This window comes from Lampris incognitus, chromosome 2 (assembly GCF_029633865.1).
Source record: "Lampris incognitus isolate fLamInc1 chromosome 2, fLamInc1.hap2, whole genome shotgun sequence".
In the NCBI taxonomy this organism is placed as follows: Eukaryota; Metazoa; Chordata; class Actinopteri; order Lampriformes; family Lampridae; genus Lampris; species Lampris incognitus.
The window spans coordinates 68278545-68422723 of NC_079212.1; the positions used below are offsets into that span (position 1 = coordinate 68278545).

General features: G+C 41.1%; 1 protein-coding gene and 1 long non-coding RNA gene across 2 annotated transcripts; both read right to left on the bottom strand.

The window, feature by feature from the left end:
- Nucleotides 1-11982: 11982 nt before the first annotated feature.
- slco4a1 (solute carrier organic anion transporter family, member 4A1) lies at nt 11983-67145 on the bottom strand. Its single transcript, XM_056274846.1, has 11 exons — nt 66148-67145; nt 48870-48960; nt 48583-48704; nt 47727-47838; nt 41162-41316; nt 37679-37964; nt 34071-34233; nt 29277-29452; nt 15021-15085; nt 13314-13462; nt 11983-12571 (listed from the first exon to the last, which is right to left on the bottom strand). Exons 1-11 carry the CDS (start codon nt 66995-66997, stop codon nt 12377-12379), a joined length of 2364 nt encoding a protein of 787 aa, XP_056130821.1. The 5' UTR covers nt 66998-67145; the 3' UTR covers nt 11983-12376.
- A 20-nt stretch (nt 67146-67165) lies between these two features.
- On the bottom strand, nt 67166-82049 carry LOC130108012 (uncharacterized). The gene is made up of 3 exons (XR_008809846.1): nt 81994-82049; nt 81522-81616; nt 67166-67283 (listed from the first exon to the last, which is right to left on the bottom strand). It is a non-coding gene; the product is annotated as an uncharacterized LOC130108012 (long non-coding RNA).
- Nucleotides 82050-144179: the final 62130 nt, after the last annotated feature.

A 144179-nucleotide genomic window follows, 5' to 3' on the forward strand; every position in this document is an offset into this window, starting at 1 on the left:
ACTGAGTGAACACTGAAACGCATCTTCAAACAGTGTAGCTTCACTTCATCTTCCAGCTCTTGCGAAAGTGTGAGCATGCCAGTGACGTCAGAATGACTTCTTTCTTCTTTCCACCTCACCAAAAGTAAACAGTGTTGAGTGATGGGATGTTGAAAGTGATGTTAAAAAGTGCTTTTCAAAGGGACCTCTTCTTCTTCATCTCATCTGATCTTCCACCCAGACCTGCCTGAGCTGCAGTCTCCACAAGATACGCCTCAGGAATCTGTTAGAAAAAGGAAGGTGTACTCATCATTTTGTCAGTGCAGTCGTTTTTCAGCCCACGGCCTATAATGTACCATTTCTGACTTTCAGTGTGTTATTATGAAAACTGTGACATTAATATTTTACCTTCTATACACAGGAACCCACAGCAGTGCTAATATGAAGGTGTTTCTTGCCAGAAAGGGGATCCAACTATGATTGTAATGGTTGAAATTAACTTTCTTTCTCTGGTTTTCAGTGTTGTGTGACAGAACACTTAGTGTACTTACTGAACAATGTTTTGTGGTGTATTTCTGATGTGGACAGTGATGGTTATTAGCTTAAAAGTTTAACAGTTGTACGTGGTTTCTCAGTATTAAGGTAGCCGGTGCCTTGGTATTTTCAAATTCTGGTGGGATAATTTTCATCACCATCATATATTCTGTGTTGAGTGAATATTTCATGGAATTGATGAGCTTCAGTGGAGCTGCCATGTTGAGGTGGTCAGTGTTGTTCAACAGTGGATTAAGAATAGTGTGATGCAGGCTAGCCTGTCAATAATAAATCATATTTCTTTCTGTGCAAAGAAATATTTGTAATTGCATGATATTTCACGAGTTGGGCAGCATGGTGGCCCAGTGGTTAACGCTGTTGCCTCACAGCAAGATGGTCCTGGATTCGAACCTCAGGCTGTCTCATGTCCTTTCTGTGTGGATTTTGCATCCTCTCCCTGTCTCTGTGTGGGTTCCCCCGGATGCTCCGGTTTCCTCCCACCATCAAAAAGACATGCATGTTAGGGTTACTACTCCTGTCTGTGCCCCTGAGCAAGGCAATTGAAAGAAGAAGTGGAGTTGGTCCCCGGGCACTGCTGCTGCCCACTGCTCCTATACAATAGGATGGGTTAAACACAGAAGACAGATATTGCTGTATGTATGTAGCATGAAAAATAAAGTTTCTTCTTATTCTCAGTGTTATTCTCAACCTTTGTGAAGTGTTGATGGGTGATACTATGGGGAGAGAACAGTGGACTCTGTGTGCCGGGTGCCTTTCTGGCATGGTTGTGTGGTCTGGGCCATCAAGGCTCACCTGTTCCCCATCCCCTGATTGGTGTTTCTGCTCAGCTCTGCCCCATTTGCCTAGTAAACCCTGATTGCCCCATGACTGGCCCATTCACCCGATTGCCCCTGCTTTACTCACCTGTTCCCCTTTCCCTGATTGGCTTTTCTGTCCCTGCCCTGCCCTGCTCACCTGCACCCAATCTCCCTGATTGGCTCCCCATTGTTCCCTGGTTGCCCTGCGCTTTGTTGGATCATCACAGAAACACAAACATTCACACATATTGTCTCTTGGTTGCCGGATACGCCACGTCCAGTTTTGACCCATCCCTGCTGTCTGTAGTGTCTGTTTGGGTTGGTCCTTGTGGAGAGATGGAGCTTGTTCAGAAAGCTGCAGCTCGTCTGGTGTTGAACCGCCCTCAGTTCTCCCACACAACTCCCCTTCTCATGTCCCTACACTGGCTCCCAGTAGCTGCTCGCATCCGGTTTAAGACTCTGGTGCTAGCCAACAGGGCAGTGAAAGGAACAGCTCCTTCCTATCTCCAGGCCATGGTCAAGCTCTACACCCCCGCCCGACCACTTCGCTGTGCTGCCTCGGGACACCTGGTTGCCCCATCGCTCAGAGGCCCTTGCTGCCGTTCGACCCGGTCCCGGCTCCGTTCTGTCCTGGCCCCATAGTGGTGGAATGAACTCCCCACTGACGTCAGGACAGCAGAGTCGCTGCCCATCTTTCGGCGCAGGTTGAAAACTCACCTCTTCAAGAACTACTACCCTGTTACTTGTTCTTAGCACTTATTGTATTCACTCATTTAAAAAACGAAAAAATCTCTTTCTCGCGCTTTTACTTTAGCACTGGTTTTGCTCTTAGATGCTTGCTTAGATGCACTTATGACCTCTGATGACTAGTAGTTCTGCTGATTTCCTACGTTAAATGATGCACTTATTGTAAGTCGCTTTGGATAAAAGCGTCGGCTAAATGACTGTAATGTCATGTCATGTCATGTCATGTCATGTCATGTCATGTCATGTCATGTCATGTTCCTGCTGTCTGTATGTTCAGTGGGATTAATAAAACCTTTCTAGCCCAGTCCATCTCTGAGTCGTGCGTTTGGGTCCTCAAATCCTGCTCCTGTTCACGTCATTTAATGCAGACGGTGTGTTTTTGTGCAGGGAGACCAGGGATTGTGACCGTGTTCGGTAAGAAGGTTCGTGAGAAGGACAGAGCTTCGCTTTGCATTGCGAGGACTTCATTTCAGAATGAAGGGAGTTCATCTGACGATTTGAGCTGAGGCCACATGCTGTAAGAACACATCATGAATTTAACAAGGGAGAAAAACTAACCATGTTGCTAGCTAACGGTCCCGACACCCCCCCACCCACCCCACTCCCACATACACACACACTGCACGTTGACTATTTTCACAGCTCGATAGTTCCTTTATTACAGCCCAATGTTCACAGTTTATGTTCCTGCCAGTAAAACGTGGTACCCGCCAACCAACACGCCAATCCACCAAACTTCATGTCGGTCTTCCTCCTTGCCTCTGCCTCTGTCGCCGTCTTATTGTTGTGGGAAGATGGCGGCATGGACTCGCGTTTGCGGCGGCCTCACCCAGTGCCGACTATGCAGTGTCTTTTTCCATGTCTGGGTCTTGAGTTTGTGTCATCGTGTGAGGTTTTTATTCTGATCGTCGATGTCGCTTGGCTGGGAGAGCTGGCGTCGGATCAGCTGAGGGAGCCTGGTCTGCTGCATCCGGTGGGCCCAAGGACCACGGCCCTACCTGGAGCTGCGCATGAAGAGGAAGCACCGAGGACGGACTGACAGGACGGGGAAGAGGGGCAGGCTAACCTAACTGCTAGCCCATGCAGACCGGCAGTTCTGACAGTCGTCCTGGCTGGCGTTCGTTCTCTGGATGGTGGCGTTTTTGGACTGGGTGTTGTTGGCTGTTTGTGTGTTGTTGTTGTTGTTGTTGTTTTTGGTGTTGTTGCTGTATATATATTATTTCCTTTATTACCATGTTTTTCTTTTTTTAAATTTATTTCTAGTTTTTCCCCTTATCCCACCCGATTAACCCGACGGCATATGGCCCGAATAACTCCCCTGGCTCACGGTTCCACAGGAAGGAGATAGGTGTAACACCAGCTTCCTTCAAACTCGTGTCGGCTGCTCTCGCCCTTTTACACGCTGAAGCCTCCTCGCATGGATTGCATTACCCTCAGGCCGCGAAGAAGGTGTAAGGAGAATGCTTTCGGTTGCTTGGCTGCAGGCGCCCGGGTGGGCCAGAGGGGTCGCTGGAGAACGACGAGTCCCCGAACACTACACCGATCTACACCCAATATCCCTCGGGTAAGGGTGGCCTAATGAATGCCTTACCCCGTGGATACTCTGGCCGTGACCGGTTACGGCGAGTCTGGGATACGAACCCCCCAGCCACATGACGAGCGGACTCCAAGAGCGGCGGTTTATTCCGCTCGGCCACCAGAGCGGATGATGTTTTTCTTTGTGTGTGTGTGTGTGTGTGCGTGTGTGTGTGTGTGTGTGGTACATAAGATGAAATGACAAACACATTGTTCCTGATTATTCTGTCTCTTTGTGTACCGATGAAACTGATGTTATAGATGAGGAGAGAAAGTTCATGAACACTTTAGATACTATAAAACATTAAAAATGATGCACACACACACAGAGGGCCATAGTGCGCCAGTGTAATTGTTTGTGGTTTTCAGTTTGTGTGTGACATGGTGGACTGCTGGGTGCTGTGTGGATGGATCCATCCATCCATCATCTTAACCGCGTATCCTGCTCTCCGGGTGGCGGGGATGCTGGAGCCTATCCCAGCACACGCACAGGTCTGAGGTGGTTTGGTAATAAACTGAACGACACACCAATAATCACCACGTTGTAGGTCGGGGGGAGGGGGTCCGTTCTGTCGTTTTGACCACGTGGTTACGAGGCGGCCATGTCACGCTGGTGGCGGTCTTAATTAGTTCTGCCTAGAATCCAGCTTCCGCCACTCACAAAGGTCACGTGCCTGATTGGCCTGAGGAATAATGGCGTGGTGTTGTGGGTCTGTGAGAGTGGGTCACCACTGCTGCGTGTGTGCATGTGTGTGTGCATGACTGTGTGTATGTGTGTTAGAGAGAGAGCGAGAGAGAGCGGGGGAGAGAGTGAGAGCTAGAAAAAGAGAGACAGAGTGAGGGAGCGAGAGAGAGAGAGCGCGAGAAAGAGAGAGAGCGCGAGAGCGAGCGAGAGAGAGATTGAGGGAGGGAGAGAGAGAGAGAGAGCGAGAGCGAGAGCGAGCGAGAGAGAGAGAGAGAGAGAGGGAGATAGAACACGAGTAAATGGGAGAGAGAGAGAGAGAGAGAGAGAGAGAGAGAGAGAGAGAGAGAGAGAGAGAGCGCGAGAGAGAGAGGGGGGGGGGGCTTGGACGGTTGCTAGAAGAGCAGCAGAGGGAGTATTGACGCTCATGTCCAGATATGCGGTTGTTTACGTGGTGTTCGCTGCGCCCCTGTGACGAGGCTGGATATGTGGGCATTAGTAATACTGACCACGTGTCCCGGTGGTTCATCCAGTTCGGTGTTTGCAGGACGGTAAGTGTCTGGGCGGGTGCAGGATGTATTGCTGCTTATATAAGAGGACATGAGCAAGTGAAGGCTGCGGAGTGCAGAGGAGCATGCCTTTGCAGCAGGTGTGAAGTTCTGTAGCTGTCACAAATGGATCAGAATCAGAATCAGAAACACTGTGTCGTTTCATTTCATGCACTTGAGCACATGAAATGAAACGAAGCATCACCCCCCCAGCCCACAACAGCGCAACACAAAGACAAAAACACAAATCCAAAAACTACAAGAAAAAAAATGCATGTGATGCATGCATGCAGTGTGTTTGGAGTTCCTTGTTTTCTGCAGGTGTTTAGAGCAACTTCTCTCCTCATGATTTTGTTTTATCGTTCTGATGATTTTGTTTTATTGTTCTGGCTGTCCAACATCTAGTCAAGTCCACTCAGTGTTATGTGTGTTGCCCAGTATTACAAATTGCAACGTTGCCTCTGGGCTTTGCAGCAACACATGTTGTATTGACGTAAAGCGGTCCTTACATCCTCGGTCAGGGTTTCCAAAGATTCACACTTTGACTGTATTTTACTTCATTTTGCTTCCGGTGTGGGAAGGCAGCCTCACCCAGTACCGTCGATGCAGTGTCTTTGTCCACGTCTGCGTGAGTTTTGTCTTCGTTTGATGGCTGGGAGAGCTTGGTCTGCTTCACTGTGGGTCCAGCGACTGCGGCCATGCCCGGAGCTGCGCCCGAGGACGTAGCACTGAGGGCGGTCTGACAGGACGCGGAAGCGGGGCAGGCTAAGCTAACTGCTAGCCCATGCAGACCGGCAGTTCCGATAACACCGAGGGCGGCCTGGCGGCGGCCTCACCTGGCATTGACTGTTGTGTTTTTGATGTCGTCGTGTGGCGTGTCGAGGGCGTCTGGCTCGGAGACCTTGGTCTGCTTCGTCGCAGTTGCCACAGGGACCACGGCCCCTGCGTGGAGCTGCGCCCAAAGAGGAACCATCGAGGGCGGTCTGACAGGACGTGGAAGCGGGGCAGGCTAGGCTAACTGCTAGTCCATGCAGACCGGAGGTTCCGACAGTCATCCTGGCTGGCGTTCGTTCACTTGGACAGTGATTTTTTGTTTAGTTTGTATATATGTGTTAGTTTAAATATGAGTGTTCTTGTAGTTTTGGATGTGTTTTTGTCTTTATGTTGCACTGCTGTGGGCTGGGGGAAACGGCGTTGTGTTTCACTTCTTGTGCACTAGTACATGAGGTGAAACGACAGTGTTCCTGATCCCTGATCTTCACGACCAAGTCAAAAGAAAAACCTTAATAAGGTTTATCAGTGAAGACGCTGTACAATAAAAGACGCTGGCTGTTGAACCAACTGGTTTGTATTGGTTAGAGCATGGCGCCACCTTGTGGTCAATATGGGACAAAACGCTCACGACAGACCGTAGAAACAGTTGCTTGAAAACACGAGGGTTAAAAAAGGCTTTCTAAGTTCAGTTGGTCTACTGACTCATTTATCAGAATGGAAACGTGTCCTTTTGCTGCCCGAGTTGCCCAAAGTGGGAGCAGCGCCACCTGTCACTCACACACCATATATAGCAAACCTTATGGGACTGCACACAGAAACGGCACTTTATTAATACTGATTTACACTTCCGGGCTTGTTCTTGCCCCGATTGTCCCGAGGATTAAACATTATTCCTCAGTAATGACAAAAGTTGAATTATTGGTTGAAATCAGCATGGGGGAATCATATTTTTAACTTTCTGGTACAGTGTGTTAAGTGATGGGGGGGTGCGCTGTGCATCCACATCCAAAGCACACATCACATCTCTCATGCATGTTTCTTGGGTAATTAAATGAATGTGACCACAGTCAGACAAGCGCATGAAGACTGAACCACATTTATTTCATGCCCCAAGTCAGCACATCAAGTCCTCTACACCAGGTTTGTAAGCATACCGGCCACAATGTGGGCGGCAGTCGCCTCACAGCAAGAAGGGCCTGGGTTCGAGCCCCGGGGTAGTCCATCCTTGGGGGTCGTCCCGGGTCGTGTGGAGTTTGCATGTTCTCCTCCCCGTGTCTGCGTGGGTTTCTTCCGGGTGCTCCGGCTTCCTCCCACAGTCCAAAGACATGTAGGTCAGGTGAATCTGCCGCGCGCGCGCGCGCGTGTGCGTTACCTGTTAGCTTTAGATATCAGCTGGCAGGCATACAGTTTAAGAGGCGGCAAGGCAGCAGAGTGAGTCTTGAGCTGAGCGTTGCCATGGGGACACTTCCCCTGCATACAGCACCACCAGCCCATCCTCTCTGTGTTGGTGCACTCGCTTTGAGCAATGTGACTTGACAACACTCAAGGTAAGGTCACACACATTCTATTGAAACGTTTCCTGGCAAGAAGATTTAAGTATTGATTACTGACTGGAGCAGTACAGTCAGACACCTCCCCAGAAAATACTGCAATCCGAATCGTTCCAAGTTTAATAACTTGGGGGGGGGGGATACAGACCTGCCGCTGCCTAAGTGCGCCTAAAATTGCATAAATTTGCATCAAAATGAGTTTTAGATCAATTGCACAAAAAAGTTATGATAAAATCTACCTAAAACGACAATGGGCTGGTGTTTAAACTCTATATCCTGTCAAGATAAATACCCAGTTGAGACATTAATGCATTACATATGTTAGTATGTCTGTTAGGAAACTGACACCAAAATTAACATTTTAAAAACTTTAATACTATTTTTAAACAATTTAAACTTCAGAGAGACATGGTCGAACTTGAATAGCAAAATTGAAAAAGTGAAAATATTACCTGAAAAACAAACCGGAAAACACATGTTGCTAATCCAACAAACGTAACAAGGCCTATAAAACGTGACATGTAAAAAAAAAAAGAACTGAAAATAAATATTGACACCCTCTCAAACAACGACCGGAACTTTAAAAACTACTAGAACGACCAAGGCGGTCATTTTGACCGTTTTAGATTTTCAGTTTTAATAACTTTGTGTGAAAAAAAACACACCTGCCGCTCCCCGACTGCTCCTAAAATTGCACAAAAAGAAAACAAAAGTTGTGATAAGATCTAGCTGACACGACCATGAGCGGTCAAAATGACCGCGCGTAATTTGCGCGTCATCGTGTGCGTCATGTCACTATTTATGACGTGTTTTGGTCGCGTCATTTCCTTCACAACATTTAGATCTTTTTTTACATTTCACGTTTTATAGGCCTTGTTACGCGTGTTAGAATAGCAATATGTGTTTTCCGTTTTGTTTTTCAGGTAATATTTCCAACATGTCTGGGTACAGACGCACCATGACTACCACCGAGGCGCTGCAGTATTTACAGACGTTGGACAGCCGCCATTTTAAAACATCTGAAAAATAGTATTAAAGTTGTTAAAATGTTAATTTTGGTGTCAGTTAGTTTCATAACAGACATACTAACATATGCAATGCATTAATATCTCAACTGGGTATTTATCTTGACAGGATATAGAGTTTAAACACCGTGGCGGTCAAAATGACCGCCCCATTGGGGTTCTAGTAGTTTTTAAGTTCCGGTCGTTGTCTGGGACTGTTTCAATGGTTATTTTTCCGCTTCCCATTTTGCAGACCTTGTTCCGTTTGATAGATTTGCACCACGTGTTTTCCGTTTTGTTTGGTCGTTGTGGGTCGGAGTGAAATCCCGCTCGTTCTCGTGTTAGACTGACGGGAGACTTGAACTGGAACGTAATCATAGGGAATCCTGACTCAAATACCCAGATTTTAATCCTTAATCCAGTCCGTACAGCTTTTTTTTATTTTATTTTTTTAAGACAAACTTGAACAAATGCAGGAAAACTTTAGTTTCAGCTCCCAGTAAAAAAAGAGAGAAAAAAGTATGGGCTTCTTTTAGGTTGCCTTTATGTATGTATGTATGTATGTATGTATGTATGTATGTATGTATGTATGTATGTATGTATGTATGTATGTATGTATGTATGTATGTATTTATTTATTTATTTGCCGGTAACCCTTGTGACAGAACACTAGTCTATGGGTTATTTAGATTCAGCCCCAAGTTTTAAAGTCAGCACTGACACACACGCGCACAAACAAGAATCGAAACACGAGTTATTTTTTGTTCAACTGCTGTTTATAGAAAACACATGATATTTTCAGAAAAATCTTATAAAAAAATCACTGATTTCAGCTCAGCTTGTTTTCATTACAAACGAGTACCAAAACAAAATCGGGGGGGAAAAAAGGGGGAGGGGGTGAATTTCAATTTACAGAATTGTCTTCAAAGGTGTGGGGACCTGGTAAAGGACAGCACATGTGGTGGAGTTAAAAGCACAGGCTCACATGACGGCCATGTCCCTTGAGGTCCAGCACGACAGAAAGAATCGAAGTCAACAGACAAGATTAAAAGACTGCACGGGGGGGGGGGGGGGGGGCAGGGAACACCAACACACAGGCAAGTTGCGTTTCACCACCACGCACACAAGAAAAAGACAGGGGGGCTTGGTTTGGGAGAAAGCACTGTAGTGGGTGAGTGAGTTTAAGGTCCGATCAGTTCTAAAAGTATCCAGCCAAATCTCTCGATAAAGCAGTCTGGTACGTCACAACATACTGAGTGAATCCCGGAAATAAAGACAAGTGCGGTTGTAATCATGAATAAATTATTTGTATAAATAAGGTTAAAAAAACAAAAAAAACAAAGAGTAGCTGGGCAAAGCCACTTTGGCACATTCATAGACTCACTATGATCACTGACCCCGTTTACACTTGGGTTTTATTTTTATTTATTCATTTTTTTGCGATCGGACCACATGTGGACAGCGCGAATTACAAGTGTAAACAACCGCCAAAACGTTTTGTGAACCGGTTACTTAAACCACTTGCCGAGGTGGTCCGGGACGCTTTTGACCACACATGTTTTGTACTGTAAACGCTAATGCGTCCTGATGCGGCCCGACAAGGACGTAACAGGAAATCTTCTTCTTCTTCTTCGGAGTGATGAAATCCAATCACAAGTGGTCAGCAGGACGCATTTGGAGACGCATGATAGACGCAGGTGTAAACGGCGACGTGTCTCGCTGTCCACTTGTGATCCGATCGCCCAAAACGCATTTTAAAACCAAGTGTAAACAGGGGCATTAGGTCCAAATCTGCCGTTGTGTCATCCTGCACGTTGTGGGTTGTGCGTTACGCATGGCAAGCCCGACTTCCCTCCACTGCTCGCTCACTCTATACTCTCTATATTTTCTCCCTGTATACTCACTATATTCTCTAGGCTCCTCGGTGCTTTAGGATTAAAAGTGCTGCTATGCATTTTCTAAGTAGAAGAGGCAACAAATCCCATATTACATTACTCCGGTTTAGATGACAATATGATCAATCTAAACAAAATAATTATACTTTCAGATTGGAAATAAACCCTTTTTACACCAAAATTAGCGAGTATAAGCAGGGTTTTTTTAAACGCTTAAAAAAAGGCAATTGGCTCCTTTCACAGGGCCAGCAGACACGGGTCTGACTGCCTGCAGACGAATTTGCCTTTCTTTTCTTTTTTTCTTCCTTCTGCAGCGTCATCTTTGACGTCATGACGTTCGTGATGTCACGAACGCGCGGGGAAACGGGGAAGTAAACGGTAGAAAGCAGCACGGCAGCCAGAGAGACGGTGGTTAACGTTGCTATTGTAACCGGTTATTTTCTTGCTCGGTGCGGGATTCGATACGGGGTGTACTGCACCACAAGGCGACATCACTAACCGCTCGGCTAAAGGGTCAGACCCGTTAACTAGGGGCTAACGTGTCTTATTAGTAGTTTACAGTCGTCACCCTCCCCGGAAGCGCGCCCTCGCGCTTTGTTATTCCCGCGCTCCGAAGAGACTTCTGAGGATCTGCACACTTCCGGATCCCACCGCTGCCACCAATGTAACCGGTTATTTTCTTGCCCGGTGCGGGATTTGATACGAGGTGTACTGCACCACAAGGCGACGTCACTAACCGCTCGGCTAGGGACTAATGTGTCTTATTAGTAGTTGACACTATTTTATATCTTGTACTTCAGTCTCTCTTTCAGACCGAACAAACTCAACGCAGACTGAACGATGTTCGAGCGCTTACTTGAGCGATGACGCTGTATCCGCAAACAATAAATGTTTTTCCTCCGTTTCCGGCGCGATTTTATGACGCGCGGACAACGGCGCACGTCATCGCGCAAATTAGCGCGTCGACCCGGGTGTCGCGTTTACGTCAGTGCCGATCGGAGGTGGAGCCGATAAATACCCGCGACTGCTGCAGAGTCATGTGACCCGGGACTGAATGCCGAGTGTACCCGTTTACACTGACCACCAAAGGCGGATGTTAGCAGGTGTTAGCGGGTTTTTTGGCCAGTGTAAAACGGGTATAATTGTCCTCATATCACCCCCCCCCCATCTGCCTCGTTAGCTGGGAAACACCAGCCAAAACTACTACTGGTCAAAACTACGTCATCCATGTGTTTCTGTGGCTAAAAGTACACGTGCTCTTTTTTCCGAAAAATAAATTTGTGCTGCTGTACTGTAATGATTAGATTATGTTCACATTATATTAATTTTAGTGCCTTAAAATACTCTTGGTTTATGTTTAAATTATGCCATATGATATGAATATGATCTCATGTATCTCTCTGTGGTATAAGGAGCCTCGTATAAGCGGCCCTGAGCTCATAGATGAAAAATAAAATAAAACAAAGGAATGAAACCTTCAGGTCGTGATGGCAAAATAAGAGAAGCAGCAGAAGGATATAAATGCCTTTTTCCACATCAGAAATGTGTCATACACGTGGCATGTAGTATAATACACACAGACCTCAGTCGTCTCATTGTCTTTTGACGGTAAATAAAACAAAATATACAAACCAATCTACCGTGAAACTCAATACCCATTTCATTTCAAATGTACATTCCAAAAAGTCCCTTACAATGATTTATTTAGACTGGTTCTCATCTCTCATATCTCATGTCTCATATCTCGTGTCTCATGTCTTATGTCTCATATCTCATGTCTCATATCTCACATCTCACATATCATGTCTCATACCTCATATCTCATATCTCACATATCATCATGTCTCATATCTCATATCATGTCTCATACCTCATATCTCATGTCTCTTGTCTCATATATCTGTAGGAGCACATTCCAGCTACACACAAACTCATCTCAAATTATCTCTGTAAGCAATACATGCACGCACACACACACACACACACACACAGGTCAGCAGTATGTTAACAGAGCACATAATCATATTGTATAGTGTGTTTTGTGTGACTGTGTGTCTAACGAAACATACAGAAACAGAGAAAGTGTGTTTGTATGCATGTGTTTGGGGGCATCAATAGGCTGAGACAGCTGTTTGTATAAAGAAAGCACCTTCACCCTTCTACATAATCACATGCACGCGCGCACGCACACACACGTGGGGTATCAAGCTGTAATCATTACACAGTACAGACCTCCACACAGACACACACAACCTCAGCAGTCTCCGTGGTCATAACCTGGCGTGGAGGTTGGCGATGACGCCGTCCTGAGGCAGGTCTTTGATAGGCAGGTCCCCTGTGTCCCCTGCCGTGTCCCCTACCGCGTCCCCCACTCCGTGGTCTGTGCTTTCACAGCTGCTCTGGGGGGACTGGGGAGGGGGCTGGTACAGCACGCTGGCTAACAGGAAGAAGACCGTCCCCAGCACCTGGCAGGGCAGCAGGTCAAGGAAAACCAGGAAACAGTCCTGAATTAATCACCGAGAGCTGAAGTGTTTGGTTCTGTTGGTGTATCAAACAAGCCCTGCCCTAACAATCACCTTGCTAAATCTATTTAATGGTCTTTACTACGATGACTTCTGCTACGAACTGTTTAAGTACTGACTGTAGCGGTCTGCTTCAACTGAGGAGTGGGATTCAACAGGTGAACCGCTCCCACATTTTAAAATAATTCGGCGGTGTACCCTCCACCCTGGTAAGGTAATAGTAGTACTGCCTCTAGTATGACAGGTATTACAGTCTCGGTGGCCATCAACCCTGCTCCTGGAGCGCAACCATCCTGCTGATTTTCACTCCAACCCTATCATAACATATCTGACTCGAGTAATCCAGGTCTTGGTAAGGAGGTAATCAGTGGACTCAGGTGTGGAGTGAAAACTGGCAGGACGGTAGCGCTCCAGGAGCAGGGGTGGTGACCGCTGGCTGGCTGTAACGATAACGTCTAACGGGAACCTTATAATACCAACTACACAAGCAGCAGCATGCTGCATTAGTAGATCGTCGGTGAATGTGTGTGTACTTTTGCCATGCTTACAATTCCAGGTATGAGTAAGAGGCAGTATCTTACACGTGTTACCAGTGTGTTACCATCACCCTGTATGTCAAGTTACCTGCTGGTGTTTGAGAATTACCTTGAGAATGGTGCCACCTACTGGAGTTTGCGAGTATTACCTTGTAGATGATGCCTGCTATCAGTGTGTACTGACTCATGGCGGAGTTCTGATAGAGGTAGCAGGAGCCCTGCTCCCCACACTGATCCTGCCACAGTAAGCAGGAGATGTCAATCACTGAGCCAAACGCTATGGGTCCCGGGATGCCACCTACAGGGGAATCACGACACGTTACAGAGGGCCATAGTGAGTGTCGTGGCAATTATTTAATTCCACTCTGACATTACATGAGGAACACGACAAAAATCTCTTACAGTATTGTCCCACGATCTTAATATAAGTTCATGAACAGACGCATCCAAGCCCAGGTGCTCGAATGCACACCGATCAATATGTAACAGACTCTCAGTAACGTCTTAAATAAGTTGAAATGACTAAGTAGTAATTTCTTTGATAAGGCGTTCTATTCCAGCTACTTTGTTTCTGTATTTCCCCGGTTTTCACATTATTGGCCTTTATTTTGAAAGTCTCGGGCGGAAGTCACGTGACTGCGTCCGGCAGCAATCTTATAGCTGCGCTTGACAACGCGGTTCACGCATGGAAGGACGGTTTTGCAATATTGATCTAAAATACAAGGCTTTCTCGTTCTAATTAAGCGGCCTAGCTGGAACGGGAACAAGGTATTGCTTGTTTGCTTTGTTTGCGAATCTGCGATACGTGTTTTGGTCATTTTAATTCGTGGGGACGTGTTTAAAATATTTTTGATATCGTCGATTGTCATGCTAGCGTTAGCCTCCCGTATTGTTTGAATGGGCTAGCTGTGTCGTCACGGTAGTGATGCTAACTTGCTACCCCTTCATATGTACTCACGGAGAATGTTTATTTTGTTTTGTGTGTAAGAGCTCATTTTTATTGTATTATTGTGTCCAAGCTTTTAAGGCGGTGTTTCTCAACCCAGTCCTCAAGGAGCCCCTATCCTGCATATTTTCTTTGCAACCCTGAATAGGTACTTGTTTGTAGTTATTCAACCAATCAGCATTAATTTTGTCAGATGTTGCACACCTTGCATAACTAAGTGCTGCGAGATGATTGGTTGAGTAAGTACAAGCAGGGCTACCTATGCAGGGTTACAATGAAAATCTGCAGGATAGGGGGTCCTTGAGGACTGGGTTGAGAAATACTCTTTTAAGGTGTTTTATAAAGAAAGGATTCACATTAAGGATGGTGTGAAGAAAGGGTATGCGAATAAAAACGACTTTGTGAAACATCAGTGAGCTTCACCATTGTCTGGCTGGGGTTCGCTACACAATACAGTCCAGTCTCTCTTAAAGGACAGTTGTGTGTTCTTCCTCTCCTTATCTCATGTCTTCCAGCTCTCATCCACCAAGGCCATTTCTCCAGTTAGTGTGCACAGGCTTACTAATCTCAGCGAGTCTCCCATACAGCCAACGGTAAACAACAGGCCCTTATTTGTGCACCTGGAGAAGACGCTTTGTAAGACTACCTGTGTCCTGCTACACATGGACTCCAAGCATCTGTCTAAGCAATGTAAGGTCATGCTGAGCTGAAAGATTAAAAGTAAGCAAACATCAAATATGAATTGCCCTCACAGTCAGGTTTACTTTGTAATCCTGGGGGTAAAACTCCATTTGAAGAAAATGCTTGCACAGTAGTTGATTAATCTGACTATTGGAAGTAGTATGTATAAGCTATGGGTCAGATGTTATGTAAATAAAGTGCAAATTGGAGAGGGATGTGATAGGCTTACCAAGTGTACGCACCACAATCCACTGGATGCCAAGTCCAAACGACCTCTGGCTGTCTGGCACACACCTGCAGAGGGCAGCAGTAACACTGGTCACACAACACAGACATGCTGGAGTGAAAAGCGTACCATGGCAGATTCAGACGTTCCCTTCAACTCCCTGGAAAACTGGTTAATAGTCAAATATGAGTCCATCGTAAAACAGAATGACAAAAAGTATTTCATGTACACCGCATGATATGTTATGTTGTTTTTACCATTTCCTGTCTCTACTGCAAGTGTTGTTGTGGCTGCACTGACATGTCTTGCCTTTTACTTCCATCACAACCCCAGAAAGACCAGCAAAGATCACATGTCTTGGTAGATTATAAGAAATAACAAAATAAGGGACGCTTCCATTTTGACGAATTATATCCCACAGCGACTTTCAGAGTTTGCTTGCCATTTTCGATATCAGTGATCAGGAATCAGTAACACTTTATCTGTCGTTTCACTTCATGTACTCGCACACATGAAGTGAAACGACATCGTTTCCCCCAGCCCACAGCAGTGCAACACCAACACAAAAACACGTAACCCAAAACTACAAGAACACATACATCAAACTACAAAAAAAAAAAATCACTGTCCAAGAGAATGGACGCAGGATGACTGTCGGAACTGCCGGTCTGCATGGGCTAGCAGTTAGCTTAGCCTGCCCCGCTTCCGCGTCCTGTCAGACCGCCCTCGGTGTTTCCTCTTCGGGTACAGCTCCGGTCAGGGCCGTGGTCCTTGGGTCCACAGGGCGTGGGCAGACCAAGCTCCCTTAGCCGATCCAACGCCAGCTCTCCCAGCCAGACACCTTCAACCCACCTCCCCGCACTCCACACTCCACACAGTCAACGCCAGGTGAGGCCGCCGCCAGACCGCCCTCGGTGTTATCAGAACTGCCGGTCTGCATAAACTAGCAGTTAGCTTAGCCTGCCCAATTTGTTTAAGTATCTACAATCAATAGGCTTATTTTTATACAATGTATGATTACTGTTTTATTAACTAAGAATCAGATGCTGAATTATAATGGTAACCGTTACACGTAATCAAGACACCATTAGATTCTGGAAACCCAAAAATATGTCTTAATAAGGAAATAATGGTGTAAAGTGGGACGTGATCTAGAGTCAAAGTTGTGGTCTCATGTTAAGCTCCACAGTAGGTGGGATCACGCTACAGTATAAAAGAAAGTGTTTCAGTTGTTCCATGGACCAACTCGGTATATTGTTGTACCTGTTTTTGTGATATGAACAATAAACCTATTCACACCGGACTCATAAATTTTGGACACTGAATATGAAAAACAGTGTGTAGGGAAAAAAATTCTCCCACGTTTAAACGGTGAGCTAGCCAGGAAGGGTTCGGGGAAGCTGGACGTCCGGGCGGTGCAAGCTGTAGCTCGGAACAACAGGGCCCAGCAAAAAGAGGTAAAGCAGAGCCTCTTCACAACATCTGCGCTACTGGTTGTTTCTGAGAAGCAGCGTGCGGCCGCCCAAATTAAAGCACCGATTGGCCTCTCTAAAAGAACCTAAAATTGCTAAAAATAATTGGTAACACTTTAGTATGGGGAACATAAAAAAACTTAATTACTAGTGAATTAGTAATGATCAAGATGTCACTTTAGTATGGGGAACATATTCTAAGTAACAAAAACTTAATTTACAGTAATTTAACACTATGAACACTTGTAGTTTTGTGTTTTGTTATGTAAGAACAGACCATATTCATTAAGTGTTAGTAAGGGAGAATAACTCTTCTTGTGGTACTACCACCTTATAAAGTCCATACTAAGCAAAGCATATTGAGATGGTACTACTAATAAGCAATAATTCTGAGGTTATAGAGGGAAAACTCATAGTTAATGGCTTACTGGTTGTATAATAAGGCCATGCAGAATAAGGCATTAATGAGTACGTAATAATGACCAATTAAGAGGCAATATGTTGCTAATTTGCATGCTAATAAGCACCTAATTAATGGTGACTATGTTCCCCATACTAAAGTGTTACCAAATAGGTAAATAACTAAATAAATTGCTAAAGTTGCTAAAGAGTCTGATGTAATATTGTGTGCATGAGGGGAAGAGAGTGTGCTGTCAGTATTAGTTAATGTGTGCCGTCTCTTTAAGAGTCTTCTGTTCACTGATGACGTCACCAGCACCACAGCGACAATACAGGAAGTGCAGTTGTCAACACAAAACCTGATAAAGCCTCGAGACATTTTGTTCACAATATCGCTGTTTCATGCCTTTGGATGCACTGTCGGTATGTTAGTATTCTTAACATAAGTCTAAGTCACATTTGTTCGTCATATTAGTTTGGCATGATATAAATATTTCGTATTTTATTGTATGAGTTCATATTACATGTGCCGTTTTTAGCAAATGCTCACGCTAGCTAATTAAGTGGATGTGATAATCCTTTGTCATCAGTTTTGCCAAAATACTCACCTTAGTTGGTCAATAATAAGGTGTATGCTTGAAACTGCATAGCAGTAACACACTTGAAACTCATATATCATTTCATAGTCATTTTTATTGATGTATTGAACTTTGTGTGTTTGTCGCGTTGTGTCTCTTGTAGTTTTACCCTACTTCCAGTCAACCATTAAACAGAGTGGAACTAAGCACCCTCTTCAGCGTGGTGACTGGAGGAGGAGTTGTCTATCTGCCAGCTTATGCAGGGCGTATAGGGGTGGCAGAATAGTGAAACGACACCTTCCTAACGGGCTGAGATACAGCAGAGCAGGTCAGTGTCATCACAACATGACAGTGAAACAGGCTTACAACAGAACACGAGCTTAACAATCAGGCTTCCACGACATTATGGAAGAACAGAAGCCACGATCCCCAAACAGCTGTATTACCTGGTCTGGCGGGTCAGCAACATCTAAATGCTCTCGCGACTGCCACAGCCTTTGCAGACGCTGAAGAGGCCAAAGCTAAAGTAAAATATGCAGGAAAGGAAATGCAGATTAAAATGCAAAAAGCACACTTGGGTGCAGAGAAAGTATGCTTAGATGCACAACTTGATGTCCTAAATATTGAAAAAACAGCAGCATCAGCAGTTGCAAAGGCTGAAGCATTGGCGGCAGCCCTCGTGTGCAACAAAGAATCGGACTTTGAGTTGAAAAGTGATGTAGGATTCAGTGCTCATGATTCTGCTAAGCGAACCATTGACTATGTTCAAGAGCAGACCAGACTACGGACTGACACTCAGGCAGACCCAGTCATAACGTCAGAAGAGCCAAGGCCACCACTAGTGCCATCCCAAATGTATGGCCTAGACACAGACAGTAGCTTTCCCCATAGCAGGCCATCTACAAGGGCCACCTATGATGTTGAAGCATATTTCCCTAGTGGACACGCAATCAGCGTGGAGAGACAAGTTACCTACTCTGATGCAAATGTTATCAGGCCATCACAAACCACAGAGCATTCAGGCTTTAGAGAGCAGAAGCACAAAGCTTATTTCAGCCATGTCAGGCCACCTGAGAATCATAGTTACTTACCCGCAGATACTCTCCACCATGGTGTGGCACAGCTACCAGCCCCAACGCCAGCACCACAATTTCAGACTTACCCACAGCCACACCCACCTTCACCAAAGGCACATGCCCAGTTTCCTGTTAGCACCGCACAGGCTCACTATGGAAACAATCAGAATATGTCTGATCTTGTTAGGTTCATGGCACGTAGAGAAGTTATTGCCACAGGCCTACTGCAGTTTGATGATCGCCCAGAAAATTATAGGGGCTGGAAAGCATCATTCTTGAACACCACAATAGGCCTTCACCTCTCAGTTAAAGAAGAGATGGATCTCCTAGTTAAGTGATTAGGTGCAGAATCAAGAGAACAAGCAAAAAGGATAAGAGTCATACATGTCTATAATCGAGAAAAGGGACTTCAGATGAGTTGGCAGCAGCTTGATGAATGCGTTGGGGCACCTGAGGCCATTGAGAGTGCATTACTGAAAAGAGTTGAAAGCTTCCCAAAGATTTCAAACAAAGACTGGAAGAAACTGAGAGAATTGGGAGACCTGTTGATGGAGCTTCAAGCAGCAAAATCAGAGGGAGTGCTTTCTGGTCTTGCCTGTTTAGATACAGCAGGGGGCATAACCAGCATAGTTCAAAAACTGCCCTTAATCTACAAGAGAAATGGATGATGCTAGGCTACATGTTCAAAAAGCAGCATGGGGTCTCCTTTCCTCCATTTTCTGTCCTTGTTGATTTCATATCAGATCAAGCAAAGATGTGCAATGACCCCAGTTTCTTTCTCCCTCTCCATGCAGACCACACAAAACCGGAAACATAGTCAACTATTAAACAGAGTGGAACTAAGCACCCTCTTCAGCATGGTGATTGGAGGAGGAATTGTCTATCTGCCAGCTTATGCAGGGCGTATAGGGGTGGCAGAATAGAGAGAGTCAAGGCCAGGGTAAGTTCAGGTGAAGGGGAGTGGAAAGATAGATGACTGAGTGAGTGCTGAATGTGAGGATATTTATATATATATATATATATATATATATATATATATATATATATATATATTTTGATTTTGAGATACTTTATTGATCCCCGTGGGGAAATTGTGCTCTGCATTTAACCCATCCTAGCTGTGTAGCTAGGAGCAGGGGGCAACCGCTGTGCAATATCTGGGGCCAACTCCAGTTCAACTTGTCATGCCTTGATCAAGGGCACAGACAGGAGTACTGACCCTAACATGCATACCTTTTTGGTTGAATGGTTGGTTCTCTGTGTTGCGTTTGCTGGAGGACTAAGTTTGGCCTTGAAGAATTACTGGCGGTACAATTAGTGTGGACAGGTTGGTTGTGTTATTCTGCGTTGTCCTGTGTTTTTTTTTTGCAGGTGTGGAAAACTGTTAGATTCCCGCTTTTAGTCAGTGCAGCCCTTGTAAACACCGTTCTCTCTGTGTTGGGGAGCCCTGGCCGGGATTCGAGCAGGCTCTCTCTGAGTGGGAAGGCATAACTCCCTGACCGGGATTGAATGGGCAGGTGGCGTAAAGAACATACTGCCTGTGAATGCCACTCTTTTGTGTGACAGGAAGAAGCCTGGACAGGCAGGTTGTTTAATAAGCAGAAGACAGTTAGACTTCATGTGTGTGTATGTGAGTCTGTGCAAATTCTTGTGTGGGCAACTAAAAGATAAGCACCAACTGTACATCCATCCATCCATAATCTGGACCACTTATCCTGCTCTCAGGGTCACGGGGATGCTGAAGCCTATCCCAGCAGTCATTGGGCGGCAGGCGGGGAGACACTGTAGACAGGCCACCAGTCCATCACAGGGCTGACACACACACACACACACACACACACACACACACACACACACACACACACACACACACACACACACACACACACACCTAGGGACAATTTAGTATGGCTGAGTCACCTGACCTACATGTCTTTGGGCTGTGGAAGGAAACTGGAGCACCTGGAGGAAACCAACTCAGACACAGGGAGAACATGCAAAGTCCACACAGAGGACGATCCCCAAGGTTGGACTACCCTGGGGCTCGAACCCAGGACGTTTTTGCTGTGAAGTGACCACGCTAACCACTGCGCCACCGTCCCGCCCACGATATACTATAGGCAATAAGTACCATGGGATCTTTAATGGCCACAGTGAGTCAGGACCTCGGTTTAACATCTCATCCGGAGGATGAAAACAGGACTGTGTTGTCTGAGTCTGTGTGGGAAGGTGATTGTTTTGTGTTTTGTCTGTGGATAAACGTTTATATGTAAAGAAGAAGAAGAATCAACTGCAGAAATACCGCTCTACTTGTGTCAATCAAGTAGATCAAATGTGTGTATCAAATAGAGACCTACTCGTGTGGAGGAGGGCATCAGGCGGGTGCCAGAGGGCTGGTGATCAATAAAGTCATGAGGAGTACTGGAGACACGTGCCAGAAGCCTGAGGAGCACTCAGGCAACTGTGTGAATGGAAAGTGAGTCTGGTGTGTTGAACCAGCCGACTACATGGATATTTGAAACACTAAACTGGGACAGGGAGAAAGTGCCAGCCTTCATTTGGAGTCTTAATACTGAAACTGTAGTCCATGAGAGGGAAGATTTCGATATAGGGGTTATTCCAGTCATAAGAATAAGGGCTGACTTTAGAGTAATTTGGGAAGCAATAGAGAAAAAAATCATGAGGAGGGAGAAAAAGGGGCACAGTTGGTGAGGTAGTAAACACGGTAAGGACCAGTGTGGGACATTTTACTATCTGGAAAACCTCACAACAAGGAAGCAGAACATCAGCCGGCTTTATTTAAAGAAGGATACCCCAATAATCGTGATAATAATAAGAATCATGATAATAATAATAATAATACTCATGATAATAAGAATCATGATAATAATAAGAATCAAGATAATAATAATAATAATGATCGTGATAATAGCTTTCTGCAGCTCGAGCCAGTCTCCAAAATTAGGTCATTCTTATCAGCTATCGATCTGCAAAGAGTTCCACATGCTTGTCTCTATTCTCGGCTTGACTGTTGTAATGCTCTTTATTCTGGTAGCAGCGAGGTCTCCCTCCCTCCACCGTCTGCAGTACGTTTCTCTTTATGAAAGCTTTTACAAATGTTTGATATTTGTTGTTATTTCTGCTCTTTTTGTTTTTGCTCTTACTTGTTAGGACCTCGTTTTTGTCTTGACTGGTTTTATTTATTTGTGTTTGTTTGTTTGTTTATTTTTTGAAGTACTTTGTGGCATTGTTTTAGAAACGTGACATATAAATAAAATTACTTTTATTTTTATTTTTTATTCATTTATTTATTCTACACAGATGACATAGCATGGACACCATTTGGGGAGGTTGGATAGGGTGTTTGTGGCCTCATTGGTGGGTTTGGAGTGTCCGCACTGCAGAACAAAATACTGGCATGTGTCTGAGTGGTTAAAGGAAATGACATATGACTGGTAGCAGAAGAGGAAGTGAAAATTAAATAACGGACTAATCTGGATGATCAAATATAGATAGGGGGATGTAGAAACTCAAGGGATTAGAACATGCCTCTAGTTAGAACACACATTTCAAAACTCAAAAGGGGTAAAGGGTTTACATACTGCTCATGGGAGTGTTTGCCCCTTGGCGTCTGTCCCAGACAGCATCCGGATCTGGATGTGGGCCACTTCAGGCAATGATGTGGCACTGATGGGCCTTCTTCTGGCCCTGACACAATGGATGTGACCCTGAAATGGCCCACATGTATACTAGCAAATATGGCCCAAATATGCCAAATCAAATGTGGGCCTTTTTTGGCAAAGATGCGGTGCTCTGGGCAACATGTGATCTGGATGTGACCCTGAAGTGGCCAGTGTGGTAAATGGTGAATATGGTCCAAATATCACAAAACAAATATGGGCCACCTTTGGCAAATATGTGGCACATGCGGCATTGCTATGGCTTGGTTCTGGCCCAGATCTGCCAGCAGGAGCGGACCGCCCAAAAGCCATCATTCCATGTGGTATGTGGGCCGGATGAAGTGTCGGGTGTGGGACGGGTCCGGGCCACAGCAGGTTTGCTATCTGGGGTGGGTGCATCATTCTTGTATGATTGGGTTGATCCATAAATATTGTATTAAGACTGTACTTCATGCTGTACAAGTCAAATATTATCCAGATCCCTGGGTTCTACCATGTAATGATGATGATGATGATGACGATGATAAGGATTTTAGCAAGCGCCTGCAGTGACCTCACTTGATGGGAGTAGTTTCCCCAAATCCTTTTTTAATTTAGTTATTGGTTTCTTTTCCTCACGTTAACACTTAGTTAATCTGAAACCAGTCTACATGTGTATGTTATAAATATATCTCCCATTTATTATTTCATCATTTTAATCATTGTTTAATGCTACTGGGGACTATGTTGTGTTTTTTTTTCCCCAAATGTCAACACTGGGTTTTTTGTTTTGTTTTTGCAATGTGACTGCTCAGATAAGTGTGGGTAACTTCTTGAGTCTTTTACTCATCTCTAGTCAGGAGTGAGGTGAGATGCTCTGCTTGAGAGGATGGGGTAATTGTGACTTCTGTCTGACTGCTGAGTTTATGTGCAGCAACTAATTTTCCTGGGAGGTCTCCCACCCGAGAACTAGCCAAGCCCACACCTGCTTAGCTTCCGTCATTTGGCAGAGCCCGGGCACATGTTGGGAAGTGAGGTCTTCATTATTTTTATTATTTTATTTGTATTTTTCTCCCCAATTGTACCCGGCCAATTACCCCACTCTTCCGAGCCATCCTGATCACTGCTCCGCCCCCTCTGCCGATCCGGGGAGGGCTGCAGACTACCACATGCCTCCTCCCATACATGTGGAGTCGCCAGCCGCTTCTTTTCACCTGACAGTGAGGAGTTTCACCAGGGGGACGTAGCGCGAGGGAGGATCACGCTATTCCCCCCAGTTCCCCCTCCCCCGCGGAACAGGCGCCCCGACTGACCAGAGGAGGCACTATTGCAGTGACCAGGACATATACCCACATCCGGCTTCCCTCCCGCAGACACGGCCAATTCTGTCTGTAGGGACGCCCGACCACGCCGGAGGTAACACGGGGGATTCGAACTGGCATCCCCGTGTTGGTAGGCAACAGAATAGACCGCCATGTTACCCGGACGTGACCTATGCCATGTTAAACTTTATTTTACATTGCTTAGATAGATGCTTAAAGTCATGTGTAACAGAACAGCGGTAGTCTTATAAAGTGTCTCCTCCAGGTGCACAAACAAAGCCCATTGTTAACGTCTCGGGAAGAGATCCTCCTCTGTTGCCCTCCCTCAGGTTTCTTCCCATTCTTTCTTTCCTATCTTTTCTCCCTGTGAAAGGTTTTTATTATGAAGTTGTTCCTTTTCCGATACGACGGTCTAAGGACAGGATGTATTGTTGCTGTAAAGCCCCTTGAGGCAAAGTTTTAATTAGTGATGTTATTAGGCTACACAAATAAAATGAACTTGACTTGACTGTTGGTTGATAGCAGAGGGTAGCAGGTCTGTACACACTAATTGGAGAAATGGCCTTGGTGGGATGACAGCTGGAAGACATGAGATAAGGGGAAGTGATGTCACCAAGGGGGGGGGGATCAAAACGCAGCAGAAGGCCCGCACAAGGGGCCGTGGAGACGCCCAGCAGGACATTTTGTGGCACCCTTTTTGTTAATCCATACTTTGATCTCAGACGTGCATGGTCAAGACCATTGCACAAGGCGGGGGGGGGGGGTCATAAAAAGGATTCAAAGGGCCCGGTGGCCACCTTATTTAGCAGAGATGGTGGACCACGCACGACACAATTGTGAGATATGTGCAGCATATCACAACAGAAAGGCCTTTTCAGTGCCAACTGGACACATTCCGCCACCTGATGGACCATTCGGACAGCTCATGATAGACTACATGGACATGATCGCACAAGTGCAGAACAAAAGATACGTGCAATGGTTGTGGACAGATTCAGTAGATGGGTGGGAGCCATACCCATTGCCAAACCAGATGCAACATCAGTGGCAACGTTTTTGTGTAAAGAGGTCTTTCACAGGTTTGGCATATCAGACAAGATCAGTTCAGACAATGCGGCACATTTTGGAGCAAAAACAATGGCATCGGTCACCCAAGCATTGGGAATTAGCAGTTTGGATGCGTCTACCGTCCACAGTCACAGAGGATGGTGGAAAGGGCCAATGGCATCCTATAAGCAAAAATAGCCATCCGGGTAGTGTAGCGGTCTATTCTGTTGCCTACCAATACAGGGCTCACCGGTTCGTTACCTCCGGCTTGGTTGGGCGTCCCTACAGACACAATTGGCCATGTCTGCAGGTAGGAAACTGGATGTGGGTAGGTGTCCTGGTCGCTGCACTAGCGCCTCCTCTGGTCGGTTTGGGCGTCTGTTCGGGGGGGGGGACTGGGGGGAATAGTGTGATCCTCCCACGCGCTACGTCCCCCTGGCGAAACTCCTCATTGTCAGGTGAAAAGACGCAGCTGGTGACTCCACATGTATGGGAGGAGGTATGTGGTAGTCTGCAGCCCTCCCCGGATCCGCAGAGGGGGTGGAGCAGAGATCGGGACATCTCAGAAGAGTGGGATAATTGGCCAAGTACAATTGGGGAGAAAAATCCAAAAAAATAATAGCCAAAATATGTGCAGACAGCAATGGCAAGCTTAACTGGGTGGAGTCACTGCCGTTGGCTTTAATGAGCACGAGAATGCAGACCAACAGAACCACGCATCTAACACCGCAGGACGTTTTAATGGGGGCATCCCATGCCAGTACCATACCTCAGGGGTCCATATAATGGACCTCCGCTTGAGCAACTCCAGCAGGAGTTGGCTAACTATGTGCAACGCCTTACCTCCATACATGAGACTATATTCCAACAGGTGAAAGGTGCCACCGGGGGTCAGGACAACTGGTATTCCAGAAAACCTTCAAGCAGTAAGTCCGGGAGACTGGGTGTACATCAAGGTGTTCAAGAGAAAGTTGAATGAGAAAAGACATGAAGGACCCTATAAGGTGATTCTGACAACTCCCGCTGCACTCAAGGTTGAAGGTAAGACTGGTATCATCTCAACCAGTGTTGCAGAGCTGAGGAACCAGGACCAACACTAACGGAAGTTAGAGAGGATCTACAAGGAGCAGCGGAAGGACAGGCTGAGGAAGTTATACCTCAGGAGGATGGAGATGGTGAGGAGGCAGGGCCAAGTGAGACCATGGCACCCACTCCGTAGAGTAGGATGTGGCCTCCAAGGGGGCATATCCATGCTATTAGTAATAGGTTTGATAACCACCTTACTAGTAATATTCTTATCACCTGAAGGACTTCCCACCAGTCGCACCAAGCCATGCCTAGTTGAGAACTGCTCTGAGACCAGTCGAACAGAACTGCACAACAACGAGACAGAACTGCACCAGAACTATTTAATGCAAAAAAACATGTGGTGGCAATATGCAAACTTGTTGAAAGGACCTGTATTACAGCCACCAACGATTTGTTAACTACACTAACACTGCACTAAAGGCATTAGCTAAGCAAGTCCAAGCCACACCACAAATGGCATGGTAGAACAGGATGGCTTTGGATATGCTGCTAGCAGAGAAGAGAGGAGTCTGTGCAGTGCTCGGTGATGCTTGTTGTACATTCACCCCTAGTAACACTGCTCCCAATGGCACACTCACGAGAGCCACGGACCAGCTTGACAATCTGGCGATAGAACTCAAAGACAACACACGTCATGGTATGTGGGACATGGACTGGTTTGAAAAACATTCGGCGGACCTTGGGCCGCGCTGTTTGCCGAGATGGGGATGGGTGTAGCATTGATGATAGTGGTGCGGACGATTGCTCGGTGTTGTCTAGCTCCATTGCTCTCAGCTGTGGTTAAACGGATGATGGCTGCTGTGTGTGGACATTTTTTTTAATGTCTGGACAATTTCATGTGACCCCTGCCATGCCCACAGCTCCCTCTGCAGAGGGAAGTCTGGTTGATTCGGGTGTTTCTGCAGGTACAGGGAACCACATTGCCGACTACGCCATTTGCAAGGTAGTGGACACAAAGACATCGATACTGGTCCTTAGTGAGACAACACATGGAAGTACCCCTGCCCCTCTCGTGAAGTTTATTATGACAGCGGTGCTTCCATTTCTACCTGCCCAGACACTCCTTTTTGATGGTTTTGGGGAATGGGAGGTGGAGCCTTCCATCCTTTTTTTTTTTTTTTTTTTGCCCCAACCAATTGCTGAACTTTGTTCCACATTTACCAGAATAAGTATTGTTGTAAAAAATGACACTGTTAGGTGTCTGGGTGGCATGGCGGTCTGTTCCGTTGCCTGCCAGCATGGGGATCACCGGTTCGAATCCCCGTGTTATTTCCGGCTTGGTCGGGCGTCCCTACAGACACAAGTGGCCGTGTCTGCGAGTGGGAAGCCGGATGTGGGTGTGTGTACTGGTCATTGCACTAGTGCCTCCTCTGGTCGGTCGGGGCACCTGTTCGGGGGAAAGGGGGAACTGGGGGGAAAAGCATGATCCTCCTACGTGCTACATCCCCCTGGCAAAACTCCTCACTTTCAGATGAAAAGAAGCAGCTGGTGACTCGGAGGAGGCATGTGGTAGTCTGCAGCCCTCCCCGGATTGGCAGAGGGGGTGGAGCAGCGACAGTTCGGAAGAGTGGGGCGGGGAGAAAAATGGAGAAAAAAATGACACTGTTTGTACTCCTGCTGAGTCCAGCTGTCCCCTACACTGCAGTATGCCAAGTATCGGTTGAAGAGAGAACTGCTAATCAAGTCTTCGAAGTACCCTGAACCTGTGTGGATGCCTTCAGCTTTGGATGAGTTTGTGGGTCGTCATGCTGTACTTGTTGCTCAGATGAAGTTTGAGGTTGTGAACATTCAGGTAGCTGACGGCATCGTGTGGCAGAACATCCCCTACAGCTTCCAGCGGAAGTTTGGCAGAGGAATCCGAGCCACTGCGCGTCAAATGTGCTTGTAACCTGTCCACAGTGGTGATCCCTCAACGATGGGTAAAGCATCTGGGTTGAAGTACAGAAGATCTTCTCTTTCCCTCCAATAACCATCTCAATTATGATATGTTCATCACCATTATGTTATATTCGTCACATGTTATACTAACTTTGTTTACCGAGCCGGGTCTTTTACTTAGTACATATTTTGATGTATTTTGACTGCACTTTGATGAAATTTGGATTTTACCTCAGAGTCGTATCTGATATCAGCTTTCTTGAGCACATGCACAGCAATTAGCCAATTTAGGACACAGAAGTATAAGTATTTTGCCCTCATGCTATGTTTACATTAATGTCTATGCAATCACTGGACCTATGCAACAGGTGGTAGACTTTAAATGGCTGCCCTATGGATAGACGGTTGGCATTAGGGGGCTGTGGGAGAATTTTCCCTGTGTTACAAGGACATGTAGCTGTACTGGGGTTTTCGTCCCCACCTACGACTGTGTTCACTTTCATCCACTACAGACAGTTTTATGTCTGATGAATGTACTTTACTAATGTTGATTTGGACACTTTAACTCTGATGTGACTTCAAAGGCACAAAGGGGGAAATGTGGGAAATAATGTGTTTAAGCGTCTGAAATCAATAGGCTTATTTTTACACAATGTATGGTTGTGTATGGTTTTATTAACCAAGCATCAAATGCTGAATTATAAGGCTAACCATTACAGGTAATCAAGACACCATTAGATTCCGGAAACCTAAAAACGATGTCTTAATAAGAAAATAATGGTGTATAGTGGGACGTGATCGAGAGTCGAAGTTGTGGTCTAATGTTAAACTCCACAGTAGGTGGGATCAAGCTACGGTATAAAAGAAAGTGCTTTGGACAGGTTGCGTCAGTTAAATTCAGTTCAGGTAAATTTAAGAAATAGGGTGAAATGACATGATGTTACACTCTTGTACAGTAGGTGGCGGTATGCACCTTCAAGTTGTTTGCGATCTGCCAATAAACTGTGAGGAGGAGGAGAAGAAGACGGTGAAGAAAAAGAAGGAAGAGGAGGAGGTTGTTCTTCATCATATATTTTTGTGATACTATTTTTGTGATACTAACAATAAGCCTATTCACATCAGACTCGTAAGTATAGGACATTGATTGACTGTCTATGAAAAACTGTCGAGAATAAAAATTCTCCCACACCCATTTCCACGTCCTCTCAGACCGCCCTCGGTGTTATCGGAACTGCCGGTCTGCATGGGCTAGCAGTTAGCTTAGTCTGCCCCGCTTCCGCGTCCTGTGAGACCGCCCTCGGCGTTTCCTCTTCGGTCGCAGCTCCGGGCAGGGCCGTGGTCCCCGGGCCCACAGGACGAGCAGACCAAGCTCTCCCAGCCGATCCAGCGGCAGCTCTCCCAGCCATCAAACGAAGACGAAACAAACTTAGACGCAGACGTGGACAAAGACACTGCATGGACGGTACTGGGTGAGACCGCTGCAAACGTGAATTCACGCCGCCATCTTCCCGCACTGGAAGCGGAAACAATTCCCACATTATTATTTAATTATATTAATCTCCCATAATATTTCCCCAATGCAACCGCTAATAGGTAGAATTATCCCCCACAAAATGTTGACTGTCTATTTACCAAGAGTCTGGTAGAATTGCTAGAATAGCCCCGTTGCAACCAAACAACATATTCTGGATGGTCCTGATTTCTCACTCTTCCCCTTTGGTCTACTCTAGGCCACCCACCTGAGTGTGGCGGTGAGTGCGGGGATGCTACACAGGAAGGTGAAAGAGATGATGATGAAGAGGAACGAGAGGAAGGCCGGCATGTGGTGACAGGTGCTGCCACATTTCCCTGCCAGCGCTGAGCCCTCCATACCCCAGGAGACGTTGCCCACTATACAGGTGCATCCAGAATATACCTAGTGACCCAGAGTGAGAGAAATGTATATGAGAGCTCCATGAACGACAGAGCTAGAGACACACACATTGTAAATACACACAAATCACAATGCATGAGATATGCAGAATAACATGTAAACCAAGAAAGTAATATGCTGGATATTGTTAAATTAGTGCCAAGTTAAAACACATAGGAATTAAGCCCAGAACAATCATTCAGAGTGATAAGGATACATTTTGGCTGACAGGAAACAAAAAATACAGTGGCTTCAGAAAGTATTCAGACCCCTTCACTTTTTGCACACTTTTGTAGATTTAATTTTAAATAGATAAAATTGCCATTTTTGCCCATCAATCTACACTCAATATACCACAATGACAACGTGAAAACATGTTTTTAGAATTTTTTGCAAAATGTATTGAACATCAAAAACTGAAATCTGCCATGTATTCAGGCCCTTAATTTAGCACTTTGTAGAAGCCCCTTTAGCAGCGATTACAGCTTTGAGTCTTCTTGGGTAAGTCTCTACAGACTTTGCACACCTGGATTGGGCAGGTTATTCTATTCTTTCTGGCTGATCCTCTCAAGCTCCATCAGATTGGATGGGAAAATGTCTGCAACAGCCATCTTCAGGTCTCTCCACAGATGTTCTATGGGGTTTAAGTCTGGGCTTTGACTGGGCCACTCAAGGACAGTCAGAGACTTGTCCCGAAGCCACTCAAGTGTTGTCTTGGCTGTATGCTTCGGGTCATTGTCATGCTGAAAGGTGAACAGTCGCCTCAGTCTGAGGTCATGTGCACTCTGCAGCAGGTTTTTTTTCAAGGGGACCTTCCTGTATTTGGCTGTATTCATCCTTCCCTCAGTTCTGACCAGTCTCACTGTCCTAGCCACTGAGAAGCACCCCCATAGCATGATGCTGCCACTGCCATGCTTCACCGTAGGGATAGCATTAGCCAGGTGATGAGCAGTGCCTGGTGTTTACCAGACATAGTGCTTGGAGTTCTGCTAAGAGTTGATTTTTTGTCTCAGCAGACAAGAGAATCTTTTTCCTCGTGCCGCCAAAGTCCTTTAAATGCTGTTTGGCAAACTCCAAGCAAGCTGTCATATGCTTGTAACTCAAGACTGTCTTACGTCTAGCCAATCAACCAGAAAGGTCTGATTGGTGGGGTCCTGCTGAGATGGTTGTCCTTCCAGCAGGTTCTCCCATCTCTGCAGAGGACTTCTGAAGCTCTGTTAGAGTGACCGCCGGGTTCTTGGTCACCTCCCTGACCAAGGCCCTTATTGCACGGTTACTCAGTTTGGCCGGAATCATTTTCTAGGAGGAGTCCTAGTGGTTCCCATTTTTTTTCCATTTCAATATTATTGAGGCCACTGTGCTCCTGGGAAAACTCAAAAGCTTTAGAAAGGGTTTTGCCCTGTTCTATGCCTCACCACAATTATATGGCAGAGGTCTACAGAGTTCCTTGGACTTCATCGCTTGGTTTTTTGCCCTGACGTGCAGTGTGAATTGTGGGACCTTATATGCACTGGTGTGTGCATCTCTAAACTACGTCCAATCAATTCAATTTGCCACAGTCAATTAAAGTTAGTTTTATTTGCATAGCCCAATATCACAAATTACACATTTGCCTCAGGGGGCTTTACAGCAACACTACATCCTGTCCTTAGACCCTCTCATCAGATAAGGAACAACTCCCTAAAAAAACCCTTTAACAGGGAGACAAAATAGGAAGAAACCTCAGGGAGAGCAACAGAGGAGGGATCGCTCTCCCAAGACGGACAACGTGCAATGTATGTTGTGTGTACACAATTTTACACAATACAAAATTGAAAGAGGTTAAGAGAATTATAATGGAATTATAAGATATATAAAGAACATGATGAGGAGGACGCCAAGCACTGTCCTGATGCTACCGAAACAACCTGTGTCTGAACCTGAGCTACGCAACCACCATTACCATGTAGACCTGACAGGAAGACAGACTACACATGCACACAGGGGAGACTCACATCACACTATTCACATACAGAGGAGAAGAGACAGGAGAAGACATTCAGAGAGAGAAAGAGAGAGAGAGAGAAGAGAACAGTTTGCAATAGTCAATAATCTATACTCTATATGCTATAATCTGAATACTCTATAATCTATAGTCTATAATCTCGTGGGCAGAACAGGGGTTAGTAAAATCATTGAGACAGAAACCGACCCACCATGCAGTACAGGTTGTGAAGTACTCAACTTAAAGGCAGCTAAGTGTAGGTTAAGGCAACAAGATGAGTTTAAAGTTTGAATTTAAACACTCAACAGACTCTGATTGTCTGATGGCAGCAGGCAGGTTATTCTACAAGAACGAGGTTCAATAGGAAAAGGCCCTGCTGCCACCAGCTGACTTCTTTTTAACTTTGGGTACACACAGGAGCCCTGTATTTTGAGAGTGAAGAGCTCGAGATGGACTGTATGAGTTAAGGAGATCAGACAGGTAGGATGGAGCAAAACCCATTTAGGATTTTATAAGTCAGCAGAAGCACCTTGTATTCGGATCTAACATGGATAGGTAGCCAATGAAGGGAGACAAGAATTGGTGTAATATGGTCCAATTTCCTAGATTTAGTTAGGATTCCAGCAACAGCATTCAGAACCATCTGAATACTTTTAGTACTAGCATGTGTTTTAGTACTAACATGTATTTTAGTACCAGCATGTGTTTTAGTACTAGCATGTGGCAGACCTGAAAGCAGAACATTACAGTAATCAAGTCTGGATGAAACAAATGCATGTATTAGAGTCTCTACACCAGACATGGACAGCACAGACTTTTAGCTGTGTTATGTAAGTGAAAAAAGCCAGTCTTGATGATTTCATAGGTGGACGCCAATCAATTTCTAGACAAATGTCAAAGAAAGGAAACAGGATGCACCTGACCACAGTTTGGAGTGCCACAGCAAAGGGTCTGAAAACTTACGCAAATGAGAGACTTCTGTTTTTGAGTTTTAGTAAATTTGCAAACATTTCTAAAAACATGTTTTCAGTTTGTCATTGTTGGTTACTGAGTATAGATTGATGAACAAAAATGACAATTTTATTCTTTCATTCATTCATGGAGCCTATCCCAGCGCTCACTGGGCAGAAGGCACGGTGGCGCAGTGGTAAGCATGGTCGCCTCACAGAAAGAAAGTCCTGAGTTCGAACCCCTGGGGTAGTCCGACCTTGGGGGTCGTCCCGGGTCGTCTTCTGTCTGGAGTTTTCATGTTCTCCCTGTGTCCGCGCGGGTTCCCTCCGAGAGCTCTGATATCCTCCCACAGTCCAAAGACATGTAGGTCAGGCAATTTTATCCATTTAAAATTATATCGACAACACAATAAATTGTGCAAAAAATGAAGGAGTCTGAATACTTTCTGAAGCCACTGTATATTGGAGAACACAGACGAACATGTGCAAACGACATTATACTTCATGTGATGCATGAAGCTCATCATTCAATTTCTCTAAAATATTATATACATGGTCAATGAATGTTTTAAAGCTGTAATCTGGGATTTTCTCCATTGAGAAATAGTTATTCTATCCATCTGGACCATGGAGTCTGGTTACGTCACACTAAATGGCATCTTTGCCATGGATGGAGACACTCTCCATACTGTATACCGCTGTTGAGCGGCTGGGACTAACACAAGTGCAGTGGTAAACACGCACCTACACCAGCAGGAAGAAGGACTGAAATGTGACCACGATGTGGACATGCTCCTGTTGGACAGGTAATCTAGCAATCCCACAATCAATATTACAACAGAACAATGTTTTGATGCAGTTTGTAAGACATTAGACTGCCTGTGTGTACTTTGGTCCAAAGATGGAGTTTTTGCAAGGGTGGGAACTGTTTCCCGCTGAGCTGACAGCACCACACTGGCCACAATGGATGCTGCACCGGGTTTGTAGTTTCTACTGCCGGAGTGAGGGACGGATCGGGGAAATCACGGATTTCCGCTTTAACATTTTGGCAACAAAGGATTTAAATCACCTTCTGTTCCTTCAAAAGTACTTCTTTCTTTTACTTTTGTGCAGTTGATCATTTTCTGAGAGACGGTGTCACGTGTTTTGAATCATGGATTATCATGTTTGGCAATTATATATATTTTGTTGACCCCCCCCCCTTTTCTCCCCAATTATACTTGGCCAATTACTCCACTCTTCCGAGCCATCTCGGTCGCTGCTCCACCCCCTCTGCCGATCCGGGGAGGTCTGCAGACTACCACATGCCTCCTCCCATACATGTGGAGTCACCAGTCGCTTCTTTTCACCTGACAGTGAGGAGTTTCACCAGAGGAACGTAGCATGTGTGAGGATCACGCTACCCCCCCCAAAAAAGAAAGGCACCCCAACTGACCAGATGAGGTGCTAGTGCAGCAACCAGGACACATACCCACATCCGGCTTCCCACCCGCAGACACGGCCAATTGTGTCTGTAGGGACACCCGACCAAGCTGAAGGTAACACAGGGATTTGAACCGCCGATCCCCGTGTTGGTAGGCGACGAAATAGACCGCTACACTACCAGATGCCCTAGCAATTACAATTTTAAAGTCCACTTACACTTCTATTCAAATTGAAAACGACTTTACTGGAAAAGTGACTGTACCTGTCTGCCTGTGGAGGGATCGGTGTGGTTGATGGAGCTGCAGCCGGCGTGGCAGGGGGAGTAGTACATCAAACCATCCGACCCGCACACGGGGTTGTACAACTCTCTCACACAGCTGCAGTCTGTGTTACAGCTCACCGTCAGGTTCCCCTCAAGGGAAGAGCTGGGGACAGAAGAGAGGGAGAGAGCAGGGAACGTAGGGAGGGAAGGATCGAATCGAAAGAAAGAGAGGAGGAGAAATTACAGTGTTGGGAGGGACAAAGTGAGGGAGAACAAGCATTCTAAGAGACAATAAAGGACACACAAGTGCAAGAGAGCGAGTGAAAATGCAGGGAAACGGCTTTAATGATGACAACTCCCAATTAAACAGCTGTAAAGGTTATCATTCACCAAGAAATGTCTGCTCATCATCTGACATGATCATCATCGGTCCCAAATCCCTTATCAGAACCACTCACAACTTCTGCGCCAGCATTGATAACTCCACTCTGCCTCCCTCCCCACACACCCGTAACCTTGGAACCACGTGACAGCAACCTTTCCTTTGAACATCACGTCTATCAAATTACCAGAACTGCCTTTTTCCACCTAAAAAAACATAGCTCATCTCCGCCCATCACTCCCCTTCTCTGCTGCCAAAAATCTGATCCATGCCTTCTTCATATCCAGAATTGGCTGCTGCAACAGCATTCTTTATGCTGTAAAGAATGCTGTTGCAGCAGTATGGTCATGATGACCATAAAGATTATGGTCATCATCCAAAGTCCTAAACAAACTCCAGTAAATCCAGAACTTTGCTGCTCATCTGCTCACCCACTCTCTTTCCCGTGACCACATCACCCCTGTCCTCCAGAACCTCCACTGGCTCCCTGGCCAATCTACTACTACTACTTTCGGCTGCTCACGTTAGGGGTCACCACAGCAGATCATCCGTTTCCATTTCTTCCTGTCCTATGCATCTTCTTCTGTCACACCAGCCACCTGCATGTCCTCCCTCACCACATCCATAAACCTCCTCTTTGGCCTTCCTCTTTTCCTCTTCCCTGGCAGCTCCATATTCCTCATCCTTCTGCCAATATACCCAGCATCTCTCCTCCTCACACATCCAAACCATCTCAATCTTGCCTCTCTTGCTTTGTCTCCAAACCGTCCAACCTGAGTTGTCCCTCTAATATAATTGTTCCTAATCCTGTCCCTCTTCATCATTCCCAGTGAAAATCTTATCATCTTCATCTCTGCCACCTCCAGCTCCACCTCCTGTCTTTTCATCAGTGCCACCGTCTTCAACCCATGTAACACAGCTGGTCTCACAACCATCTTGTAAACTTTCCCTTTAACTCTTGCTGGTACCCTTCTGTCACAAATCACTCCTGACACTCTTCTCCACCCTCTCCACCCTGCCTGCACTCTCTTCTTAACCTCTCTTCTGCATTCCCCGTTACTTTGGACAGTTGACCCCAAATATTTAAACTCATCCACCTTTACCACCTCTACTCCTTGCATCCTCACCATTCCACTGTCCTCCCTCTCATTCACGCGTAAGTATTCTATCTTGCTCCTACTGACTTTCATTCCTGTTCTCTCCAGTACGTACCTCCACCTCTCCAGGCTCTCCTCCACCTGCGCCCTACTCTTGCTACAGGTCAAAATGTCATCCGCAAACATTATGGTCCACGGAGACTACTGCCTGATCTCGTCCGTCAAACAGTCCATCACAATTGCAAACAAGAAAGGGCTCAGAGCCGATCCTTGATGTAATCCCGCCTCCACCTTGAACCCATCTGTCATTCCAACCACACACCTCACCACTGTCACACTTCCCTCATACATATCCTGCACCACTCCTACATACTTCTCTGCAACTCCTGACTTCCTCATATAATACCACACCTCCTCTCTTGGCACCCTGTCATATGCTTTCTCTAAATCTACAAAGACACAATGTAATTCCTTCTGGCCTTCTCTATACTTCTCCATCAACATTCTATAAGCAAACATCACATCTGTGGTGCTCTTTCATGGCATGAAACCATACTGCTGCTTGTTAATCATCACCTCTCTTCTTAACCTAGCTTATGTTACTCTTTCCCATATCTTCATGCTGTGGCTGATCAACTTTATACCTCTGTAGTTGCTACAGTTCTGCACATCGCCCTTGTTCTTGAAAATCGGTACCAGTATGCTTCTTCTCCACTCCTCAGGCATCCTCTCACTTTCCAAGATTGTGTTAAACAATCTAGTTAAAAACCCCACTGCCATCTCTCCTAAACACCTCCATGCCTCCACAGGTATGTCATCAGGACCAACTGCCTCTCCACTCTTCATCCTCTTCATAGCTGCCCTCACTTCCTCCTTGCTAATCCACCACACTTCCTGATTCACTATCCCCACATCACTCAACCTTCTGTCTCTCATTTTCTTCATTCATCAGCCCCTCAAAGTACTCCTTCCACCTTCTCAGCACACTCTCCTCGCTTGTCAGCACTTTTCCATCTCTATCCTGGCTCCCTGTCCCATAATGGATCCAATTCAAAGTCCTTCTCACTCACAAAGCCCTCCATAACCAGGCCACCTCCTACCTCACCGACCTGTTCCAGTATCATACTCCTTCCCGCAGCCTTCGCTGCTCCGATGCCAACCTCCTGTCTGCACCACACAGGACCAATCACCGGACCTCCTTTCTGCACCACACAGGACCAAGCACCGGACCTGGGGGGACAGAGCCTTCGCCATAGCCGCCCCCTCCCTCTGGAACCCCCTCCCCAAACACATCAGAGACTGCACCAATCTGTCGACGTTCAATCATTAATCAAAATTCACCTTTTCAGAAATGCTTTTAATGTGAGATTAGTGTTGTGTATTACATGTTTTTGGTGTGTTGCTTTTATGTTCATTTTATATTATGTAAGGCGTTTATGTGTGCCTTAGAAATCACTATAGAAATAAAATGTATTATTTTCATGATTATTCTGTGATGGCCTAGCAACCTGTCCAGGGTGTGTCCCCACATGCCACTCAATGACTGCTGGGGTAGGCTCCAGCATCCCGGTGACCCTGCGAGCAGGGTAAGAGGTTCGGATAATGGATGGATTATTATCATGATTATTATTACCTCTGTGGTAAGGAATATTACTCTCTTACGTTATCATCCAGGTCATGTTGTGGCAAATACTTTAGGATACTTGGGATGTGGGCAAGTAGTTCATTAATTTTTATCATCAGTGAGTTGCTTAGATATAATATCTAATACGAACATATCCGAGAGCTGGACCATAGAAGACCTGATAGCATGGTTCCCTCCTATTCTTGTTCTTTCCTTGTCCTCCCGGTTGACTCGAGACAATTCAATCTTAGGAAAAAAAAAATCCCTTTACTATTGACCAATACATTGCCTAATGACGTAGTCAATTATTATTAATGTGTTTGTTCAACAAGGATAACAAAGGTGGGGCTGCTTTGCTCACTCCTAAATAATTGTTACCATTTACATAAGAAGTAAAGGATTTGTGAATGTTATACTGTAGACAAGAACATAGAGTGATCCCGGTACAACTCAATATGTAGCCACCGTGAACCCATTATTGACTTTTATGTCATTTAAGCAACACCTGTTGTTGAGCTGCAGGTTGCTGGGCTGGTTGTACAGGTACTGGTTTCTGGGGCCAGCGTGGCGGTCCAGTTGTTGGTAGTGTATCGGACTGGGCCTGTACGGTGCTGTGACTCCAGCCATGGGCACATTGGGGCAGTGGATGAGGAAGATGAAGATGGCTAGCAGGCTGATCACGGCACATAGCATGCAGAAGCGGATGATCCCTCGACAGCGCAGATTCAGTCGCTTAACAATGTAGCCACCTAGGAAGGTCCCACCGCCACCTGCTGGCACCACCATGTATCCTGGATGGGTGAGAAATTGATTTTCAGTTGAAGCAGACCAGTGTTATTTATTTGTCCTTAAAAGCCCTTAATGCCAACATTTTAGTGGACCATAGTGATGGCTATGACCAACAGGAATGAAAGTCAGTAGGAGCAAGACGGAATACCTACACGTGAATGAGAGGGAGGACAGTGGAATGGTGAGGATGCAAGGAGTGGAGGTGACGAAGGTGGATAAGTGTAAATACTTGGGGTCAACTGTCCAAAGTAACGGGGAGTGCAGAAGAGAGGGGAAGAAGAGAGTGCAGGCAGGGTGGAGTGGGTGGAGAAGAGTGTCAGGAGTGATTTGTGACAGAAGGGTACCAGCAAGAGTTAAAGGGAAGGTTTACAAGATGGTAGTGAGACCAGCTATGTTGTATTGTTTGGAGACAGTGGCACTGATGAAAAGACACGAGGAGGAGCTGGAGGTGGCAGAGATGAAGATGATAAGATTTTCACTGGGAGTAATGAAGAAGGACAGGATTAGGAACGAGTATATTAGAGGGACCGCTCAGGTTGGACGGTTTGGAGACAAAGCAAGAGAGGCAAGATTGAGATGGTTTGGACATGTGTGGAGGAGAGATGCTGGGTATATTGGGAGAAGGATGCTGAATATGGAGCTGCCAGGGAAGAGGAGAAGAGGAAGGCCAAAGAGGAGGTTTATGGATGTGGTGAGGGAGGACATTCAGGTGGCTGGTGTGACAGAGAGATGCAGAGGACAGGAAGAGATGGAAACGGATGATCCGCTGTGGCGCCCCCTAACGGGAGCAGCCGAAAGTAGTAGTAGTAATAGTAGTAGTAGTAGTAGTAGTGATGACCATGGAAAACTGCAAATAAATATACAGAGCAATACGCAGGTGTGAATACATGGTGAAGAGGGGGAGCACATTGCATAAAACGTGGGTGGATACTTGATAACCCTGGGCTGAGCTGGGTCTGCCTCAGTTCAACAGTTGAGGTGGGGTTCAGTTAACATTGATGAGTAACAGAGTTGCTGATACAGGATTAGCATCTGAGAACGTATGGTGTGATATTTATTGAGCTGAATGTTGTGTTTGCCAACAGTGCAGTAACCATGTTATGGGTCTGTGGATGGTTTTCTTTCAGGTCTGTAATGTTGTTTTATCCTAAACTAATGAGCTCAGGTTAGACGGCTGACATGACAACATGTCTTAGATAGCATAGTACATATTACTGCATTTGGTACTTTATAGTATTTTTGATTAATGAACTTCGCCCCCCCTCCCTCCCTCTCTCTTGCTCTCTCTGTCTCTCTGTCTCTCTAGCTCTCATATTCAAATTCAAAGTCAAATGGCTTTATTGGCATGACATAGCAAGCGTCCACACATTGATAAAAAGTAAACATCAATTGGCTCTCTCTCTCCCCCCTCTCTCTCTCCCTCTCCGTCTCTCCCTCTCTCTCTCCCTCTCTCTCTCTGTCTCTCCCTCTCCCTTCTCCCTCTCTGTCTCTCCCTCTCCCCCTCTCTCTCCCTCTCTCATGATTTTTATTAAAGTATTGTTGAAAAGTCAAAAAATCCCTCTCTTTCTCCCTCTCTCTCTCCCTCCCTCCCTATCTCTCTTGCTCTCTCTCCCTCCATCTCCCTCTCTTTCTCTCCCTGTATCTTGCTCGCCTTCTCCCTCCCTCCTACTCCCTCCCCCCTCTCTCGTTCGATCCCCCCCCTCTCTCCCATGTCATTTAATTTGTCTCATTCTGTTTACCCTGCTTTTTAACCCTTCGTCTCCTTTGTTCCCCATCTCCCTGTTGTGGTCACCTGACACCATTCTTTCTCTACTTCCTCTTTGTGTGTCTCCCTTTTCCCTTCTCATTTCTCCATAACCTCCCTCTGTCGTTTTCCTTCCTTATATATGTTTGCCTCTCCCCCCATCTCTGCCCCCCCCTTCCAGGCCAGTGGCCCTGTGGCTCATGGAAGTTTGTGAAAGCTAGAAGCAGTCTAAGTCAATTAGCCGGAAAGCAGGGATGCTACATACCATGTGACCACTTTCACTGGACTGACAGGTCCAGCACAGAGCTGATTTCAGAGGTTGTCAAACCTCTTTTATTCAAGTTCCACAATGAAAGAGCCCGGAAACTTCTTTCATCACCTGCAGGGACTGACTTCCACAACTGCACTGAACATCTAGGTGTTGGCTGTGCAGCGCATTTTAGCTTCATGAAGCAACAAAGATGTCACAGTCCACTAATAAAAGTCCCTCCATCCAGAGGTGGAAAAACCCTAACTGTGTTTTTACTCCACCCATGTACTAAACCATCAGATTGCACTGACTAGTTTCCCAAATCAGCTGGTTTAATACATGGATGGAGTAAAGACACGGTTGGGGCTTTTACTTTCTGGACCAGGTTTTTCCACCTCTGCCTCCATCTTGCATCACCAAAATGTAACAAAGTAGTTTTGCACGAATCATTTGAACATTGGTTTACTTGCTGTACAGTTCTTTGCCAGCAGTGTCATATCATCAACGTAGCCCACATCATATTGTCAACTACAGTACACATACACAACACCGCTACACAACCACTTTGTACTTGGGTATAGCTGTTGCCCTTTAACACCTGTTTGTCCCCCCCCCCCGTTTTTTTTTCCTCCCCCAATTGTACCTGGCCAATCACCCTGCTCTCCGAGCCATCCCGGTCTCTGCTCCACCCCCTCTGCCGATCCGGGGAGGGCTGCAGACTACCATGTGCCTCCTCCCATACATGTTGAGTCGCCAGCTGCTTCTTTTCACCTGACAGTGAGGAGTTTCACCAGGGGGACGTAGCGCGTGGGAGGATCATGCTATTCCCCCTAGCCCCCCCCCGAACAGGTGCCCCGACCGACCAGAGGAGGCGCTAGTGCAGTGACTGGGACACATACCCACATCTGGTTTCCCGCCTGCAGACACGGCCAATTATGGCTGTAGGGACGCCCGACCAAGCCGGAGGTAACGCGGGGATTCGAACCGGCAATCCCTGTGTTGGTAGGCAACGGAATAGACCGCTATGCTACCCGGATGCCCCACTTGCTATACAGTCCTTTGCCAGCAGTGTGACGTCATCAACGTAGCCCACACTGTATTGTCAACTACAGTACACATACACAACACCGTTACACAACCACTTTGTACTCGGGTACTGCTGTTGCCAGTTAACGCCTGGTTGTGGTTTTTAACAGGTCACTCACCAAACCATGTGGCAGCCTCCGATGCACTGATGCTGAACTGAGACTCCAGGAACTTGGGTCCAAATGTGGACATTCCTGCAATGAGGGTGGCCTCCGTAGCTCCGGCCAGGCAGAGAAACAGAAAGGTGGGGTTCTTTAAAAGGAGCAGCACAGATCTGGAGAAAGAGAGAGAGAGAGAGAGGGTGGGGATGTTGTTGTGATAAGTTTATCCAGGAAATGAAAGGAACAGGGTTAAGAGAGAGGAGATAATATGTACCCTGCTTCATTTTCTTTTAATTAAACCAGGCCAATCTGGGCCAGCGCCTGGGAGATGTTCTCAATACAGTGCAGACCCACACTTAGTCAAGCCTTACAGTTGCCTTCAGAAACCCCAACAGAAAATCATTCTCAGTACTGTGGGTCCCGGTCCACGGCCCTCAGTCCACTGAAGTCCACGGAAGAAGAAGGAGAATAAAGAGGCAGTTATCAGCAAGGACGACTGCTAACATCCTCTACATCGGATGGTGGTCTGTAGGATGAGTTTGGAGATCCAAAAGAGGAAAAGAATGAGCAGAGCCAGGGATGAAATGGCGGAAGTTGAGGAAGTCATCAGTTTTATTTGTATAGCCCAACATCACAAATTACACATTTGCCTCACAGGGCTTTACAGCAACACAACATTCTGTCCTTAGACCCCTGCATCGGATAAGGAACAACTCCCTAAAAAAAAAAAAAAAAATTAACAGGGAGAAAATAGGAAGAAACCTCAGGGAGAGCAACAGAGGAGGGATCTCTCTCCGAAGACGGACAACGTGCAATGGATGTTGTGTGTACACAATTTACACAACACAACATTAAAAGAGGTTAACACAATTCAACCCATCCATTACCCAAACCGCTTATCCTGCTCTCAGGGAGGCTGGAGCCTATCCCAGCAGTCACTGGGCGGCAGGCGGGGAGACACCCTAGACAGGCCGCCAGGCCATCACAGGGCCAACACACACACACACACACATACACACACACACACACACACCTAGGGACACTGTGGTACGGCTGATTCACCTGACCTACATGTCTTTGGACTGTGGCAGGAAACCGCAGCACCCGGAGGAAACCCACGCAGACACGGGGAGAACATGCAAACTCCACACAGAGGATGACCCGGACAACCCCCAAAGTTGGACTACCCCGGGACTCGAACCCACGACCTTCTCGCTGTGAGGCGACCACGCTAACCACTGTGCCACCATGCTGCCTGATAACGGAATTATAAGAAATATGAAGAATATGATGAGGAGGATGCCAAGCAGTGTCCAGACGCCACCGGAACAGCCCAGGACCTGAGCTACGCAACTACCACCACCACACAGACAAAAAACCCCCCAAAAAAACAAAACACAATAGTCACACGCAACTTAGTGAGAGAAGGATATAACACTGAAACAGGATAACAACATTTTATGGATTCATAAGATACATAAAAATAAAATGTGATGAAGAGGATGCCAAGCAGTGTCCAGGTGGCGACCACCATCACCATGGAGACCTGGGAGGAGGACATACTGCACTTGCACACAGGGGAGACTCACATCACACCATTCACACACACGGAAGAAGAGACAGGACAAGACATCATTCACAGAGACCGAAATGACACGTGAGAGAAGACGGTTGTAAAAAATCTTTACTCGTTAGCAGAACACGTGCATGGTGAAGTCACTGAGACAGAGATCGACCCGCCATGTGGAGGATCAAGATGCAAACCTGAAAGAACCTCTTAACACATGGCAGTCTCTAGCTTCTGATGTATTCGAAATGAATCAGTACTTGCTGACTGTGGACAGGTATTCCAGATATCCAGGTATTCCAGATATCCAGGTATTCCAGATATCCAGGTGTCTTGCCAAACAGTCACACAAGAAAGCACATGTACATATCCCTAATTCGGACGCCCTGACGAAATACTAACAGAGACTGGACCACAATACACTGGACAAGCCTTCAGTAGTTTGTAACAGACTGGGGAGTCCAACACATTACAAGCTCAGCCCACTACCCAAAAAGCAATGGGCTCATCAAATGTGACACATCATATAATCAGCTTTGTGCGTAACTGTAGTCCACTGGCTTCCGGTTTCTACCGCAGCGGTCATACCGGTTTCCTGTGTGTTGGCGTGTGCCATCAACAATGGCATATTTTTGGTGATGCCTGCAAGATTTACCATGGATAAATGTCAACCACATGCACACAACTGTCGACAAACTTTCACCTCCACCTACCAGCAAACGGGCGACAAGTTTCAAGTTGTACATATCAAGTTACGTCCACAATTCCATCCGTCCGTCCGTTCGCTCATCCTCATAATTGTGGACGTAACTTGATATGTACAACTTGAAACTTGTCACCCGTTTGCTGGTAGGCACAGGTGGAAGTTTGGCGACAATTCTGTGCATGTGGTTGACATTTATCCATGGTAACTCTTGCAGGCATCATGAAAAATATGCCATTGTCAACGGCACACACCAACAAACAGGAAACTGGTATGACCGCTGCGGTAGGAACTGGAAGTCAATGGACTACAGTTATGTACAGAAGAAAACCCGGATACACAGAGGCGATCCACAGTTAGTATTACTACAAGTCACAGCAACACCTATCGATAGTGAGCTATCATCATTTGCAGAATTGATCTTTGGTAAACCCGTTACCGCCATTTTACTGAGTCAAGCAGACCCAGGCAACGACTGCAGGGGCATCAACTGCGCCTAGAACAGGGAACAGCAGACATGAGAGCATCATGACCGCAGCAGGTCAGCAGCCACAGAGAACTACCTCCACCCTGCCCTGGACAGCATGTGACTGTGCTAAACGAGCAGGGAGGAATATGGCACCAAGAAGCTACATCATCCAAAGGCCAAATGGAAACAAGATCAGATACTGCAGAAGCCATCTGTGTGAGCTATACAATCTACTTATACAATCTACGTATACAGAAAAGCATACAAAAGATCTGCCTGGCTGAGCCACAGCTTCAAGATGAAGCTTACAAGAGTCACAGTGATCTAGTGAAAACACCTACCACACCACCCCCTGAAACAAACATGGACACAGAGTCTTTATGCATGCTCAGTAATCCAGGTAAGGAAATCACAGTGAGTTGAATCAGTTCATCTGGACATTTGATTTATTGAGAGAAAGGTTTCATCGTTCATATACGTGGCCTCACCAGTCTCAGCTGGGTGGGCTATGGGTTCCCCAGTCTCACCTATAGTGGCCAACTTGTATATGGAGGAAGTGGAAAAGAGGCTCTGATGTCCTGTCCAGGGACACCACCTAGCCACCGGTTCAGATTTGTGGACGACACCATGGTTAAAATTAAATCTCAAGATGTACCACATTTCACTGACCACATTAACTCTGTGGACACCACATCAAGTTCACCAGGGAGGATGTGAAAAATTACAGATTAGCCTTCTTCAGTCAATCAAGTTGCATTTTATATAGCGCTTTTCCAGCTTAGACTGTGAAATTGCAATTGGTGATGGGAGACATTTGATTGTTGGTGGTTACTGTAGGAGAACGACCCGAGACGACCCCCCTCCCCCTCCCCAAGGTTGGACTACCCTGGGGCTCGAACCCAGAACCTTCTTGCTGTGAGGTGAGTTTGCATGTTCTTCATGTGTCTGATTGGGTTTCCTCCGGGTGCGCCGGGTTCCTCCCACAGTCCAAAGACATGTAGGTCAGGTGAATCGGCCATACTAAATTGTCCCTAGGTATGAATATGTGTGTGTGTGTGTGTGTGTGTGTGTGTGTGTGTGTGTGTGTGTGTGTGTGTGTGTGTGTGTGTGTGTGTGTGTGTGAGCCCTCTGTGATGGTCTGGTGGCCTGTCCACGGTGTCTCCCCGCCTGCTGCCCCCATGACTGCTGGGATAGGCTCCAGCATCCCCATGACCCTGAGAGCAGGATAAGTGGTTTGGATAATGGATGGATGGATGTTTACTGTAAACCAACACATACATGTTGGTTTACATGTATGTTCTCCTCGTGTGCATTGTGTTACACCCCCCGTAAACGATTAATTCTCACTGGCCTGAAATGACGGAGATGCTGCTCCTCATTGAGCAGGGTTCTAGTTAGCAAGTGGAAATAGTTTCCCTTGCGAGAGCATTTTTAACCATTTGTCTGTTGACAATAAGTTTGGAGACAAAGCAAGAGAGGCAAGATTTTTCTCACCAGTTGTATCCGGCCAATTACCCCACTCTTCCGAGCCGTCCCGATGGCTGCTCCACCCGCTCTGTCGATCCAGGGAGGGCTGCAGACTACCACATGCCTCCTCCGATACATGTGGAGTTGCCAGCCGCTTCTTTTCACCTGACAGTGAGGAGTTTCGCCAGGGGGACGTAGCGCATGGGAGGATCACGCTATTCCCCCCTATCCACCCCAAACAGGCACCCTGATTCACCAGAGGAGGCGGTAGTGCAGCGATCAGGATGCATATCCACATCCGGTTTCCCACCCGCAGACACGGCCAATTGTGTGTCTGTAGGGATGCCCGACCTAGCTGGAGGTAACACGGGGATTTGAACCGGCGATCCCCATGTTGATAAGCAACGGAATGCAATACCACGCCACCCGAACAAGAGAGGAAGGATTGAGATGGTTTGGACATGTGTGGAGGAGAGATGCTGGGTATATTGGGAGAAGGATGCTGAATATGGAGCTGCCAGGGAAGGGGAGAAGAGGAAGGCCAAAGAGGAGGTTTATGGATGTGGTGAGGGAGGACATGCAGGTGGCTGGTGTGACAGAAGAAGATGCAGAGGACAAGAAGAGATGGAAACGGATGATCCACTGTGGCGCCCCCTAACGGGAGCAGCCGAAAGTAGTGGTAGTAGTAGTAGTAGTACTAGTAGTAGTAGTAGTAGTCGGTTGACAATAAGTGAAACCTATCAAAAGGACTGTTGTTGAAGGTAATTGAACTAGTTTCATACAAAACTGACTTGTACCCAGGAGTATTGTATATTACAGCAGATACGCTGTAGCAAAACTATTTTATTTTTTCAGAAATAGTGAGAGTTTGAGCAGCGCACTTCAGTAAAACAGGAATCTCAAACTGGAACCCAGTAGAACCTGGAACGCTCCTCATCACATCAGAATGCTCCTCATCACATCCGAATGCTCCTCATCACATCAGCTGCAAGGCGTGGATATGCTCACGTTATGTGATGTGATGCTGTTACTGCCTGACTCGCTTTCCATAATCCCCCAAAGCCACAGAGATTTCTCCCCACTGTGATTACTGGGTTGATAGTAAACACAATGTAGTTAACCCAGTGAGGATAGGGAGAAGAATAAGACCGTATAGGAGGCCTGTCACTCAACTATGAAACTTACTGGAGGCATCACTTACTGATTGACTGCATATAATGATAATAATAATAATAGTGGATTACATTCATATAGCAGCATCCAAAGCACTTCACATTGAAGGGGGTAACTCACTTCAACCGTCACCAATGTGTAGCACCACCTGGGTGATGCACGGCAGCCATTTTGCACCAGAACACTCGCCACACATCAGTTTGAGGTGGCGAGGGAGGAATCATTGAGCCAATTACATGGCGGGACAATGAGGTGGCCAGATGGAAAGAGCCAGGTTGGGCATTTTGTCAGGACACCGGGGGACCCCCTACTCTTTGTGATAAGTGCTATGGGATCTTTAAGGACCACAGTGAGTCAGGACCTCAGTTTAACGTCTCATCCGAACGGGGGCATCTCCTACGGCACAGTGCCCCCATCACTGCACTGGGGCATTGGCATTTGATATGCGTTGTTTTTATTAGGACCAGAGGGAAGACTTCCCCCTACTGGCCCACCAACACCACTTCCAGCAGCAACTCAATTTCCCTGGAGGTCTCCCATCCAAGTACTAGCCAAGCCCACACCTGCTTAGCCTCCGTCATTTGGCAGAGCCAGGGTACATCTTGGTATGTAAGGTCTTCATTAATTTTTTTCCCCTTCCTTTTTCTCCCCAATTGTACCCATCCAATTACCCCACTCTTCTGCGTCATCCCGGTCGCTACGCCACCCTCTCTGCCAATCTGTGGAGGGCTGCAGACTACCACATGCCCCCTCCGATACATGTGGAGTCACCAGCCGCTTCTTTTCACCTGACAGTGAGGAGTTTCACCAGGGGGATGTAGCACATGGGAGGATCACACTATTCCCCCCATCCCCCCCCCCCCGAACAGGCGCCCCGACCGACCAGAGGAGGTGCTAGTGCAGCCACCAGGACACATACCCACATCAGGCTTCCCACCCGCGGACACAGCCAATTGTGTCTGTAGCGATGCCCAACCAAGCTGGAGGTAACACAGGGATTCGAACCAGTGATCCCCTTCATTATTTTTACAAGCAATTGTTTTTATGTAAGAAACTGTGGTAATAAGAGAAGTGTGTGTGAATATGTGCCTCACTCTCTTTCTCTCTCTGTGCATGTAAGCAGAAATGATTTGATTTTGATGAAAACAAAGCATCTGGTTTGTCTGTATATTTCATCCTGTTTCTGTGGGTAACGGGGTCCTACCTGGGCATGTCTTTGACTGATTTGCCAAACTGTGGGTCTGATGCAGTGGTGTGGCTGCCATCTTTGAGTTGGTGGGCCTCAGACACACGCATGGCAACGTACTTTTGAGAGCCTGCAGAATGAAACAGAAATAGAAGCTGAATGATGGGGGAGAAAGTGTCACATGAAGTGTGCATTCAACTCTAGTCTTTCCCCAGATAGCAAAATTGCTGTGGCCCGGGCCTGTCCCACACCCGACACTTCATCCGGCCCACATACCACGTGGAATGATGGCACTTGAGCGATCTGCTCCTGTTTGCCAAATCTGGGCCAGAACCAAGCCATAGCAATGCCACATGTGCAACATATTTGAACAATGGTGGCCCATATTTGTTTTATGATATTTGGGCCATATTCACCATTTACCACACGGGCCACTTCAGGGTCACATCCAGATTACATGTTGCCAAGAGCACCGCATCTTTGCCAAAAAAGGCCCACATTTGATTTGGCATATTTGGGCCATATTTGCTAGTATACATGTGGGCCACTTTAGGTTCACATCCATTTTGTCAGGGCCAGAAGAAGGCCATCAGTGCCGCATCGTTGCCTGAAGTGGCCCACATCTGGATGCTGTCTGGGTTTGAAAGACACTTGCGTACAGAGGCATAGTGATACATGACATGGAGGTAATGGACTTGACCTGTGTGAACATTCCAGCTTATGGCTGTTTCTGAGTGACATCTGGCTGCAGGAGGAGACAAAAATGAATAAAGAGACACTGCTTGTCTTCTTTTCCCTCTCATGGGTGATTATGGTTGTGAATTGTGTGCTTGGGTTTCGCCGTGATTGAGTGATCATTGGACTAGTGTATTACCTGGTAGCTGCCGTGGGTAGCCCAGGATGGGCAAAGCGATGAGCAGTGCTGCTGCTCCTCCTGCTAGGAACCCAATCCACCAGGCTCCGACCCAAAGAGGGTTCTCTGGAGTTAGCTCTGTTCTGTACACACACACACACACACACACACACACACACACACACACACACACACACACACACACACACACACACACACACACACACACACACACACATTGAGTCACAGAACAAATTAATATTGATCCAAGAACAGTGGTCTTTTGAATTTCTATTCTATATACTTACGTCAGGTGGATCTCTGTGTAAATATTGAGAAAGTATCCCCCCAGCAGGTAACCTCCTGCTGGACCCACAATGGCTGCTGTGTAAAAGATCCCTGAGGAGAAAAAGACCAGAGAATCTCAGCGACAGGCCGTGGGTGTGTCAGTACAGTGGCTGACTACTTCCTGTTTCCTATTTCCTTCTTCCTGTTCTCGAGGGTTAAAAGGGTTTCTTTGTTCTCCCCTCGGTTCTTGTTCCACAAAGTAGTTTTCAATGGGAAAACGCAGCAGGGGGTGAGTAAGCTAGTGAGCGATTGTGTGTGTCGGAGGGGAGTGAGAGGTGTTGGGGGAGAGCACTCATTGGGCTAGAATATGGTGTGACTGAGCTGGCCATCCGTCTGATTGGCTGTGATGATTTTTGAAACAGATGAAACGGTGGGCTCATTCAGAAGGCCAAGTTGGCCGAGCAAGCCGAGCGCTGTGATGATACTGTAGCTAACCCAGGGGGCAGCTGGGAAGCGAACCCGGCACTAAATTGAATGTTTGACGTCCTTCTCAAGAGTGTCTGGTCTGAAATTGAATGTTAGAAAGTGTGAGATGTTACCCTTGAAGCATACCATGGTCAGCACTGTATGTGGAATCCCTTTTAAGGATATGGTTACCTATTTGGGTATTAAGATCTGCAGGGACCAGAAAGAAAGATCAAGATTAAACTTCTCTACCATTCTCAAAAATGTTGAACGTAAATCCTGTGATGGCCTAGCGGCCTGTCCAGGGTGTTTCCCTGCCTGCCGCCCAATGACTGCTGGGATAGGCTCCAGCATCCCCGCGATCCAGAGAGCAGGATAAGTGGTTTGGTTAATGGATGGATAGATGGATGGATACTAGTGGTAGAGTGAAAGAAATGAATAGTATGAACTGAAGATGGAAGGGAACTTGAGAGGGTCATAATTGTAGGGCAGACAGTGGATGAGGGGTGTGTGTGTGTGTGTGTGTGTGTGTGTGTGTGTGTGTGTGTGTGTGTGTGTGTGTCTGTGTGTGATGGAGAGAGAGAATTTACACATCGGTGCATGTTGGTGTGTGCCTGTGGTTATAATTCTGCTTGTGCTCACGCTGCTATATCAACTCCCAAGTGTAGAAACACCCCAGTAATAGAAGAGACAACAGTTGTCCGTCTTCTGGCAGGTTGCTCACATCAAGTCAATAGTTACAACAACAACACATATTTATTGAATAAAGGCTATAAGATGACTAGTTGCATAAAGGCAAAACTGCAGTGAGATTAGTGTACAGCTGCAACGTGCACAGATAAGTAGACTCACTAGCTCTTGGCTAACGGGTCGGACCCTTTGGTCGACTGGTTCACGTAGTCGCCCGTGGTGCGGGAGATCCAGGTTCACGTCCTGGTGTAGCAGGCCAGATTAACCCCTGCCAAACTATAGCCAGGTATAGTCTGGCCTAGCCTAAAATATACCCCGGGGTATAAAATAGCCTCGGCTTGTTTATACCCGGGGTATATTTTGGGCTGTGCCAGACTATACCCCCCCCCCCGTTAATGCATAGAAATGTCCTTCAGATTGGTAGATCAAGGTTATGAAGGTTCCTAGTGAACATATATGTATGTGTTAAAAAACAAGTTTTTGCTGTCATTTCTGATGTTTTTAAGCTAAAATATTTATTAGCTTAGCTAAAAGGACTAAAAACAGTTGCTAGTTAGCCAAAAGCTAATAGGCGAGGAAGGTGATAGAGATTTGAAAGTTTACATGTACATAGTACACCTCTGCTTGATCATGCACCTCAATACTCATGGAACCGCACCATTAGCTGGTGCTACAGTGAATACTTGAATTTTATATTTTTAGTAACTATAGATAGGAATGGCCAAGTGACATTTTGCCCCATTAACTTTTATACGTGTAATAAAATAATTACAGTGATAAAATATGTTTTTGTAGGGATAACAAACAGAAGGAAGAAAATAAAGAAGGAAGGACAAGGGGAAGTGTGAAGTTTTGGATGCCTACATGTGTATTATTTAATTTTATTCTTTTTTTTTTTTAACAAAAATCCACCATGGATGATAACCTGTACAACCAGATTTTGGACTTCTACACCAGCTCTGACTGAAAGTATCCTCAGCATATCTATGACCTGGATCCTGCCAAGCGCGTGAATGCAAAGTCTCAGTTTCGTCAAACAGCAGAGCCATGCCGTGCTGACGGTGGAACTCTCTTCCATGGAGATAAGGAGGCTCTTTTCAAAACCTGTGTGCTGAACATTCTGAAGGCCTGTAATGACAATCCAGCTACAGGAGGACACTTTGCCAAAGATAAAACCTTCAGTAAAATATCTCAGCGATATTACTGGAGAGGCGTGGAGAATGATGTCCAAGAATACGTGTAGGCATGTCCGAAGTGTTTCGTCAATAATCCCAAAGTCAGCGAAGAAGCTCCGTCACTCAACCCCATACCTGTACCTGTCAGGATCTGGAGTCTGGTTGGGATTGATATTATCGGCCCTCTTCAAGAAACTACAAGTGGTACATCATCGCCATAACTGACCATTACTCTAAGTGCTCTGAAGCCACAGCTATCCTAGACGAGAGCCCAAAGTCAGTGGCAGAGTTCTTTTACTCTGTTGTATGTTGACGAGGCTGCATGGACACCCTTATCAGTGAGGACGGTCGTGAATTTGTAAACAAAGTTATTGACTTGCTTATGGACTGTTTCCAGACAGATCACGACATAGTCTCTGCATGCCACCCACAGTCAAACGGCCAAAGGAAACGTGACAACAGGACACTCAAGGCTGCATTGAATATAAGCTCGTCAGTGACTAGGGATGGGTATCGTTAGGATTTTATCGATACTACTACTCTTATCGGTACTGCTTATCGGTTCGGTACTTTATCGATACTCTTATCAGTTCTTTTGGATTATTATACAAGAAAAAAGACACTTAAGAACAGAATCGACATTGCTTTATTATTCTATTATATAACTTTATATAAATATAAACAAATATTATTTATTCAGCAGCAACAGCAGCAGCAATGTTTTAAATGCGTCTGAATTATAGACTTTATAATCAACATTCAACAACCCAGCCACTGAGGATGCACAAGCCAGTGCATCCTTAGTGCCGGTCCCAAGCCCGGACAAATGGGGAGGGTTGCGTCAGGAAGGGCATCTGGCGTAAAATCTTTGCCAAATCAAATATGCGGATCATAAATAAGACTTACATACCGGATCGGTCGATACCCGGGTTACCAACGACCGCCACCGGTACTGTTAACCAGCAGGGTGTCGGTGGAAACTATGCTACTGTTGGGCGAAGGAGAAGGAGAGGGGGAAAGCATGTCCAGAGGCAGCTAGAGAGGAGGAAGGGTAGGCATGTGGAGGTGAGAGTTGGAACTTTGAATGTTGGCACTATGACTGGTAAAGGGAGAGAGCTGGCTGACATGATGGAAAGAAGAAAGGTAGGCATACTGTGTGTGCAAGTTACCAGATGGAAGGGGAGTAAGGCCAGGAGTATCGGAGGTGGGTTCAAACTCTTCTACCATGGTGTGAATGGGAGGAGAAATGGGGTAGGGGTAATTCTGAAGGAAGAGTATGTCAAGAGCATGCTGGAGGTGAAGAGAGTGTCAGACAGAGTGATGAGTATGAAGCTGGAAATTGAAGGTTTATTGCTGAATGTTATCAGCGCATATGCCCCGCAAGTTGGGTGTGAGATGGATGAAAAAGAAGAATTCTGGAATGAGTTGGACGACATGGTGGAGAGGGTACCCAAGGAGGAGAGAGTGGTGATTGGAGCGGACTTCAATGGACATGTTGGTGAAGGGAACAGAGGTGATGAGGAGGTGATGGGAAGGTATGGAGTCAAGAAGAGAAATGTGGAAGGACAGATGGTGGTCGATTTTGCGAAAAGGATGGAAATGGCTGTGGTGAATACATATTTCAAGAAGAGGGAGGAACACAGGGTGACGTACAAGAGTGGAGGAAAGTGCACACAGGTGGACTATATCTTATGTAGAAGGCGCCATCTAAAAGGGATTGGAGATTGCAAGGTGGTGACAGGGGAGAGCGTAGCTAGGCAGCATCGGATGGTGGTCTGTAGGATGACTTTGGAGACCAAGAAGAGGAAGCGAGTGAAGACACAGCCGAAGATCAAATGGTGGAAGTTGAAGAAGGAAGACTGTTGTGTGGAGTTCAGGCAGGAGTTAAGACAGGCACTGGGTGGTAGTGAAGAGTTGCCAGATGGCTGGAAAACCACTGCAGAAATAGTTAGGGAGACAGCTAGGAAGGTACTTGGTGTGTCATCAGGACAGAGGAAGGAAGACAAGGAGACTTGGTGGTGGAATGAGGAAGTACAGCAAATTATACAGAGGAAAAGGTTGGCAAAGAAGAAGTGGGATAGTCAGAGAGATGAAGAAAGTAGACAGGAGTACAAGGAGATGCAGCGTAAAGCAAAGAGAGAGGTGGCAAAGGCAAAGGAAAAGGCGTATGGTGAGTTGTATGACAGATTAGACACTAAGGAAGGAGAAAAGGACTTGCACCGATTGGCTAGACAGAGGGACCAAGCTGCAAAGGATGTGCAGCAAGTTAGGGCAATCAAGGATAGAGATGGAAATGTGCTGACAAGTGAGGAGAGTGTGCTAAGAAGGTGGAAGGAATACTTTGAGGGGCTGATGAATGAAGAAAATGAGAGAGAGAGAAGGTTGGATGATGTAGGGATAGTGAATAAGGAAGTTCAGCGGATTAGCAAGGAGGAAGTGAGGGCAGCTATGAAGAGGATGAAGAATGGAAAGGCAGTTGGTCCTGATGACATACCGGTGGAGGCATGGAGATGTTTAGGAGAGATGGCAGTGGAGTTTTTAACTAGATTGTTTAACACAATCCTGGAAAGTGAGAGGATGCCTGAGGAGTGGAGAAGAAGCATACTGGTACCGATTTTCAAGAACAAGGGCGATGTGCAGAACTATAACAACTACAGAAGTATAAAGTTGATCAGCCACAGCATGAAGATTTGGGAAAGAGTAATAGAAGCTAGGCTAAGAGGAGAGGTGACGATCAGCGAGCAGCAGTATGGTTTCATGCCACGAAAGAGCACCACAGATGCGATGTTTGCTTTGAGAATGTTGATTGAGAAGTATAGAGAAGGCCAGAAAGAGTTGCATTGTGTCTTTGTAGATTTAGAGAAAGCTTATGACAGAGTGCCGAGAGAGGAGGTGTGGTATTATATGAGGAAGTCAGGAGTTGCAGAGAAGTATGTAGGAGTGGTGCAGGATACGTATGAGGGAAGTGTGACAATGGTGAGGTGTGCGGTTGGAATGACAGATGGGTTCAAGGTGGAGGTGGGATTACATCAAGGATCGGCTCTTAGCCCTTTCTTGTTTGCAATGGTGATGGACAGGTTGACGGACAAGATCAGGCAGGAGTCTCCATGGACGATGATGTTCGCGGATGACATTGTGATCTGTAGCGAGAGTAGGGTGCAGGTTGAGGAGAGCCTGGAGAGGTGGAGGTATGCACTGGAGAGAAGAGGAATGAAAGTCAGTAGGAGCAAGACGGAATACCTATGCGTGAATGAGAGAGAGGACAGTGGAATGGTCAGGATGCAAGGAGTGAAGGTGACAAAGGCATTTGAGTTTAAATACTTGGGGTCAACTGTCCAAAGTAACGGGGAGTGCAGTAGAGAGGTGAAAAAGAGAGTGCAGGCAGGTTGGAGTGGGTGGAGAAGTGTGTCAGGAGTGATTTGCGACAGAAGGGTATCAGCAAGAGTTAAAGGGAAAGTTTACAAGATGGTTGTGAGACCAGCTATGTTATATGGTTTGGAGACAGTGGCGCTGACGAAAAGACAGGAGGCGGAGCTGGAGGTGGCAGAGTTGAAGATGCTAAGATTTTCACTGGGAGTAACGAAGAAGGACAGGATTAGGAACGATTATATTAGAGGGACCGCTCAGGTTGGACGGTTTGGGGACAAAGCAAGAGAGGCAAGATTGAGATGGCTTGGACATGTGTGGAGGAGAGATGCCGAGTATATTGGGAGAAGGATGCTGAATATGGAGCTGCCAGGGAAGAGGAGAAGAGGAAGGCCAAAGAGGAGGTTTATGGATGTGGTGAGGGAAGACATGCAGGTGGCTGGTGTGACAGAGGAAGACGCAGAAGACAAGAAGAAATGGAAACGGATGATCCGCTGTGGCGACCCCTAACGGGAGCAGCCGAAAGTAGTAGTAGTAGTAGTAGATAATCAACATTCAACAACAACAAATAAGATAAAAAATAAAAGTAGATAAAGATAAAGAAAAAAAACATGTATATTAAAAATAAATTTTTACAGCAAAAGGCTAAAGGAAGTTCAAACAAACAAGAACCTAGAACATTATCCTAACAGTTCTTCTGCAGAAAAATCAACATATCTGCCTTCTCCGGCAGGAGTAGTGATCTCTCCTGACTTATAGTGTGCCCGGCTATTAGCCTAACTAACTCCGTATCTATGGCTTATATATTTGTAGCTAAACAATTAGCTAAGCAATTATATTTTATTTATTGGCCTATTCGTAATAATTCGTTATTAGCCTAGCTAGCTCTGTATCTATGGCTCATACGGCTTACCTGCAGGGGACGTTGATGGAACACTACGAGCAAAGCAGTGGGAAAACTCCGCATTTCTGCAGATTAATACCATGTTTCGACAAACGATGTTTCGACAGATTGCTTGTATTGCCACCCTTACTGGCAAATGACTTGTTGCACTTGTGGCAACGAGCGTTGTTGTCATCGACTTTTGAAAAATATACCCAAACTTTTGAACGTTTAGTTCTCTCTGCCATGATGAGCACTTGAGCAGAGCTGTCTGTGCGTGTGTCAGCGAGTGTGTGGAGCACAGCACAGCCCCGCCCCTCGCGCAGTAAGAGAGAGACAGAGAGATGGAGAAAACGGCGAACAAGATTATGTTCGCGACGTTTAAATTCCTCGAAAAACACAATTGCCACAATATAAATCTCACTCCATGATTTCTCGAGTACCTACCGAGTACCGATAGCAGAACCGAAAACGTCGGATCTTAAAAATGCTCCGGTTTTTACTAATTTAGAACCGGTTCCCGTTTAGAACCGGGTTTCGGGGGGCATCCCTATCAGTGACCAAGCCAATGATTGGATCAATACATTCCAGGCATTTTGTTTGCTTATCATACATCTATCCATGCCTCAAAAAAGTGCATCCCCTTCGTAGTGATGTACGACCTCACTGCCAAGCTGCCCATCGACCTAAAGTCTGCCGACAAGAGTGATGAAGTACCACTTCCAGACTCAGCAAGCCCTGATGTTCTGTTGACACATCACGCCATTTGTAAAGACTTCTGTTTCACAGTCTCCAGCAACATCGCTAGTGCACAGTCTCGTCAGAAGGAGAATTATGATCGTCGCCATGAAAGCAAAAAAGATATCATTACAGGGTCCATAGTCTACATCAAAAACAGTCGACATATCCACAGGATGGGATCCATGCTGTGGCCTCACTGGGCTGGTCCATGTACTGTTGTTGAGTCACTCAGCAAAGGCCATGTCAAGCTAAAAAATGTAAAAAAAAAACCTTCTTCTCGCTTAATCACTAAGATTTGCAGTCAAGCAGGGGAAATGGTAATGGACCACATAGAAATTAACAAAATTTTAAAGCAATATTACAGTAAGTTATATGGTTCTGAATGTGATGGAAATCGTCCACAACTTGACTCCTTCCTGGAGAGCCTAACCTTCCCCTCAGTCTCGTTCCTACAAAACCGCTCACTGGGTGGTGAGATTTCTGAGACAGAAATTCTAGAAGCTATTAAATCCTTATAAAATAATAAGACACCTGGACCAGATGGCTTCACCTCTGAATTGTACAAAAAAATTTGCTTCCAACTTGTCCCCCTGCTCAAGTCATGTTTAATGAATCTGTCAGTGGGGTGCCAAACCCTACGACAAGCGTTGGTAACACTTCTGCCAAAAAAGGATAAAGACTCACTTCAGTGCGCTTCATACTGTCCGATTTCCTTATTAAATGTAGATTGTAAGATACTAGCTGAAATTCTAGCATCTAGATTAGAGAAGATTTTGCCTCAGATTATATCGCCAGACCAAACGAGTTTCATTTTAAATAGGCATCCCAGCTCAAACTTCAGAAAATTACTAAATATTATGTACTCCCCTCCGAGCCGCTCCCCTGAAAAAGCTTTTAATTGGGTTGAATGGCAATATTTGTTTTCAACCCTAAATAAATTTGGATTTGACGATACCTTCATCTTTTGGATTCAACTACTTTACTCTCTTCCTTTGGCCAGTGTGATCACCAATTTATAACAATCTAGATACTCGGCAGGGGTATTCATTAGGGCTGCCCTTTGTCGCCCCTTCTTATTGCTATCACCATTGATCCCTTAGCTATCACTCTTAGACAGTCTAGGGAGTTTTTGGGGGTAGAACGCGCGGGCATAACATATAAACCGTCTTTGTATGGAGATGATATTCTGTTGTATATTTCGAACCCCTTAACTTCAGTTCCTCCCATTATTGGTATTTTGACTTAAGTTTGGAAAAGTTTCAGGATACAAATTCAGTTTTCAGAAAAGTGAAATGTTCCTCCTTAATCAGGCAGCTACCCTATCTCACATTTCCCATTCAAGATAGTCAAAAACGGCTTTAACTATTTTGGAGTTGAAATCACACGCATTTTCTCAACTCTTTTCACCAAGAATTTTGGCCTTTTATTTGAAAAATGTAAACAAATTATGGCTGGATGGATGAAGCTCCCCCTGTCCATAGTTGGACGAGTCAGTCTTATTAAAATTATTATATCACCAACATTTATTTACCTACTCCAAAATATCCCCATTCTGATCAAGAAGTCCTTTTTTTAATTAATTAGAGTACAACTTCATTTATCTGGAGCAGTAAACCACATATAATTAAAAGAAGCACGCTGCAGAGACCTAAAAAGCTTGCTGACCTTGCTCTACCTAATTTCATTTATTATTATTGGGCTTGTAATATCAAGAAGATATTATCCTGGATGGGGGAGTGTGTGACAGACAGCTGTGAGGCCTTCATACAAATAGACCACGCTTCCAGCCCATTTCATTTACACTCCTTAATTTGTGCCTCCTCATCCCCTCCTCAAAGCCAATTTACTTCCAACCCAAGAGTGTGCCATTCAGTTAGAATTTGGTCACAATTTAGGAGACATTTTAAGTTGCATATGACATCAGTACTTTCCCCTATCCAAAATAATTACAACTTCCTGCCCTGTCTCTCTGATTCTACCGTTGGAGTTTGGTTCTCAAAGGGAATCAAGTCACTTTCTAATTTATACGTTGATGGAAGATTCGGTTGATTTACACAACTTTCCCAAAAGTACGATCTGTCAAAATCTCACTTTTTCAGATATCTACAAATGTGACACTTTCCTCAAAAAAACGTTACTTATTTTCCAAATTTGCCAACAAACAATACAATCAATCACATTCTTTCTTTATTCCCACACTGCAAAGGCTTAATATCAATTCTTTATGACGGAATAAGTAATATCTCCCCTCATCCATTGCGATTTGTTCGGAGACTTTGGGAAGAGGACTTCAGAGGGCAAATTACTGATGATGACTGGGAGGCTGCACTTGGCCTAATACATACCTCCTCACCATGTGCAAGACACAGCTTAATACAACTAAAGGTTGTTTTGAGAGCACATTTGACCAATGCTAGGCTGGCCAAAATCTTTCCTAATGCAGACCCTTCCTGCCTTCGCTGTAAGAGTCAACCAGCAGATCACACACACACATGTTCTGGTCATGCCCTAACCTTAACACATTTTGGACCGGTATTTTTAACGCCTATAGCAAGATGTCTCAAAAAGACATTCCTCCTAATCCCATATGTGCCCTGTCTGGTTTTGCACCAGAAACTTGTACCATTAAAGGTAAAGCACATGTAATCTGTGGCATTTACCTCCTTGTTTGCTAGACGTCTCATTCTTCTCTCATGGAAGCAACAAGCACCACCTATTTTTTCCAGGTGGATTAAAGACATTATGCAGTTTTTGAAACTTGAGAAAATCAGATACACCCATCAAGGCTCTATACAAAAGTTTACGATGATTTGGACCCCCTTTTTCGACTATTACAAGACCTTACAAATCCCACTCAGTAAAGGAGATTAGGGTTAGATTGAGGCAGCAGAGAACTTCCCCCCCTCTCCTCTTTTTTGTTGTCTGTTTATTTTAATTTTTCTATATGTATATGTGTATTATGAATAATATGTATGGCAAGATATATGTACTAATCTATGTATATGGATTTGGTATAATGCATTTATGGTTATGTTCTTCCATATATATTCATGTGTCTGTGCATAAAAATGTATTGTGAAAATTAATAAAAAAAATTGTTAAAGAGGAAAATGTGCAACTAGAGGGGAAAATAGGCTGGATTGTGTCTACTCTAATATCCACAAAGGATACAGAGCATCACCCCTCTCACATGTTGGACAGTCTGATAACATAGCACTATTCCTAACCCCAGTTTAAAGTCCGATTACTAAGAAACAGAAACCCATCCCTAGAACTGTTAAAGCCTGGCCAGAAGAAGCATCTCTACAACTGCAGGACTGTTTCCAATGTACCAACTGGCACCTGTTCTCTGATCAAGACGCGGAAGTGTACACCTCAACCGTACTCTTCTACATCAGGACCTGTGTTGAAAATGTCACCATTGACAAACGCATCCTAGTTTTCCCACACAGGAAACCATGAGTGACAAAGGAGGTCCAGATCCTTTAGAAGGACTGCAATGCAGGCTTCATATCTTCATACCCACCTATGGAACCCTCTCCCACAAGAAATTCACAACATTCACTTTCAAATCCCATCTCAAAACGCACCTTTTCAAACTGGCATATTCAGTCTGAGCCACACTTCATTGAGTGTTGTGCAGATGATGATTTTGTACTTATCTGTTGTATTAACTTTTTACTATCTACCCTGCTTTGTTTTGATTTTATGCTGTCTGATACAGTGCTGCTTGTTTTTGTTTTTTTTACTGTGTTCTGTAAGGTGTCATTGAGTGCTCTGAAAGGCGCCCACAAATAAAATGTATTATTATTATTATTATTATTATTATTATACAAATTTCCTTTAACTTAATACCATAATACAACATAATAACCAGGCCCATTCCTTGGGCTTAGGGTTAGAATTATTATTGTTATTATTATTATTATTATTATTATATCTGGTGACAGAACTGTACAGTGTTGTCATGCACAACATGAAGAAAGGCATCAAATGTGCTAAGACGGCATACAAGAAAAAGATCGAGAAGCACTTCACCAATAGGGATCCCCCCAGTGGTGGCTGGTGCTAACATTTTTTTTTTAATTTTCTATAGATTTTATCAGGTAGGCTACATTGTCCTTCTTAATAACTATGTGACTGTGTGGACATTAAAGCAGTTGTCAGGTGTGCTGTGCCAAGGTAAATTGTGCCCCCCCCCCAAAAAAAGAAATTGTTAGCACCAGCTGCCACTGGATCCAACATGTATGTGGCAAGGCATCCAGCACATTACCAACTCCAACTCCCACCTACAGACAACAACGCCTCGCTGGCAGAGGAACTTAACTGCTTCTTTGCCCACTTTGAGATGAAAGGGTCAGGCAATGTAGCTACACCCACATCAGCTACCACCAATCCAGACATAGGATGGATGACAAATTCTCAGCACTGTGAATGTAAGGAGGCCTGGTGGGCCCGATGAGATTCCTGGAAGAGTGCTCAGAGACTGCGCCCATCAGCTTGCGGAGGTGCTTACCGACATATTCAACCTGTCATTATCCCAAGCTACTGAACCCGTCTGTCTGAGATCAGCTATAATCACAGCAGTGCCCAAACGGACCAACATCGGCTGTCTGAATGACTATAGACCACTGGAACACACACTCATCATAGCACAGGGCTTTGAAAGATTGGTTTTAAAGCACATCAAACACACCCTGCACCAGTATGCCTACAGAGCAAACAGATCCATGGAGGATGCCATTGCCATGGCTCTCCACACAGCACTGACCCACCTTGAACAGAAGGGGACGTATGTGGGGATGCTTTTTTATAGACTACAGCTCTGCATTCAACACTATTGTCCCCAGTAGGTTGGTCAACAAACCTCTTGACCTGGGTCTCAGTAGCTCCCTGTGCACGTGGAACAAGGACTTTCTATCCAACCTGCCACAGACAGTCAGACTCAGTCCCCACATCTCCCCAATCCTGACCCTCAGCACCGGCGCACCACAATGCTGCGTGCTGCTGGGGTGCAGATCTCATTACAAATTTGGGGGGGGGGGCTGTGAAACCTTACCTAAGACTCCCAGTCTCTGTCCCTCTGTGTGTAGCTGCTAATGCCCTGCACAGATTGTTTAACTGTTGTCTAATGGCACAATTATTGAACATTTGCATTAGCCCTACGTTGTTTTTTATGAGGACTTTATCAACTCATATTTATAATATTACAGGGGTCTTGCCACTTACACAATGGCGTTTTGAGCCTACAAAATGTCCCAACTTCCGCCTTTTTTTCTTTTCTCTACCATGTTTTGGTAAACCCTGACACAGCACGCAGGTTGATTATGGAAATAATTAATGTACTTTCTCTTATCTCTCATATCACATTAATGTAGGCTACTGGAGGCTATACCATTAGCATAAATTCACAGTAGCTAGCTTATGTGAACTGGAACACCTTACTGATGTTGATCTTTGCGAGGGATCTGGGTGGGATCCTGGACGACCAACTGTTGTTTGCTGCAAACGTTGCATCGGTTGCTCGCTCCTGCAGATTTCTCCTCTATAACATCAGGAGGAGTCACCCATTCCTCACCGACGAGATGGCACAGGTGCTCATCCAGGCTCTGGCCATCTCCCGGCTGGACTACGGCAACTCCCTCCTTGCTTGCGCCCCGACGTCGGCCATCAGATCTCTGGAGCTTGTTCAGAAAGCTGCAGCTCGTCTGGTGTTCAACCGCCCTAAGTTCTCCCACACAACTCCCCTTCTCATGTCCCTACACTGGCTCCCAGTAGCTGCTCGCATCCAGTTTGAGATTCTGGTGCTGGCCTACAGGGCAGTGAAAGGAACAGCTCCTTCCTATCTCCAGGCCATGGTCAAGCCCTACACCCCCGCCCAACCACTTCGCTCTGCTGCCTCGGGACTCCTGGTTGCCCCGTCGCTCAGAGGCCCCTGCTGCCGATCGACCCGGTCCCGGCTCTGTTCTGTCCTGGCCCCACAGTGGTGGACTGAACTCCCCACTGATGTCAGGACAGTGGAGTCGCTGCCCATCTTTCAGCAAAGGTTGAAAATTCACCTCTTTAAGAACTACTACCCTGTTACTTGCTCTTAGCACTTATTGTATTCACTCATTTAAAAAAAAACATCTCTTTCTTATGCTTTTACGTTAGCACTGCTTTTGCTCTTAGATGCTTGTTTAGTAGATGCACTTATTACCTCTGATGGCTAGTAGTTATCCAAGTTTTTCTTGCGCGAGTCACGTTATCAAGATGCTGGCTCTGGCTGGTCTGGCCTCCCGGGAGAATGCCGGTCACTTACATATATTTGAAAACCCAAAAACTACCCTAACCCTAACTGTTATTTAGCCACATATCAGACAGCAGAAACGACACAACTGCTCAGTAACCGTCTACCTCAGCTCTCTTCATTTTCCTCACTGCTTTTTTACATGTAATTTTCTTACTTCTCCCTTCTACTGCCCCCCCCCAGTGGGCGGCGGACTAACTACATATATAGACTAACCCTAACCGCCGTAGTTTTTGTGTTTTCAAATATATGCAAGTGACCGGCCTTCTCCCGGGAGGCCAGACCAGCCAGAGCCAGCATCTTGATAACGTGACTCGCGCAATTGGCCCATAGGAATGCATCGGATACAACTTCGTGGTACCGGACAAGACAACTTCAGTGACGTCGTGTCCCCCGGCACGATTTCATAGATTAAATTTTGTGACTATGACACGAAATCTCGTGATACCCGGTTGTTTTAAGGACACTTAGGAAAAACCAAACTGTCCATGGAACCGCTCATGTTATTTTATTGCTGCTCGATAGTGCACGGACATACAGCATGGTAGGCAAACTGCTCAGCAGCAGACAGGAGGTCGCTCCAGAGTCATAAAGTCTAGAAAATAATTGGACTCCCCTTGCCCCCGCTGGAAGACACCTCCAGGTCACACTGTCTCCGCAGAGCCAACAGCATTCTGAAGGACGTAACTCACCCCTGTGATGATTTCTTCCCTCTGCTGCCATCTGGAAGGTGCTACGGGGCCTTAAAGACCTTATCGTCTTATCATTATTATTTATCTGTACTGGCAGGCATGTAAGTGTGTGCACGTGTGTGTGGAATGTTAAATGAACCATTTTAGGAGCTGCACAGCAAATATTGTTGCGCCAGTGTGCAATGACAATACAGGAATTATATTCTATCTACTCATATATTTTCGTAATGTGTGTGTGTGTGGTGTTAGTGTAGGTAGCGGGACCGAAAACTAAAGCATTTATGATCCTAACTCTTTTTGGAGGTGGTAGGTATTGTCTCAGAGAGTACGGGAAAAATCCAAGAAAATTAAAATTATGCATAATTATGCATAAATATGCAAAATATGCATTTTTCTAAAAATGGCTAAAAACCACTTTTCTCGGCATTTCAGATGATTCTGAGCATCCTTGATTTTTTTCACCTATATAAAAAAAATTTTCTGGGTCTTAGAAATGTTTTGGCATTATGCAAAATATATGCATTTCTGCAAAAATGCACTTATGATCCTAATTTTTTTTGGAGGTGGTAGGTATTGTTCCAGAGAGGACCAGAAAAATAGCAGAACATCAAAATATAATTATAATAATTATGCATAATTGTGCAAAATATGCATTTTCTAAAAATGGCACCACTTTTCTCGGCATTTCAGAGGATTCTGAGCATTTGGGGGGAGGGAGTTGGAGTGGGGGGGGGGTTAGGGGCAGGGGGAAGGCGGTTAGCTGGCAGGATGAAGAGGAGGGAGATTTAGATGGGTGGATAACCAAACCGCTACATTGTAGTGGGGTTCTTCTAGTCTATTCTATAATTCAGCATTGGGGTAACAGTGACAGTAGGCCTGGAAGATAGCTCTCGCTTTCCCCGGGCGCTGCACGGCGGCGGCCTGCTGCTCCTAGCTACACAGCTAGGATGGGTTAAATGCACAGAAAGAATTTCTCCACGGGGATTAATAAAGTAATAAAAAAAATAAATCTTACAACCTTAAAAAAAATTCTTACAAAAAGGCTTACGACCGTGTACCCCGGGGCACTCTGTGGGGGTACTGTGGGATTATGGGGTACCGGGGCAGTTGCTACAAGCGACCCGGTCCTTGTATAACCAAAGTGAGAGCTGTGTCCGCATTCTCGGCACGAAGTGGAACACAAGGTTGTCCCATGTCTCCCGATTCTGTTTGCAGTGGCGCCCCCAGAAATTGTTCAAAGGGGTGGCCAAATGGGGCCACTGAAAATCTTGGGGTGGCACTCCAAAACCAAAAGCCATGACTGAATTTCGGGAATTCTATGATGCTGTTGTAGTATACTGTATAGGCTAGTTGAAAACTGTTAATATGAGATTTAAGAAAAATATACATGAGCAGCACCTAATGTAAAATATCAGATAGAAGCATATTATGCACAATCAGAAGCATATTCTGCATATGCGACTCGCGACTGGGGGGCCAGGGATAGTATCAGGGTGGCCGTGGCCACCCCTGGCCACCCCTTGGGGGCGCCACTGGCCACTGTCTGTTTGTGGTATTCATGGACAGGATCCCAAGGCGCAACCAAGTGTGTGTCAATTTTGCAACAATATGCTAGTGCCTATTTGACACTTATTGCATTTTTAACTATCACATTGTAAATATTGTCATTCAATATTATAGAGTTTAAGCCTCTAGCCCCTCTTATCTACTGTAAAATATGAAAACTTATCAAAAGCAAATATACAACAAAATGCATTTATTTGAAGACCCATTAGTTGCAAAAGCTTAAAACATGACCATGATTCCCTGAGTAAACATTCAGATACTTTAGAGATTCAGAGATGTAGAAATCGTAACTTCAGACCTCTTCACCGCATCTATTAAAGTGCCTGAACATTGCCATTCAGGGGAAATGCGTGTATATTGAAATTATAACGGCTTCACATCAGGATTTGATACTGAACTCTTTTTTTTCTCCATCCCCGAGTGCCAGGATGTGGGGCCAGTATGTCAACTGAAGCACTTTTCTCGATAAATTTGACGACGGTCACTTTCTTACACGCTATTAAACATGCTGTGCACTAGGGGTTTCACACAATAGTCAACTATCGAAACCACCAGTCGGCATTTGCATAGTTGCACACTAACCAGTCATCTGATCATCATCGAGATGGCGCCGTCGATGGCAGCCTTGATACAGCACTCTCCAGCACTTTTTGGTTTTTTATTTTTGTTTATTCTCGTGTGTGTCTGGTTATTCAAACTCGATCACTTTCGCTAGAGGAGAACGGCTTGACGTTAGGCCGTTAACTCTAGCTAGTTTTTCCTCAGTTTTCACAAACCCGGCAAGTTTTTTTTTGGTGCTCTTAGTTGGAGGAACAGCGGCTCCTTGTGAGACATGGAGGGGGCACGGGCGGGGGAAGTGGGCTGGTGAGGCTCCAGCAGGGGTTTCAATCTGGACTGCCAGCGATTCACCTGCAGAGTCCTCAAGCCCATTCAAGGTCAGAACTCATGCTACTATGGTGAGCATGGTAGTACTAGATCTCTGTGGATATTCCCCAAGATAGAATCGTGTTGTCCCAGTCCCCCTACGTACCAGGCGAGAGGCACGATGCTGGAGGTATGACAGGACAACTCCAGGCAAGTAAGCCTTAACTTACTCTTACAGTCTGACAAAGACAGGTTGCACACATACAGATGAGTATATGAATACACAAATACATAAAAAACTACAGCTTACCACATATAGTGAGCCATCATTGAGCCACCATTGTGTTACATTAGTCAAAAGGCAGTGTGGCAAACACAACCTGGACTTGTAGTGCTTTCAGACTAGAAGGTCTGAGCAACTCGTAGGGGACAACCAGCACTGAAGTTGCAGTATGAATCTGAAAAGCTGAGCTTGTTCAGCTGTCATAACTAAAAGAAAAATGTCTAACACTTGAATAGCCAGGGAGGCTAGGAGCGAGCCGTGCTTGTGTTGAGTGTGTGACTCACCAATATAAACCGGCGCGTAGTTGGACTTGACGTTCTCGTCCAGGTACGTGACTCCTAGTGTGTAGAGAGGCGTGGCTCCCACGCCGTGTAGAAACTGGCCCAGCATGAAAACGAAACGATAGCTGGACAATCCTCCACCCTCCTTATCATGGCATGGGCTGGTACGATTGGCAGAGCACATTCCTGTGTGCTCGGGCAAACTGACCTGGTAGGGGGGTGTGGTGAAGTGAGGCAGGGAGAACACCAACGAGCCCAGTGCCATTATTAGAACCCCCCAGCCAAGCCAGCGAGGCTTGTGCCCTGTCCCACCAAAGTAGCTGACGAACGCGAGACACACACAGGCAGCGATGTCGTAGGAGCTAGCGATGAGGCCGGCCTGGTAGCTGCGCAGGTCAAAGCGCCTCTCAATGGAGGTGACCACCGTGTTTATGAAGCCATTGATGATCATCCCCTGCAGAAACGAGGCCACACAAAGAAAGAACAACACCCAACGTGGGGTATTGAAAACCTGGATTGCTTTTGGTGTCAGCGCCCCCCAGCCGCATAGCTGACCTGTGTCTGCGGAGACGAACTTCAACCCCACGGGGGTTTCCGTACTGGGAGATGTTTGAACCGCATACAGTTGACCTGGGAGCGAGGAAGCCCGGGTTAAAATAATGTGCGGTCGAATTGGGACATCAGCCATGGGACTTCCAGGTCCCCTGGGACCCGAATCTACAGGGCTGCCTGGCTTAGAGTCCACAGGGCTGGGGCTGTCCAGAGTGGCGCCCAGGCCGAGAGGGCATTCTTGGAGATCCAGGAGCTCCTGCTTGGAGCTGAAGGAAGTATCGGCATTAAGCAAGACTGGCATCACCCCACTGAAGGGGCACTGTGAGGAAGTAAGGCTTCCTTCTCAATTTCCTCCTGGGGGTGAATAAAGTAATCTGATTCTGATTCTTCAAAAACACATAATAAAGGTTAAGGCTGTTAAATGTTGGCTGTTCGAGGATGTTGTCTTTTGGTTGACGAGCCCCCCCTAATTAATCCTGGATTGGTTCATGCATCCCATCTGTTCACAGCATCGAGTGGTGTCTGGTTAGGTGGTCCTCTCCACGGCAGGTAGGAACGACTGCTTCAAACTGCTGAGCGACAGCATCCTATGGGGGAAAAGAGAGCGCACAAGAGAGTGGGAGAGAATTAGAGAGGGCTCTGCTAAACTGACAATCAGACCACAATTTCAGGCACAACAAAATGAGCAACGCAAAAGCAATCCAATAAGTAAAGAGATAACACACACAAACGCTGAGTTACAAATTATGACAGGAGTATAAAAAGTCAATCCAAACTTTAAACATTTTAGTAATTGATTCAAACATAACTATCAACACTTGGATTTAGTGCAACAGTTGGAAGTTTGGTAACACTTTAGTATGGGGAACATAAAAAACTTAATTACTAGTGAATTAGTAATGATCAAGATGTCACTTTAGTATGGGGAACATATTCTAAGTAACAAAAACTTAATTTAGAGTAATTTAACACTATGAACACTTGTAGTTTTGTGTTTTGTTATGTAAGAACAGACCCTATTCATTAAGTGTTAGTAAGGGAGAATAACTCTTCTTGTGGTACTACCACCTTATAAAGTCCATACTAAGCAAAGCATATTGAGATGGTACTACTAATAAGCAATACTTCTGAGGTTATAGAGGGAAAACTCATAGTTAATGGCTTACTGGTTGTATAATAAGGCCATGCAGAATAAGGCATTAATGAATACGTAATAAAGACCGATTAAGAGGCAATATGTTGCTAATTTGCATGCTAATAAGCACCTAATTAATGGTGACTATGTTCCCCGTACTAAAGTGTTACCGGAAGTTTTAGAAAGAACTTGTTCATTTTTAGTTTGTAAGACCACCAGTTGGATTGCTACAGTGGTGTAGACCAGTTCATCCTACCCGTGTGGACCGACCATTACTTTGGCTGTGTGCCATGATGGCTCTCTGGCCAGACTGAGTGCATTAACATGGTACACACAGCCGAAACGACTGATGGGGAGGGACGCTGTAGGTAAAAGGCACTGCACTGCCGTTTATTACCGCACGTGCTGGTGCCAGGGCATTTAATTCACTCATAAAAATGCATCTGCATGCACAGTCAGGCACAAAATCAGATACACGCAAACACACGACTACTCACACAGCCCTTAAAATCACACACACACACACACACACACACACACACACACACACACACACACACACACACACACACACACACACACGCAGGGATCAATAATTAAAAGTGCTCTGCTTCAACACAACACTGAGACGCTGAGGTTTAGAGTTGAATTCCAGATTTTCTGCCCCCTCAGGAGTCGGGAATCAGGAACAAGTTATTGTCATTTTTCTTTTGTTGCGTACACAAAAGACACTAAGTTTGGTTTTAACGCGGCCCCACAGCAGTGCAACACAAAAGAACAGAGAGGAGCAACGAAAATAAAGCATAAATAGTTAACAACACAGTCCGCTCAGTGCAACACAGTCCGAAAACTCCCTGTCCAGGCTAAGCTAACTGCTAGCCTGCCGCGCTTCCAGTTGACTGATTAATTAGTTATTTTTTAATTAATGAATGCATTTTAAAATATAAAATCCACATGACCACCTCAAAAAGACACTTACTGAACCTTAAATTATCATCAAGATATTGAAATTATTAAGATATTTTGTGCGACATCTAACGCTGTCTCGTTGCCCCATCATTGTTTAATACCAACAGATGATGTTTGAAAGCAGACACACGTTAGACTGACAGCCTGCTGTGTATCCTGATGTCTGCACGTCATGTGGTTTGTTAACAATTCAGTCACATGGATAGGCCATTGTTCCCCAGAGAGCTATGGAACAATGTGTGAGGGTGTAGGACGACGTTAGAAGTATGCGGAAAGGAAGATGATGCAGAAGGTGTCTGGTTTGCCCAACTCCAACATCTCCAGCACGACCACCAGCCACCTTCTCAGCCTGACTACATGTATACATGGTCTCCAGGCTGCATGTCTACGTGGTCTGCAGGCTACATGTCTATATGGTCTGTAGGCTACATGTATATATGGTCTGCAGACTACATGTATATATGGTCTGCAGGATGCATGCATATATGGTCTGCAGGATGCATGTATATATTGTCTGTAGGCTACATGTCTATATGGTCTGCAGGCTACATGTCTATATGGTCTATATGCTACATGTATATATGGTCTGCAGGCTACATGTCTATATGGTTTGCAGAATACATGTATGTATGGTCTGCAGGCTACATGTATACATATATGGTCTGCAGGCTACATGTATGTATGGTCTGCAGGCAACATGTCTATATGGTCTGCAGGCTACATGTATATATGATCTGCAGGCAACATGTCTATATGGTCTGCAGGCTACATGTATATATGGTCTGCAGGCTACATGTCTATATGTCTGCATGCTACATGTATGTATGGTCTGCAAGCTACATGTCTATATGGTCTAACGCACAAACGACTCTGGCCAAACTGTAGACAACGTACAAATGAAGTGTGATCAGTAAATACGTTACTCTTCAGTTCTGTTTCTGCTTTCAGGCTTTGGGATTCTCAGCACGCTGCATCCATCCCTGTCTTTACATGACACCACGTCTCTAAACATATTAACCCTTATGTTCTTGTTTGGGTCAAAATGACCCGTTTGAAATTACAACCACTAACCATAAAGTGTTAATATTAGTTAATATTAGTAATACGTGAGATTAGTTTAAGACATATTTGGTAATTTCAGATAAATATTACAATTGTATTGCTATAAAATCCAGAGGTGGCTTGGGTCAATATGACCGGTGACAAACACATCCATTGCTAATGAGTGAACAGAACATGAGGAATAAGGCTGCTACTAAGTCCACGGTATCAACGGGAAAGTGGATGACGATATTGTCTTTAGACAGATACAGGTTCAACAGTCTCACCACAGGAAAAAATGAATCCAAAACACTGAAAGTTCAAGCGGGTCAAAATATAAATGCCCTGCGTTTGCCTCCTACCTCCGCTGCTTCTTGCTATTCAACAGGCCACCTGAGCGAGAGACCGTCCAGGGTCAGGGACAGATGAGAGAGAAAAGAGAGAGAGCAGAAATAAAGACGGGAGGAGAGAAAGAGCCCGAGAGGCAGAAAGAGAGACGCAGATCTCTCAAAGCCTCTTATAGTCTGGCGCTGAGGCAGCACGCCGGCGAGTTCACAGGCCCCGCCAGAGAAATCCTGGCAACAGAATGAAGGAAGGGACGTCCCCACAGCCCAAGTAATCCACCTGCGGCACCACCCCCCCTCACACACACACACCCTGTATAAAACCATATTTCCACACATGTTTACATATGGACTATTAACTAGATTAAACAAAACACACGTTCACATGAAGACGCCACTTTTCCTGGTTCCTTTGCATCCATTTGTTACCATTTTATAATGCCACGGTGGGCTTCAGGTGCTGCCGAGTCTCCCAGCCAGGGGCGTAGCACAAGATTCTGGGCCCTATACATAAGCGGTCTCTGTGAGCCCCTTTCCTCTTTTGTCTCTCACGCACCACTTTTTGTGAGTTCTAGCATACTGCCTATTATTTGCTGTCACAGTACATTCATCTATTTTAACCTGACTTAACTGTCTTGCAGCTAGCCACCTTGCTCTTAAAAGCTCCTAGCTCACCTTTCTTTTGGGAGAAATTACTCAACAGACGTTTTCCCTCATTTGGCCTTCTCTCTCTTTGCTTTTTCTCCTTTCTTTTCTGGAACCCAGATTTTGCTTTCTTTGGGAAGGACGTGACTCTGTGCTTGTGCTTGTATCAGCAGTCACTCGTGACAGGACTAGATGAGCTGCACTGAGAGATGCTCGTGACAGGCGGACTAAACCATTTTGCACCTTTTGTAAGGGGTGAGGGGGGGCCTCAGAGAGCCTCCACTATTTTCTTTAAGTCCCTTGACCGATGTATTGAGCCAATTTTAACCAAAGTTATGACACTAGTTAGTTAGAAATAAAATTTGCAAACCAAAACAATATTAATTCCAGGCTTCCCTCCCCCCCATCTGGGCCCTGGTAACCCCCCCCCCCACACACACACACACACTCTGGTGCCACTGCTGAGCCACGTTAGAAGGGTATCAAACAAAGTCACCTTAAAAAAGCTGTCTCATGAATACTGGAGTCCCCCGTCCCCGTCTGCAGCACGGGGAAAGTACAGGAGCTGCTTAAAGTGTGTCAGGAAATTCTGTTTGTAGTCCATATCAACAGTCAACAAAACAGTGAAGCAATCCTCCGGGACCGGCGGATGCAGACACACTCATACACTCAAACACACATCTAACAAACGAGCATTTGCGCCAACAAGGGAGCGGGTTTTTTAGGGACTTGTTCCTTATCCCATGTGAGGGTCTGAGGACAGGATGTTGTGTTGCTGTGAAGCCCCCCGAGGCAAATGTGTAATTTGTGATAATGGGCTATACAAATAAAACGGACTTGAACTGAATCCCAGATTTTCCTCACAATGTATCACAGAATTGTTTACATTGTTTGCAGTATACAGTATTTTTATCATGCTAGGTATATTGTTAATAATAGTCATAATATATTGTATCAATGTTATCAATATAAGAATCATTGCAGTTTCAACGTACTGTCAGGAACCAGGAACACTTTGTCATTTCATTTCATGTACTTCCCTACATGAAATGAAACTAAATATTGTTTTCCCCAGCCCACAGCAGTGCAACACAAAGATAACAACACATACAAAAACTACAAGAACCTCAACAACATATATACTAGCTAACACATATATCTAAACTAACACAAAAATCCAAACTTAAAAAAAAAATCACTGTTTTAAGGGAACAAACACCAGCCAGGATGACCGTCGGAACTGCCAGTCTGCACGGGCCCGCAGCAAGCCCAGCCCACCCCACCTCCGCAGCCCATCAGACCGCCCTCGGTGTGCCCCCCCCACCCCCGAGCGTGAGTCCAGGCAGGGGCTATGGTCCCTGGGCCCACCGGACGCAGAAGACCAGGCTACCCCAGCCGATCCAATGCCAGTTCTCCCAGCCAGACACGCCCGACACACCTCCCCACACGCCACACGATGACACCCTTGACACCCTTGGTGTTATCGGAACTGCCGGTGTGCATGGGCTAGCAGTTAGCTTAGCCTGCCATGTGTCCGCGTCCTGTCAGACCGCCAACAGTATTACCTCTTCGGACACAGCTCCAGGCAGGGCCGTGGTCCCTGGGCCCACAGGATGCAGCAGACCAAGCTCTCCCAGCAGATCCAGCACCAGCTCTCCCAGCCATCAAACGAAGACAAAACTTAAACGCAGACATGGACAAAGACACTGAATGTACGGTATTGGGTGAGGCTGCTGGAAACGCGAATTCGTGCCGCCATCTTCTCACACCGGAAGCGGAACATAAAGTGGACTTTAGATGTCTGATCTGTACAAGTAATATATGCAAGATTCTTTGTCAGTACTGTATGAACACAATTATTAGTGCTGGGCACTATGACTGAAAATGCTCTTCCAATTCACGTTCTTATGCTAGATGTTGGGTCGGAATTCGATAACTGGTTCTTTTTTGGAACAAGTGCTAAGTTGACAAAATTTCCAGATTCGATAACCTCTGAGTTAAACAACAAATCTCTTGAAGAACTTTTTCCCCCTCAATGTCTTGAGCTTTGTTCTACTACTCTCCTCTTCTCTGGACAATCTCTGTCCCCTCATCTCCAGGCCTGCAAGCCCAACTCCACCTGCCCCTTGGCTGTCCGACTCAGTACGTACTGACAGATGGAGCCTAAGAGTGGCAGAGCGCAAATGGAGAAAAGGCAAACTCCAGAGGATCTTCTCAACTTCCAATCTCTTCTTTCCATTTTTTCCTCCTCCCTTTCTGCTGCTAAGGCTGCCTTCTATAGCTCTAAAATCCTATCCTCTGCCTCTAATCCTAAGAAACTCTTTGAAACTTTCTCTACACTTCTTCAACCCCCACCTCCTCCTCCTACTTCCTCCCTTCTCCCTGATGACTTCGCTAACTTCTTTGACAAGAAGGTAATCGACATCATATCCTCTGTTTCTCACCACTCAGTTAGTGCTGCTTGTAGTATCCCCACCCTCTACACCCTCCCTCACATCTCCACGTCCCACCCTATCCCACCTCGCTCCCCTCTCCCCTGACAAGGTCCTCAACCTCATCACATCCAGTCGCCCCACCTCATGCTCTTTTGACCTGGTCCCCTCCCCCTCTTCTTCAGTCTATAGCACCTGAAATCCTTCCCTTTCTAACCCACCTCATCAACACCTCCCCCCTGGCAGGATGCTTTCCATCTGCCTTCAAGACTGCTAGAGTCACCCCCTCTTCTCAAGAAACCATCACTTAACCCCTCTGACGTCAAAAACTACAGACCAGTTTCCCTTTTACCCTTTCTAACCAAAACTTTCGAACGTGCTGTCTTTAACCAACGTTCTTTGTACCACCACCAGAACAACCTCCTGGACCACAACCAGTCTGGGTTCAAGGTGGGTCACTCGACATAGACGGCCCTCCTTGCAGTGACAGGATCGCTGCACTCTGTGAGAGCAAACTCTCTCTCCTCTATCCTGATACTCCTGGACCTGTCAGCTGCGTTCGACACAGTGAACCACCAGATCCTCCTCTCTACCCTCGAGGGGCTGGGTGTCACAGGCTCTGCACTCTCAATGTTTATATCCTACCTGACGGGTCACTCTTACCAGGTGACATGGAGGGGATCTGTGTCGGAGCCTCTCAGACCGACTACAGGCGTTCCACAGGGTTCGGTTCTGGGTCCTCTCCTTTTCTCCCTGTACACGACAGCCCTGGGTTCTGTTATTCGTTCGCATGACTTCTCTTACCATTGTTATGCCGATGACACCCAGCTGATCTTGTCCTTTCCTCCCTCTGACACACAAGTAGAGACACGCATTGCTGCGTGCTTGACTGACATCTCGGAGTGGATAGCGACACACCACCTGAAGTTCAATCTGGACAAGACAGAGCTGATGTTCCTCCCGGGGAAAGTTTGCCCACACCGAGACCTGGCCATCACCATTGACAACACCGTGGTGACACCAACTCGGACTGCGAGGAATCTGGGTGTGATCCTGGATGACCAACTATCGTTTGCTGCAAACGTTGCATCGGTTGCTCACTCCTGCAGATTTCTCCTCTATGGTATAGAGGAGAAATCTGGAGGATTCACCCATTCCTCACTGATGAGATGGCACAGGTGCACATCCGGGCTCTGGTCATCTCCCGGCTGGACTACGGCAAATCTCTCTTTGCTGGCGCCCCAGCGTCGGCCATCAGACCTCTGGAGCTTGTTCAGAAAGCTGCCGCTCGTCTGGTATTCAACCACCCTAAGTTCTCCCACACAACCCCCCTTCTCATGTCCCTACACTGGCTCCCAGTAGCTGCTCACATCCAGTTTAAGACTCTGGTGCTAGCCAACAGGGCAGTGAAAGGAACAGCTCCTTCCTATCTCCAGGCCATGGTCAAGCCCTATACCCCCGCCCGACCACTTCACTCTGCTGCCTCGGGATGCCTGGTTGCCCCGTCGCTCAGAGGCCCCTGCTGCCGATCAACCCGGTCACGGCTCTTTTCTGTCCTGGCTCCACAGTGGTGGAATGAACTCCCCACTGATGTCAGGACATTGGAGTTGCTGCCCATCTTTCAGCACAGGTTGAAAACTCACCTCCTTAAGAAGTACTACCCTGTTACGTGTTCTTAGCACATATTGTATTCACTCATTTAAAAAACAAAAAAATCTCTTTCTTGCACTTTTACTTTAGCACTGGTTTTGCTCTTAGATGCTTGTTTAGATGTACTTATGACCTCTGATGACTAGTAGTTCTCTTGATTTCCTACGTGAAATGATGCACTTATTGTAAGTCACTTTGGATAAAAGTGTTGGCTAAATGACTGTGATGTAATGTAATGTAACCACCATTGATTACTGTAGTATAATAACACTACATATAGTGTTACAGCAACACAAGTCATTACATCTACAGCGTGGACTCAGAGGGTGATGATGTGTCTGCACTCACACAGGCAGCAAACTTCATTCTCGTTACCGCTCATATCATGGCGGATCAGCAGAAACAAGCCCAAACATTTTGCGTGTCAAAAATAACAAGTTGTTTTTTTTTGACAACTTATGAAGGTTTGACATAGGACGTTTCATGCCGTAATCAAAATTACCATTTCCCCCTGAATTCACAGTGAATTGTCGCCTGTGTAAAACCAGACAATGCTGTTTCCTCAATTTGGTCATGAATACTGCAGTCAGTGGAGAACAAGAGATTCAATTTGAAAAAGGGCACAGACAGTAATCTGCCAGAGACAGGCCAAGCAGAGCGAGTTGCAGGCTACATGTACAGTGCATCCGGAAAGTATTCACACCCCTTCACTTTCCCCACATTTTGTTATGTTACAGCCTTATTCCAAAATGGATTAAATTCCTTTTTTTTGCTCATCAATCTACAAACAATACCCCATAATGACAAAGCGAAAAAGGTTTTGTAGAAATTTTTGCAAATTTATTAAAAATAAAAAACTGAAATATTGCATGTACATAAGTATTCACACCCTTTACTCAGTACTTGGTTGAGGCACCGTTGGCACCAATTACAGCCTCAAGTCTTCTTGGGTATGAAGCTACAAGCTTGGCACACCTATATTTGGGGTATTTCTCCCATTCTTCTCTGCAGATCCTCTCGAGCTCTGTAAGGTTAGATGGGGAGCGTCGCTGCACAGCTATTTTCAGGTCTTTCCAGAGATGTTCAATGGGGTTCAAGTCTGGGCTCTGGCCAGGCCACTCAATGACATTCACAGACTTGTCCTGAAGCCACTCCTTCATTGTCTTGGCTGTGTGCTTAGGGTCGTTGTCGTGTTGAAAGGTAAGCCTTCACCCCAGTCTGAGGTCCTGAGCGCTCTGGAGCAGGTTTTCATCAAGGATCTCTCTGTACTTTGCTCCATTCATCTTTCCCTCGATCCTGACTAGTCTCCCAGTTCCTGCCGCTGAAAAACATCCCCACAGCATGATGCTGCCACCACCATGCTTCACTGTAGGGATGGTATTAGCAAGGTGATGCGAGGTGCCTGGTTTCCTCCAGACGTGACGTTTGGCATTCAGGCCAAAGAGTTCAATCTTGGTTTCATCAGACCAAAGAATCTTGTTTCTCATGGTCTGAGAGTCCTTTAGGTGCTTTCTGGCAAACTCCAAGCGGGCTGTCATGTGCCTTTTACTGAGCAGAGGCTTCTGTCTGGCCACTCTACCATAAAGGCCTGATTGGTGGAGCGCTGCAGAGATGGTTGTCCTTCTGGAAGGTTCTCCCATCTCCACAGAGGAACGCTGGAGCTCTGTCAGAGTGACCATCGGGTTCTTGGTCACCTCCCTGACCAAGGCCCTTCTCCCCCGATTGCTCAGTTTGGCTGGGCGGCTAGCTCTAGGAAGAGTCCTGGTGGATCCACACTTCTTCCATTTACGAATGATGGAGACCACTGTGCTCTTCGGGACCTTCAAAGCTGTAGAAATTTTTTTGTACCCTTCGCCAGATCTTTGCCTCAATACAATCCTGTCTCGGAGGTCCACAGACAATTCCTTTGACTTCATGGCTTGGTTTCTGCTCTGACATGCACTGTCAACAGTGGGACCTTATATAGACAGGTGTGTGCCTTTCCAAATCATTTCCAATCCATTGAATTTACTACAGGTGGACTCCAATCAAGATGTAGAAACATCTCAAGGATGATCAGTGGAAACAGGATGAACCTGAGCTCAATTTTGAGTGTCATAGCAAAGGGTGTGAATACTTATGTACATGCAATATTTCAGTTTTTTATTTTTAATACATTTGCAAAAATTTCTACAAAACATTTTTCACTTTGTCATTATGGGTATTGTGTGTAGATTGATGAGAAAAAAATGAATTTAATCCATTTTGGAATAAGGCTGTAACATAACAAAATGTGGGGAAAGTGAAGGGGTGTGAATACTTTCCAGATGCACTGTATATATGGTCTGCAAGTTACATGTAGATATGGTCTGCAAGCTACATGTACATATGGCCTGCAGGCTACATGTATATATGGCCTGCAGGCTGCATGTATATGCAGGCTACATTTATATGTAGTATGCAAGTTACATGGCTATATGGTCTGCAGGCTGCATGTATATATGGCCTGCAGACTGTATGTATATAGGGTCTGCAAGTTACATGTATATATGGTCTGCAGGCTACATGTATATATGGTCTGCAGGCTGCATGTATATGCAGGCTACATTTATATATGGTCTGCAAGTTACATCGATATATGGTCTGCAGGCTGCATGTATATGCAGAATACATTTATATATGGTCTGCAAGTTACATGTATATATGATCTGCAGGCTACATGTATATATGGCCTGCAGGCTACATGTATATATGACCTGCAGGCTACATGTATATATGACCCGCAGGCTACATGTATATATGACCCGCAGGCTACATGTATATATATGGTCTGCAGGTAATTTGGTGCAGTTCCTTCCACAGCTCACAGATACTTTAAATAATAACGGACAGACACAAACAAAACAAATTAAAATTTGTTAAGACACAAATTTAGCAACATCACCTTTCATTAACAACAAACAATGCATGATGCATTTATTTGTAACAATGGAAATAAAATTTTAAACTATAATATCGGATCTTATTATGAGCTATTTTTATTTTTACAGTGATCTGATCAGACGGTGACAGTATTTGTGATGTTGTAATCAAAATTAGTATTTGCCACTGAATGAAAGATGAATAGTCCAGACAGTTAATCCCCTTCTGTGAAACCAGATAACACCGTTTCCTCAATTTGTACATGATTTGGTGAGAGAACAAGAGATTCAATTTGAAAAAAACGGCAACAAATAAATGATCTTTCTCTCTCATCTCGTTACAGTCACATTTATTCATTTAGCAGCTGCTTTTACCCAAATCAACTTTCAAGACCGTCTGCTCTTAACAGATAATTCTGATTGTAAACAAGCTGCATCACAGTAATGGTGTGGTAATGGTATCATAGTCATGGTACGGTGATGATATATATCACAGTAATGGTATGGTAATGGTATCATAGTCATGGTACGGTAATGGTATCACAGTAATGGTACGGTAATGGTATCATAGTCATGGTACGGTAATGGTATCACAGTAATGGTACGGTAATGGTATCATAGTCATGGTACGGTAATGCTATCACAGTAATGGTACGGTAATGGTATCATAGTCATGGTACGGTAATGCTATCATGGTAATGGTGTCACAGTAATGGTACGGTAATGCTATCATGGTAATGGTGTCACAGTAATGGTACGGTAATGATATCATAGTAATGGTATGGTAATGGTATCACAGTAATGGTACGGTAATGGTATCACAGTAATGGTATAATAATAATACTGCACACGTCATGTTCAGTGCATGTAACGGGTGCACCTTGGCGCTCCAGTGGCAGTGAATAGGAGATTGTGAAGGAGAATGCCCCAACTCAGAAAACAAGGAAATGCTGCAGTGCAGGCGGAACAGGGCTCCGTGGTACACACCACTAGTAAGCACAGGCACAATCTACTCCCGTATTTTCGCAATGTGTGTCTGGTGTGTGGTGTGTGTCTGTGTGAGAGTCTATTAACGGCCAAACTAAAGCACTTGGGGCCTTGATTCTTTTTGGAGGTTATTGGGGATGATCAGGGGCACCTATAAAAAATAGCAGAACATTAAAATTATGCATAATTAATTATGCATAAATATACAAAATATGCATTTTTCTAAAAATGGCTAAAAAACACCTTTCTCGGCATTTCAGGTGATTCTGAGCATCTTTGATTTTTTCACCTATATAAAAAAAACGGGCTTAGAAATGTTTTGGCATTATGCAAAATAAATGCATTTTTGCAAAAATGCACTTATGATCCTCATTTTTTTTTGGAGGTGGTAGGTATTGTTCCAGAGAGGACCAGAAAAATAGCAGAAAATTAAAATAATTATGCATAATTATGCAAAATATGCATTTTCTAAAAACGGCTAAAAACCACTTTTCTCGGCATTTCAGATGATTCTGAGCATTTGGGGGAAGGGAATTGGAGTGGGGGGGGTTTAGGGGCCGGGGGAAGGCGGTTAGCTGGCAGGATGAAGAGGAGGGAGATTTAGACGGGTGGATAACCAAACCTCTACATTGTAGCGGGGTTCTTCTAGTAGTATTCATATTCTCATATTCACTACAACGTATCACCAGATAAGGATGAAGGTGTCTCTGGAGGAGAAACGCTTTGAGGTCTTTCCTGAAGGCAGTGGGCGAGTCAACAGAGGGTGATCGCAAGTTGCTTTTTTTTTTTTCTCCACCATTTTGGAACCGGTAAGAAAAGTCTGGACCTAGAGCTGGTCGCTATGGTGAAGGAGCCAGACAGTCATCTACTGGAGATGGACCAAGGAGGGCGAGCTGCAGGGTTCGTGTTAATATGGCCTGCAGGTAACTCAACAGCCCACAGCTACTTTAAATATGAACAGACGAAGACAAACAAAACAAATACACAACCAACGTCCATGTGCTCCTCAGATGATAACAGTACACATTACAATGATAACAAACAACAGCCTGGTTCCAGACCTTTCCTCCGCTAGGTAGCTGTGGCTGCCACCATCAAGCTATTTCTAAGCTGCTTTACAAGTTGTGAATATAATCTCTGACAGCTCACACAAACGTGTTGCACTTGCTTGAGGTGGAAAAGCGGATGTGTCGGTGAGGAAACGATGGGGTAAACAGCGATGGCAACAGTTACGTGGGATTTACACAACATTTCGCCACTTCCCATGCAAGCAGCATCTGTCGGTCCTTCTGTGCTTCTCTTTTGAGTGTTAATGTGGCATTGGTTGCGCTTATGAGGAACTTGTGTATTACTTAAAGTGAATTAGGATGGAAACATGAATAACGTTTTCTTCAGAAAACCTGTCCAAAGCTGTAAAGTGGTCACGGAGCTGCCCCAAAAAGCATTCACCAGAAGGATAGACCCATTGAGATGAACCATTCTCGGAACCACACCACTTCCGGTGTGGGAAGATGGCGGCACGAATTCACGTTTGCAGCGGCCTCGCCCAGTACCGTCCATGCAGGGTCTTTGTCTGCGTCCAAGTTTGTTTTGTCTTCGTTTGATGGCTGGGAGAGCTGGTGTTGGATCAGCTGAGGGAGCCTGGTCTGCTCCGTCCGGTTGCCACAGGGATCACGGCCATGCTGGAGCTGCGCCCGAGGAGGAAACTCCAAGGGCGGTCTGACAGGACGCGGAGGCGGGGCAGGCTAAGCTAACTGCTAGCCCGTGCAGACCGGCAGTTCTAGTAACACCGAGGGCGGTCTGGCAGCGGCCTCGCCTGGCCTTGGCTGTGTTTTAGTGTCGTCGTGTGGAGTGCGCGGAGGTGTGTCGAAGGTTTCTGGCTGGGAGAGCTGGTGTTGGATCAGCTGAGGGAGCCTGGTCCGCCGCGTCTGGTGGGCTCAGGGACCACGGCCATGCTGGAGCTGCGCCCTAGGAAGTAACACCGAGGGTGGTCTGACAGGACGCGGAAGCAGGGCACGCTAAGCTAGCTGCTAGCCCATGCAGACCGGCAGCTCCGACAGTCACCCTGACTGGCGTTCCTTCTCCTGGACAGTGGAATGTTTGGACTGTGTTGCCCTGAGTGGACTGTGTTGCCCTGAGTGGACTGTGTTGTCAACTGTTTGTGGTTTTTTTGCTGTTTTTTTTTTTTTTTGCTTTGTTCTGTCTGTTTTTGTATGTTTTTGGTGGTGTTGTTTTTTGAGAAATTTAGGATGTGTGTTTTTGTCTTTTGTGTCGCACTGCCGCGGGCTGGCGGAAACGGAATTTGGTTTCTTTCGTGGACGCAAGTACATGAAAGAAACGACAATAAATGGTGTGTTCCTGATTCCTGTTTAGTAGCATGCATCAAGAAACCACGGGCACCGGTTTAAAGAGAGAGCACTGATTTACACGTTGTTCACCCCCCCCACACACACACACAGCCCCCCGACACAAGTAGAGATTTGCTAAAACCATCAACAAAACCAGCAGAGATTATCGTGAGTTTAAGGGAAACTTGTCCAAGGTTAGACGTTGACAACGTTTCTCAGGCCAGCGCTGCCCTGCTGCTCACAAAGCATGGAGACGGCTGTGTGGCCGGCACGAGCTGATGGGATGGCTGGGGAGAGGTGGGGGTGCGTAAGGTGTAGGAGGGGGGGGCAGAGCTTGAACTCTAATAATCCAAACCCCGTCAAATGTGACTCACGGGACGATCGGTGTCCAAGTGCAGTTACAGCTCATTCGCCTTGGTCTGCTCTCAGTGCAGTGCGTTACGAGAACAACACAACTCGGTCTCTTAGCCTGCAGGATGTGAGAGGGTAGGTTTAGGGATGCACTCATAACCAGCTGGGGGGGAGGGGGGAGAGGTGGTCATAACAGCATCACATAAGCACATCTTGGCCTGGGTTGAACCAGGGCACCCTGATAACAATGCGCCCCTGTAAAGCGACGCTGTCCCTAACTGCTGCTTATTTATTTATTTCTGTCCACCAGTCCTGGATTCTGCTCAGGAATCAATGGCAGGCAGGACTGACGAAAGTTCTCACAGGCGTTTTTCCTTTTTCGTTGCCTCCCCCTCGTTCGTATCGGATTCTTAATCGGCCCTGTTCATTTGTTTTCAAAGCGAGATCAGAGTGAGGAGTTGCCACGAATAAGCCAAAGGATCTGCTCCTACCTACCGGTTCCTTATTCTTCACAGCAGAGGTCTATTTGCTTTGGATCGGGGACACCTTCCTCTCCGCTGCTAGACAAGGGCTTTTGAAGTGTCGGGGCGGACGCTCTCACATGACCACTCACACAAAACACTCTGGATATAGCGTTTGGCCAGCTCTTACGTACCGGTGTGGGGAAATGCAGGCCACACCATACATGGCCTGGGCATTACTACACTGATGACCAACCTCGCCTGTTCCAGGAAGGAGAAGAATGCTTAAGATATATTTAGCAATTAAAACACAAGCTGGGCCCAAGCTGAACCATGGTGCAACGAGTTGACTAAAAACAAGAGACTGTGTCTTAACCTAGCCCTGGTCCTGGTCCTGGTCCTGGTGTGAGGCAGTTCCCAGAGCCAGCGCTTTGAACCCCACCTTAGCAAAGCAAACCACTGCACCGTCTATTAGGATGCAGGCATCCTGGGAGGTATAGGTTGCACGCTTTCAACCACGGTTTCCCGGGAGGAAATAATCCTAGCCCTGATATTAATCTGAGGACTTCACTGTTTATTCTAATTCTGTAACAGTGCAGGCCACTTCAAGCAACAAGCAGTCTGTGTGCAGGCCTGTGAACACGGGGTTGCTGCTAATTCTGTCCTCCTTGGAACAGGGTCCTTTCCTTTGTTTGTCCACTCTTTCAGTAAAGAACACTAAAGGGAAAAAAAAGCCTTTCACAATCTACGGACAAAACACCACACCAGTTTTATATATATATATATATACACACACACATATATACACTACCGTTCAAAAGTTTGGGATCACCCAAACAATTTTGTGTTTTCCATGAAAAGTCACACTTATTCACCACCATATGTTGTGAAATGAATAGAAAATAGAGTCAAGACATTGACAAGGTTAGAAATAATGATTTGTATTTGAAATAAGATTTTTTTACATCAAACTTTGCTTTCGTCAAAGAATCCTCCATTTGCAGCAATTACAGCATTGCAGACCTTTGGCATTCTAGCTGTTAATTTGTTGAGGTAATCTGGAGAAATTGCACCCCACGCTTCCAGAAGCAGCTCCCACAAGTTGGATTGGTTGGATGGGCACTTCTTTGAGCAGATTGAGTTTCTGGAGCATCACATTTGTGGGGTCAATTAAACGCTCAAAATGGCCAGAAAAAGAGAACTTTCATCTGAAACTCGACAGTCTATTCTTGTTCTTAGAAATGAAGGCTATTCCATGCGAGAAATTGCTAAGAAATTGAAGATTTCCTACACCGGTGTGTACTACTCCCTTCAGAGGACAGCACAAACAGGCTCTAACCAGAGTAGAAAAAGAAGTGGGAGGCCGCGTTGCACAACTGAGCAAGAAGATAAGTACATTAGAGTCTCTAGTTTGAGAAACAGACGCCTCACAGGTCCCCAACTGGCATCTTCATTAAATAGTACCTGTTAGAGCCTGTTTGTGCTGTCCTCTGAAGGGAGTAGTACACACCGGTGTAGGAAATCTTCAATTTCTTAGCAATTTCTCGCATGGAATAGCCTTCATTTCTAAGAACAAGAATAGACTGTCGAGTTTCAGATGAAAGTTCTCTTTTTCTGGCCATTTTGAGCGTTTAATTGACCCCACAAATGTGATGCTCCAGAAACTCAATCTGCTCAAAGAAGTGCCCATCCAACCAATCCAACTTGTGGGAGCTGCTTCTGGAAGCGTGGGGTGCAATTTCTCCAGATTACCTCAACAAATTAACAGCTAGAATGCCAAAGGTCTGCAATGCTGTAATTGCTGCAAATGGAGGATTCTTTGACGAAAGCAAAGTTTGATGTAAAAAAAATCTTATTTCAAATACAAATCATTATTTCTAACCTTGTCAATGTCTTGACTCTATTTTCTATTCATTTCACAACATATGGTGGTGAATAAGTGTGACTTTTCATGGAAAACACGAAATTGTTTGGGTGATCCCAAACTTTTGAACGGTAGTGTACATACATACATACATACATACATACATACATACATACATACATACATACATACATACATACATACATACATACATACATACATACATACATACATACATACATACATACATACATACGCACACACACATACATACACACACACACACACACACACACACATCAATATAGATGTAGGAAAAAAACGTTTAATACATAGCAGTACAAGCTTGTTTTGTGTGTCGCTCAGTCATTGGCTGCTAAATCATGAGCGGCACACACACACACACACACACACACACACACACACACACACACACACACACATATATATATATATATATACACACATACATAAATACACACACACACACACACACACACATATATACATACATACATACATACATACATACATACTTACATACATACACACACACACACACACACACACACACACACACACACACACACACACACACACACAGACACACGTGTGTGTCTGTGTGTGTGAACTAGAGGACCATCTAGGAAAGCTGGGGGAAACGCTAATGCAGCAACTGACTTCATAGGCTGGACAGACGGCGTGCAGCACTGCCAACATGTTTCACTGAGCTTCAGTTTCCATTGCCACTAAGCTGAGACGAGGACAACACAAGACAGACGAGTCATACAGCAGCTGTAACTCGTCAGGCGTACGCCTCATCAATGAGTTATGGATTTTAGTGAAGTCCTTCCACAACACCCTGTTTATCACCTTTACCGTAGCTGTATAGCATCAGCTAGTAACCTCTCCATTACCAGGAGATAAGCACTAACTGAGCTGGCAAGGACCCTGGTGAAAAGGTGTGAAACACGACAGACAGACAGGCAGACAGATGGACAGACTGGTCCTCAGTGGGTGATCACGGCTGCTGAATGCTGCGTATGACCTCACTTAAATTACAAAGATGGCCAAGACCAGCGAAACTTAGCGTGACGGCTTGGGGGCCTCTCTGCCAAACCCCTTCTGTTATGACCACCTGACAACCGTCTCCATCCTTCTTTCTGTCTGTCTGCATTCACATCCTGAAGGTACCACCATGACACCTAGCGCCTTCTACAGGATGCTTACAGCACTTCTCTGAGAGTTCATACTGAAAATGGGGGCTGGGGGGTTCATTGTGGTTGTCCCCCCCCCCGGCTGAATGGGGGCGCTCCTGACCATGTATTACATCATCTCTATCTGAATACTTGTACAGTCAGTAGTTTTAGCTGACAGTACTGGCTTTGGACTCCCTCCACCCCCTTGCACCTCCACCTAAAAACCGGGCACGTGTTCAAATGCACATACACATCTACTGTTTTCAAGTTACTGGAACTGCTCAGTCTTACCCCGAGGTGCCCCGAGCCTGAATCCGGACCGTACCTAAGACGCTGTATGTGGACTTGGTCTATCTGTGTAAGGGCGTGGGTCACTGGTGCAGCATATTCTCCCGACAGACGCCCATTTGGCCCAACTGGACAAGTAATTAAACCAGAGATTAGCAGACTTATGGCTCTCGAGAGACCAGATGCCCCGTATTTTCTGCCCCCCCCTCCCCTCCCGGGCAATATGGAGAATATTATTACTGTGCTTATCATATAGAAGTTCACTCAATGTCAATACATTTGAAAATATCTGACAGCTTTTAATGTGACGACGTCCCCGTAATGCAGTAAACCATTGATGTGATAAACAAAAATACAGCCAGTAGCTCTGGGAACGTCATGCATTTCATATTAATGTCATAAAGGTTGCCTGAAGCTAATGCATTTCTGCATAGGTTTTATTACATCACGATGAAGGTATCTTTTTTTTTAACTTATAATGATGTAAGGATGGATGTTGTCCAGCAATACTATTAGAAGAATAAACAATAATAATTAATTATTGCCCAAACCTTATTTTCAAGTCACATTTAGTTTTTGCTGTGTTTCTGTACAGTATGATTCTTAGTTTTCATTCAACAGCCCTCATCATCGTCACCCACAGCCCTCAGCATCGTCACCCACAGCCCTCAGCATCAACATCCACAGCCCTCAGCATCGTCACCCACAGCCCTCAGCATCAACACCCACAGCCCTCAGCATCGTCACCCACAGCCCTCAGCATCGTCACCCACAGCCCTCAGCATCAACACCCACAGCCCTCAGCATCGTCACCCACAGCCCTCAGCATCAACACCCACAGCCCTCAGCATCGTCACCCACAGCCCTCAGCATCATCACCCACAGCCCTCAGCATCAACACCCACAGCCCTCAGCATCAACACCCACAGCCCTCAGCATCAACACCCACAGCTCTCAACATCGTCACCCACAGCCCTCAGCATCAACATCCACAGCCCTCAGCATCGTCACCCACAGCCCTCAGCATCATCACCCACAGCCCTCAGCATCATCATCCACAGCCCTCAGCATCGACACCCACAGCCCTCAGCATCGACACCCACCGCCCTCAGCATCGTCACCCACAGCCCTCAGCATCATCACCCACAGTCCTCAGCATCAGCACCCACCGCCCTCAGCATCAACACCCACAGCCCTCAGCATCAACACCCACAGTCCTCAGCATCAGCACCCACAGCCCTCAGCATCGTCATCCACAGCCCTCAACATCATCACCCACAGCCCTCAGCATCATCACCCACAGCCCTCAGCATCGACACCCACAGCCCTCAGCATCGTCACCCACAGCCCTCAGCATCGACACCCACAGCCCTCAGCATCGACACCCACAGCCCTCAGCATCGTCACCCACAGCCCTCAGCATCGACACCCACAGCCCTCAGCATTGACACCCACAGCCCTCAGCATCGTCACCCACAGCCCTCAGCATCAGCACCCACAACCCTCAGCATCAGCACCCACAGCCCTCAGCATCGTCACCCACAGCCCTCCGCATCAACACTCACAGCCCTCAGCATCGTCACCCACAGCCCTCAGCATCGTCACCCACAGCCCTCAGCATCAACACCCACAGCCCTCAGCATCGTCACCCACAGCCCTCAGCATCGTCACCCACAGCCCTCAGCATCAGCACCCACAACCCACAACCCTCAGCATCAGCACCCACAGCCCTCAGCATCGTCACCCACAGCCCTCCGCATCAGCACCCACAACCCTCATCATCAGCACCCACAGCCCTCAGCATCGTCACCCACAGCCCTCAGCATCATCACCCACAGCCCTCAGCATCAGCACCCACAGCCCTCAGCATCGTCACCCACAGCCCTCAGCATCAACACCCACAGCCCTCAGCATCGTCACCCACAGCCCTCAGCATCATCACCCACTGTCCTCAGCATCATCATCACCCCATGATGAGGTTGGTCCGTTTAAAGTATCACCTTACTGCTGTTAAAGACAACGTTACTGTTGAAGAAAGAAGGTTAGGCTAATCAAACCACTGTAGAAAAAACCCTAACCCTAACCCGGGCAAACACCAAAAGCAGCACTGTTTAAGCAGCACAGTGGTCCAGTGGTTAACACTGTTGCCTCACAGCAAGAAGGTCTGGGGTTCGAACCCCAGGCCATCCCCGGTCGTTTCTGTGTGCAGTTTGCATGTTCTCCCTGTGTCTGTGTGGGTTTCCTCCGGGTGATCCGGTTTCCTCCCACCATCAAGAAGACATGCATTTTAAGGTTAATACTCCTGCCTGTGCCCCTGAGCAAAGCAATGGAGAGAAGAACTGGAGTTGGTCCCCGGGCGCTGCAGCTGCCCACTGCTCCAATACAACAGGATGGTTACATGCCGAGAACACATTCATTGTTAAAATACAATGACAAGGGCGTCTGGGTGGCGTGGCGGTCTATTCCATTGCCTACCAACATGCGGATCGCCAGTTCGAATCCCCGTGTTACCTCCGGCTTGGTTGGGCCTCCCTACAGACACATTTGGCCGTGTCTGCGCGTGGGAAACCAGATGTAGGTATATGTGTCGTGGTCGCTGCGCTAGCGCCTCCGCTGGTCGGTCGGTGTGCCTGTTCGGTGGGGGGGAGGGCGTGGGGAAATAGCGTGAACCTCCCACGTGGCTTACGGCTTACGACTGCACTTGAATCAGAGGAGGTATGTGGTAGTCTGCAGCCCTCCCCAGATTGGCAGAGGGGGTGGAGCAGCGACCGGGACGGCTTGGAAGAGTGGGGTAATTGGCTGGATTGGGGAGAAAAAGAGGGAAAAACCCAGAAAAATAAAAAAAAGAATACACGGACAAATAAGGTGGCTTTCATCCATCTATCCATCCATTATCCAAACCGCTTACCCTGCTCTCAGGGTGGCGGGGATGCTGGAGCCTATCCCAGCAGTCACTGGGCGGCAGGCGGGGAGACACCCTGGACAGGCCACCAGGTCCTCACATGGGTTTCCTCTGGGTGCCCCGGTTTCCTCCCACAGTCCAAAGACATGTAGGTCTTTTTTTTTCAAAGACACATGTAGGCTTTCATTTCCTCTCATTTTATTTCATTTGGAATGTATTTTGGCCTACACTATTTACAAAACAGTTTCTGTATGCCCTGTGCAAAGCTGTACCACGACCAAGAAACACCAGAGAGCACGCCACTCATGACAAAGATAAAACGCATGCTAAGTGATAACAAGAGCTAGCCCTGCATATTGACACATCCCAGCCAATACCATGACTACATCTTATAGTATTACTTCAAAGATTAGTTTCGTTCACATATATACTAACCTCAGTAAACACATAGAGAAGGAGGAAAGGCTCTGAATTAAAGTGAGTTAGTCAGCCAATCAGGTGCGGTGGTGCCTCGCGAGTCGATCATGCCTTGTCTGTATTTTCGCCTCGTTCTACTCCTGTTCATTCTACTGCAGCCTGCTGCGGTGTGTATTGCTTCTACCTGTTCATAGTATTTTGCTCACATCTCCTCCCCGGCATCCAGCTGCAGCCCTCATTTCTCATGGTTTCCCAGTTTGGAACTCTGCAGGCCTCACCCCCTGATCAACTCTAACAGACATCTGCGCCATCAGGGAGTGAGAGGGTCAGAGCCCTCATTCAAATACGGAGTCTTTCAGTAAAACTGCTTTCACTCATATGTGAGGTGACAGACTGAGATGGTCCTAACTGGGCTATGTGCAACGATCACAGACAACTAGACTCGCTAGCCCTTAGCTAACGGGTAGGACCCTTTAGTTGACTGGCTAACGTAGTCGCTCACGGTGCAAGAGATCCGGGTTTGTGTCCTGGTTGTGGCGGTTCCCAGCTGCCCCCCCGAATTTGCTACATTGGTGCCAGAAGAACTTAAAGACCCATGCATCATTGGCCTGGACCTGCTGACCCACTGGGGAGCTCGTGTTAACTTGTCAGAGGAAACCATCACCCTTTGCATGAAGACCATGGTGCTCCAGTCCAGCCAGGGGAAGAACAGGCCCAAAGATCAACGAGCCAGTCACCAAGCAACTGCCACCCAGCAGGAACAGAGCCCCTGTACAGCACTGGAGTGCCACTACTGCCAGTGGCAAGAGGAATGGGGCCAGATGATGCCGATGTTGGTGGCAGTCCAGACCGCCAGCAACGAGTAGAGGTAGTTCCCCTTGGCTACGCAAAAACTGAGGCAGCAGCAGGAGGCAGACGTGACTCTGGTGCTGGTTAGGGGCTCGCTGGAGTGAACAGAGGTGTCAGCAGTGGGGCCCATGGTAAAGGCCTACCACTCTCAATAGGGCAACTTCGAGTTACACGACGGGCTGGCGTATCAGAGGAAGCAAGCTCCCGGATGAAGGAGCGAATTCCTGCAGCTATTGGTGCCCCGTGTGCTCCATCCCCAGGTTCTCCAGATGGTCCAGGGCTCGGTGGGGGCTGGGCACTATGGGATTGCGATGTGAGTATTTCCAATATTGTGTATCCCTATTATAGAGTGAGTAAGCACCCATTTTTAGCCTGTCTCCGCTTACTTCACATTTAGAAAAGTTTAAAAAAAGGGTGTAGCTACAGAGGACAGTGATGGTGGTGTCCATGTATAAAGGCCATAAATAACTGTAGATGTAAGGACAAATGATGGCGGTCTCCATACATAAAGGATATAAAGGGTCGTAGAGGACAGTGGTGGTGGTGTCCATGTATAAAGGCTATAAAGAACTGTAGATGTAAGGACAAATGATGGCGTTGTCCATATATAAAGGGGCGTAGAGGACAGTGATGGTGGTGTCCATGTATAAAGGCTATAAAAGGGTGTGGATAAAGAGGACAGTGATGGAGGTGTCCATATATAAAGGGGTGTAGAGGACAGTGATGGTGGTGTCCATGTATAAAGGCTATAAAAGGGTGTGGATAAAGAGGACAGTGATGGTGGTGTCCATGTATAAAAGCTATAAAAGGGTGTGGATAAAGAGGACAGTGATGGAGGTGTCCATGTATAAAGGGGTGTAGAGGACAGTGATGGTGGTGTCCATGTATAAAGGCTATAAAAGGTGTGGATAAAGAGGACAGTGATGGTGGTGTCCATGTATAAAGGGGTGTAGAGGACAGTGATGGTGGTGTCCATGTATAAAGGCTATAAAAGGGTGTGGATCAAGAGGACAGTGATGGAGGTGTCCATGTATAAAGGCTACAAAAGGGTTGTGGATAAAGAAGACAGTGATGGAGGTGTCCACGTATAAAGGCTATACAAGGGTGTGATAAGAGGACAGTGATGGAGGTGTCCATGTATAAAGGATGTAAAAGGGTGTAGATGCTGAGGATAGTGGTTATGGTGTTGTTCAGACTAGTGGTGGCGGTGTTAGAATACGACACCTCCCCCCAGCTTCTCCCAGGTATATCCAGCGCGTTGAGCTGGCTAACACTGACGTATGACGCGTCATCTTCCTCCTCGCCTCATATTTTACTGCTCTGACGCACTGCATGCCACGTGTGCCACCTACAGCACGTGGTTCTCACTCTCCTTGAAGCCCAATATGATGTAGGCAGAAAAACCGCAACCAGAAAACCCGGCATTAAAATTCAGAGACTAATATTCCGGAGGATAATGCCCTGTACACCTTTAAAAAGGAATAACACATGTCTTCTGCACAACTAGATGCAACAGGGCAAATATGCCGCCTACCTCCGTCACATGGGCCACATTTGTTTGCTGCAGCAGTCTGGAAAGGATCCATTGAGAATCGATTGTGCCTGCCAGCGGAAGTCGCACCAATCAATGAACTATGAGGCCCACCATGTTTTGAAAATGATAACATTGGCTGCGTGAGGGGAGATCAGTGTTGATGAGCTGCAAAATTAATTTGTATCCAATACATTTACGTTTACATCGAGTCATGTGCTGGCTGTACAGGCGTTTACTTGCAGATCAGCGTGTTTGGGGATGTGACGCTCCATTTCCACGCCATAGGGTTTTGCAGCTGTGGATGATTAAAGGCTGAGCCAATGGCCTTGCCAAGTCACGTTGGTCCCTGCCCTCTGACAATGCCCCTAACACAAACTCTGCCTACTGAGCCTTGCCGGAACTAGCCTCTACCTTGCCTTTAGTTGTTCCTGTCTCCAGCTGAGACAGTATCTATGACACCTTAACCAAAACTTCACGTATCAAAGTGCCTGGTTGGCTCGGCCAGTTGAGCATTAACCCCAAGCTCAAATCTGATGACTCTGTACCAGGCCCAGTTTTAGCAATAAAGACATCACAGTGTATGTTCTCCTTTTCTCCACACGCTGGCGCCCTATCATGTTCTACTATCCTACGCTTTAATGCTTGACCAATAGAAAACGTGTTCAAAAATAATAAAAATCCCTGCTCTAAACCAACCCCTTAAAGAGTCACTTAACCCTAGACCACTTTAGTAAGTTTGCTGACATCTACGGCTCAAAAACCACAGGCGTAATGAGTCAAAAGCCAGGCCCCACTGGCATGATGGTCAACGCGGGCCTGGCCTGCCCATCACAATCACATGTAAAATGAAAAAGGTGAAAGCACGCGGCTTTAAAAGGACCAGGAAATGCACTGAGCAGTTGATGCCTGAAAGAGGTGATTACTAGCGGACCGCTGCGCTACAGACGAGGAGTGGTAATAGCAAGGCCAAGATGGTGATAGACTAGCCTACTTAACACAATCTACTGTCGGAGCACCATAACGGATGAAAACACACATGGACAACATTATTCATGTGTGCGCACAGACCGTATGAACACAAAGCACAAGTGTGCAGGTTGATTATTAGTCAGTTCTACTAACATCATAGGTGCACTCTCTGGGCTTGACACTTCGACAGCTAGCTAACTCTCGGTGTGGATTTTGCTACACAGCCGACGCACGTCCATAATTACTACATGCAGGCACACTCTGCACATTTTGAACATACCATATACCGTAGAGTCAGTGCTCGAGATCTTTGATATGATAGTGATGAGATAGAGAGGGATCAATGTGTGTGGGCCCTAAACTGTTGTGGGCCCCAGTTCAGCTGCATTATCCGCGTATATGGTGGTTTCGCCTCTGTCAGAAACCATGTAAAGGTTAAAACATGGCAGGCTGGTCTTGGTACTCTTGTGATTTTAGCGTGGCAGAATAAACAAAGCAGCAGCTAATAACATTAACGACGGTCACTGACAAACTCCTCATAGCTGCAGATTCTGGACACATTAACATCCTCATCTTACTCAGTTGCCTTCGACACCATTCCCACTCCATCTGGTTGACCATCTGGAACATTACCTTGGGATCACAGGAAAGGACATTCAGTGGTTTTGCTCCTCCTCAGTGACTGGAGACAGCATGTCACTTTTGGAGCTCTAAATCCACCCCAGCCCTGGTCAAACAGGGCCCCAAGGTTCTGTCCTTGGCCCCTTATTATTCTTTATCTACATGCTCCCTCTTGGTCAAATCATCCACCATCACGGCCTTAACTTCCACTCCTATGCTGATGACACTCAATTGTACATCCATTCTAACCCTCTGCTCAGCTCCACCCCCCGACACTCATCAGCTGCCTCCACCAAGCCCTGGATGTCATCAACTTACTCAAACTCAACAGCAATAAAATGGAGGCCCTGGTCATGGGCCCCCAAGTCCCTTATTAAAAAAGTTGGGGACCTGGCCCTTACCATCGACGGCTGCACCATCTCCTTTGAACAACACACCTGGTCCCTTACCGCCACCACCAACGCCACTTCTTCCACATGAAGAACATCTCCAGATTTCTACCCTCATTCCCGATTCTGTTGCTGAAAAGCTCACATGCTTTTGTCACCTCCCACCTGGATGACTGCAATGGCATCCTATTAGGGGCATCACCCAAAGACTGCTCCAGTAACCAGCAAAAGAGATAACAGGGAGTGACGTGGCTCTATAACGAAGTAGTATATCGCAGCTGTCCCTTTAACTCACATACTATATATAGTATCCTGGAAGATGGCACATGTATGTAGTATGTAGTACATAGTATGTGATGTCGGATGCAACCTGGAGAGAGCTCAAGGCTGCAGGGACACAGACATGCATAGCTCTCTCCTAGACACGACTTTGATCATTTTTAATCTCTGGTGTTTTCAAATAAGTCTTAGTAATTTTAACAAACAGGCTGTTGAGCCTCACTCACCATCTGTGTCGGTGTGTCTGTGCTGAAGAGCCCCGGCTGTGCGCAGATTTGCCGAGAGGTATCATTTTTTCGGGTTAATAAGTACCAATCGATTTGCTATAACTGTTTTAGCTCTCTGAGTGCAGCCAGTTCTCAGGAGGTTGAGTTCACAAGACTCTTTATTGATAGCTAGCTAGTTGGTTAATTTGCATAATGTTGCTAGGCAACTATTCAAAAACAGATCAGCTGACAAACTGACTGATTATGGATGGTGTGGACAACCGGGGGTAGAGTTTTTAAAGGCACGTCGTCATATTACACAACAGTAATACTTCTAAGATTATTTTACAATTAACAAACCTTCCATAAAAACATGACCTTGTACTGGACCTGTAATGAATGTATTTAATGAATGTATTGGTTCAGCAGTGGAAACCTGTTTGGGATGGGATGGGAGCAACATTAACTAATCTGAAGCCTGGAGATGTTATCGCAGCACTCTGACATGCCAGTTCCAGCCACACCTCCCCGTACCCCCAGAGTAGTCCAACCTAAAGTAGGCAGAGAGTAATCTGACCCCCCCTCACCACCCCAACCCACCCCCACTGTGGGAATTAATGGACTGGACAAAGCTATGACCCAATAACAATCCTCTGCTTGGCTGCAGCCCTGAACCATCAACTAGCCCTGCAGGCAACATAGAGGACTGATCTCTTGCCCATCACCTCTGCTGCAGCGGGGCAGCTCTGTTGTCTGGTGTGGGGTCTAATCTGTAGCCTCCCTCCCCTGACCCCCTTTACCACACATAAACTGAGACAGAGCTACAAAGAAGGAATCATGAATTTAGAGAGGAGAGGGAGAGGGAGAGAGAGAGGGAGGGAGAGAGAGGGGGGGAGAGAGAGAGAGAGGGAGAGAGAGAGAGGTAGGGAGAGAGAGAGAGAGAGAGAGAGAGAGAGAGAGAGAGAGAGAGAGAGAGAGAGAGAGAGAGAGAGAGAGAGAGAGAGAGAGAGAGAGAGAGAGAGAGAGAGAGAGAGAGAGAGAGGGGGAAGGAGAGAGAGAGAGGAAGGGAGGGAGGGAGGGAGAGAGAGAGAGAGAGGGAGGGAGAGAGAGAGAGAACAAGGGGGGGAGGGGGAGAGAGAGAGAGAGAGAGAGAGAGAGAGAGAGAGAGAGAGAGAGGGAGGGAGGGAGGGAGGGAGGGAGGGAGAGAGAGGGAGGAGGGAGGGAGAGAGAGCGAGTGAGAGAGAGAGAGAGAGAGAGAGAGAGAGAGAGAGAGAGAGAGAGAGAGAGAGAGAGAGAGAGAGAGAGAGAGAGAGAGAGAGAGAGAGAGAGAGGGAAGGACGGAGAGAGAGAGAGAGAGAGAGAGAGAGAGAGAGAGAAGAGAGAGAGAGAGAGAGAGAGAGAGAGAGAGAGAGAGAGAGTGAGTGAGGGATAGAGAGAGAGAATGAGGGGGGAGGGGGAGAGAGAGAGAGAGAGAGAGAGAGAGAGAGAGAGAGAGAGAGAGAGAGAGAGAGAGAGAGAGAGAGAGAGAGAGAGAGAGAGAGAGAGAGGTTCCGGGTAATTACCATTGTAAAAAAATAAAAGAACCAGTTTGTTTTGTGTTTGTTTTTGTACAGCATGCTGATCTGAGATGTTTTTAAAAAGCAAAACAAAACCTCAGTACCCTCAGTACCCTCAGTACCCTCAGTACCCCTTATACCTGTGTGTTTGTAAAAGTATTCATCGAGCTATCAAGTTAACAAGTCCGATAAATGCTTTTGATAAGCTGTCAAAACTGCCCTATTACTTTTCGAGTCTCCAAAACTGAGCGTTGAATTAATCTTCCTCAGTAACAATGGCGGACACACACAGACGCACACAGACGCACACAGCGACAGACCTATTACCTCCTGGCCTACTTCCTCGCCTGACTGCCTCATGCTGGCTGCGACGTGAAACCAAGTGGATGAAGTGCCCTGCAGAGCCTGCTCCTCAATGACCTGCACTGCACGCACATTAAGGCTGCTGTTGTGTTCCGGGGCAACACGACACACAGCAGTGTGTAACGGCAGAGGAAAGACTCCGCATGATCTTCTTTCAACCTGAAATGTGACGAATTCTCCTACAGGGACCCCAGCGTTAGAGCATGTGTTCATATTTCCATGAAAGCTGTACTCCGCTAGCGTACTAAGACTGCCGTAGTCACCAGCGAGCCCTGAGACAAGGGTGGTAGCCACAACGTGAGGACAACACAAGGCCTCAGGGAGAATAAGCACAAATGAAAGCTGCCATTTTTTGCAAAACCATTTCCATCAGTCTCAAGTAAGAACCACATGTAGACCACATGGGGTTTTGTATCAACTCCAACTCCTTCTACATCTACAGTCGTGTCAAAAACACTGCAGCAAGCCCGTTCAAACCTCCAGCCATCCATCCACCCATCCATCCAGCCGTCCATCCATTATCTGAACCGCTTATCCTGCTCTCGGGGTCGCAGGGATGCTGGAGCCTATCCCATCAGTCATTGGGCGGCAGGTGGGGAGACACCCTTGTCAGGCTGCCAGGCCATCACACACACACACGCACACACACACACACACACACACACACACACACACACACACACACACACACACACACACACACACACACACTTATACCTAAGGACAATTTAGTACGGCCGATTCACCTGACCTACATGTCTTTGGACTGTGGGAGGAAACTGGACACCCTGGAGGAAACCCACGCAGACACGGGGAGAACATGCAAACTCCACACAGAGGACGACCCGGGACGACCCCCAAGGCTGGACTACCCCAGGGCTCGAACCCAGGACCTTCTTGCTGTGAGGCGACCGCGCTAACCACCGCGCCACCCCCAGTTCAAACAGCAGTGATGTAAATCAGAACCAGAACCAGAAACAGAATGCTTTATTCATAAGTCTCTTATTGTTCCCGGAAGTCTGTCAGGAGGGGATAAAACAGGTGAACGGTTTCGTCGATGAGCATCATGGTGCCGCTCTCATGACCACGATTTGGGCTCCTCCAACAAGTCGACCATGGAAGACGTCCACACGGCAGCAGTCATGTCAGCTGGTTCTTCATGGACACCCAGCTGGACGGAAGACTTGTCGGCCTGGTAGAGCTTCTGTCTTACTCACGGATGGCCGACGACAGACGGGCTGTCCAGGAGAGCTGAAGCCTCCGAGGGTTGCTTGTGAGGCTGGGTGCTGACTACATTCATTTTGGAAAAACTCCCTCCATCTGAGTAGACGAGACAGAAGAAGAAGATGACAGAAGAAGAAACGCTCAACAAATAAATAGTAAATGGAAAAATGTAAAACCGGAAGAAAGATTTCAAGGATGTGGAGAGAGGAGCACAAAACCCCAAGAATAAAGATAACAACGTGGTGAGATGCTGTTGAAACGTCGGAGCGCTCTGCCAGAGGAAATCAGGAGAACCTCAAATGAACAAGTAAAGACAACAGTCCAAAGGAGTTGAATCAGGTGCAACTGGACTTGGTATATATCCATGAAGACGTTTCACCTCTCATCCAAGAGGCTTCCTCAGTCCGTGCCTTTCTGACTAGACCAAGCTAGTGTGACTGGCTGGTGACGAGACTCAGATATCTAGCCCTCTAAATATCTGGTGATGAGACTTAGATATTTAGAGGCTCGAACCCAGGACCTTCTTGCCGTGAGGCGACCGTGCTAGCCGCTGCGCCACCGTGCCGCCATTTTCAACCGGATTGCAAAACTTGGTTTTTCAAATGATTTCAGGAGCAGACGACGTGGCCAGTGAAGAAGGTCTGACCCCTGCTGGTTTAACCACAGACCTCAGGGATGGGTGACGCGGCGGGCAGGTGCACCTCCTAATCACTGGTGGGTGAAACCCGCATAGCTCCCTACAAACCCGACAACTAATTTGTGTATATATTTATAGTGAGGCGCGAGCACACCGCGGTGTTGCCGGGCAGCGGGAGGGGCTTTGGTAAAGTGTGTAAAAATGTAACGTTTGGCCACAAAATGATAAAATAGTAACGATTCACTTTCTGTACATGTAGTAGCTCCTTTGCAGTCGCGTGGTTTTTGCCCACTGGAGGCGCTGTACAAACCATTACTGCCTTATAGCCTAATATAAGCACCTAATATATAAGCAGCACGTCTGTCGGCTGGCTGGTGTGTTGTCACGTGCCAGTGGTGGTGTTCCTCCTCGCGGTCTGCGGTCTGGCGTTGAATGGATCCGTCTGCTTTCTCTTATACGGGTCGAACACTTTCGTGATCAGCCGGATTAGATGTGCGGGACAGACATCCACACAGAGGCAGGGGGACAACGGTCATGGCGCGTATCGTGCCAAACTGTTCCAAAGGTCCCATCCGAAACCAGCCCACTGCAACTAAACACGCGTCCGCAGGCGGGTCCGCGAATATGAGTCGTTTTATACAGAGCTGCTGGCCCCCAACCATGTCCGGTCTCACCCGACACACCAATACAGCAGACGTGACGAGCGGCTGCCAGGAGCCGGCCGGGATGCTGCAGGCAGAGCAGCAACCAGGAAACGCATGCGGTCAGTGTGCAACACAGGAAGTACTGACTCTCGTTCCTTTCCAGTAACTCAGGCACAGACAAGTGCAGACGGTACCACCTGCTTGGATGCACACTAGACCACAACATACCGTGCTGGTGTGCATACAGCACACAGAGCACTTATCAGCCCACGCAACACCATGGCGCGATAGAAACCTGCATGCAAATGCCAGCAAGACGGTGCCTCCGTCCGCCAGAAACCACGTGGAGGCTGAAGCAGAAGTGACCGGCCGTGAACTGCTAAAAGAAAACTTCACCACGCAAACTTCCCCGTTTCAGCCTGACTCAACACCGTCACTCAACACCGTGACTCAAGGTATGGCGGCGAGCCGCTTCCACTCACGCCTCGCTGCACACACACGCGCCTGGGCTCTCATTTGCAAAGACGCACGTGTGCACGGCCACGTGCACCTACACACTTAAGAATTCACAGCTACGTTTCCACACAGCCAAACACGCTTCCAGCCAGCCAGAGAGCTGCGATACTGACATTATTCATATTCATAACTGAAGGCGACTGGATGCCAACAGAGGCAATATCCGTTTGCCATGCCTAAAATGAGGAACAGGTGGAAGATGTAGGGCGAAGAAACCGTCCCCTAATCCGGACCAGACTCGCCGGGGAGGCAGGCCTGCAGACCTCATGCACCGAGTCTTCCAAAAGTATTTCCACACCAACAGCATTTAAGACCAGTGCCGTTTTATCACATCCCCAAACATACCATCATACATACAACCATCATACATACAACCATCACACATACAACCATCATACATACAACCATCACACATACAACCATCACACATACAATCATCAATCATACAACCATCACACATACAACCATTATACATACAACCAGCATACATACATCCATCACACATACAACCATCAAACATACAACCATCACACATACAACCACCATACATACAACCATCACACATACAGCCATCACACATACAACCATCATATATAAAACCATCACTCATACAACCATCACACATACAACCATCATACATATAACCATCACACATACAACAGTCACAATACAGTCATCATACATACAACCATCAAACATACAACCATATATTTAACCATCAAACATACAACCATCATACATGTAACCATCATACATACAACCATCACACATATAACATCACCCATATAACCATCATACATACAACCATCACCCATACAACCATCATACATACAACCATCACACATACAACCATCACACATATAACCATCATACATACAACCATCATACATACATACAAACATCACACATAAAACCATCACATATACAACCATCACACATACAACCATCACACATACAACCATCATACATACAACCATCATATATAAAACCATCACACATACAACCATCATGCATACAACATCACACATACAACCATCATGCATACAACATCACAAATACAACCATCATACATACAACCATACATGCAACCATCATACATACACCCCGCAACACGGGCTGACTGCTGGTGTGGGTGGCTTCATGGGCGGCGGTGGAAAATATCCGGTTTCTTCACTGCAAAAGCTGAGCCACAAAAGTACTGTTTTACACAAGAACATAAATAGTCAAAAGAAGAAGCAAATCAACCCACTCTTTAATTTGCCTGTTTCTCTTCGCAGGGCCGGCCCGTGGGTCTGCTGGGCCCTAGGCGGGATCTTGAAAATGCCCCCCCCCCCAGGCGAGATCTCGACACCCCCCAAACTAACAAATAATAATACAAATAAAATCGGACAGGCAACAATGATATTACTTTTAAAATATTTATGAATAGTGCTATAATGTACTAAATTGTACAAAATGTATGTTTTTTGTATACTGAAATTGTTTGTTAATGTACCCCTACAAACTTTGTTAAAAATAAAATAAAAACATTGGTCACAAAAAAAAGTAGTGCTACAATGTATATTTGGCAGTATAGCCCACAGTAGTTCCCAGTATATTTCTCAGTATAACTCACTCAGTATATTTCTCAGTATAACTCACTCAGTATATTTCTCAGTATAAGTCACAGTATATCTCTCAGTATAACTCACTCAGTATATTTCTCAGTATAAGTCGCAGTATATCTCTCAGTATAACTCGCAGTATATCTCTCAGTATAACTCGCAGTATATTTCTCTGTATAACTCGCAGTATATTTTTCTGTATAACTCGCAGTATATCTCTCAGTATATCTCGAAGTATAACTCGAAGTATATCTCTCAGTATAATTCGCAGTATATTTCTCAGTATAACTCGCAGAATATCTCTCAGTATAACTCGAAGTATATCTCTCAGTATAACTCGCAGTATATTTCTCAGTATAACTCGCAGTATATCTCGCAGTATATTTCTCAGTACAACTCGCAGTATATCTCTCAGTATAACTCGCAGTATATTTCTCAGTATAACACAGTATACCTTTCAGTATAACTCGCAGTATATTTCTCAGTATAACTCACTCAGTATATTTCTCAGTATAAGTCGCAGTATATCTCTCAGTATAACTCACTCAGTATATTTCTCAGTATAAGTCGCAGTATATCTCTCAGTATAACTCGCAGTATATCTCTCAGTATAACTCGCAGTATATTTCTCAGTATAACTCGCAGTATATTTTTCTGTATAACTCGCAGTATATTTCTCATTATAACTCGCAGTATATCTCTCAGTATAACTCGCAGTATATCTCTCAGTATAACTCGCAGTATATTTCACAGTATAACTCGCAGTATATTTCTCAGTATAAGTCGCAGTATATTTCTCAGTATAACTCGCAGCATATTTCTCAGTATAATTCGCAGTATATTTCTCAGTATAAGTTGCCGTATATTTCTCAGTATAACTCGCAGTATATTCCTCAGTATAACTCGCAGTATATCTCTCAGTATATTTCTCAGTATAACTCGCAGTATATTTCTCAGTATAAGTCGAAGTATATCTCTCAGTATAACTCGCAGTATATCTCTCAGTATATTTCTCAGTATAAATCGCAGTATATTTCTCAGTATAAGTCGAAGTATATCTCTCAGTATAACTCGCAGTGTATTTCTCAGGTTAAAAATGAACCCAGTTTACTTGCCAATGGCAGGTAAATTTAGTCATTGGCGAGTAAATTGAAGCACCAGGCAACCTTTTAATCTTAAAATAACAGCTTCAACGTAATTTCGGTGGAACACTGCCTTGTAAAACGGAGAATCGAGCCCCTTTCCTCCCCACTCACGACCCCCGGTGGCTGGTTCTATGACTACAGTATGTAACTCAGCCAACTTTCGCGAGTGAATGGAAGTCAATGGAGTGTAGTTCCGCAAAAAAAACGGCTAAAATCTAGATGTTCTGCAGTGCTGTTTTAAGACCACTTAGGGCGCTAGGCGACCGCCTATTTCGCCTAGAGAACGGGCCGCCTACGCTTCTTCTGCTCTCCCACAACCAAAGGGACTGCGTGTGTTGCACGTGTACGTATCAATGCTAAGGACAGGAAACAGCTACAGGACATACTCAATGATGGACCAAGGAACAGACCTGATCAGGCTGGGACTCACAGCAGTCCCAGCGTGATGGGGTGGACAGGACAGTACAGTGGAGTCTAGCAGAGGCCATGTTGTGGACACACGTGCTTCCTTCACGACAGAAGACGTCACGGACACAGCCGTGCGAGGGTAACACGGACCGGCTACGACAGACCCAGTATGTTGAAATCTGGCAATAAAAAAACCTGTTGAGAAACATACTCTGTGGGGCGCCCGGGTGGCGTAGCGCTCTATTCCGTTGCCTACCAACACAGGGATCACCGGCTCGAATCCCCAGTGTTACATTCAGCTAGATCGGGCGTCCCTGCAGACACAACTGGCCGTGTCTGCTGGTGGGAAGCCGGATGTGGGCGTATGTCTTGGTCGCTACAATAGTACAGACAGACACAACATGCAGACACATCATAAAGACATGGCATTAAGACATATCATAAAAACACAACATACAGACACATTATAACGACATGACATATAGACATAACATAAAAAAACAACATAATGGCAGGTCCACACTTGATGGTTTTCTGGGATTTTGAGTAATCAGACACAAATGTGCTCACGATATACCATAATGCCATGAGTAAACTAAACTTATGATATACCATAATGTCATGAGTAAACTAAACTTATGATATGCCATAATGTCATGAGTAAACTAAACGTATGATATACCATAATGTCATGAGTAAACTAAACTTATGATATACTATAATGTCATGAGTAAACCAAACTTATGATATACCATAATGTCATGAGTATACCACACTTATGATATACCATAATGTCATAAGTAAACTAAATGTATGATATACCATATTGTCATGAGTAAACTAAACTTATGATATACCATAATGTTAGGAGTACACTAAACTTATGATATACCATAATGTCATGAGTACACTAAACTTGTGATATACCGTAATGTCATGAGTAAACCAAACTTATGATATACCATAATGTCTTGAGTAGACTTAACTTATGATATACCATAACGCCATGAGTAGACTAAACTTATGATATAACATAATGTCATGAGTAAACTAAACTTATGATATACCATAATGTCATGAGTAAACTAAACTTATGATATACTATAATGTCATGAGTAAACCAAACTTATGATATACCATAATGTCATGAGTAAACTACACTTATGATATACCACAATGTCATGAGGAATCTAAACTTATGATACACCATAATATCATGAGTAAACCACACTTATGATATACCATAATGTCATAAGTAAACTAAAGGTATGATATACCATATTGTCATGAGTAAACCAAACGTATGATATACCACAATGTCAAGAGTAGACTAAACTTATGATCTACCATAATGTCATGATTAATGAATCTTATGATATACCATAATGTCCTTAGTAAACTAAACTTATGATATACTATAATGTCATGAGTAAACCAAACTTATGATACACCCTAATGTCATGAGTAGACTAAACTTATGATATACCATAATGTCATGATTAATCAAACTTATGATATACCATAATGTCATGAGTAAACCAAACTTATGAGATATCATAATGTCATAAGTAAACTAAATGTATGATATACCATAATGTCATGAGTAAACTAACCGTATGATATACTATAATGTCATGAGTAAACTAAACTTATGATATACCACAATGTCATGAGTAAACTAAACTTATGATATACCATACTGTCATGATTAAACCAAACGTATGATATGCCATAATGTCATGAGTAAACCACACTTATGATATACCATAATGTCATGAGGAATCTAAACTTATGATATACCATAATGTCATGAGTAAACCACACTTATGATATACCATAATGTCATAAGTAAACTAAACGTATGAAATACCATAGTGTCATGAGTAAACTAACCGTATGATATACCATAATGTCATGAGTAAACTAATCTTATGATATACCATAATGTCATGAGGAATCTAAACTTGTGATATACCATAATGTCATGAGTAAACCATACTTTTGATATACCATAATGTCATGAGTAAACTAAATGTATGATATACCGTAATGTCATGTGTAAACCAAACTTAGGATATACCATAATGTCTTGAGTAGACTTAACTTATGATATACCATAACGTCATGAGTAGACTAAACGTATGAAATACCATAATGTCATGAGTAAACTAAACGTATGATATACCATAATGTCATGAGTAAACTAAATGTATGATATACCATAATTTCATGAGTAAACTCACCGTATGATATACCATAATGTCATGAGTAAACTAAATGTATGATATACCATAATTTCATGAGTAAACCACACTTATGATGTACCATAATGTCATGAGGAAACTAAACTTATGATATACCATAATGACATGAGTAAACCAAACTTATGATATACCATAATGTCATGAGTAAACTAAATGTATGATATACCGTAATGTCATGAGTAAACCAAACTTATGATATACCATAATGTCTTGAGTAGACTTAACTTATGATATACCATAACGTCATGAGTAGACTGAACTTATGATATACCATAATGTCATGAGTAACCCAAACTTATGATATATCATAATGTTAGGAGTACACTAAACTTATGATATACCATAATGTCATGAGTACACTAAACTTGTGATATACCATAATGTCATGAGTAAACTAAACTTATGATATACTATAATGTCATGTGTAAACCACACTTATGATATACCATAATGCCATGAGGAATCTAAACTTATGATATACCATAATGTCATGAGTAAACCACACTTATGATATACCATAATGTCATAAGTAAACTAAAGGTATGATATACCATATTGTCATGAGTAAACCAAACGTATGATATACCACAATGTCAAGAGTAGACTAAACTTATGATCTACCATAATGTCATGATTAATGAATCTTATGATATACCATAATGTCCTTAGTAAACTAAACTTATGATATACTATAATGTCATGAGTAAACCAAACTTATGATACACCCTAATGTCATGAGTAGACTAAACTTATGATATACCATAATGTCATGATTAATCAAACTTATGATATACCATAATGTCATGAGTAAACCAAACTTATGAGATATCATAATGTCATAAGTAAACTAACCGTATGATATACTATAATGTCATGATTAAACCAAACGTATGATATGCCATAATGTCATGAGTAAACTAAACTTATGATATACCATACTGTCATGATTAAACCAAACGTATGATATGCCATAATGTCATGAGTAAACCACACTTATGATATACCATAATGTCATGAGGAAACTAAACTTATGATATACCATAATGACATGAGTAAACCAACCTTATGATATACCATAATGTCATGAGTAAATTAAATGTATGACATACCGTAATGTCATGAGGAAACCAAACTTATGATATACCTTAATGTCTCGAGTAGACTTAACTTATGATATACCATAACGTCATGAGTAGACTAAACTTATTATATACCATAATGTCATGAGTAACCCAAACTTATGATATACCATAATGTCATGAGTAAACTAAATGTATGATATACCATAATGTCATAAGTAAACTAAAGGTATGATATACCGTATTGTCATGAGTAAACCAAACGTATGATATACCACAATGTCAAGAGTAGACTAAACTTATGATCTACCATAATGTCATGATTAATGAAACTTATGATATACCATAATGTCATGAGTAAACTAAACTTATGATATACTATAATGTCATGAGAAAACCAAACTTATGATACACCCTAATGTCATGAGTAGACTAAACTTATGATATACCATAATGTCATGATTAATTAAACTTATGATATACCATAATGTCATGAGTAAACCAAACTTATGAGATATCATAATGTCATGAGTAAACTAAACTTATGATATACAATAATGTCATGAGTAGACTAAACTTATGATATACAACAATGTCATGATTAATTAAACTTATGATATAACTTAATGTCATGAGTAAACTAAACGTATGAAATACCATAGTGTCATGAGTAAACTAAATGTATGATATACCGTAATGTCATGAGTAAACCAAACTTATGATATACCATAATGTCTTGAGTAGACTTAACTTATGATATACCATAACGTCATGAGTAGACTGAACTTATGATATACCATAATGTCATGAGTAACCCAAACTTATGATATATCATAATGTTAGGAGTACACTAAACTTATGATATACCATAATGTCATGAGTACACTAAACTTGTGATATACCATAATGTCATGAGTAAACTAAACTTATGATATACTATAATGTCATGTGTAAACCACACTTATGATATACCATAATGCCATGAGGAATCTAAACTTATGATATACCATAATGTCATGAGTAAACCACACTTATGATATACCATAATGTCATAAGTAAACTAAAGGTATGATATACCATATTGTCATGAGTAAACCAAACGTATGATATACCACAATGTCAAGAGTAGACTAAACTTATGATCTACCATAATGTCATGATTAATGAATCTTATGATATACCATAATGTCCTTAGTAAACTAAACTTATGATATACTATAATGTCATGAGTAAACCAAACTTATGATACACCCTAATGTCATGAGTAGACTAAACTTATGATATACCATAATGTCATGATTAATCAAACTTATGATATACCATAATGTCATGAGTAAACCAAACTTATGAGATATCATAATGTCATAAGTAAACTAACCGTATGATATACTATAATGTCATGATTAAACCAAACGTATGATATGCCATAATGTCATGAGTAAACTAAACTTATGATATACCATACTGTCATGATTAAACCAAACGTATGATATGCCATAATGTCATGAGTAAACCACACTTATGATATACCATAATGTCATGAGGAAACTAAACTTATGATATACCATAATGACATGAGTAAACCAAACTTATGATATACCTTAATGTCTCGAGTAGACTTAACTTATGATATACCATAACGTCATGAGTAGACTAAACTTATTATATACCATAATGTCATGAGTAACCCAAACTTATGATATACCATAATGTCATGAGTAAACTAAATGTATGATATACCATAATGTCATAAGTAAACTAAAGGTATGATATACCGTATTGTCATGAGTAAACCAAACGTATGATATACCACAATGTCAAGAGTAGACTAAACTTATGATCTACCATAATGTCATGATTAATGAAACTTATGATATACCATAATGTCATGAGTAAACTAAACTTATGATATACTATAATGTCATGAGAAAACCAAACTTATGATACACCCTAATGTCATGAGTAGACTAAACTTATGATATACCATAATGTCATGATTAATTAAACTTATGATATACCATAATGTCATGAGTAAACCAAACTTATGAGATATCATAATGTCATGAGTAAACTAAACTTATGATATACAATAATGTCATGAGTAGACTAAACTTATGATATACAACAATGTCATGATTAATTAAACTTATGATATAACATAATGTCATGAGTAAACTAAACGTATGAAATACCATAGTGTCATGAGTAAACTAAACTTATGATATACCATAATGTCATGAGTAAACTAAACTTATGATATACCATACTGTCATGATTAAGCCAAACGTATGATATGCCATAATGCCATGAGTAAACCACACTTATGATATACCATAATGTCATGAGGAAACTAAACTTATGATATACCATAATGACATGAGTAAACCAAACTTATGATATACCATAATGTCATGAGTAAACTAAATGTATGATATACCGTAATGTCATGTGTAAACCACACTCATGATATACCATAATGTCATGAGGAATCTAAACTTATGATATACCATAATGTCATGAGTAAACCACACTTATGATATACCATAATGTCATGAGTAAACCACACTTATGATATACCATAATGTCATGAGTAAACCACACTTATGATATACCATAATGACATGAGTAAACCAAACTTATGATCTACCATAATGTCATGATTAATTAAACTTATGATATACCATAATGTCATGATTAATTAAACTTATGATATACCATAATGTCATGAGTAAACTAACCGTATGATATACCATAATGTCATGAGTAACCCAAACTTATGATATACCATAATGTCATGAGTAGACTAAACTTATGATATACCATAATGTCATGATTAATTAAACTTATGATATACCATAATGTCATGAGTAAACCAAACTTATGAGATATCATAATGTCATGAGTAAACTAAACGTATGAAATACCATAGTGTCATGAGTAAACTAAACTTATGATATACCATAATGTCATGAGTAAACTAAACTTATGATATACCATACTGTCATGATTAAACCAAACGTATGATATGCCATAATGTCATGAGTAAACCACACTTATGATATACCATAATGTCATGAGGAAACTAAACATATGATATACCATAATGACATGAGTAAACCAAACTTATGATATACCATAATGTCATGAGTAAACTAAATGTATGATATACCGTACTGTCATGAGTAAACCAAACTTATGATATACCATAATGTCTCGAGTAGACTTAACTTATGATATACCATAACGTCATGAGTAGACTAAACTTATGATATACCATAATGTCATGAGTAACCCAAACTTATGATATACCATAATGTCATGAGGAATCTAAACTTATGATATACCATAATGTCATGAGTAGACTAAATGTATGAAATACCATAGTGTCATTAGTAAACTAAATGTATGATATACCATAATTTCATGAGTAAACTAACCGTATGATATACTATAATGTCATGAGTAAACTAAACTTATGATATACCATAATGTCATGAGGAATCTAAACTTGTGATATACCATAATGTCATGAGTAAACCAAACTTATGATCTACCATAATGACATGAGTAAACCAAACTTATGATATACCATAATGTCATGAGTAAACTAAATGTATGATATACCGTAATGTCATGTGTAAACCAAACTTAGGATATACCATAATGTCTTGAGTAGACTTAACTTATGATACACCATAATGTCATGAGTAAACTAAATGTATGATATACCGTAATGCCATGAGTAAACCAAACTTAGGATATACCATAATGTCTTGAGTAGACTTAACTTATGATATACCATAACGTCATGAGTAGACTAAATGTATGAAATACCATAGTGTCATGAGTAAACTAAACTTATGATATACCATAATGTCATGAGTAAACTAAATGTATGATATACCATCATTTTATGAGTAAACTAACCGTATGATATACTATAGTGTCATGAGGAATCTAAACTTATGATATACCATAACGTCATGAGTAGACTAAATGTATGAAATACCATAGTGTCATTAGTAAACTAAATGTATGATATACCATAATTTCATGAGTAAACTAACCGTATGATATACTATAATGTCATGAGTAAACTAAACTTATGATATACCATAATGTCATGAGGAATCTAAACTTATGATATACCATAATGTCATGAGTAAACTAAATGTATGATATACCATAATTTCATGAGTAAACTAACCGTATGATATACCATAATGTCATGAGTAGACTAAACTTATGATATACCACAATGTCATGATTAATTAAACTTATGATATAACATAATGTCATGAGTAAACTAAACGTATGAAATACCATAGTGTCATGAGTAAACTAAACTTGTCATATACCATAATGTCATGAGTAAACTAGACTTATGATATACCATAATGACATGAGTAAACCAAACTTATGATATACCATAATGTCATGAGTAAACCACACTTATGATATACCATAATGTCATGAGGAAACTAAACATATGATATACCATAATGACATGAGTAAACCAAACTTATGATATACCATAATGTCATGAGTAAACTAAATGTATGATATACCGTACTGTCATGAGTAAACCAAACTTATGATATACCATAATGTCTCGAGTAGACTTAACTTATGATATACCATAACGTCATGAGTAGACTAAACTTATGATATACCATAATGTCATGAGTAACCCAAACTTATGATATACCATAATGTCATGAGGAATCTAAACTTATGATATACCATAACGTCATGAGTAGACTAAATGTATGAAATACCATAGTGTCATTAGTAAACTAAATGTATGATATACCATAATTTCATGAGTAAACTAACCGTATGATATACTATAATGTCATGAGTAAACTAAACTTATGATATACCATAATGTCATGAGGAATCTAAACTTATGATATACCATAATGTCATGAGTAAACTAAATGTATGATATACCATAATTTCATGAATAAACTAACCGTATGATATACCATAATGTCATGAGTAGACTAAACTTATGATATACCACAATGTCATGATTAATTAAACTTATGATATAACATAATGTCATGAGTAAACTAAACGTATGAAATACCATAGTGTCATGAGTAAACTAAACTTATGATATACCATAATGTCATGAGTAAACTAAACTTATGATATACCATACTGTCATGATTAAACCAAACGTATGATATGCCATAATGTCATGAGTAAACCACACTTATGATATACCATAATGTCATGAGGAAACTAAACATATGATATACCATAATGACATGAGTAAACCAAACTTATGATATACCATAATGTCATGAGTAAACTAAATGTATGATATACCGTACTGTCATGAGTAAACCAAACTTATGATATACCATAATGTCTCGAGTAGACTTAACTTATGATATACCATAACGTCATGAGTAGACTAAACTTATGATATACCATAATGTCATGAGTAACCCAAACTTATGATATACCATAATGTCATGAGGAATCTAAACTTATGATATACCATAATGTCATGAGTAGACTAAATGTATGAAATACCATAGTGTCATTAGTAAACTAAATGTATGATATACCATAATTTCATGAGTAAACTAACCGTATGATATACTATAATGTCATGAGTAAACTAAACTTATGATATACCATAATGTCATGAGGAATCTAAACTTGTGATATACCATAATGTCATGAGTAAACCAAACTTATGATCTACCATAATGACATGAGTAAACCAAACTTATGATATACCATAATGTCATGAGTAAACTAAATGTATGATATACCGTAATGTCATGTGTAAACCAAACTTAGGATATACCATAATGTCTTGAGTAGACTTAACTTATGATATACCATAATGTCATGAGTAAGCCACACTTATGATATACCATAATGTCATAAGTAAACTAAAGGTATGATATACCATATTGTCATGAGTAAACCAAACGTATGATATACCGCAATGCCAAGAGTAGACAAAACGTATGATCTACCATAATGACATGAGTAAACCAAACTTATGATATACCATAATGTCATGAGTAAACTAAATGTATGATATACCATAATGTCATGAGTAAACTAACCGTACGATATATTATAATGTCATGTGTAAACTAAACTTATGATATACCATAATGTCATGAGTAAACTAAACTTATGATATACTATAATGTCATGAGTAAACCAAACTTATGATATACCATAATGTCATGAGTAAACCACACTTATGATATACCATAATGTCATGAGGAATCTAAACTTATGATATACCATAATGTCATGAGTAAACCACACTTATGATATACCATAATGTCATGAGTAAACTAAATGTATGATATACCGTAATGTCATGTGTAAACCAAACTTAGGATATACCATAATGTCTTGAGTAGACTTAACTTATGATATACCATAACGTCATGAGTAGACTAAACGTATGAAATACCATAATGTCATGAGTAAACTAAACTTATGATATACCATAATGTCATGAGTAAACTAAATGTATGATATACCATAATTTCATGAGTAAACTAACCGTATGATATACCATAATGTCATGAGTAAACTAAACTTATGATATACCATAATGTCATGAGGAATCTAAACTTGTGATATACCATAATGTCATGAGTAAACCAAACTTATGAGATATCATAATGTCATGAGTAAACTAAACATATGATATACCATAATGTCATGAGTAGACTAAACTTATGATATACCACAATGTCATGATTAATTAACCTTATGATATACCATAATGTGATGAGTAAACTAAACGTATGAAATACCATAGTGTCATGAATAAACTAAAGTTATGATATACCATGATGTCATGAGTAAACTAAAGTTATGATATACCATAATGTCATGAGTAAACCAAACGTATGATATGCCGTAATGTCATGAGTAAACCACACTTGTGATACACCATAATGTCATGAGGAAACTAAACTTATTATATACCATAATGACATGAGTAAACCAAACTTATGATATACCATAATGTCATGAGGAATCTAAACTTGTGATATACCATAATGTCATGAGTAAACCAAACTTATGACACACCATAATGTCATTAGTAAACCAAACTTATGAGATATCATAATGTCATGAGTAAACTAAACATATGATATACCATAATGTCATGAGTAGACTAAACTAATGATATACCACAATGTCATGATTAATTAAACTTATGATATACCATAATGTCATGAGTAAACTAAACGTATGAAATACCATAATGTCATGAGTAAACCACACTTATGATGTACCATAATGTCATGAGGAATCTAAACTTATGATATAACATAATGTCATGAGTAAGCCACACTTATGATATACCATAATGTCATAAGTAAACTAAATGTATGATATACCATATTGTCATGAGTAAACCAAACGTACGATATACCACAATGCCAAGAGTAGACTAAACTTATGATCTACCATAATGACATGAGTAAACCAAACTTATGATATACCATAATGTCATGAGTAAACTAAATGTATGATATACCGTAATGTCATGTGTAAACCAAACTTAGGATATACCATAATGTCTTGAGTAGACTTAACTTATGATATACCATAATGTCATGAGTAAGCCACACTTATGATATACCATAATGTCATAAGTAAACTAAAGGTATGATATACCATATTGTCATGAGTAAACCAAACGTATGATATACCGCAATGCCAAGAGTAGACAAAACGTATGATCTACCATAATGACATGAGTAAACCAAACTTATGATATACCACAATGTCATGATTAATTAAACTTATGATATAACATAATGTCATGAGTAAACTAAACGTATGAAATACCATAGTGTCATGAGTAAACTAAACTTATGATATACCATAATGTCATGAGTAAACTAAACTTATGATATACCATACTGTCATGATTAAACCAAATGTATGATATGCCATAATGTCATGAGTAAACCACACTTATGATATACCATAATGTCATGAGGAAACTAAACATATGATATACCATAATGACATGAGTAAACCAAACTTATGATATACCATAATGTCATGAGTAAACTAAATGTATGATATACCGTACTGTCATGAATAAACCAAACTTATGATATACCATAATATCTCGAGTAGACTTAACTTATGATATACCATAACGTCATGAGTAGACTAAACTTATGATATACCATAATGTCATGAGTAACCCAAACTTATGATATACCATAATGTCATGAGGAATCTAAACTTATGATATACCATAATGTCATGAGTAGACTAAATGTATGAAATACCATAGTGTCATTAGTAAACTAAATGTATGATATACCATAATTTCATGAGTAAACTAACCGTATGATATACTATAATGTCATGAGTAAACTAAACTTATGATATACCATAATGTCATGAGGAATCTAAACTTGTGATATACCATAATGTCATGAGTAAACCAAACTTATGATCTACCATAATGACATGAGTAAACCAAACTTATGATATACCATAATGTCATGAGTAAACTAAATGTATGATATACCGTAATGTCATGTGTAAACCAAACTTAGGATATACCATAATGTCTTGAGTAGACTTAACTTATGATATACCATAATGTCATGAGTAAGCCACACTTATGATATACCATAATGTCATAAGTAAACTAAAGGTATGATATACCATATTGTCATGAGTAAACCAAACGTATGATATACCGCAATGCCAAGAGTAGACAAAATGTATGATCTACCATAATGACATGAGTAAACCAAACTTATGATATACCATAATGTCATGAGTAAACTAAATGTATGATATACCATAATGTCATGAGTAAACTAACCGTATGATATATTATAATGTCATGTGTAAACTAAACTTATGATATACCATAATGTCATGAGTAAACTAAACTTATGATATACTATAATGTCATGAGTAAACCAAACTTATGATATACCATAATGTCATGAGTAAACCACACTTATGATATACCATAATGTCATGAGGAATCTAAACTTATGATATACCATAATGTCATGAGTAAACCACACTTATGATATACCATAATGTCATGAGTAAACTAAATGTATGATATACCGTAATGTCATGTGTAAACCAAACTTAGGATATACCATAATGTCTTGAGTAGACTTAACTTATGATATACCATAACGTCATGAGTAGACTAAACGTATGAAATACCATAATGTCATGAGTAAACTAAACTTATGATATACCATAATGTCATGAGTAAACTAAATGTATGATATACCATAATTTCATGAGTAAACTAACCGTATGATATACCATAATGTCATGAGTAAACTAAACTTATGATATACCATAACGTCATGAGGAATCTAAACTTGTGATATACCATAATGTCATGAGTAAACCAAACTTATGAGATATCATAATGTCATGAGTAAACTAAACATATGATATACCATAATGTCATGAGTAGACTAAACTTATGATATACCACAATGTCATGATTAATTAACCTTATGATATACCATAATGTGATGAGTAAACTAAACGTATGAAATACCATAGTGTCATGAATAAACTAAAGTTATGATATACCATGATGTCATGAGTAAACTAAAGTTATGATATACCATAATGTCATGAGTAAACCAAACGTATGATATGCCGTAATGTCATGAGTAAACCACACTTGTGATACACCATAATGTCATGAGGAAACTAAACTTATTATATACCATAATGACATGAGTAAACCAAACTTATGATATACCATAATGTCATGAGGAATCTAAACTTGTGATATACCATAATGTCATGAGTAAACCAAACTTATGACACACCATAATGTCATTAGTAAACCAAACTTATGAGATATCATAATGTCATGAGTAAACTAAACATATGATATACCATAATGTCATGAGTAGACTAAACTAATGATATACCACAATGTCATGATTAATTAAACTTATGATATACCATAATGTCATGAGTAAACTAAACGTATGAAATACCATAATGTCATGAGTAAACCACACTTATGATGTACCATAATGTCATGAGGAATCTAAACTTATGATATAACATAATGTCATGAGTAAGCCACACTTATGATATACCATAATGTCATAAGTAAACTAAATGTATGATATACCATATTGTCATGAGTAAACCAAACGTACGATATACCACAATGCCAAGAGTAGACTAAACTTATGATCTACCATAATGACATGAGTAAACCAAACTTATGATATACCATAATGTCATGAGTAAACTAAATGTATGATATACCGTAATGTCATGTGTAAACCAAACTTAGGATATACCATAATGTCTTGAGTAGACTTAACTTATGATATACCATAACGTCATGAGTAGACTAAACGTATGAAATACCATAATGTCATGAGTAAACTAAACTTATGATATATCATAATGTCATGAGTAAACTAAATGTATGATATACCATAATTTCATGAGTAAACTAACCGTATTATATACCATAATGTCATGAGTAAACTAAACTTATGATATACCATAATGTCATGAGGAATCTAAACTTGTGATATACCATAATGTCATGAGTAAACCAAACTTATGATATACCATAATGTCATGGGTAAACCAAACTTATGAGATATCATAATGTCATGAGTAAACTAAACATATGATATACCATAATGTCATGAGTAGACTAAACTTATGATATACCACAATGTCATGATTAATTAAACTTATGATATACCATAATGTCATGAGTAAACTAAACGTATGAAATACAATAGTGTCATGAGTAAACTAAACTTATGATATACCATAATGTCATGAGTAAACCACACTTGTCATATACCATAATGTCATGAGTAAACTGAACTTATGATATACCATAATGACATGAGTAAACCAAACTTATGATATACCATAATGTCATGAGTAAACCACACTTATGATATACCATAATGTCATGAGGAATCTAAACTTATGATATACCATAATGTCATGAGTAAACCAAACTTATGATATACCATAATGTCATTAGTAAACCAAACTTATGAGATATCATAATGTCATGAGTAAACTAAATGTATGATATACCATATTGTCATGAGTAAACCAAACGTACGATATACCACAATGCCAAGAGTAGACTAAACTTATGATCTACCATAATGACATGAGTAAACCAAACTTATGATATACCATAATGTCATGAGTAAACCAAACTTATGATACAATAGTGTCATGAGTAAACTAAACTTATGATATACCATAATGTCATGAGTAACCCAAACTTATGATATTCCATAATGTCATGAGTAAACTAAATGTATGATATACCATAATGTCATGAGTAAACTAACCGTATGATATACCATAATGTCACGAGTAAACCACACTTATGATATACCATAATGTCATGAGTAAACTAAACGTATAATATACCATAATGTCATGAGTAAACTAAACTTATGATATACCATAATGTCATGAGTAAACCAAACTTATGATACACCATAATGTCATGAGTAAACCACACTTATGATATGCCATAATGTCATGAGTAAATCACACTTGTGATATACCATAATGTCATGAGGAAACTAAACTTATGATATATCATAATTTCATGAGTAAACTAACCGTATGATAGACCATAATGTCATGAGTAAACTAAACTTATGATATACCATAATGTCATGAGGAATCTAAACTTGTGATATACCATAATATCATGAGTAAACTAAACATATGATATACCATAATGTCATGAGTAGACTAAACTTATGATATACCACAATGTCATGATTAATTAAACTTATGATATACCATAATGTCATGAGTAAACCACACTTATGATATACCATAATGTCATAAGTAAACTAAACGTATGAAATACCATAGTGTCATGAGTAAACTAAACTTATGATATACCATAATGTCATGAGTAAACTAAACTTATGATATACCATAATGTCATGAGTAAACCAAACGTATGATATGCCATAATGTCATGAGTAAACCACACTTATGATATACCATAATGTCATGAGGAATCTAAACTTATGATATACCATAATGTCATGAGTAAACCACACTTATGATATACCATAATGTCATGAGTAAACTAAATGTATGATATACCATAATGTCATGAGTAAACTAAACTTATGATATACCATAATGTCATGAGTAAACCAAACGTATGATATGCCATAATGTCATGAGTAAACCACACTTGTGATATACCATAATGTCATGAGGAAACTAAACTTATGATATATCATAATGACGTGAGTAAACCAAACTTATGATATACCATAATGTCATGAATAAACTAAACTTATGATATACTATAATGTCATGAGTAAACCAAACTTATGATATACCATAATGTCATGAGTAAACCAAACGTATGATATGCCATGATGTCATGAGTAAACCACACTTGTCATATACCATAATGTCATGAGTAAACTAAACTTATGATATACCATAATGACATGAGTAAACCAAACTTATGATATACCATAATGTCATGAGTAAACCACACTTATGATATACCATAATGTCATGAGGAATCTAAACTTATGATATACCATAATGACATGAGTAAACCAAACTTATGATATACCATAATGTCATGAGTAAACCAAACGTATGATATGCCATGATGTCATGAGTAAACCACACTTGTCATATACCATAATGTCATGAGTAAACTAAACTTATGATATACCATAATGTCACGAGGAATCTAAACTTATGATATACCATAATGTCATGAGGAATCTAAACTTATGATATACCATAATGTCATGAGTAAACCACACTTATGATATACCATAATGTCATGAGTAAACTAAACGTATGATATACCATAATGTCATGAGTAAACTAAACGTATGATATGCCATAATATCATGAGTAAACCACACTTGTGATATACCATAATGTCATGAGGAAACTAAACTTATGATATATCATAATGACGTGAGTAAACCAAACTTATGATATACCATAATGTCATGAGTAAACTATATGTATGATATACCGTAATGTCATGAGTGAACCAAACTTATGATATACCATAATGTCTTGAGTAGACTTAACTTATGATATACCATAACGTCATGAGTAGACTAAACTTATGATATACCATAATGTCATGAGTAACCCAAACTTATGATATACCATAATGTCATGAGTAAACTAAATATATGGTATACCATAATGTCATGAATAAACTAAACTTATGATATACTATAATGTCATGAGTAAACCAAACTTATGATATACCATAATGTCATGAGTAAACCAAACGTATGATATGCCATGATGTCATGAGTAAACCACACTTGTCATATACCATAATGTCATGAGTAAACTAAACTTATGATATACCATAATGACATGAGTAAACCAATCTTATGATATACCATAATGTCATGAGTAAACCACACTTATGATATACCATAATGTCATGAGGAATCTAAACTTATGATATACCATAATGACATGAGTAAACCAAACTTATGATATACCATAATGTCATGAGTAAACCACACTTATGATATACCATAATGTCATGAGTAAACTAAACTTATGATATACCATAATGTCATGAGTAAACCAAACGTATGATATGCCATAATGTCATGAGTAAACCACACTTATGATATACCATAATGTCACGAGGAATCTAACCTTATGATATACCATAATGTCATGAGTAAACCACACTTATGATATACCATAATGTCATGAGTAAACTAAACGTATGATATACCATAATGTCATGAGTAAACTAAACTTATGATATACCATAATGTCATGAGTAAACCAAACGTATGATATACCATAATGTCATGAGGAAACTAAACTTATGATATATCATAATGATGTGAGTAAACCAAACTTATGATATACCATAATGTCATGAGTAAACTAAATGTATGATATACCGTAATGTCATGAATGAACCAAACTTATGATATACCATAATGTCTTGAGTAGACTTAACTTATGATATACCATAACGTCATGAGTAGACTAAACTTATGATATACCATAATGTCATGAGTAACCCAAACTTATGATATACCATAATGTCATGAGTAAACTAAATGTATGGTATACCATAATGTCATGAATAAACTAAACTTATGATATACTATAATGTCATGAGTAAACCAAACTTATGATATACCATAATGTCATGAGTAAACCAAACGTATGATATGCCATGATGTCATGAGTAAACCACACTTGTCATATACCATAATGTCATGAGTAAACTAAACTTATGATATACCATAATGTCATGAGGAATCTAAACTTATTATATACCATAATGTCATGAGTAAACCACACTTATGATATGCCATGATGTCATGAGTAAACCACACTTGTCATATACCATAATGTCATGAGTAAACTAAACTTATGATATACCATAATGACATGAGTAAACCAAACTTATGATATACCATAATGTCATGAGTAAACCACACTTATGATATACCATAATGTCATGAGGAATCTAAACTTATGATATACCATAATGTCATGTGTAAACCACACTTATGATATACCATAATGTCATGAGTAAACCAAACTTATGATATACCATAATGTCATGAGTAAACCACACTTATGCTATACCATAATGTCATGAGGAATCTAAACTTATGATATACCATAATGTCATGAGTAAACCAAACGTATGATATGCCATAATGTCATGAGTAAACTAAACTTATGATATACCATAATGTCATGAGTAAACCAAACGTATGATATGCCATAATGTCATGAGTAAACCACACTTATGATATACCATAATGTCACGAGGAATCTAACCTTATGATATACCATAATGTCATGAGTAAACCACACTTATGATATACCATAATGTCATGAGTAAACTAAACGTATGATATACCATAATGTCATGAGTAAACTAAACTTATGATATACCATAATGTCATGAGTAAACCAAACGTATGATATGCCATAATGTCATGAGTAAACCACACTTATGATATACCATAATGTCATGAGTAAACCAAACGTATGATATGCCATGATGTCATGAGTAAACCACACTTGTCATATACCATAATGTCATGAGTAAACTAAACTTATGATATACCATAATGTCATGAGGAATCTAAACTTATTATATACCATAATGTCATGAGTAAACCACACTTATGATATACCATAATGTCATAAGTAAACTCAAGGTATGATATACCATAATGTCATGAGTAAACCACGCTTGTGATAAACCATAATGTCATGAGGAAACTAAACTTATGATATATCATAATGACGTGAGTAAACTAAATGTATGATATACCGTAATGTCATGAGTGAACCAAACTTATGATATACCATAATGTCTTGAGTAGACTTAACTTATGATATACCATAACGTCATGAGTAGACTAAACTTATTATATACCATAATGTCATGAGTAACCCAAACTTATGATATACCATAATGTCATGAGTAAACTAAATGTATGGTATACCATAATGTCATGAATAAACTAAACTTATGATATACTATAATGTCATGAGTAAACCAAACATATGATATACCATAATGCCATGAGTAAACCAAACGTATGATATGCCATGATGTCATGAGTAAACCACACTTGTCATATACCATAATGTCATGAGTAAACTAAACTTATGATATACCATAATGACATGAGTAAACCAAACTTATGATATACCATAATGTCATGAGTAAACCACACTTATGATATACAATAATGTCATGAGTAAACTAAACTTATGATATACCATAATGTCATGAGTAAACCAAACGTATGATATGCCATGATGTCATGAGTAAACCACACTTGTCATATACCATAATGTCATGAGTAAACTAAACTTATGATATACCATAATGACATGAGTAAACCAAACTTATGATATACCATAATGTCATGAGTAAACCACACTTATGATATACCATAATGTCATGAGGAATCTAAACTTATGATATACCATAATGTCATGTGTAAACCACACTTATGATATACCATAATGTCATGAGTAAACTAAACGTATGATATGCCATAATGTCATGAGTAAACTAAACTTATGATATACCATAATGTCATGAGTAAACCAAACGTATGATATGCCATAATGTCATGAGTAAACCACACTTATGATATACCATAATGTCACGAGGAATCTAACCTTATGATATACCATAATGTCATGAGTAAACCACACTTATGATATACCATAATGTCATGAGTAAACTAAACGTATGATATACCATAATGTCATGAGTAAACTAAACTTATGATATACCATAATGTCATGAGTAAACCAAACGTATGATATGCCATAATGTCATGAGTAAACCACACTTATGATATACCATAATGTCATGAGGAATCTAAACTTATGATATACCATAATGTCATGAGTAAACCACACTTATGATATACCATAATGTCATGGGTAAACTAAATGTATGATATACCATAATGTCATGAGTAAACTAAACTTATGATATACCATAATGTCATGAGTAAACCAAACGTATGATATGCCATAATGTCATGAGTAAACCACACTTGTGATATACCATAATGTCATGAGGAAACTAAACTTATGATATATCATAATGACGTGATTAACCAAACTTATGATATACCATAATGTCATGAATAAACTAAACTTATGATATACTATAATGTCATGAGTAAACCAAACTTATGATATACCATAATGTCATGAGTAAACCAAACGTATGATATGCCATGATGTCATGAGTAAACCACACTTGTCATATACCATAATGTCATGAGTAAACCACACTTATGATATACCATAATGTCATGAGGAATCTAAACTTATGATATACCATAATGACATGAGTAAACCAAACTTATGATATACCATAATGTCATGAGTAAACCAAACGTATGATATGCCATGATGTCATGAGTAAACCACACTTGTCATATACCATAATGTCATGAGTAAACTAAACTTATGATATACCATAATGTCACGAGGAATCTAAACTTATGATATACCATAATGTCATGAGTAAACCACACTTATGATATACCATAATGTCATGAGTAAACTAAACGTATGATATACCATAATGTCATGAGTAAACTAAACTTATGATATACCATAATGTCATGAGTAAACCAAACGTATGATGTGCCATAATGTCATGAGTAAACCACACTTATGATATACCATAATGTCATGAGGAATCTAAACTTATGATATACCATAATGTCATGAGTAAACTAAACGTATGATATACCATAATGTCATGAGTAAACTAAACTTATGATATACCATAATGTCATGAGTAAACCAAACGTATGATATGCCATAATATCATGAGTAAACCACACTTGTGATATACCATAATGTCATGAGGAAACTAAACTTATGATATATCATAATGACGTGAGTAAACCAAACTTATGATATACCATAATGTCATGAGTAAACTATATGTATGATATACCGTAATGTCATGAGTGAACCAAACTTATGATATACCATAATGTCTTGAGTAGACTTAACTTATGATATACCATAACGTCATGAGTAGACTAAACTTATGATATACCATAATGTCATGAGTAACCCAAACTTATGATATACCATAATGTCATGAGTAAACTAAATATATGGTATACCATAATGTCATGAATAAACTAAACTTATGATATACTATAATGTCATGAGTAAACCAAACTTATGATATACCATAATGTCATGAGTAAACCAAACGTATGATATGCCATGATGTCATGAGTAAACCACACTTGTCATATACCATAATGTCATGAGTAAACCAATCTTATGATATACCATAATGTCATGAGTAAACCACACTTATGATATACCATAATGTCATGAGGAATCTAAACTTATGATATACCATAATGACATGAGTAAACCAAACTTATGATATACCATAATGTCATGAGTAAACCAAACGTATGATATGCCATAATGTCATGAGTAAACTAAACTTATGATATACCATAATGTCATGAGTAAACCAAACGTATGATATGCCATAATGTCATGAGTAAACCACACTTATGATATACCATAATGTCATGAGGAAACTAAACTTATGATATATCATAATGACGTGAGTAAACCAAACTTATGATATACCATAATGTCATGAATAAACTAAACTTATGATATACTATAATGTCATGAGTAAACCAAACTTATGATATACCATAATGTCATGAGTAAACCAAACGTATGATATGCCATGATGTCATGAGTAAACCACACTTGTCATATACCATAATGTCATGAGTAAACTAAACTTATGATATACCATAATGACATGAGTAAACCAAACTTATGATATACCATAATGTCATGAGTAAACCACACTTATGATATACCATGTCATGAGGAATCTAAACTTATGATATACCATAATGACATGAGTAAACCAAACTTATGATATACCATAATGTCATGAGTAAACCAAACGTATGATATGCCATGATGTCATGAGTAAACCACACTTGTCATATACCATAATGTCATGAGTAAACTAAACTTATGATGTACCATAATGTCACGAGGAATCTAAACTTATGATATACCATAATGTCATGAGTAAACCACACTTATGATATACCATAATGTCATGAGTAAACTAAACGTATGATATACCATAATGTCATGAGTAAACTAAACTTATGATATACCATAATGTCATGAGTAAACCAAACGTATGATGTGCCATAATGTCATGAGTAAACCACACTTATGATATACCATAATGTCATGAGGAATCTAAACTTATGATATACCATAATGTCATGAGTAAACCACACTTATGATATACCATAATGTCATGAGTAAACTAAACGTATGATATACCATAATGTCATGAGTAAACCAAACATATGATGTGCCATAATGTCATGAGTAAACCACACTTATGATATACCATAATGTCTTGAGTAGACTTAACTTATGATATACCATAACGTCATGAGTAGACTAAACTTATGATATACCATAATGTCATGAGTAACCCAAACTTATGATATACCATAATGTCATGAGTAAACTAAATATATGGTATACCATAATGTCATGAATAAACTAAACTTATGATATACTATAATGTCATGAGTAAACCAAACTTATGATATACCATAATGTCATGAGTAAACCAAACGTATGATATGCCATGATGTCATGAGTAAACCACACTTGTCATATACCATAATGTCATGAGTAAACTAAACTTATGATATACCATAATGACATGAGTAAACCAATCTTATGATATACCATAATGTCATGAGTAAACCACACTTATGATATACCATAATGTCATGAGGAATCTAAACTTATGATATACCATAATGACATGAGTAAACCAAACTTATGATATACCATAATGTCATGAGTAAACCAAACGTATGATATGCCATAATGTCATGAGTAAACTAAACTTATGATATACCATAATGTCATGAGTAAACCAAACGTATGATATGCCATAATGTCATGAGTAAACCACACTTATGATATACCATAATGTCATGAGGAAACTAAACTTATGATATATCATAATGACGTTAGTAAACCAAACTTATGATATACCATAATGTCATGAATAAACTAAACTTATGATATACTATAATGTCATGAGTAAACCAAACTTATGATATACCATAATGTCATGAGTAAACCAAACGTATGATATGCCATGATGTCATGAGTAAACCACACTTGTCATATACCATAATGTCATGATTAAACTAAACTTATGATATACCATAATGACATGAGTAAACCAAACTTATGATATACCATAATGTCATGAGTAAACCACACTTATGATATACCATGTCATGAGGAATCTAAACTTATGATATACCATAATGACATGAGTAAACCAAACTTATGATATACCATAATGTCATGAGTAAACCAAACGTATGATATGCCATGATGTCATGAGTAAACCACACTTGTCATATACCATAATGTCATGAGTAAACTAAACTTATGATATACCATAATGTCACGAGGAATCTAAACTTATGATATACCATAATGTCATGAGTAAACCACACTTATGATATACCATAATGTCATGAGCAAACTAAACGTATGATATACCATAATGTCATGAGTAAACTAAACTTATGATATACCATAATGTCATGAGTAAACCAAACGTATGATGTGCCATAATGTCATGAGTAAACCACACTTATGATATACCATAATGTCATGAGGAATCTAAACTTATGATATACCATAATGTCATGAGTAAACCACACTTATGATATACCATAATGTCATAAGTAAACTAAACGTATGATATACCATAATGTCATGAGTAAACTAAACTTATGATATACCATAATGTCATGAGTAAACCAAACGTATGATATGCCATAATATCATGAGTAAACCACACTTGTGATATACCATAATGTCATGAGGAAACTAAACTTATGATAAATCATAATGACGTGAGTAAACCAAACTTATGATATACCATAATGTCATGAGGAATCTAAACTTATGATATACCATAATGTCATGAGTAAACCACACTTATGATATACCATAATGTCATGAGTAAACTAACCGTATGATATACCATAATGTCATGAGTAAACTAACCGTATGATATACTATAATGTCATGAGTAAACTAAACTTATGATATACCATAATGTCATGAGTAAACTAAACTTATGATATACCATAATGTCATGAGTAAACCAAACGTATGCCATGATGTCATGAGTAAACCAAACTTATGAGATACCATAATGTCATGAGTAACCCAAACTTATGATATACCATAATGTCGTGAGTAAACTAAATGTATGATATACCATAATGTCATGAGTAAACCAAACTTATGATATACCATAATGTCGTGAGTAAACTAAATGTATGATATACCATAATGTCATGAGTAAACCAAACTTATGATATACCATAATGTCATGAGTAAACTAAATGTATGATATACAGTAATGTCATGAGTAAACCAAACTTATGATATACCATAATGTCTTGAGTAGACTTAACTTATGATATACCATAACGTCATGAGTAGACTAAACTTATGATATACCATAATGTCATGAGTAACCCAAACTTATGATATACCATAATGTCATGAGTAAACTAGATGTATGGTATACCATAATGTCATGAGTAAACTAACCATATGATATACTATAATGTCATGAGTAAACTAAACTTATGATATACCATAATGTCATGAGTAAACTAAACTTATGATATACCATAATGTCATGTGTAAACTAAACTTATGATATACTATAATGTCATGAGTAAACCAAAATTATGATATACGTTAATGTCATGAGTAAACCACACTTATGATATACCATAATGTCATGAGGAATCTAAACTTATGATATACCATAATGTCATGAGTAAACCACACTTATGATATACCATAATGTCATAAGTAAACTAAAGGTATGATATACCATATTGTCAGGTGTAAACCAAACGTATGATATACCACAATGTCAAGAGTAGACTAAACTTATGATATACCATAATGTAATGATTAATTAAACTTATGATATACCATAATGTCATGAGTAAACCAAACTTATGAGATATGATAATGTCATGAGTAAACTAAACATATGATATACCATAATGTCATGAGTAAACTAACCGTATGATATACCATGATGTCATGAGTAAACCACACTTATGATATACCATAATGTCATGAGTAAACTAAACGTATGATATACCATAATGTCATGAGTAAACTAAACTTATGATATACCATAATGACATGAGTAAACCGAACTTATGATATACCATAATGTCATGAGTAAACCACACTTATGATATACCATAATGTCATGAGTAAACTAAACTTATGATATACCATAATGTCATGAGTAAACCAAACGTATGATATGCCATGATGTCATGAGTAAACTAAACTTATGAGATACCATAATGTCATGAGTAACCCAAACTTATGATATACCATAATGTCGTGAGTAAACTAAATGTATGATATACCATAATGTCATGAGTAAACCAAACTTATGATATACCATAATGTCATGAGTAAACTAAATGTATGATATACCGTAATGTCATGAGTAAACCAAACTTATGATATACCATAATGTCTTGAGTAGACTTAACTTATGATATACCATAACGTCATGAGTAGACTAAACTTATGATATACCATAATGTCATGATTAACCCAAACTTATGATATACCATAATGTCATGAGTAAACTAAATGTATGGTATACCATAATGTCATGAATAAACTAAACTTATGATATACTATAATGTCATGAGTAAACCAAACTTATGATATACCATAATGTCATGAGTAAACTAAACTTATGATATACCATAATGTCATGAGTAAACTACACTTATGATATACCATAATGTCATGAGTAAACCAAACGTATGATATGGCATAATGTCATGAGTAAACCAAACTTATGATATACCATAATGTCATGAGTAAACTAAACTTATGATATACCATAATGTCATGAGTAAACTACAATTATGATATACCATAATGTCATGAGTAAACCAAACGTATGATATGGCATAATGTCATGAGTAAACCACACTTGTGATATACCATAATGTATTGAGGAAAGTAAACTTATGATATACCATAATGACATGAGTAAACCAAACTTATGATGTACCATAATGTCATGAGTAAACTAAATGTATGGTATACCATAATGTCATGAGTAAACTAACCGTATGATATACTATAATGTCATGAGTAAACTAAACTTATGATATACCATAATGTCATGAGTAAACTAAACTTATGATATACCATAATGTCATGAGTAAACCAAACGTATGCCATGATGTCATGAGTAAACCAAACTTATGAGATACCATAATGTCATGAGTAACCCAAACTTATGATATACCATAATGTCGTGAGTAAACTAAATGTATGATATACCATAATGTCATGAGTAAACCAAACTTATGATATACCATAATGTCGTGAGTAAACTAAATGTATGATATACCATAATGTCATGAGTAAACCAAACTTATGATATACCATAATGTCATGAGTAAACTAAATGTATGATATACAGTAATGTCATGAGTAAACCAAACTTATGATATACCATAATGTCTTGAGTAGACTTAACTTATGATATACCATAACGTCATGAGTAGACTAAACTTATGATATACCATAATGTCATGAGTAACCCAAACTTATGATATACCATAATGTCATGAGTAAACTAGATGTATGGTATACCATAATGTCATGAGTAAACTAACCATATGATATACTATAATGTCATGAGTAAACTAAACTTATGATATACCATAATGTCATGAGTAAACTAAACTTATGATATACCATAATGTCATGTGTAAACTAAACTTATGATATACTATAATGTCATGAGTAAACCAAAATTATGATATACGTTAATGTCATGAGTAAACCACACTTATGATATACCATAATGTCATGAGTAAACTAAACGTATGATATACCATAATGTCATGAGTAAACTAAACTTATGATATACCATAATGACATGAGTAAACCGAACTTATGATATACCATAATGTCATGAGTAAACCACACTTATGATATACCATAATGTCATGAGTAAACTAAACTTATGATATACCATAATGTCATGAGTAAACCAAACGTATGATATGCCATGATGTCATGAGTAAACCAAACTTATGAGATACCATAATGTCATGAGTAACCCAAACTTATGATATACCATAATGTCGTGAGTAAACTAAATGTATGATATACCATAATGTCATGAGTAAACCAAACTTATGATATACCATAATGTCATGAGTAAACTAAATGTATGATATACCGTAATGTCATGAGTAAACCAAACTTATGATATACCATAATGTCTTGAGTAGACTTAACTTATGATATACCATAACGTCATGAGTAGACTAAACTTATGATATACCATAATGTCATGAGTAAACCACACTTATGATATTCCATAATGTCATGAGTAAACTAAACGTATGATATACCATAATGTCATGAGTAAACTAAACTTATGATATACCATAATGTCATGAGTAAACCAAACGTATGATATGGCATAATGTCATGAGTAAACCACACTTGTGATATACCATAATGTCATGAGGAAACTAAACTTATGATATACCATAATGACATGAGTAAACCAAACTTATGATATACCATAATGTCATGAGTAAACCAAACTTATGAGATATGATAATGTCATGAGTAAACTAAACGTATGATATACCATAACGTCATGAGTAGACTAAACTTATGATATACCATAATGTCATGATTAACCCAAACTTATGATATACCATAATGTCATGATTAAACTAAATGTATGATATACCATAATGTCATGAATAAACTAAACTTATGATATACTATAATGTCATGAGTAAACCAAACTTATGATATACCATAATGTCATGAGCAAACTAAATGTATGATATACCATAATGTCATGAGTAAACCAAACTTATGAGATATCATAATGTCATGAGTAAATTAAACATATGATATACCACAATGTCATGAGTAGACTAAACTTATGATATACCACAATGTCATGATTAATTAAACTTATTATATACCATAATATCATGATTAAACTAAATGTATGATATACCATAATGTCATGAATAAACTAAACTTATGATATACTATAATGTCATGAGTAAACCAAACTTATGATATACCATAATGTCATGAGTAAACTAAACTTATGATATACCATAATGTCATGAGTAAACTACAGTTATGATATACCATAATGTCATGAGTAAACCAAACGTATGATATGGCATAATGTCATGAGTAAACCACACTTGTGATATACCATAATGTATTGAGGAAAGTAAACTTATGATATACCATAATGACATGAGTAAACCAAACTTATGATGTACCATAATGTCATGAGTAAACTAAATGTATGGTATACCATAATGTCATGAGTAAACTAACCGTATGATATACTATAATGTCATGAGTAAACTAAACTTATGATATACCATAATGTCATGAGTAAACCAAACGTATGATATGCCATGATGTCATGAGTAAACCAAACTTATGAGATACCATAATGTCATGAGTAACCCAAACTTATGATATACCATAATGTCGTGAGTAAACTAAATGTATGATATACCATAATGTCATGAGTAAACCAAACTTATGATATACCATAATGTCATGAGTAAACTAAATGTATGATATACCGTAATGTCATGAGTAAACCAAACTTATGATATACCATAATGTCTTGAGTAGACTTAACTTATGATATACCATAACGTCATGAGTAGACTAAACTTATGATATACCATAATGTCATGAGTAAACCACACTTATGATATTCCATAATGTCATGAGTAAACTAAACGTATGATATACCATAATGTCATGAGTAAACTAAACTTATGATATACCATAATGTCATGAGTAAACCAAACGTATGATATGGCATAATGTCATGAGTAAACCACACTTGTGATATACCATAATGTCATGAGGAAACTAAACTTATGATATACCATAATGACATGAGTAAACCAAACTTATGATATACCATAATGTCATGAGTAAACCAAACTTATGAGATATGATAATGTCATGAGTAAACTAAACGTATGATATACCATAACGTCATGAGTAGACTAAACTTATGATATACCATAATGTCATGATTAACCCAAACTTATGATATACCATAATGTCATGATTAAACTAAATGTATGATATACCATAATGTCATGAATAAACTAAACTTATGATATACTATAATGTCATGAGTAAACCAAACTTATGATATACCATAATGTCATGAGCAAACTAAATGTATGATATACCATAATGTCATGAGTAAACCAAACTTATGAGATATCATAATGTCATGAGTAAATTAAACATATGATATACCACAATGTCATGAGTAGACTAAACTTATGATATACCACAATGTCATGATTAATTAAACTTATTATATACCATAATATCATGATTAAACTAAATGTATGATATACCATAATGTCATGAATAAACTAAACTTATGATATACTATAATGTCATGAGTAAACCACACTTATGATATACCATAATGTCATGAGTAAACTAAACTTATGATATACCATAATGTCATGAGTAAACTACACTTATGATATACCATAATGTCATAAGTAAACTAAACTTATGATATACCATAATGTCATGAGTAAACTAAACTTATGATATACCATAATGTCATGAGTAAACTAAACTTAAGATATACCATAATGTCTTGAGTAGACTTAACTTATGATATACCATAACGTCATGAGTAGACTAAACTTATGATATACCATAATGTCATGAGTAACCCAAACTTATGATATACCATAATGTCATGAGTAAACTAAATGTATGGTATACCATAATGTCATGAGTAAACTAACCATATGATATACTATAATGTCATGAGTAAACTAAACTTATGATATACCATAATGTCATGAGTAAACTAAACTTAAGATATACCATAATGTCATGTGTAAACTAAACTTATGATATACTATAATGTCATGAGTAAACCAAAATTATGATATACGTTAATGTCATGAGTAAACCACACTTATGATATACCATAATGTCATGAGGAATCTAAACTTATGATATACCATAATGTCATGAGTAAACCACACTTAAGATATACCATAATGTCATAAGTAAACTAAAGGTATGATATACCATATTGTCAGGTGTAAACCAAACGTATGATATACCACAATGTCAAGAGTAGACTAAACTTATGATATACCATAATGTAATGATTAATTAAACTTATGATATACCATAATGTCATGAGTAAACCAAACTTATGAGATATGATAATGTCATGAGTAAACTAAACATATGATATACCATAATGTCATGAGTAAACTAACCGTATGATATACCATGATGTCATGAGTAAACCACACTTATGATATTCCATAATGTCATGAGTAAACTAAACGTATGATATACCATAATGTCATGAGTAAACTAAACTTATGATATACCATAATGTCATGAGTAAACCAAACGTATGATATGGCATAATGTCATGAGTAAACCACACTTGTGATATACCATAATGTCATGAGGAAACTAAACTTATGATATACCATAATGACATGAGTAAACCAAACTTATGATATACCATAATGTCATGAGTAAACCAAACTTATGAGATATGATAATGTCATGAGTAAACTAAACGTATGATATACCATAGCGTCATGAGTAGACTAAACTTATGATATACCATAATGTCATGATTAACCCAAACTTATGATATACCATAATGTCATGATTAAACTAAATGTACGATATACCATAATGTCATGAATAAACTAAACTTATGATATACTATAATGTCATGAGTAAACCAAACTTATGATCTACCATAATGTCATGAGCAAACTAAATGTATGATATACCGTAATGTCATGAGTAAACCAAACTTATGAGATATCATAATGTCATGAGTAAATTAAACATATGATATACCACAATGTCATGAGTAGACTAAACTTATGATATACCACAATGTCATGATTAATTAAACTTATTATATACCATAATGTCATGATTAAACTAAATGTATGATATACCATAATGTCATGAATAAACTAAACTTATGATATACTATAATGTCATGAGTAAACCAAACTTATGATATACCATAATGTCATGAGTAAACTAAACTTATGATATACCATAATGTCATGAGTAAACCAAACTTATGATATACCATAATGTCTTGAGTAGACTTAACTTATGATATACCATAACGTCATGAGTAGACTAAACTTATGATATACCATAATGTCATGAGTAAACCACACTTATGATATTCCATAATGTCATGAGGAAAAAAAACGTATGATATACCATAATGTCATGAGTAAACTAAACTTATGATATACCATAATGTCATGAGTAAACCAAACGTATGATATGGCATAATGTCATGAGTAAACCACACTTGTGATATACCATAATGTCATGAGGAAACTAAACTTATGATATACCATAATGACATGAGTAAACCAAACTTATGATATACCATAATGTCATGAGTAAACCAAACTTATGAGATATGATAATGTCATGAGTAAACTAAACGTATGATATACCATAACGTCATGAGTAGACTAAACTTATGATATACCATAATGTCATGATTAACCCAAACTTATGATATACCATAATGTCATGATTAAACTAAATGTATGATATACCATAATGTCATGAATAAACTAAACTTATGATATACTATAATGTCATGAGTAAACCAAACTTATGATATACCATAATGTCATGAGCAAACTAAATGTATGATATACCATAATGTCATGAGTAAACCAAACTTATGAGATATCATAATGTCATGAGTAAATTAAACATATGATATACCACAATGTCATGCGTAGACTAAACTTATGATATACCACAATGTCATGATTAATTAAACTTATTATATACCATAATGTCATGATTAAACTAAATGTATGATATACCATAATGTCATGAATAAACTAAACTTATGATATACTATAATGTCATGAGTAAACCAAACTTATGATATACCATAATGTCATGAGTAAACTAAACTTATGATATACCATAATGTCATGAGTAAACTACACTTATGATATACCATAATGTCATGAGTAAACCAAACGTATGATATGGCATAATGTCATGAGTAAACCACACTTGTGATATACCATAATGTATTGAGGAAAGTAAACTTATGATATACCATAATGACATGAGTAAACCAAACTTATGATGTACCATAATGTCATGAGTAAACTAAATGTATGGTATACCATAATGTCATGAGTAAACTAACCGTATGATATACTATAATGTCATGAGTAAACTAAACTTATGATATACCATAATGTCATGAGTAAACTAAACTTATGATATACCATAATGTCATGAGTAAACTAAACTTAAGATATACCATAATGTCATGTGTAAACTAAACATATGATATACTATAATGTCATGAGTAAACCAAAATTATGATATACGTTAATGTCATGAGTAAACCACACTTATGATATACCATAATGTCATGAGGAATCTAAACTTATGATATACCATAATGTCATGAGTAAACCACACTTAAGATATACCATAATGTCATAAGTAAACTAAAGGTATGATATACCATATTGTCAGGTGTAAACCAAACGTATGATATACCACAATGTCAAGAGTAGACTAAACTTATGATATACCATAATGTAATGATTAATTAAACTTATGATATACCATAATGTCATGAGTAAACCAAACTTATGAGATATGATAATGTCATGAGTAAACTAAACATATGATATACCATAATGTCATGAGTAAACTAACCGTATGATATACCATGATGTCATGAGTAAACCACACTTATGATATTCCATAATGTCATGAGTAAACTAAACGTATGATATACCATAATGTCATGAGTAAACTAAACTTATGATATACCATAATGTCATGAGTAAACCAAACGTATGATATGGCATAATGTCATGAGTAAACCACACTTGTGATATACCATAATGTCATGAGGAAACTAAACTTATGATATACCATAATGACATGAGTAAACCAAACTTATGATATACCATAATGTCATGAGTAAACCAAACTTATGAGATATGATAATGTCATGAGTAAACTAAACGTATGATATACCATAGCGTCATGAGTAGACTAAACTTATGATATACCATAATGTCATGATTAACCCAAACTTATGATATACCATAATGTCATGATTAAACTAAATGTACGATATACCATAATGTCATGAATAAACTAAACTTATGATATACTATAATGTCATGAGTAAACCAAACTTATGATCTACCATAATGTCATGAGCAAACTAAATGTATGATATACCGTAATGTCATGAGTAAACCAAACTTATGAGATATCATAATGTCATGAGTAAATTAAACATATGATATACCACAATGTCATGAGTAGACTAAACTTATGATATACCACAATGTCATGATTAATTAAACTTATTATATACCATAATGTCATGATTAAACTAAATGTATGATATACCATAATGTCATGAATAAACTAAACTTATGATATACTATAATGTCATGAGTAAACCAAACTTATGATATACCATAATGTCATGAGTAAACTAAACTTATGATATACCATAATGTCATGAGTAAACCAAACTTATGATATACCATAATGTCTTGAGTAGACTTAACTTATGATATACCATAACGTCATGAGTAGACTAAACTTATGATATACCATAATGTCATGAGTAAACCACACTTATGATATTCCATAATGTCATGAGTAAACTAAACGTATGATATACCATAATGTCATGAGTAAACTAAACTTATGATATACCATAATGTCATGAGTAAACCAAACGTATGATATGGCATAATGTCATGAGTAAACCACACTTGTGATATACCATAATGTCATGAGGAAACTAAACTTATGATATACCATAATGACATGAGTAAACCAAACTTATGATATACCATAATGTCATGAGTAAACCAAACTTATGAGATATGATAATGTCATGAGTAAACTAAACGTATGATATACCATAACGTCATGAGTAGACTAAACTTATGATATACCATAATGTCATGATTAACCCAAACTTATGATATACCATAATGTCATGATTAAACTAAATGTATGATATACCATAATGTCATGAATAAACTAAACTTATGATATACTATAATGTCATGAGTAAACCAAACTTATGATATACCATAATGTCATGAGCAAACTAAATGTATGATATACCATAATGTCATGAGTAAACCAAACTTATGAGATATCATAATGTCATGAGTAAATTAAACATATGATATACCACAATGTCATGCGTAGACTAAACTTATGATATACCACAATGTCATGATTAATTAAACTTATTATATACCATAATGTCATGATTAAACTAAATGTATGATATACCATAATGTCATGAATAAACTAAACTTATGATATACTATAATGTCATGAGTAAACCAAACTTATGATATACCATAATGTCATGAGTAAACTAAACTTATGATATACCATAATGTCATGAGTAAACTACACTTATGATATACCATAATGTCATGAGTAAACCAAACGTATGATATGGCATAATGTCATGAGTAAACCACACTTGTGATATACCATAATGTATTGAGGAAAGTAAACTTATGATATACCATAATGACATGAGTAAACCAAACTTATGATGTACCATAATGTCATGAGTAAACTAAATGTATGGTATACCATAATGTCATGAGTAAACTAACCGTATGATATACGTTAATGTCATGAGTAAACCACACTTATGATATACCATAATGTCATGAGGAATCTAAACTTATGATATACCATAATGTCATGAGTAAACCACACTTAAGATATACCATAATGTCATAAGTAAACTAAAGGTATGATATACCATATTGTCAGGTGTAAACCAAACGTATGATATACCACAATGTCAAGAGTAGACTAAACTTATGATATACCATAATGTAATGATTAATTAAACTTATGATATACCATAATGTCATGAGTAAACCAAACTTATGAGATATGATAATGTCATGAGTAAACTAAACATATGATATACCATAATGTCATGAGTAAACTAACCGTATGATATACCATGATGTCATGAGTAAACCACACTTATGATATTCCATAATGTCATGAGTAAACTAAACGTATGATATACCATAATGTCATGAGTAAACTAAACTTATGATATACCATAATGTCATGAGTAAACCAAACGTATGATATGGCATAATGTCATGAGTAAACCACACTTGTGATATACCATAATGTCATGAGGAAACTAAACTTATGATATACCATAATGACATGAGTAAACCAAACTTATGATATACCATAATGTCATGAGTAAACCAAACTTATGAGATATGATAATGTCATGAGTAAACTAAACGTATGATATACCATAGCGTCATGAGTAGACTAAACTTATGATATACCATAATGTCATGATTAACCCAAACTTATGATATACCATAATGTCATGATTAAACTAAATGTACGATATACCATAATGTCATGAATAAACTAAACTTATGATATACTATAATGTCATGAGTAAACCAAACTTATGATCTACCATAATGTCATGAGCAAACTAAATGTATGATATACCGTAATGTCATGAGTAAACCAAACTTATGAGATATCATAATGTCATGAGTAAATTAAACATATGATATACCACAATGTCATGAGTAGACTAAACTTATGATATACCACAATGTCATGATTAATTAAACTTATTATATACCATAATGTCATGATTAAACTAAATGTATGATATACCATAATGTCATGAATAAACTAAACTTATGATATACTATAATGTCATGAGTAAACCAAACTTATGATATACCATAATGTCATGAGTAAACTAAACTTATGATATACCATAATGTCATGAGTAAACCAAACTTATGATATACCATAATGTCTTGAGTAGACTTAACTTATGATATACCATAACGTCATGAGTAGACTAAACTTATGATATACCATAATGTCATGAGTAAACCACACTTATGATATTCCATAATGTCATGAGTAAACTAAACGTATGATATACCATAATGTCATGAGTAAACTAAACTTATGATATACCATAATGTCATGAGTAAACCAAACGTATGATATGGCATAATGTCATGAGTAAACCACACTTGTGATATACCATAATGTCATGAGGAAACTAAACTTATGATATACCATAATGACATGAGTAAACCAAACTTATGATATACCATAATGTCATGAGTAAACCAAACTTATGAGATATGATAATGTCATGAGTAAACTAAACGTATGATATACCATAACGTCATGAGTAGACTAAACTTATGATATACCATAATGTCATGATTAACCCAAACTTATGATATACCATAATGTCATGATTAAACTAAATGTATGATATACCATAATGTCATGAATAAACTAAACTTATGATATACTATAATGTCATGAGTAAACCAAACTTATGATATACCATAATGTCATGAGCAAACTAAATGTATGATATACCATAATGTCATGAGTAAACCAAACTTATGAGATATCATAATGTCATGAGTAAATTAAACATATGATATACCACAATGTCATGCGTAGACTAAACTTATGATATACCACAATGTCATGATTAATTAAACTTATTATATACCATAATGTCATGATTAAACTAAATGTATGATATACCATAATGTCATGAATAAACTAAACTTATGATATACCATAATGACATGAGTAAACCAAACTTATGATATACCATAATGTCATGAGTAAACCAAACGTATGATATGGCATAATGTCATGAGTAAACCACACTTGTGAGATATCATAATGTCATGAGTAAATTAAACATATGATATACCACAATGTCATGCGTAGACTAAACTTATGATATACCATAATGTCATGAATAAACTAAACTTATGATATACTATAATGTCATGAGTAAACCAAACTTATGATATACCATAATGTCATGAGTAAACTAAACTTATGATATACCATAATGTCATGAGTAAACTACACTTATGATATACCATAATGTCATGAGTAAACCAAACGTATGATATGGCATAATGTCATGAGTAAACCACACTTGTGATATACCATAATGTATTGAGGAAAGTAAACTTATGATATACCATAATGACATGAGTAAACCAAACTTATGATGTACCATAATGTCATGAGTAAACTAAATGTATGGTATACCATAATGTCATGAGTAAACTAACCGTATGATATACTATAATGTCATGAGTAAACTAAACTTATGATATACCATAATGTCATGAGTAAACTAAACTTATGATATACCATAATGTCATGAGTAAACTAAACTTAAGATATACCATAATGTCATGTGTAAACTAAACTTATGATATACTATAATGTCATGAGTAAACCAAAATTATGATATACGTTAATGTCATGAGTAAACCACACTTATGATATACCATAATGTCATGAGGAATCTAAACTTATGATATACCATAATGTCATGAGTAAACCACACTTAAGATATACCATAATGTCATAAGTAAACTAAAGGTATGATATACCATATTGTCAGGTGTAAACCAAACGTATGATATACCACAATGTCAAGAGTAGACTAAACTTATGATATACCATAATGTAATGATTAATTAAACTTATGATATACCATAATGTCATGAGTAAACCAAACTTATGAGATATGATAATGTCATGAGTAAACTAAACATATGATATACCATAATGTCATGAGTAAACTAACCGTATGATATACCATGATGTCATGAGTAAACCACACTTATGATATTCCATAATGTCATGAGTAAACTAAACGTATGATATACCATAATGTCATGAGTAAACTAAACTTATGATATACCATAATGTCATGAGTAAACCAAACGTATGATATGGCATAATGTCATGAGTAAACCACACTTGTGATATACCATAATGTCATGAGGAAACTAAACTTATGATATACCATAATGACATGAGTAAACCAAACTTATGATATACCATAATGTCATGAGTAAACCAAACTTATGAGATATGATAATGTCATGAGTAAACTAAACGTATGATATACCATAGCGTCATGAGTAGACTAAACTTATGATATACCATAATGTCATGATTAACCCAAACTTATGATATACCATAATGTCATGATTAAACTAAATGTACGATATACCATAATGTCATGAATAAACTAAACTTATGATATACTATAATGTCATGAGTAAACCAAACTTATGATCTACCATAATGTCATGAGCAAACTAAATGTATGATATACCGTAATGTCATGAGTAAACCAAACTTATGAGATATCATAATGTCATGAGTAAATTAAACATATGATATACCACAATGTCATGAGTAGACTAAACTTATGATATACCACAATGTCATGATTAATTAAACTTATTATATACCATAATGTCATGAGTAAACCAAACTTATGATATACCATAATGTCTTGAGTAGACTTAACTTATGATATACCATAACGTCATGAGTAGACTAAACTTATGATATACCATAATGTCATGAGTAAACCACACTTATGATATTCCATAATGTCATGAGTAAACTAAACGTATGATATACCATAATGTCATGAGTAAACTAAACTTATGATATACCATAATGTCATGAGTAAACCAAACGTATGATATGGCATAATGTCATGAGTAAACCACACTTGTGATATACCATAATGTCATGAGGAAACTAAACTTATGATATACCATAATGACATGAGTAAACCAAACTTATGATATACCATAATGTCATGAGTAAACCAAACTTATGAGATATGATAATGTCATGAGTAAACTAAACGTATGATATACCATAACGTCATGAGTAGACTAAACTTATGATATACCATAATGTCATGATTAACCCAAACTTATGATATACCATAATGTCATGATTAAACTAAATGTATGATATACCATAATGTCATGAATAAACTAAACTTATGATATACTATAATGTCATGAGTAAACCAAACTTATGATATACCATAATGTCATGAGCAAACTAAATGTATGATATACCATAATGTCATGAGTAAACCAAACTTATGAGATATCATAATGTCATGAGTAAATTAAACATATGATATACCACAATGTCATGCGTAGACTAAACTTATGATATACCACAATGTCATGATTAATTAAACTTATTATATACCATAATGTCATGATTAAACTAAATGTATGATATACCATAATGTCATGAATAAACTAAACTTATGATATACTATAATGTCATGAGTAAACCAAACTTATGATATACCATAATGTCATGAGTAAACTAAACTTATGATATACCATAATGTCATGAGTAAACTACACTTATGATATACCATAATGTCATGAGTAAACCAAACGTATGATATGGCATAATGTCATGAGTAAACCACACTTGTGATATACCATAATGTATTGAGGAAAGTAAACTTATGATATACCATAATGACATGAGTAAACCAAACTTATGATGTACCATAATGTCATGAGTAAACTAAATGTATGGTATACCATAATGTCATGAGTAAACTAACCGTATGATATACTATAATGTCATGAGTAAACTAAACTTATGATATACCATAATGTCATGAGTAAACTAAACTTATGATATACCATAATGTCATGAGTAAACCAAACGTATGCCATGATGTCATGAGTAAACCAAACTTATGAGATACCATAATGTCATGAGTAACCCAAACTTATGATATACCATAATGTCGTGAGTAAACTAAATGTATGATATACCATAATGTCATGAGTAAACCAAACTTATGATATACCATAATGTCGTGAGTAAACTAAATGTATGATATACCATAATGTCATGAGTAAACCAAACTTATGATATACCATAATGTCATGAGTAAACTAAATGTATGATATACAGTAATGTCATGAGTAAACCAAACTTATGATATACCATAATGTCTTGAGTAGACTTAACTTATGATATACCATAACGTCATGAGTAGACTAAACTTATGATATACCATAATGTCATGAGTAACCCAAACTTATGATATACCATAATGTCATGAGTAAACTAGATGTATGGTATACCATAATGTCATGAGTAAACTAACCATATGATATACTATAATGTCATGAGTAAACTAAACTTATGATATACCATAATGTCATGAGTAAACTAAACTTATGATATACCATAATGTCATGTGTAAACTAAACTTATGATATACTATAATGTCATGAGTAAACCAAAATTATGATATACGTTAATGTCATGAGTAAACCACACTTATGATATACCATAATGTCATGAGGAATCTAAACTTATGATATACCATAATGTCATGAGTAAACCACACTTATGATATACCATAATGTCATAAGTAAACTAAAGGTATGATATACCATATTGTCAGGTGTAAACCAAACGTATGATATACCACAATGTCAAGAGTAGACTAAACTTATGATATACCATAATGTAATGATTAATTAAACTTATGATATACCATAATGTCATGAGTAAACCAAAATTATGAGATATGATAATGTCATGAGTAAACTAAACATATGATATACCATAATGTCATGAGTAAACTAACCGTATGATATACCATGATGTCATGAGTAAACCACACTTATGATATACCATAATGTCATGAGTAAACTAAACGTATGATATACCATAATGTCATGAGTAAACTAAACTTATGATATACCATAATGACATGAGTAAACCGAACTTATGATATACCATAATGTCATGAGTAAACCACACTTATGATATACCATAATGTCATGAGTAAACTAAACTTATGATATACCATAATGTCATGAGTAAACCAAACGTATGATATGCCATGATGTCATGAGTAAACTAAACTTATGAGATACCATAATGTCATGAGTAACCCAAACTTATGATATACCATAATGTCGTGAGTAAACTAAATGTATGATATACCATAATGTCATGAGTAAACCAAACTTATGATATACCATAATGTCATGAGTAAACTAAATGTATGATATACCGTAATGTCATGAGTAAACCAAACTTATGATATACCATAATGTCTTGAGTAGACTTAACTTATGATATACCATAACGTCATGAGTAGACTAAACTTATGATATACCATAATGTCATGATTAACCCAAACTTATGATATACCATAATGTCATGAGTAAACTAAATGTATGGTATACCATAATGTCATGAATAAACTAAACTTATGATATACTATAATGTCATGAGTAAACCAAACTTATGATATACCATAATGTCATGAGTAAACTAAACTTATGATATACCATAATGTCATGAGTAAACTACACTTATGATATACCATAATGTCATGAGTAAACCAAACGTATGATATGGCATAATGTCATGAGTAAACCAAACTTATGATATACCATAATGTCATGAGTAAACTAAACTTATGATATACCATAATGTCATGAGTAAACTACAATTATGATATACCATAATGTCATGAGTAAACCAAACGTATGATATGGCATAATGTCATGAGTAAACCACACTTGTGATATACCATAATGTATTGAGGAAAGTAAACTTATGATATACCATAATGACATGAGTAAACCAAACTTATGATGTACCATAATGTCATGAGTAAACTAAATGTATGGTATACCATAATGTCATGAGTAAACTAACCGTATGATATACTATAATGTCATGAGTAAACTAAACTTATGATATACCATAATGTCATGAGTAAACTAAACTTATGATATACCATAATGTCATGAGTAAACCAAACGTATGCCATGATGTCATGAGTAAACCAAACTTATGAGATACCATAATGTCATGAGTAACCCAAACTTATGATATACCATAATGTCGTGAGTAAACTAAATGTATGATATACCATAATGTCATGAGTAAACCAAACTTATGATATACCATAATGTCGTGAGTAAACTAAATGTATGATATACCATAATGTCATGAGTAAACCAAACTTATGATATACCATAATGTCATGAGTAAACTAAATGTATGATATACAGTAATGTCATGAGTAAACCAAACTTATGATATACCATAATGTCTTGAGTAGACTTAACTTATGATATACCATAACGTCATGAGTAGACTAAACTTATGATATACCATAATGTCATGAGTAACCCAAACTTATGATATACCATAATGTCATGAGTAAACTAGATGTATGGTATACCATAATGTCATGAGTAAACTAACCATATGATATACTATAATGTCATGAGTAAACTAAACTTATGATATACCATAATGTCATGAGTAAACTAAACTTATGATATACCATAATGTCATGTGTAAACTAAACTTATGATATACTATAATGTCATGAGTAAACCAAAATTATGATATACGTTAATGTCATGAGTAAACCACACTTATGATATACCATAATGTCATGAGTAAACTAAACGTAT

Bases quoted from the DNA above. Each gene is read 5' to 3' on its own strand.
- slco4a1 (XM_056274846.1), bottom strand. From the start codon at position 66,997: ATGCCAGTCTTGCTTAATGCCGATACTTCCTTCAGCTCCAAGCAGGAG. The intron at 48,961-66,147 runs GTGAGTCACACA...TTTTCTCCTCAG, and splicing joins CTACGCGCCGGTTTATATTG to GGATCTTTTACACAGCAGCC. The intron at 12,572-13,313 runs GTAATACTCGCA...CTGCCCTGCCAG, and splicing joins TAGCAGGCATCATCTACAAG to GTGCTGGGGACGGTCTTCTT.